This window comes from Gadus morhua, chromosome 17 (genome assembly GCF_902167405.1).
Source record: "Gadus morhua chromosome 17, gadMor3.0, whole genome shotgun sequence".
In the NCBI taxonomy this organism is placed as follows: Eukaryota; Metazoa; Chordata; class Actinopteri; order Gadiformes; family Gadidae; genus Gadus; species Gadus morhua.
Window position 1 is genome coordinate 19,161,291 of NC_044064.1, and position 144,179 is coordinate 19,305,469.

Below are 144,179 nucleotides of genomic sequence, written 5' to 3' on the forward strand. Positions count from 1 at the left end.
TTTAGGTTCTCCCATAAAGACTCGATCACCGATAAGTATGAACAGGATTTATTTAAATAACGACATGGGAATATTTTGCACGGTAAATCTTTGGCATGAGCCCCGTCACTGATCCAGGGTGACGTGCGGACTCGGCGTATCCTGCCAGGACTAGCAGGGGCGGAGCCTTCCCCTGAACAAGTAGACTGAGGCCGACCTTGTGGTGGTGGGGTGGATGAAGGTGCGTCGAACGAAGACCTGAGCAGCAAAAACATGTTAGACTACTCTTTATAGAGCAGGTGTAGGCAGGTGATTGGTAGCTGGTGATTGGTGATTGGCGGCCAGCCGCGCGTGATTTTGAGTCCTCATGGTAGAACTACCAGCAAGCTTAACATTTCTCCCATAAAGACTCGATCACTGATAAGTATGAACAGGATTTATTTAAATAACGACATGGGAATATTTTGCATGGTAAATCTTTGGCATGAGCCCCGTCACTGATCCAGGGTGACGTGCGGACTCGGCGTATCCTGCCAGGACTAGCAGGGGCGGAGCCTTCCCCAAAAGAGAGGACGTAGGCCTACGCCGGAAATAGGTGATAACTCGGCATGTCCTGCCGGGACTGGCAGGGGCGGAGCCGACCCCAAAAATAGAATAGCGAAAGGGGGTAATGAGAGCGTACATACCCGCCGTAGAAGAAGTGAACAAGGATCTATACTGCTTCTGGAAGATAATAAAAGGCATACCCAATATACAACATATTAAGAGTCAATCATAAATCCCGTAAAACGATAAGCTTAAAAACCGTCAGCGGGATCGATGAATCACGTAAAAGCAATTGAGCTTAAAAATACCATCAGCGAGATCAATTGAAATCTAGAGCACTCTGCAGCTGTTACGCAGCGAGCCACGAGTGCTTTCGTGCTGTACCAACTGCCGTGGTCGATTCACTCTCCGGGGTCGCTGCGTGACCTGAGTGCTTTCGCGTTGAACCACCGATGTGGTCAACGAACTCACGAGTGCCCTTGATGTGCCACCGACGTGGTCACGCACTCACCGGTGTTGCTGCAGCAAATATTGTGAACTGCCGTGTTGAACACCGACGTGGTCAATGAACTCCGAGTGCCCTGCACTTGAGCTTTTGATATTATGCCACCGACGTGGTAATTAAATTTGCATGAGCCTGAGTTGTGCCCACCGACGTGGTCAACGCACTACCAGGGTTGCTGCAGCGAACGTGGAGTTCTGTGTTGTACCGCACCAACGTGCGCAACGAACTCACGAGTGCTTGAGTTGTTCCCACCGACGTGGGCAACGCACTCACCGGATTTGCTGCAACGAACGTAGAGTTCTGTGTTGTACCGCACCGACGTGCGCAACGAACTCACGAGTGCTTGAGTTGTTCCCACCGACGTGGGCAACGCACTCACTGGGGTTACTGCAGTCAAACCATGAGTACTAGATAACGTGCCACCGACGTGGTCATACTCACGAGTGCCCTTGATGTGCCACCGACGTGGTCACGCACTCACCGGGGTTGCCACTGCAACCTTGAGTTTTATTTTCCTATGTTACGCCACTGACGTGACAGCGAACTCAAGAGTGTTTTCTAGATGATCCACCGACGTGGTCACACTCGCCAGGGTTGCTGCAGGTTAACCCGAGTTATGAAACCGAATTTTGCTTTATGAATTTAGTACCTGATAACCACCACCGCCGGTAGTTGCAAATAGTGTTGCTTTTGGCAATGAAAATTATGACTAAGAGTCGTCATCAACAAACCTTTATCGCGTGAGAAAAACGAGACTGGACGCAACGTGGATGGGCGTGTGACAATAGCTGTGATTAAAGGCCCACTATGCAACTTTTTTAGCCAAAATTACATTAAGTATGCAGGTTGAGAGTTATGCTGATGGTTCTGCATCCATTTCTGGGTTGATTGGTGGGTGTGTCATTTACCCATGTCGCCTCTCCAGTGAAAAAGCGCATATGCAACTTGATCTGTTCGGACCGACACAATCCGGATGTGACGCAGCGGAAGTATCCCGAAAATGTAGTCAGATTGTAGTTTCCAAAATGCTTTACGGCACAGACACACACCCAAACATGGCACCGGCTAGATATAAACAGCCAGTTGCGAGGCAATTGTTGTCCGAGGTAGGAAACCCAAACGCCGCCGTGTTTGGGTGCATGATAGAGTTTAGATCGGGTTAGATTAAATAATCTCGGATATAAATAACGATCTCATCTCATCGTCATCCGTTTATCCGGGGTCGGGTCGCGGGGGGAGCAGCTCAAGCAGGGGCTCCAGACTTCCCTTTCCCGGGCCACATTGACCAGCTCTGACGGGGGGATCCCGAGGCGTTCCCAGGCCAGTGTTGAGATATAATCTCTCCACCTAGTCCTGGGTCTTCCCCGAGGTCTCCTCCCCAATGGACGTGCCTGAAACACCTCCAAAGGGAGGCGCCCAGTAGGCATCCTTGCCAGATGCCCGAACCACCTCAGCTGACTCCTTTCTAAGTAAAGGAGCAGCGGCTCTAATCCGAGTTCCTCACGGATTACTGAGCTTCTCACCCTATCCCGAGACGCCAGCCACCCTTCTGAGAAAACTCATCTCGGCCGCTTTTACCCGCGATCTCGTCCTTTCGGTCATCACCCAACCCTCATGACCATAGGTGAGGATAGGAACGAAGATCGACCGGTAGATCGAGAGCTTTGCCTTGCGGCTCAGCTCTCTTTTCGTAACAACGGTGCGGTAAAGCGAACGCAATACCGCCCCCGCTGCTCTGATTCTCCGGCCAATCTCACGCTCCATAGTACCCTCACTCGCGAACAAGACCCCGAGGTACTTGAACTCCTTCACTTGGGCTAAGGACTCATAAATAACGATAATCGGGTTAAATAACTTCACATGGTGTGTCTGGTGTGTTTCCAGCATTCGTAGTGTTGATCAGCAGAGAAATAGTCCGCCAAGACGTTGAGGTTGCTTAGCAGCCAGAGACTCTGTCCATGCAAGTGAACGGAGCGTTCACTCTTCGTCATAACTATCAAACCAAACATCCTTCACATTCATCGAGCGAACATTCTGAAAGTAAAATGCACATTTCTCGCTAAAAATGTTTCCATAAACGCATTTAATGGCGTAACTATGTTACTATTTCCACCCAGAAAAAAGAAAGATGTCGGCCGTATGCTTCTGTGCAAGGGTCACTACTATGGTCACTACAGTAACGAATTGCTTTACGGCACAGACCCACAAACACGGAACCGGCTCGATATAAACACAAGTAACTAATGGATTGTTATATTCATCATAGATCAGCCGACTAAAAAGAGACAGAGAAACCCAATGTCGGAGGAACAGAAGAAGAGAAAAGGGAGACAGACCGACGGAGAGGCCAGACACGAGTAAACGTTGGGCAAGCTTTTCAGGAATAGCGTGAACTGAAAGAAAAAGAAGACTGCAAATCAGACGCCGACTCGGCCGTGTTGCTTTTGAAATTGAAAGTACCCTTGGGTGAACTTTGTCTGCGTAATATTCTTGATTCTGATAGTCTCTGTACACATGTGTTTGCTCAACCATTTTTTTGAGCCCTGTAAAAATAGTTTTCTCGACCGTTTTGTTGTGAGCCCTGTTTGTTTCTAGCTTGCTTGGTTGCAACCATATACACACCTTTGTTTCCATGGGTGTTTTGCTGTTGGTATGTCTCGTCCCCCAGATACAGACTGAATCCCCGAATCCAGGTTCTTGTTTATTTCGATTATTATGTTGGCCAAACCTCTTACACTGATTGTTCTGTTCAACCTAAGATAAAATAATTATAACCTAGGGTATAAATTCTCCCCGTCAACTATAAAAAATGATGGATTTATGTTTATTGCAATGCAAATACACCATTTTAAAAATGTATAACCTTGCCTACACTTTATGAACATCTATTTCGGACATGGCTCCGCGCATTCGCCGGCTTCTTTGAAAACAAATGCACATGGCTCGCGTAGAAGAGCATGGGGAAGGGACGTCAACGAGTTGTTACGACAGTGTTGTGAAATATCTACTACGAAGCTGTAGGGGGCGCTGTGTAGAGAAATGTGCGTGCCAAAACCAAGAAAACAGCCAAGAAATGCCCGAAGTTGCATAGTGGGCCTTTAAATGCATAGTACAATATAGTTGGCGAATAAAACAAGACTAAAAAGTTTTTTACGAAAATAAGTGCTAAAATGCCTCTTAATTTTCGTTGACCTAAACTAGGCGATAAAGACTTATAACGTTATTTTGTTCAACTGGAACTTCAATTGTTCCAGACATAACATCAATTTTCAACCGTTTACCTTATTAAACAAAACTACGCACTTGTAACTTCGATAATATCTAAATGGAATTACGATGACACTGGAAAGAGTATGAATGTAACTAAAACTAATAAAAACAAAAATGACAGCTTGACACAAGACTAGACTAACACTAGAAAGGAACAGGCCGCCAAAAACAGCTATGGTTGCAAACGTGTAAAACCTGCCTTAACCGACGTTAGAGCATCGTGTGCGCTTGAAGGAAGAACCATGAATTCAACCGGATGTAGGATTCGTAAGCTGTGGAAGACCGCCTTCCCAGCCGTTTGATAGACGCGACCGGCAACCCTTGTTCATTGGCTGTGGTTGCCGCTCCAATCCGGAAGGAGTGGCCTATGTAGAGGGGAGATGGTAGGCCGCCCCCTTCTACCACCGTCGCGAGATGGACTCTGAACCACCCTTTAGGCATTGGCAGGCCGCAAATAAACAGGTGATTCGGGGACGTGCGTTGCCGAAGCTTGAGATAAAGGAACATGGAAGCGTAAGGACAGAGAGTTGTTGATTCTTGAAATGATAATAGTAACAGCTGCTCCTAGGCTATCGCTTTTAGATGGAAAAATGCCTTGCAAGAAAGAGAAGGTGACATCGGCGAAAGTCAGGCCCCGTGTAGGGGAAAAAGTCTGAGTAGGAGACGTGTACGCATTTGCGCATGAACGCAAGAACGCATAAACCCGAGAACGCGTAAACCCGTAGAACGCATGAACCCGTAGAACGCATGAACCCGTAGAACGCATGAACCCGTAGAACGCATGAACCCGTAGAACGCTGTGAGAAACACTGACTCGAGTAATATGTTAAAATAAGGATGAAATCTCCCAGCTCTGAGAGAGCACACTAATCTATTCAAAATATCGAGTGTGAGTTGGAGTGGCCAACACGCATAAATAATTGTAATACACCAAAATTGTTAACTGTCATACATAGCTAAACAAGCAAATGAAAAATTAAATACCCCGTGTAGGGGAAAGGTCTGAGTAGGAGACGTGTATGCATGGACGCATGAACCCGAGAACGCATGAACCCGAGAACGCTGTGAGAAACACCCGTCTCAAGTAATATGTTAAAATAAGGATGAAATCTCCCAGCTCTGAGAGAGCACACTAATCTATTTGAAATATCGAGAGAGTTGGAGTGGCCTACACGCGTAAATAATTGTAATACACCAACATTGTTAACTGTCATACATAGCTAAACGAGCAAATGAAAAATTAAATACCAACGCGACTGAGCTATTAACAATAAGACTATAAATAATAATATAAAATGATACCATAATGTACCTGTTCTTTGTCTTTGGATCTTTTGAATAAATTGATCGATATGTGAATCGCATCGCGAGCAGAGGAACGTGAGAGTTATTGAGCAGTAGCTGAACCAATCTAAAAGTCCCTTCGTCAATAAAATAATAATCCGTTACCACAGTGCCTAAAACCCATCAACTTCATTCATGTTAAAGTGAAGGGAAAAACCTCAGACACAAGAAGTTAACCGAACAGTGCACTAGGCCCTCTCGAATGCCAGGCCGAAACAACATGTCTCGCTACGACTCCTTTCATCTGCCCACCCCTCCTTCTCCAGCAAAAAGTAATAACAGAAAACGGCTAATAAAACGCTTGAGGTGGCGTTATGAAGAGAAAACGTACACATTTTTTAGTACACGGTATGAAGATAATTATGAACCTTTGATTGCGAACGTAGAGTTCTGTGTTGTACCACACCGACGTGTGCAACGAACTCACCGAATTCAACCGGATGTAAAATCCGTATGCTGTGGAAGACCACCTTCGCAGCCGTTTTGACGCTGCTTTGTTATCGCAAAACATGGTTATACGTTAACGCCGCCATGCTTTGCCCCACAGAACGCTAGCTGCTACGATAGGGTAAAGCTCGAACAGCGCAGACGACTCTGACCCGAGGGCAAACGTGCCAGCTTCGACTGGCCATCTCTCAGCAAACCATTGCCCTTGGAAGAAACCCCCTAACCCGACCGAGGGAGCCGCATCCTGAAGCTGGACTGGTAGAGCTGTGAGAGAGAATACGCTGCGGGGGCTAACGCGGGGACTGCAGTAGCCATGGTAGCAGGGCACGTGCCAGGTGCGTAGCCTGTGAAGGCGGAGGAAGCCGAGCCTGATGGTTGCTGGAAGTAGAAAGGCGCCGTGGCGACTGACGACAGCGGGTTGGGGGCCTGGACCCGTCCGGGAGTTCCGCATGGTGTTTCGACGGCGTCCATCCTGGCGCCAATGCTTTGCACCAACTCGGCGACGGTTTGTAGAACCAGGCGGATGTCCGTGTTGGGAACTTGTTGGTGGTGTTGTTGAGGATACCGGGGACCGAAATGAACGGCTTTCTGCGCTCACTTGCCCGGACCAGAAGTAGTAGGCCGACCAGCATGAATCCAAAGTTATGACCTCTTGGTGTGTATTAACCGACGTAGCAACTAAGCGACGAGATATGCGAGATAATCAGAAGCACAGTAAAGCAGCAGCATGCGTCGAACGAAGACCTGAGCAGCAAAAACATGTTAGACTACTCTTTATAGAGCAGGTGTAGGCAGGTGATTGGTAGCTGGTGATTGGTGATTGGCGGCCAGCCGCGCGTGATTTTGAGTCCTCATGGTAGAACTACCAGCAAGCTTAACATTAGTAGGTTAGAGATGGTTAGTTTAGGTATTGGGTTAGAGATGGTTAGTTTAGGTATTGGGTTAGAGATGGTAAGTTTAGGTATTGGGTTAGAGATGGTTGGTTTAGGTATTAGGTTAGAGATGGTTAGTTTAGGTATTGGGTTAGAGATGGTCAGTTTAGGTATTAGGTTAGAGATGGTTAGTTTAGGTATTGGGTTAGAGATGGTTAGTTTAGGTATTGGGTTAGAGATGGTTAGTTTAGGTATTGGGTTAGAGATGGTTAGTTTAGGTATTGGGTTAGAGATGGTTAGTTCAGGTATTGGGTTAGAGATGGTTAGTTTAGGTAGTAGGTTAGAGATGGTTAGTTTAGGTATTGGGTTAGAGATGGTTAGTTTAGGTATTGGGTTAGAGATGGTTAGTTTAGGTATTGGGTTAGAGATGGTTAGTTTAGGTATTGGGTTAGAGATGGTTAGTTTAGGTATTGGGTTAGAGATGGTTAGTTTAGGTATTAGGTTAGAGATGGTTAGTTTAGGTATTGGGTTAGAGATGGTTAGTTAAGGTATTGGGTTAAAGATGGTTAGTTTAGGTATTGGGTTAGAGATGGTTAGTTCAGGTATTGGGTTAGAGATGGTTAGTTTAGGTAGTAGGTTAGAGATGGTTAGTTTAGGTATTGGGTTAGAGATTGTTAGTTTAGGTATTGGATTAGAGATGGTTAGTTCAGGTATTGGGCTAGAGATGGTTAGTTTAGGTATTGAGTTAGAGATGGTTAGTTTAGGTATTGGGTTAGAGATGGTAAGTTTAGGTATTGGGTTAGAGATGGTTGGTTTAGGTATTAGGTTAGAGATGGTTAGTTTAGGTATTGGGTTAGAGATGGTCAGTTTAGGTATTAGGTTAGAGATGGTTCGTTTAGGTATTGGGTTAGAGATGGTTAGTTTAGGTATTGGGTTAGAGATGGTTAGTTAAGGTATTGGGTTAGAGATGGTTAGTTTAGGTATTGGGTTAGAGATGGTTAGTTTAGGTATTGGGTTAGAGATGGTTAGTTCAGGTATTGGGTTAGAGATGGTTAGTTTAGGTAGTAGGTTAGAGATGGTTAGTTTAGGTATTGGGTTAGAGATGGTTAGTTTAGGTATTGGGTTAGAGATGGTTAGTTTAGGTATTGGGTTAGAGATGGTTAGTTTAGGTATTCGGTTAGAGATGGTTAGTTTAGGTATTGGGTTAGAGATGGTTAGTTTAGGTATTAGGTTAGAGATGGTTAGTTTAGGTATTGGGTTAGAGATGGTTAGTTAAGGTATTGGGTTAAAGATGGTTAGTTTAGGTATTGGGTTAGAGATGGTTAGTTCAGGTATTGGGTTAGAGATGGTTAGTCTAGGTAGTAGGTTAGAGATGGTTAGTTTAGGTATTGGGTTAGAGATTGTTAGTTTAGGTATTGGATTAGAGATGGTTAGTTCAGGTATTGGGCTAGAGATGGTTAGTTTAGGTATTGAGTTAGAGATGGTTAGTTTAGGTATTGGGTTAGAGATGGTTAGTTTAGGTATTGGGTTAGAGATGGTTAGTTAAGGTATTGGGTTAGAGATGGTTAGTTTAGGTATTAGGTTAGAGATGGTTAGTTTAGGTATTGGGTTAGAGATGGTAAGTTTAGGTATTGGGTTAGAGATGGTTCGTTTAGGTATTGGGTTAGAGATGGTTAGTTTAGGTATTGGGTTAGAGATGGTTAGTTTAGGCATTGGGTTAGAGATGGTTAGTTTAGGTATTGGGTTAGAGATGGTTAGTTTAGGTAGTAGGTTAGAGATGGTTAGTTTAGGTATTGGGTTAGAGATGGTTAGTTTAGATATTGGGTCAGAGATGGTTAGTTTAGGTATTGGGTTAGAGATGGTTAGTTTAGGTATTAGGTTAGAGATGGTTAGTTTAGGTATTAGGTTAGAGATGGTTAGTTTAGGTATTGGGTTAGAGATGGTTAGTTTAGGTATTGGGTTAGAGATGGTTAGTTTAGGTATTAGGTTAGAGATGGTGAGTTTAGGTATTAGGTATTGGGTTAGAGATGGTTGGTTCAGGTATTGGGTTAGAGATGGTTAGTTTAGGTATTGTGTTAGAGATGGTTAGTTTAGGTATTGGGTTAGAGATGGTTAGTTTAGGTATTGGGTTAGAGATGGTTAGTTTAGGTATTAGGTTAGAGATGGTTAGTTTAGGTATTGGGTTAGAGATGGTTAGTTTAGGTATTGGGTTAGAGATGGTTAGTTTAGGTATTAGGTTAGAGATGGTTAGTTTATGTATTAGGTATTGGGTTAGAGATGGTTGGTTCAGGTATTGGGTTAGAGATGGTTAGTTTAGGTATTGGGTTAGAGATGGTTAGTTTAGGTATTGGGTTAGAGATGGTTAGTTTAGGTATTGGGCTAGAGATGGTTAGTTTAGGTATAAGGTTAGAGAATGTGAAGTGTAGGAATTGGGGTAGTTATGGTTATGTTTTAGTTATAGATGGTAGTCATCAATAGATAGTTAAGTTAGGGTATCAGGTAAGATATGGTTATATATCTGTTATAGTTAGTTAAGACGTTATTCTTGGATGGTCTGATGGGAGATGTCACAAGACATCAAAACAATCACAAGAGCAGAAAGTTGTGGTTCAACTCCTCTAATGGAGGCTCCATTCTGAGAGGTCAAAACAGCCCAAACCTTGTTCTGCTTTAGGCCTACGTGTTTATAAGAGGCATTACGGTGAGAGCTGTGGTGATATCTGTAGTTCCACATGTTACCACAAGGTGTCGGTACCGGTTCTACTAATGAGTGATTACTGTTAATACAGAGTAGATTTAGTACTGAGTTGATTCAGTGAAGTCGCATGTAAGATGCTCCGTCTTTATAATAAATGACAAGTGCTAAACAAAGATTCTTTATTGAAATGAAGAACAAAACATGGTACCAGGAGTAAAAGACATGAAGTGAGTGAGTTTCGGTTCTGGAAAAGCGGACAGTCGCCTACAAATTCGACGATGGAGAACTTGATGAGACCTCCCGGACACCTAAAGCTAACGGGAAACGTCGACAGTAATTGGCGCACATTTCAGCAACAGATTCGGCTCTACATCGAGGCAGTGGGGCTGGACAACAAACCGGACGCAAGAAAGGTACCGTTATTACTCACTATAGCTGGGCCACAAGCCATTGAAGTATACAACACCTTCGTATATGAGGATGGGGAAGACCAATCCAAGTTTAATACTGTGCTAGCCAAGTTCGAAGCGTATTGTTCACCAAAAAAAAAACGAGACATACGAGAGATACGTATTCCGTTCAAGGCTGCAGCAGCCAGGGGAGAGTGTTGACAGCTTCGTCACAGACTTGAAGATAAAAGCACAATCATGCAATTTTGGAACCCTCAAAGATTCGATGATAAAGGACCAGATCGCATTCGGAATTGATGACAAGAAGGTTAGGGAAAGACTGATAAGGGAGACTGAACTAAAGCTAGATGGAGCGGTGAAAATAGCCCAGGCTAGCGAGCTAAGCAAAAAGCATGTGCGAACGTTCAGTGAAGCAGCGACTAGCAATGCTAACCTGCGAGAGATGGCAGATGTTGGCGCCATTTCTAAGCACCACAATGCACGTCGAGGACATTCCAGTGGACAGAAAACGGGACAGTTTCAGTGCAAACGGTGCGGCACACAGCATAAGCCCAGAGAATGCCCTGCTTTCGGCAAGCAATGCAGCAACTGCCAAGGCAATAATCACTTTGCCAAACAGTGTTTTTCGAAATGAAAAGAGAAACAGAGAGGAAGATCGGTGAATGCCGTGGAAGATCCGGAATTAAGTGAGACATTCTTTATTTCCACTGTGAACTGTGAAGATGAACCAAAAGCACAGATAAACGCAGTTAAATCAGACAAATGGATAGCACCACTGCAAATTAATGGGACTGTAGTTACAATGAAGCTAGATACTGGTGCAAAAGCAAACTTGATCAGCATGTCAGATGTGAAGGCAATGAGAGAAAAACCAAAAATACAGAAGAAAACACTCGTACTAAAAGACTACAATGGACAGAGCATTGAGTGTTTAGGCACATGCAAGCTGGAAGTCACAGTCAAGGATAAAGTGCATCACCTGCTCTTCTCAGTTGTTCCTGAAGGACTTGATTCACTGCTAGGGGACAAAGCCTGTGAAAGCTTGGAGCTAGTGAAAAGAGTGTACCGGATCAACACCAGCATGACTGACTCACCTGACTCTGCTGACACGATCGTGCAGAACTTCTCCGACGTCTTCAGAGGTTTTGGTATGCTGCCATTTACATACAAAATTCAGCTGAAAGACAACGCACAGCCAGTTGTTCATGCCGCAAGAAGAGTTCCACTGGCACTCAGAGACAGCTTGAAGAAAGAGCTGGAGTGGATGACGGCGCTTGGAGTGATAAAAAAGATCGAAGAACCAACGGAGTGGGTTAATTCCATGGTCTGCGTAAAGAAAAAGAATGGAGAGCTTAGGATATGCATGGATCCAAAAGACCTAAATGAAAATATCAAGCGTGAACACTACCAAATACCCAAGCGAGAGGAGATCACCAGCGAGATGACAGGCGCCAGGTACTTCTCAAAAATGGATGCATCACAAGGTTTTTGGCAATTGAGGCTGGATGAGAGCAGTACCAAGATGTGTACGTTCAATACACCCTTTGGACGATACTGTTTCCAGAGGCTCCCCTTTGGAATTATATCCGCCTCTGAAATCTTTCATAGGGCAATGGAGCACATCATCGAAGGCCTGGATGGAGTAAGAGCCTATGTAGATGACATAATTATATGGGGGTCCACAATCCAGCAGCACAATCAGAGACTGACCAGTGTTCTAGAGCGAATACAAAAGAATGGATTAAAGCTCAACAAAAACAAATGCCAGTTTGCTGCTCAAGAGATCGTGTTCCTCGGAGACAAGCTCTCAGCTCAGGGAATACAGGCAGATGAAGAAAAGATTAACGCCATAATGAATATGCCAAAGCCCACAGACAAACCAGGTGTCCTATGCATCATGGGAATGGTAAACTTCATCGGGAAATTCATACCCAATCTCTCAGCAAAAACAACTCACCTGCGTGAGCTCCTCCACAAAGAAAACAACTTCAACTGGTCAGCCAACCATGAGCGCGAGTGGCTAAAGCTCAAAGATGCACTCACTGCCACACCTGTGCTGACATTCTTCGACCCAACCAAAAGAATCAAGGTGTCGACAGATGCTTCGAAAGATGGAATCGGTGCGGTACTACTACAAGCCGAAGGTGAGCACTGGAAACCTGTAGCATATGCATCTAGGTCAATGACAGAGACTGAGTGCAGATATGCACAAATTGAAAAAGAATGTCTCGGATTAGTGTTTGGCCTTGAAAAGTTTCACAGCTACATATACGGCCTACCCACCTTCACAGTTGAGACTGACCATCGTCCACTCGTTGCAATAATGAAAAAGAACCTGAAGATGAAGATGCAGAGGTATGACATTGAACTCATCTACACACCAGGCAAGCACCTCATTCTCGCCGATGCATTGTCAAGAGCTCTTATCAAGGGTTGTGCGAGCACGACTGAAGAAGATGTCCAGGTGCACGTCAACACGGTGTCCGCAGCGCTTCCTGTGTCCGACGCCAAGACCTGGCAGATCATCGACGAGACGGTGAAAGATCCAGAGCTACAGCGCGTCATGGAGAACATCCGGGATGGATGGGCTGCAGGATCCTGTCCACAGTTCTTCCACGTCAGAGGTGAGCTGAGTGTAGTCAATGGACTGTTGTTAAAACAAAACAGAATAGTCATTCCACGCACACTTAGAAAAGAGCTACTGCAGAGAATTCATGAAGGACACTTAGGTGTCGAAAAATGTAAAAGAAGGGCAAGAGACACAGTATACTGGCCAGGACTGATGTGACAACAACACCTTGGCACAAAGTAGGAATGGACTTGTTCCAGCTGAAAGGAAAGGATTACTTGGAAGTAATTGACTATTTCTCAAATTACCCTGAGATGGCATTACTCTCAAGCACATGTCATTACACATGCCAAGTCCATCTTCGCCAGACATGGCATTCCACATACAGTAATGAGTGACAATGGACCATGCTTCAGTAGCAAAGAGTGGCAAGACTTCGCAAAAGTCTATGATTTCAAGCATGTCACATCTAGCCCACTGTATGCACAGTCTAATGGCAAAGCAGAGAAAGGAGTTCACATCCTGAAGCAGCTGTTGAAAAAGGCTGCAGACAGTGCTTCCGATCCTTACCTGGCTCTACTGAGCTACAGAGCATCACCTCTGGAATGCGGACTGTCACCTGCTGAGCTGCTGATGAATAGAAAGCTTCGAACAACACTTCCAACCTCTGCAAAGCAAAAGAAACGCCCAAATCTGGAACAAAAGCTGAAACATCAGAAAATGAAACAAAATAATTTCTATGACAGAACAGCAAAGCCGCTTCCACCATTGTCCAGGGACGACGCAGTCAGGATTGAAAGTCCTGAAGGATGGACGACGAAAGCTACTGTTCTTCAAAAGGTCGCTCCACAGTCCTACACTGTGAAAACACCAGAAGGACAGATCATCAGGCGAAACCGGCGCAGTCTCCTGAAAACACCAGCAACACCAGAGACTGTTCCAGACCAAGAGCTCAGTCAAACCCAAGCTGAGTCCGAGTCAATCTCCACACATAATGCACACTGCAACACAGACACAGACACTGATAATCTAACCAATACTTCTCTTCCAGGTGAAATGTTGATAAGAAGATCCGCAAGACATATCAAGAAACCTGAGAGACTTGACCTGTAAAAAAAAAAGAAAAAAAAGGAAATGAGTTAATGTGTTATGTGTTATGGCATTAATGTTTGAGTTTAATTACAGTAATTAATTAGCCATTGTGTTTTTCTTACATAACTAAATACCAAGAATGAGTTATGATGTTTGTTGTTACTACCTATAATGAGAAAAGAAGTCCATGCAGTTTAATGGAAAAGTTGTCTAAGGTAATTACTGACACTTGTGATGCGTTTAGTTTTTCATGCTTCAGAGAAAGGGGGATGTGGTGATATCTGTAGTTCCACATGTTACCACAAGGTGTCGGTACCGGTTCTACTAATGAGTGATTACTGTTAATACAGAGTAGATTTAGTACTGAGTTGATACAGTGAAGTCGCATGTAAGATGCTCCGTCTTTATAATAAATGACAAGTGCTAAACAAAGATTCTTTAATGAAATGAAGAACAAAACAAGAGCGTGTATGAATTGATTTATACACATTGATTAAATAAGTATCGCCTGCTAGCTTCGTTTCAGGAAAAAAATGGCTTTGCATTTCTAGGCTTTGTATATTCAATTGTGCAAATAATTAGTCAAACTAAACTATAAAGTATTTATCTCCAGTCATTGAGAAACTTCCTGTTTCCACAGAACAGTTTAACTTCCGGATAACTTCTTAACCTCACAATATCAGCAGAGCTATTCAGAGACACAGCTCATTATTCAGAGAGACACATAGCTCACTATTCAGAGAGACACAGCTCACTATTCTGAGAGACACAGCTCACTATTCAGAGACACAGCTCACTATTCAGAGAAAACTTTGCTCACTATTCAGAGAGACACAGCTCACTATTCAGAGAGACGTAGCTCACTATTCAGAGAGACACAGCTCACTATTCAGAGAGACACATAGCTCACTATTCAGAGAACGCTTTGCTCACTATTCAGTGAGACATAGCTCACTATTCAGAGAGACACTTAGGTCACTATTCAGAGAGACACAGCTCACTATTCAGAGAGACACAGCTCACTATTCAGAGGGACACATAGCTCACTATTCAGAGAGACACCGCTCACTATTCAGAGAGACATAGCTCACTATTCAGAGAGACACAGCTCACTATTCAGAGAGACACAGCTCACTATTCAGAGAGACACAGCTCATTATTCAGAGAGACACAGCTCACTATTCAGAGAGACACAGCTCACTATAGAGAGACACATAGCTCACTATTCAGAGAGTCACAGCTCACTATTCAGAGAGACACATAGCTCACTATTCAGAGAGACACATAGCTCACTATTCAGAGACACAGCTCACTATTCAGTGAGACATAGCTCACTATTCAGAGAGACACAGCTCACTATTCAGAGAGACACAGCTCACTATTCAGAGAGACACAGCTCATTATTCAGAGAGAAACAGCTCACTATTCAGAGAGACACAGCTCACTATAGAGAGACACATAGCTCACTATTCAGAGAGTCACAGCTCACTATTCAGAGAGACACATAGCTCACTATTCAGAGAGACACATAGCTCACTATTCAGAGACACAGCTCACTATTCAGTGAGACATAGCTCACTATTCAGAGAGACACAGCTCACTATTCAGAGAGACACAGCTCACTATTCAGAGAGACACAGCTCACTATAGAGAGACACATAGCTCACTATTCAGAGAGACACAGCTCACTATTCAGAGAGACACACCTCACTATAGAGAGACACAGCTCACTATAGAGAGACACAGCTCACTATAGAGAGACACAACTCACTATTCAGAGAGTAACATAGCTCAATATGCAGACACAGCTCACTATGCAAAGAGACACAGCTCACTATTCAGAGACACAGCTCACTATTCAGAGAGACACAGCTCACTATAGAGAGACACATAGCTCACTATTCAGAGAGACACAGCTCAGTATTCAGAGGCACAGCTCACTATTCAGAGACACAGCTCACTTTTCAGAGAGACACAGCTCACTGCTCAGAGCTATCTCACTAAATGGTAATTTCTGATTTATCTTCCCTCTAAAGTCTAAATTGAGATTATAAATAGAAAGGAGTCCTCCTGTTAACCCTAACCCACTGAGTGACACTCTGAGGGTCACTGTGTGACACTCTGAGGGTCTGCCATCGTTCTGAAGGTTAATATCTGACCTTTTTTAGGTCTTTCATTGAGTATCTCAACATCAGAAGGCCCTGATAGGGACACGCTGATGTTCTCTATCACTCTTAAGGGAAATTGGTTTGTGGAAACGGGATGTTTCTCAATGACTCATTTTTATGTAGTTGGACTAGTTAGTCTTTTTCAAAGTATATTTTTTCTCTGAAATAAGGTCGGCATCGGTAATTATTTCATATTATTCATGTATCTTTTAATAGTTTTTATTTACTTTATTGACTCTGATTTATTGAATGAAAATGAAAGGATTTACACAATTACGTCAACCGGAAAGTGTTACGCACTCTTACCGTAATGCCTGTTATAGCGGAAGGGCTTTTTATATTAAACTCTGCACGTCAACACGCAGAGTTCGGTCGTGTGACATTATGTTATTTTACGTTGCTCAGAAAAAGCCTTCCATAAACCATACATGCAGAACAACGGGGGAGCATTAGGGGAGAGGTGGTCTTTGAAGTGGAGGCTGGCCTGGCTGTAACGATGTGAGACGTCACACAGACGCACACACACACACACACACACACACACACACACACACACACACACACACACACACACACACACACACACACACACACACACACACACACACACAAACAGCGGAGGCAGCGGTTCCTCTTGGTTCCGCGGATAGACGGGGATTAGTGGTCGGGGTTTAGTAGTCGGGGAGGCGATATGCCCATGAAGCTCTTGGTAATGCTGGGATTGATCAGGTTATCAGGTAAGAGCCTAAAGTATTTATGTGCTCGAGAAACTTGAGAGTGAAGCGATGATATGATATGCGAGCTACTGCATGTGCGGGTATTATTAAGTATTAATAATCTTAGCATTTATTTCGGGAAAATGTTGTTTGTCCTTAATTCTTGGACCAGAGGTAGGGCTAACAACATAACGAAAAGCCTCATAACACTCGTACGGTATAGGCCTCATCAACATGTCTGCGGGATACGGATATTGGGATATACATACAAAATATATACAAAAACAACGGGTGGACCAAGCCATCTGATGAGCTAAACAGACGCTGCCCAGGACTTCTGGTTCTCCACTGAACTGGACCACTAACGTTACATAACGGCTGAGATGAGAACAGGGCAACGAGAAGACACTGGACCAAGTGGGGTCTAAAACTTCAAACAGGCACCAGACAAGGCGCGGAGGCCGGGGACTCAACGGTGAGCCCCCCTACGGTGAGCCCCCCACAGAGCGATCGGAGACGCCTTCTCTCTGGCGGTTGAACTGAACATGAGCGACTTGAGGCGGAGCGGACCCACAGGAAGCACGCATACACGGGGGCGCACACGCCCAGTGGTTTCGACCGCGATTCTCTGAGCACTCAACCTAGGTGACTTCTATTGGCCAATACTACTACTCTCCAGACCAGACCAAGGACGCAGCGTGCTGCAGGGTCACGTTCATATTCCAGCCATCCACACTAGGTTGGGTCCACCTTTGGCTGAGGTCAGGGTAGGGATACCACATTGCCAGGGTAACGACAGAGAGACCCAGGCCGCTTGTGCCGCAGTGCCATGTGGCTCCTGAAAGGAGGGACATGGCACGAGGGCTGCCAGCGTGCTGAGATGCATCTCAAGATCAAGAAAGATCATCCCTGACCACCTCCATCCCGGCCACCACCTGCTCAGCCTACTGCCCTCTGGTAGGAGGTACAGGAGCCTGAATGGCAGAACCAACAGACTGAACAAAAGCTTATTTCCTTGGGCAATAAGGACACTTAACACTCATAAAACTTGAAACTCAGATTCCTCACTTTCTATATAGTGCAATATGCTTACGGCCTTTATATTTATTTATTCTACCCAGTGGCGTGCACAACAATTGGTGAAAAACACGTGCTAAAGTGCCCTCTCAGGAGCCAAAACGCGTATTAAAGGGGCCCCTTGGGAGCCAAAACGCGTGCTAAACTGCCCTCAAGTGTCCTTTCGGGAACCAAAACGTGTGCTAAACTGCCCCCTTTTAAGCCAAAACGCGTGCTAGAGTGCCCTCAAGTGTCCCTTTGGGAGCCAAAACGCGTGCTAGAGTGCCCTCAAGTGCCCTCTCAGGAGCCAAAACGCGTGCTAAACTGCCCTCAAGTGTCCTTTCGGGAACCAAGACACGTGCTAAAGGGTTCCCTTGGGAACCAAACCGCGTGCTAGAGTGCCCTCAAGTGTTCCTTTGGGAGCCAAAACGCGTGCTAAACTGCCCTCAAGTGCTCTCTCGGGCACCAAAACGCATGCTAAACTGCCCTCAAGTATCCTCTCGGGAACCAAAACACGTGCTAAAGGGCCCCCTTGGGAGCCAAAACACGTGCTAGAGTTCCCTCAAGTGTCCCTTTGGAAACCAAAACGCGTGCTAAACTGCCCTCCGGTGCCCTCTCGGGTGCCAAAACGCGTGCTAAACTGCCCTCCAGAGTGACCTGACCCTGCCATCACAGAAACTATCGGGCATTATCTTATTATGCTGCTATTAGTCTGTCTACACCGGTCCACCGGCCACCATTAAAATGTAATTGTCCCTGGGCCCAACACTTTTTTGGGGGGAAACCCAAGACGTATGCCACCATTCCAGTGACAACAGCTTCAGTAGAGCGGTCATTCTCAAAACTTATCAAAACTGTGCTGAGAAACCGATGTGGGGAGAAAAGGCTCTCTGACTTAATGCTCCTCTTCATTGAAGGAGACATTTCCATTGACCAGAACAAGGTCATTGACATTTACAAACAGCCAAACGAAGAATTTTACTATAGTTCCACTTGGCACAAAGACTCATCATACTTTGTTTCTTTTGAGTTGTCAAATAAATAGTTTAAGTAAATAGTTTAAATGTGTATTGTTCCTTATGTGATTTTATCACAGAGCCCCTCTTGGGTGAAGAAAATACATTAAAATACTATGACACATTACTGTTGCAATGACTTTTATGTTGGGCCCTTGGTTGATCTATAGTTGAGCCAGAACTATATCTCACAGAACCAGTTTGGATTATCTGGTGCTAATATGGTGTTAAAATGCACTAGAATACAGGAAATGGCATCTACTTAATTGAAAATGTTCTGGGGGAAGACTCACAGACCCCAAGGAGTTTATTTCCTTCATACATCCATGTCGCTGTGTGTTCTTCACAGTCCAACGTTGCAATCCACACAGTTCTCTTGAATGCTGATCCTAACAGCAAACTAATCTGAGTAGTCTGTCTAGTTAGTCTGTTTTAAGGCCATATAATGTGTCATTTGTATAACATATAAAACGTGTCTAAAGTGCCCTCTTCAGTGGTGAGAACGCGCTATATGTGCCCTTTTTTTCTCTTTCCGCCCCTGCCATTCAAAAAGTCTGTGCACGCCACTGATTCTACCTCACCTGTCCATTTCTTGTTCCAAATGTTTTTCTTATTTCTATTTTGTATGTGTAATGCACCTTCAGTTGGCACTCCCAATTTCGTTGTATAGGTGACTGTACAATGACAATAAAGTCTATCTTATCTTATAGACAACACTCTGTCAGAACTCTCAGTGGGGTACTGTCAACAATCACTTTAATCATGTGTTGCTGCAAACTGCACTGCTTTCAATACTATTCATCTGTACATATGGTTATACTAAACAATTTTAACATGCTCTATACTTTGATTATTCTATCCATCCCTTTATTTCACCTGTGCATTCTTATACTTATAGTAATTGTGTATAGATCGTTTATTGTCTATTCCAAGCAGCAGGCAAAGCAAGCATTTCACGGCTAGTAGAACTTGAACTATAGGGCATAATACAACCTTCACGTTCTGAGAGGTGGCAGAGTGAACGCTGTTTAACTTTTGGTCCTATTGATGAACCTGTCGTTTTTTTTGTTGCTGTGACTTCCTGCTCTGTTAGTGCCGATACTGCTCGTGTGGTTCAGCACATGACGAATCACTGGGCGCGCATCGAGCCACAGATGATAGAATCAACAGGCAGACAGACAGGCAGGCAGGCAGGCGAACTGAGAGAAGGACAGGCAGGCAGGAAGGCAAACTGCGAGACAGACAGACATGCAGTCGGGCGGGTCGTCAGGCAGACAGACAGACAGGCAGATGGAGCCACAGACAGAAGTAAAGACCAGCTTCAATGATGAAGTGATGTTTCTTACTGCCAGCAGCGGCTGATCTGCCAAAGCCAGAGCTGATGATGGATGCGGTCAACACTCGCTACGTCCTCAGGTGGAACTACAGCACCACAGCCAACTTCACAGCCCAGTGGGCTTTGTAAGTACTATGTTTTCACATTATTGCTATTTATCCTTATCTTAGTATTTTGTTTTTATTTTTTAACTGTTTTTCTCCACCTCTCTCTCTCTGTCTCTGTCTCTGTCTCTGTCTCTGTCTCTGTCTCTGTCTCTCTCTCTCTCTCTCTCTCTCTCTCTCTCTCTCTCTCTCTCTCTCTCTCTCTCTCTCTCTCTCAGCTCTCACTCCCTCTCCTACAGAGGAGTCTGCTTCGGTGTGGAGGCGCACTGCGATTACTCGGCCCACCTGGACTACAGCGGGTTGTTCGTCCTGAGGGTCAGGGCAGAGGCCGAGGGTCAGATGTCGGACTGGGCCATTAGGGAGTTCTGTCCGGACGTTGATGGTGAGGACAGACAGACAGACCGACAGACCGACCGACCGACCGACTGACCGACCGACCTCCAGCTCGTCAGGAGCAGTCAGGGTGAGGTGTTTTGCTCAGGGACCCCTGGACACTCAGCTAGGAGAAGCAGGGGATTCAACTAGCAACCTTAAGGTTGCCAGTTTGCTATTCAGCACCTGATGACCATGGTGTTGAAAAATCGATTGATGAGAAACGTATTGGAAGGACGTACTTGATCGTATCAGACATCCCATGATAACTACAATGTTTGTTACCCCCGGTTACAGCGGCCCTCGGGACCCCGTCCGAGTTGGTCGTGGAGGCGGGCGACTCCATGGTCACCGTGAGCTTCAAGGAGCCGATGGCGGAGAGCGGTGAGCCCATGAGTTCGGTGCTCAGTCAGAACAGCCCGGAGGCGACCATGGCCTTCAGACTCTGCTTCCGGGCGGAGGACGCTCCCAGTCAGGTGACACACACACACACACACACACACACGCGTGTGTAGAGCGGTGGTCCGCTGTGTTTGTGCGCACTGTGTGTGTGTTAAACGTGTGTTTCCTGTCTGCAGTGGCAGGCGAAGACGCTAAACACCACACTCCACACGCTGTCTCTGCCCGCACACACGCGCTACTGCCTGAAGGTCCGGGCCTTCAGCGAACACTTCGGGAAAAGGAGCCGCTACACCCCCGAGCAGTGCACCACCACCCTGGGTGAGAGTGTGTACCCTGCATCTGTGTGTGTGTGTGTGTGTGTCCAACCCAATATGTTTCTATTGGGATCGGTTCTACATTTACATTGAGGGCGTTTAGCAGACATTTTTATCCAAAGCGACGCACAATAAGCACATTTTTCAGAAGAAGGAGAATTATATCAGTATATCACTGTGGGTACAGTTAAATCCTGATACTGCCCTGAACCCAAACTCTCACCCCTACGCCTCGCTGTTGCACGTTCACGCGCAGGGTAGTCTTGTCCCGATAGTCGTTTAATCAAGGGGGTAAGGTGCAGGGTTAACAACCCCTAAAAGTTATGATTTTCGATGGGCACACTAGAGAACGCAGGTTTTGAGGATTCTTGGGAAAATTAAACAATAATCCTCGGCAAGATGGCGAGTAGGGTCTGTCTGCGTCCTGCAAGACGGAGGCGTAACTTGTAGTGGGTGTAACTTGTAGTAGGAGGCGTAACTTGTACTAGGAGGCGTAACTTGTACTTTTCTAAATCGCGGTCCACGCGAGATCTTCTCTTTTCGCGGTAAAAAAAAAGCCTTGTAAATCACGGTTCACACGAGATCTTCCTTGAAGTCGGATCTTCCGATATTCATGTCGGTAAGTAAATAGAAGTGGATTAACAAGAATGATTTTTTTTGTTTGTACAAGCTTAATGAACTATAGAACTAGGGCAGACTACTTGTGGTTGTGATACTGTTTAACATTCTTTACGAAATGTTCGAACGCTTAGGCCTACTGTTTTATCGTTGGAAGAAACCCCAGCTTTCGCCACTTCGGTGAAGTTAGTTTGATGCACACGTTTGATATGCATACTGAACAGTCACTAAATACTCTACTGTACAGGCTAGTAGATGTTGCTTGCTTCTTTCTGCCCCGAGATTGCACAGTGCAACAGTGATGACGTACCTGAGAAATCCATGTATTGAAGACCGGCAAATATATATAAAATGAGGGCTCGTAATGTGAACGCTATAATATGAAGGCTTTCTCATAACTATCTTCCTGTTAGTGACATTGTTCTTGTCTTGTTTCTATCAGTAATATTTATTTTAATTCATTGTTTTCTATCTCATGCAGGACCTTGTAAACATGCAGCATGCGATCAATAACAATATGTAGGCCTATTCAATAAAATTATTTGAATTATTAATCTGCTGTCTTTAATTCTTTGAATTTATACCTTTTATTAAAGGTATAAAGGGATTAAGTAGGCTAAACTTAAGCAGGTTCCCCACGTTAAGCTGCTATATGCATTACATGTCATTGTAAAATTGTAATAGGCTTCTTTTCTTAAATGCATATGACTCAGGGATGTCAGTTTCAAGTAAGGCTATGATTAAGCTAATCAAGAGCATATCAAGATTAAGCTAATCAAGAGCATATTTTTAAATGAGCGGTTCGGGTGCATTATTTTATATAAGGCCTAATATTTGAGGTCCGAGTTGCGGTCATTTATGTACCCGCGCACCACTGCTACAAACAGATCACTTCCGCGTCTTAGAAAAGTACTAGATACACCTCAGACTACAAGTTACGCCTCAGACTACAAGTTACTCCTCCTAGTGCAAGTTACGCCTCCTACTACAAGTTACGCCTCCTCCGACTACAAGTTATGCCTCCTACTACAAGTTACGCCTCCTCCGACTACAAGTTACGCCTCCTACTACAAGTTACGCCACCGTCTTGCAGGACGCAGACAGATACTATTGAAGACGGCGGGCGTAAGATGCGACAGGATCGAAAAACACAAAATTACGATTTTTCTATCTTAATAATCAGTAAATAAAAAATGATGATGAATGACCATCGAATTATCATAATGCGTTTCAATGTTGTCTAGGTATTAACTTTACAACAAGCACCACCACCAAAACAAAAAAAGCTCCGGCCGCGGGGCTCCGGCCTCGGGGCTCCGGCCTCGGGGCTCCGGCCTCGGGGCTCCGGCCTCGGGGCTCCGGCCTCGGGGCTCCGGCCGCGGGCCGCGGGGCTCCGGCCGCGGGGCTCCGGCCGCGGGGCTCCGGCCGTGGGCCACGGGCCGCGGGGCTCCGGCCGCGGGGCTCCGGCCGCGGGGCTCCGGCCGCGGGGCTCCGGCCTCGGGGCTCCGGCCGCGGGGCTCCGACCGCGGGGCTCCAACTTCAATAAGTAGTGAATTTGTTCTGGAGCTCCGCAAACGGCATCAATCCCTTTCTCCACCATGTCGCAGTTCAATCTGGACTTCAGATTTATTGTAGTCCCGGACCGTACCGCACCGGAACGTTCCGCTAACCGCTAGGTTAACCCATTCCTTGTATACAACGAAGATAGCTAGGATAATATGCTACACGATGCTAAGTAGCCTACTGTCTCTATGTGCCAGTGCTCTATGTGACCCCCTGTGTCTCTCCAGGCTCCTCTATGCTCTGGCGTGTACTGCTGCCCCTGTTGCTGCTCTTGGTGGTTCTGGGGGGACTGGGCTTCTTGTGGACCAGGAGGCGGTGGAGGCAGTTCCTGCCCTCTGCGCTGCCCAGCAGCATGATGGTGAGTTTCACCACGGTGGCCTGTAACCAGGGTCTCTGTGCAGCTCCCGGTTAGAACCAGAAACAGAGGGGGTCCTGTGAGGAAGAGACTAAAGACTAATGTTAAATCTAACAAAACTGCAGGATACAAAAGTATCATCTTGTTGACATGATGATGATGATTTGATCAATCCATACATTTGAACTAAAATAACTGAAATTACTAAAAGTTGATTCAGAGTACTCCGTGTGTACTACTTAGAAGCTTCATCCTCTCTCTGAGGTCAACGTCAGCCACAGGCGAGACAGAGCTCCACACATCAAAGACATCGTGGCGTTCTGCTATAAGGTGACAGGCAGCTTAGCCTCTCTCGGCCTCATATAGCCTCATCGAGACCAGCCTCCTTTAGTCATAAGACGAGCACGCTCATTCCTCAAAGATCCTGTATTAAGATCATGAGTTGAATCGATTATTTTTTCAAAATGTAAAATAGCATAGTAAGTGGCAGTGTATGAGGGGGTTTGGGGTATTTGGGTGTGGATTCTTTAATATAGGCTTGTTTTAGAGGCGTTTTCCCTGGTCGATAACTCAAGTAGAATTTCTTTTCACTAATTTGGGGAAATTTGGTATCCAAAACTTTATCAAAAAAACTGAACACCTTTATTTTTATCAAAGGCAGCCAGTGCAGTACATATTCAGGTACCGCAGTGCAGGTAAACATTGGGTTGTGGCGCTGACTGCTATCGGGATGAATGATCATTACATACAACATTATGATAATTATAGGTCTATAAATGTATTTTACTATTATGGATACAATTAGAGGACAATGTGTTAAGAAGCGTAAATAGGCTGTTACCTCAGCCCTGTCCTACAAAGAAACCCGTCAAAAGCCACCAAAGACGGACCGTCACTTTCGTAAAACGCATATCCCCATCACTTGACAGTTTGCTCCTTGATGCTGTCGTACACGATACACATCATTTTGGAATTACCTGCTGCCACCTTACAAAATACAGGTCAGTACAGGCCACCGTCGTCATAGTAGCCCTTCAAAGTTGGTTGTTGAAGCCTCTCCAATCACTTCCACGCCCCTATGAAGACAACCATACAGCAGCTTCCTCCTCTCTACCTCTCTGCGCACACAGATGGACTCCAAGTCCCATCAGCCCCTGCTGGTTCCCAGGGAGAACTCTTGCGCCGTCACCGCCGTGGTCGCCATGCCTACAGCAGAGCAGGCTGTCTCGGACGGGCCCGCATTGGCCCCCAGCCCGGGACCGGAGACCGGCGGCTGTCACTGCTGAGCGACGTTCGGTGTCTGCTCTACCTCCCACACCCTCAGCTAGGGGGTCAGAGGGGTCAGAGAGGGGTCAGAGAGGGTTTAGAGGTCAGAGAGGGGTCACAGAGGGGTCACAGGGGTCAAAGAGAGTCAGAGAGGGGTCAGAATGGTCAAGGGAGTCAGAGAGGGGTTAAAGAGAGTCAGAGAGGGGTCACAGGGGTCAAGAGAGTTAGAGAGGGGTCAGAGCGGTCACAGAGAGTCAGAGAGGGGTCTCAGGGGTCAAGAGAGTCAGAGGGGTCAGAGCGGTCAGAGAGGGGTTAAAGAGAGTCAGAGAGGGGTAAGAGGTCAGAGAGGGGTCACAGGGGTCAAGAGATTCAGAGCAGTCAAAGAGAGTCAGAGAGGGGTCACAGGGGTCAAGAGAGTCAGAGGGGTCACAGCGGTCACAGAGAGTCAGAGAGGGGTCACAGGGGTCAGAGAGGGGTTAAAGAGAGTCAGAGAGGGGTAAGAGGTCAGAGAGGGGTCACAGGGGTCAAGAGAGTCAGAGCGGTCAGAGCGGTCAAAGAGTCAGAGAGGGGTTTAAGAGGGTCAGAGAAGGGCTAGAGGTCAGAGATAGGTCAAAGAGGTCAGAGAAGGGAGGGGTCAGGTAGGGGACGCTGCTGCCCCCCCGGACCCCCAGAGGTCCAGGCCACGGTGTGTTTCCGAAACTTTTATTTATACGTTTATACGACTGTACTCACTGTCATTAATGCTGCACTGAGCATCTACCATAGCCACTGTTACACCACTCTAGACTTCACAGTAACCGTAGCGATCCAGTGTTTTCTAATGCCTGAGGGGTTAAGCCACCTGCTGCAGGAGGCCTCAAGGCGGACCCAGGACAATGGGCTTTGAACCACCAGGTTCCACCAGCGGGGCCCAGGGTCTGACCGGACATGGCTGAGTTCCTGAGGATAACAACAACCTTCCACCAGAAGCATGCTTTTATACCACTATCAAACTCCATCAACCCCACTATTTTTACAATAAACTATATGTTTTTGTATAAACTTGAGTGGTAATGTTTTTTTTGAGACATTGATGGTTATTGTTAAAGGTTTTTTTGTAAATTAAAGTAATGTTGCAATAAATACAATGAATTACAGTACACTGTAATGTATTGCGATCAATGGCATTGCATTTAATTGATCAAAGTGACCTTGTAGGATGTGAACATGACTAAATCACTTTAAATTGGCAAAATACAAACTGGTTGCAATTTTACCTTAAATGAGGCCGTCTTCGATAAGGAGATTGCACTCTGCATGTCCAGGCGGTAGATTATGGACCTGTTTGATAGACAATGAACCCTGGCCAATATGGGACTGTACTCCATACTTAACTCCTCCTGGAGACTGCCATCTCCAGGAGGAGTTGGAGATAATTCTCTTGTCTCGGTCTTTGACTACATATTTTTTTGTGTGGATATTGTTACATCCTGGAAGCAGATCCGTGTCTTCCCAAACGTTAAACCCTGGATGACACCAAAAGTAAAAAGCAGGAATTCAGCATTCAGAACCGGTGACACCAATGCATACAGCGCAGTGAGATCCGACCTGAAAAAAGGCATGAGAGGATATCAAGGGGAGAATGTGGGGGAGCTGGCATTGGAAGTTGCATGGGAGTGGGGAAGAGCAAGAGTAAAATGGGAGTGTTTCATTTTTAAAGTCAATGAGGAGATTGGGAGGATGGAGTTTGGGGAGGAGGGGGTGGCCCCTATAGTTCACTGGCCAGCTATACCACCATGGATTCTACCAGTGCCAGAGATAGATCTAAGTGTATTATCTTATGAGAGAACTGTAACATTTGGGGGCATCGTAAAGGAAAGGCTGTAGAACACTTTTGGACAGTACATACACATTTACACTGATGGGGCTCAAGACTCAAGAACTGGGAAGTCTGGGTTTGCTTTTTTGCATCCCAGATTTGGATATTATCAAGTACAAGCGACTGTCTGAGGGGGTTTCAGTGTACACTACAGAGCTGCTTGCAATAATCTGGGCAATGCAACGGGTGGAGGAGATCAGGCCAGGGCCAGTTGTGATAGGCTCTGACTCTGCTCAGTGTCATCCCTCAATGTCATCTCAGTGCTGATGACATTGAGGGAGGGAGGGCTTGGAGCCAGGTCGGGCCTCATGGTGGAGCTTCTTACCCTGATGTACAGGATTGAGCAGGCAGGAGAGTTAGTGGGGTTCATGTGGGTCCCAGCTCATTTGGGGATAGAGGGGAATGAGCTAGCTGATGAGGCAGCGAAAAGGGCTTTAAGAAGGGAAGTGGACATAAAAGTGAGGCTGGGATCAACTGAGTGTAGGTCAATCATAAAAAGAACATCATGGCTGTGTGGCAGGAGGAGTGGAATAGGGAAAAGAAGGCATTACTACAGCTTGCAGAATAGAGGTACAAAGAGCCAGTGTTTTTTGGGAAAAGAAAGAAGGCATAGTCATGATCACCAGAATGAGGCTGGGGCATTGTGGCATGGGACATGCAAAAACTGGGAAAACATGAAGATGGACTATGTTGAGTATGTACAAAACAGCAAACAGTCAAATACATCCTGATGGAATGTACTGGACTCACTCTACAGAGGGAACAGTTGTATGCAGCAGTGGGAATCCTGGGCACAACATTGTTTCAGTTCAAGCTTTTAATGAATGAATAAGTCAACCACCGCGCACAGCATTATGGGCTTCAGCATAACATAACAAAGACACTAGCTGTTGCTAGATGCTCAATACTCAACATCCATAACATCTTCCTTCCTTTAGATTAATGTTCTGATATTAAACACTTCAAACTCTTCACTTCTCAATCACCTTTGCAGGCTGTAATAACATAACATAACTCTATATCAAAAATTCCTTGTTGTAATAGTATCACATTCGAACATAGGCTGTAATAACATAACATAACTCTTTATCAACAACTTTTCTTTTTATTTCCTTTCTTTTTTACAAGACCAAAGTCCGTAGTGAGGGTGTGTATGTGTGCGTATGTGGGCACTAGTAAGGGCAGTGATCCGCCTACTCCCTAGTTAAACCCATGCTCCCATGTCTTGTACTTGTTGGTGCATGTGGGCTCTAGGTGGGCCTCAATTCCACGGCTGACTTCCCAGTCATACGACCCTGTTCAGGACTGTTATGTTCCGGCCCACCGATTGGCAGTGCTTCAGCTGAGCGCTCTGCCACCCGAAGATCCTCACGGTTGCGTCTGTAAAGTGTGCCAATGACATCCACCACAAATGAGCGGGGAGCGACTTTCTGGATGCATTGGCCAAGCGGCCATCTACCCGTGCGATCACCTGGTAGCGGTTTCATTCTGATCCGATCTCCCACGATCAGCTCTGGGAGGTCCCTGGCGGATCTGTCGTAGGTCGGTTTTGCCATCCGCCCTTCCCACCGCAACTTCTCAGTCACTCCCACCACCACATGTGGTTGCAGCAGGCTGTCTGCAACTGACAGCAAGGTTTTGAGCCTCCGTGACATTAAGTGATGAGAGGGGCGGCTGACCACCCCCTCTGGCGGCCAGTTGATTTCACTATTTTCACAGCTGCTTCGGTCTTGCCGTTTGATTTTGGAATGACTGGGGGAGGATGTGACATAGGTTAAACCCCAGTTAGCTGCAAACTGCCTGAATTGTTCACACATGAACTGTGGGCCATTATCAGTGATCACTTTGTCAGGCTGCCCATAACGCGCAAACTTGGCTCTGCAGCGCGTGATAAGCATGTGGGCTGATAGGTCTGACAGCTGGTCGATTTCCCAGTAATCCGAGTAGTGGTCTACAAGGATGAGTAATTGTTGCCTGCATAGGAGTAGATGTCCATGCTCACCATTTGCCATGGACGCAGGGCCGGCGCTAGACATAGGCGAACTAGGCGATCCCCTAGGGCAGCAAATGAGTTGGGGGTGGCAAAAGCGTTGGGGGCGCCCTCTGGTGGCGACCTTAATTAATTAATGAATTTTAATGAAACAAGCGAAATAAAACATGTTTTCTAATCACGTTTCGAAATGGAACGGAGAATGGGGGGAACGGGGGATCAACAGTCATTGAATTGTTATTGAAATCGATAGTACAGGAGATACATTTGGATCCAGCTCAAGGTGTATTTCACCTGGGACTGACCCGATTGTGTCCATAAAGACGTCAGTGTAGTTGGTTAGAAGCTGCTCTTCACATAGGGGCGCGCACTAATTTGCCCCTACTTTATGCAGTTCCTCAGGGATTGTGAATGCCATTAGGCCTAGGCGCTCGCATGTGGCCCAAGAGAGGAAAGACTCCTGCAGAGTTTCCACTACCTCAAAGACCAGGCCATGCTTTTCTCCTCTGATGACACAATCTGTGTAGATACTCCCCTGTGACAGCTCATTTCCCCAGAATATAGTTTCAGCTTGGTTGTGCTTGGGTGTAGCGCTGTTTCAGGTGACAACTTCTCTTTGATCTTGCTGCTCATCACATTACAAGTGGCACCTGTATCTATCTGACATGCTTGCTTTTTCTTGTTCAAACGCAGGTGAACAAACCATTTGAGCCCCTTTGATTTCACGTTGCTGATGCATTCTGTGGCTAGGAAAATGTCGTCCGTATCTGTGTCCCCTTGCTCAATATCTTCCAGCACATTCACCTATTTTGTCTTGCTACTAGCCTGACATACTTAAGCAAAGTGATTTGCGATGCCACACACTCGGCATGTTTTACCGTAACCTGGGCACTGCTCTCTGCCCAGCTTGTTGCTGTTTCCACAGTATTTGCAAGCAAACTGTAAATCTCTTCCTCTCTTGTCTAGAGTTTTACGTCTCTAATTTCGCTTTTCTGCTGCGTTCACACTGTCCGTCTGCACTTGTTGGCTCTCCATAGTTTTCATGCGCTTCTCAGTCAGTTCTGCCAGACGACATATTACAACCACGGCTGGTAGCATCAGCTCTCGTTCAGGGAGCAATAGCCTTCGGGTGTTCTCACTTGCATGACCAAGCACGACGCCGCTCCTTCCTAGTAGCACGTCTATTGTTTCATCAGTTTCCTGTTTGCAGCCCCCAAACTTATATCTTTCATAGATCACATTTTTCGCCGGCTTAAAATACTCTCCCAAAGCATCTAGGACTATTTTTAGGATTAGTATTATTTTTTATTAGTATTATTTTGCTCATCTAATGTAACGTTATGCATATAAATATGACGGCACTCATAACCCATTAGTCGTCTTAGCAAGGCTGCCTGGTAACTTCTTCAGTCCGAACTACCAGTAGCTAACACAAAGTCCTCGAATTCTGCACGGAAAACCACCCAGTTCTTCGCCAGATTCCCGGACATCTGCATGCCCTCGGGTGCCGGAATCATATTGTTCGCCTTGTTATTTGTTCTAACTAGCTATATCAGCTAGACCACTTCTGACGACATGTTTCAGTTCAAGCTTTTATTTAATTAATAAGTCAACCACCGCGCACAACATTATGGGTTTCAGCATAACATAACAAAGACACTAGGTGTCGCTAGGTGCTCAATACTCAACATCCATAACAGACATCTGTAACACTCAGGAGCCTTCTTAATCACATTAAAAACCAGCCTGGGACTACAAAAACTGTTATAACGGCCTCTGGATTGTTCCTATGGAAATAGGATAGGCCATTTGAGGGTTTTTGGATTTCTTTTTATTTTTGTCCTGTGGGTGGCAGCATTGTTTCGTAAAGGCATACAGTCTGCTGTAAAGGCATGCAGTCTGCCGTAAAGGCATACAGTCCATGGACCTATTAAAGAAAGGACAGAGGATTAAAAAATGGCGCCCATCCATTCCTATGTAAACTGCTCGATGGCGCAGGGCAACATCAAGAAGAGATTTGCTTCCGCATCATGGGAGCCTATACCACGCCCTAGTGGATGACGTGCCGGATGCGTTTTCTTGAATTGTAAGCATTGTAGCATCAAAAGCAAGAGGTCTGTCTACACATCCCAGGGAAACTTTAAATGATAGAAAGTCAACACAGTGCCAAAAAACCTTAGACTTGCTGTGTCTCAGCAGCAGTGCTATATTCCGTGTAGTAGGCTACGGCAGCGGCGGACTGATAGGTTAAATCCCACTGCTGCTGAGAAAGTAGTCCCCCAAAATGCGATGATTCATGCGATGCGAGGGATGTATAGCCCACAAGAGAGCAATTCAAGTTCAGAATGTAAAAGTTAAACATGTATTGCAGTGGATAATGTTACATTTGAACAATACTTAGGCTAGTTGTAGACTTCCTAATTTATATATTTATTTAATTATTTATTGACCCAGCTGTTTTTTATTGATATGGTGGTTTTTACTCTGTTCATCAACATTATTTTTTATTTATTTTTTATTATTTTTTTGATAGTACTATTTTGTACTTTGTGTACTTTTTATCAATATCTCTTCGCCTGGAGCACTTGTCACTGTTATATCATTGTCTTCCGTCAATGTTGTCAATGTTGTTGTGGTATGTCATTGTCTCCTGTCAATGCTGTCATTGTTGTCAATGTTGTCTGTGTGTAATGTGTGTATGCAGCCCACTCTTTCTACCTGCAACCAAATCTACCCTTGGGTACAAATAAAGTTACCTTACCTTACCTTATTTGTAGCATTCTTAGCGGAAGTGATAAGCTGTTCGGCTCAAACACAGAGTAGAACAGAGAGGATTACAGTTATCATAAAGGTAGCACAAAGGTACATTGGCATAGGAGAAGTTACAGTAGATGAGATGAATGATGTTCTCACAGAAGTGGTACAAGACAAGTACACGATCCACAAGACTCATCATGTGGATCTTTCAATTCTCCAATGGAATGCCCGAAGCTTTTGTTCCAATGGGCAGGAATTTAAGAAATATATTGAAGAACTAAGTGAGAAACCAAATGTTATCTGTTTGCAAGAGACATGTGTAACCAATTTTAGGAATATAAAAGTGAATTATAGTATCATATCAAGTTAGACTAGCAATAAGACCACGGCCAGTATCAGAAGACACCAAATTCGTTAGGAGCCAACACGTTGAGCAACAATAATGAATCAGGTAGAAGAATACTGCTGAGTAGCCACTGTTGTAATTTTTTTACAATGAATAAAAAGAAATGTGCAATTTATACAAAATTATAAAATAATGAACCAAAAGACCAGAAAACAAAAAGTGTGCACAAAAAATGAAATAAGAGTGTCCATTGGGGCCCTTCAAAACTGAAAATTGTTGCAGGTGCACCTGATATTAAATGTTCATGGGAATGTAGTGTGAATGTGCGTGAGTGTGAGTGTGTACATGTGTATTCCTTGTCTGTGTTTTCTCTTCAAAGGGTTTGGCTCAGTATCTGACACAATCAGGATCATGTCCTGGTCCTCGAATCTTCCCATCCTCTCAAAAACCTGACCTATAAACAATGTCATATCAATTATACTCTCATTCTCAGATGCATCATTAAAGGTTTGAATCTCAAAATGCTACATATCGCATCAAAGCTCACACATATATCTTCAATCTTAATATGTTTCAAATCTTCAGTTTCGGTTGTAAAACATTAAACATTCAAAGATATCAAAGTTCAAATATGAGGACTAAACTCCAAACTATGACTCCAGCGTGAACACTTTCATTCTCCGCCCAATCCCTACTTCCGGTCAATCAATTTCAAAACAAAAGTACCTAAAACTCGCCCTCTTCAACACAAGATCCCTCAGCAATAAAAGCCTCATTCTCAACGAATTTATCACTGACAAGGAACTTGACCTCCTCTGTCTAAATGAAACTTGGCAAAAACCCCTGGGCTAGTTTGAACTCAACCAAACTACCCCTGTTGGATATTCTTACCTGGACAACCCACGCTCTGAGGGCAGAGGAGGGGGTATTGCTGATGTCTACCATCAAGACCTCCAACCCACCCCACTCTCCATCCCTGCTGCCCCATCGTTTGAACACCTGGCTTTCAAACTACCCGGCCCCAAACCGCTCATCATTTCAATCATTTACCGCCCCCCCAAACCCAACCCATCATTCCTACTAGATCTCTCTGAATTCATCACTGCACTATCTTCGATCTCGCCATCTATTTTACTCCTCTGTGATTTCAACCTCCACATTGACTCCCCGGAATGTAAAAACGCTATGGACTTCCTGGACCTGCTCAACTGCTTTAGCTTCACCCAACACATCAACTTTCCCACCCACAACCGTGGGCACATCCTAGACCTGGTTTGCTCCACTGGCCTCCACATCCACAATGTCTCCAGCACCGACCTCTCCATCTCTGACCACCTGGCCATCTCACTTGTTATTGACATTCCCGCCCCCGAACCCAAACAGGACCGCAAAATCACTTTCCGCAATCTTAAATCCATCTGTCCAGTTCCTCTCCAACTGCATATCAAACACTCTCTCCGGCCTCACCTTTAAATCCAGCCCCCATGGACCTCAGGAACATCTACAACAACACACTGTCTACCTCCCTCAACAAACTGGCCCCCCTGAAAACTAAAACTTTCACGTTCACTCACTCGGCCCCCTGGTTCACCCCGGAACTTCAAAAACTCAAAAAACAACTTAGACAACTAGAAAGACTACACAAGAAAACCGGTCTCACAGTACACGCCCTCTTAACCACAGTACACACATGTCTTAACCACAGTATGAACTTCATAGGCAAACATGAAACAGGGGTCTGTCCAAAATATAATGGAAGAGAAACAGTAGAGCATTTTTTACTGCAATGTGAAGCACACGAATTGGAGAGAAGGGAGCTGTTGGAAAATGTTAAAGCTTTGGGTCAAACAAGCTTGACCTTAGAGGGTTTACTCTCCTTTTCCACACTCAGACCACCAGCATGGAAACATGTAATGACCTACCTAAAAGCAAGGTTTATTTCACAGACTATAATTTATTTATTTATTTTCATTTATTTATTAAGGGTTTGTTTTCTTATCTGTGGTTTTCTATTTATATGATTTTGTTTACATTTGTTCTTATTATGCATAGTTTATAACGTATTACCTCCATCGAAGCTCCAAACCAAACAGTAGGTGGCGGTAAATGCCTCGGTTTGCAAACCGCCAATAACACGAAAGAAGAAGAAGAAGACGAAGAAGCAGGAGAAGAAGAAGACAGGAAGCAGCTGTATCGGTGGTGCGTAACAGAAGTTGTACAAAGAACCTTAAACACTACATTGCGATGATCACAGACGACATGGACAACTAAATATAGAGAAAATAGAGAGATGTGACATGATGGCCAGATGTGGTTCCGTGGCCGTCCTGCAACCCCCAGTGTGGACCCTGATGTGGTCCTTTCTGCTGCTGCTTGTCAGTCCAGGTACTTTCGATTTGTTTTTTGAGGTATTCTTGTGACATTGCCACATACACATATCTAAAAACGACTAGACCTAGGTTATATAAATATATTTTTTTTTTTAGTCGTGTACTTGCATCATCCAAATATTTCCAACAAGGTTCAACCCAGAGAAACGTATTGGGAAACACGCGAAAAACAGTGATCCATTAGCCCTCATTTATCCAGCAGATATTTAAATATCGATCTATCTCACTATTATGCGCTACTCTCCGACAGGCGGCCCGTCAGCCGCCAGCTGATGGTGTTGCGCACACACACTTTACTGGGACAGATCCGTCTTTATTTAGGTTTTTGTATCCATAGGACTGAACGACAGTTCAGGCTTCGTAGTCTTTGTTAAGTCAGTTTAACCTGTATTAAGTAAAGTCTATGTTAAATTAGTTAATCTGTATTATACACAGCTTATGTTAAGTCATTTAAACCTGTATTATGTACTGTCTTTGTTAAGTCAGTTTAACATGTAAATTTAGCACAAAAAGTAAGGAAATTTGTTTGCTTTGGCAGAGAAGATTTGGTACATTTTTCATGGGTGCTACCCACATACTCGGCTCTGCTGCTCATCCCACAAGTGCATGTTCCTTACAAATGGGGCACCATTTGAAAGGGAACTATACAGGCTCTCCAACGGTATAAGATTTATTGCAAAAAAGCATTGTTACTACAGTGAAATAATCAACCAAACACAAATTTCCTTACTTTTTGTGCTAAGTTTATTATATACTGTCTATTTTAAAGACTGTAAAGCCTACCCCCCCTCCCCCCTCCCAAATGACATATTATACCTGTAATACAAAAGGTTAATATTCAATGAAGGCTAGCCCTATGCGGCCACTCTAGTGATGGTCCGTCTTCTGTCCTGATATCGTCTGTCTTCTGTCCTGATATCGTCTGTCTTCTGTCAGTATGGTCCTTCCAGGGGGCAGAGCGTCTCCCCCCGCCGAGTCAGGTACACGCTGACCCCCTCCGGTGGTCCGCCCCGCCCAACCACACCGGTCTGTCCTACACCGTTCAGCTTAGAGGGTGAGCGCTCTGTGATGAAACCATGACCTTCCATACATCAACAGCCCACTGCCCATAGGCTACGGGGAAAACATTCTACAATATGAGAAATCCTATTTATTTAGTTTTTGAGAAAATAAGTGAAGTTGTTATAAGTTCTGCTCCTCTATAGATGTATTGCATTTTGCATATGCCTATGAACAGTCATAGTTGGTCTGATGTTCACCAGGATGTCAATGCTAATGGGTGATTGGTCTATGCTCTTATTATCAAGTCTTGTGATGTAATTCCTATATTTCTTCTCATCAGCTAAAGTGTGTGTGTGTGTGTGTGTGTGTGTGTGTGTGTGTGTGTGTGTGTGTGTGTGTGTGTGTGTGTGTGTGTGTGTGTGTGTGTGTGTGTGTGTGTGTGTGTGTGTCCACAGCTTTGAAGCTGAGCGGTGGAGCAACTTCCTGCCTTGTGTCAAGACCCAGCAGACCTCCTGTAATGTAACCATGCAGGACGCGGAGGCTAGCTGTGTCCGTCTTCGTGTTCTTGCACATGGACACAGCTTGACTTCTGACCCTGAGGAAGCATGCAGCCAACAAGGTAGTGAGAGAGAGATGATAGGATTGGCGTAGGACTATCTTGTTTCATATGAAACATCTTGGTTAGGTTTCAGTCTCATGCCATTAAAGTAAACAGAAGGTGTGTCCTGGGGTCTTTGTTGGCAGTTTTCCGCTGTACTATACCGCTGGACCTATCTCCTTCCTCAATTTTTCACCTAGAGACTCCATTCAAATTCTAAAATGTTCAGAATAGCTTGGAATCGCGCGCTTCTTTTTTCTTTAATTTCTTTTATATTTTATACTTTATAAGATATTCAGAATCACAGTTTTAGTTTCATACCGGCTTCGTTTTCAGCTGTTTTCTTAGAAGACGTCTGCCCATTCTGACACTCCTACTTCTTAAGACATCGAAACTCAATCATTTTTCAACCGTTTACCTTAGTTCAAACCATTTAACAAATCCACACACAAATCTACAACCATTTAACAAATCTACACATGATCTTCAATAATATCCAAACGGAATTTCGATATAATTTAAGCTTTATTCAGAATCACAGTTTAGTTTCCTGCCAGTTTTAATCACGAACCAGCTCGCTATTCTCTTAAAGACACACACACACACACACACACACACACACACACACACACACACACACACACACACACACACACACACACACACACACACACACACACACACACACACACACACACACACACACACACACACACCAGCAGTGTAGGGCAATACATTTGACCTTTCAGATTCTTCAGTTCAATTCCTTTTACATTTCTGCATTTTTATCAATGCGCTTTTCATTCAGCTGTCACTTTATTTGTTTCCAACCATTTACATTTCTTAAATGGTGTGCATGTTTACATTGTTTACTCCATTGAGACTTTTGGACTTTTGTTCAAATCCCTTCACTTGATTGAACCCATTTAACATTTCTTTATGTCTTAATCTATGTGGCTTTATTAAAAAATATTTTAAACCTCACTTTGTACTACAGCACTCACCGCATTTTCTGCAGGAAATGTATGTTCTAGTTTATATTGATACTTCTGGGCTTCCCGTTTGAAGGTGATTTCAAGTAATGACACGCTTGTTTTGAGTGATGATGACGCAACAACATTCGCACTTTTATTGCCTATCTTGTTTTATATTGTAGCCCGCCATAAAACCGGATGGATTCGTTTTCCAGACGTTTCATATATTAAGTCTCAATTGCTCATTGACAGGAGATTTATTTAATATAAGTCCTGTTTACACATTGGACAGTAGCCGTGCTTACATGGCACATCTGATCCGCATAGATTTCTATGCGGAATAGATCTGTTCCTAAAATGTGATCCGAATGTATTGTATGCATGGCAAAAAGTGACAAAAGTGTCCGTTATGTCTCTCGCGCTCACCTGACACATCTCTGGACCGGCGGCGACATAATGGACATCTTATCATTATTTGGCATTGTGAATTTGATTTTAATGATAGCACAGCAGGAGAGAGCTTTTCTCTTCCTGCTCCTTCAATTAAGAAGGAGTCCGATCTTTATATTTACCCCCACCTCCACCACAAACAAGAGGAATTTGGATGCGAGTCCGCAGCCAAGACTGGTGGCAGAGAGTGGTCTTACGGGAATTTAACGACCAGGAATGGCGAGAAAATCTTAGGATGAGTCTGACATTTGTCTCCCCGAAGGTCCAATTGCGAACTACTGCAGCTGCCATCTCTCTAAGTTAAGAAGTATTTTAATGTTCAGTCTGCAAAAGTACTACCAGTAGCCTGCTCATTTACAGTTATCTCCGATGCGCGCGGACACTACGATACACAAACACGTCATTAATAAACACACATGTCCTGTCCCTTAGCAACCGGACACGCTTTCCAGGTTCACTTACGGAGTGGTAACAAAGACGTGAATCAGGCAATAAATCCACTTTCCTTGACAGCGGTCAAGTTCGGTGTGCATAAAAGTACCGACGGAGCTCAGTGGACCAATTGCGAACTACTGCAGCTGCTCCAAGTTAAACCCCAATCTATTCGGAATAAGTGTACACATGTCGATTAAAACGGACTACACCACCTCTTCTATTCAGCATAGAATTCTATGCCGAACAGATAATTGTATTCCGAATGAGGCGTATATATGATCATTTTCTATTCCGCATAGAAATCTATGCGGATCAGATGTGTCCATGTAAACGCGGCTAGTGTTTCCACATAGAACACACATGAACACGCAGAGTGCCACAAGATGTACTATTAGGGCAAAACGCATATCAATTTCAGAGATCAAATAGTATACCGAATATAAATAAATATTGTCCAATGTCCAGTTTTTATACCAAGACTATTCTGAAATAATCAGTCCTGTTTTAAGAAGCAACTTTGTTTTGCAAGAGAATATTATTAAACTATCACCACCACGGTACGCTTTAATTAAACCGTTTATTATGTTTTAATTAGGCTTATAGTTTTAGGAAGGAACGAATGATGAAGAATCATGGCCATACTCCTCTACATGGGAAACGTCGCTTACAAGACAGATTATTGTTCGAAAAGGCCTAAAAGGACGTCTAAATGACTGAGTAACCGTATATGGTCATTGGTCCCACATTAGATTCAGAGGAACAGATACAGGCACCGACTGGAGGTCCATGACATCAAATCCTGTGTGCCTCCCCCCTTCAGGTTCCTCCTGCAGCCCCGAGGTCCAGCTGAGCGCCCAGCCCGGCAGCCTGACTGTGCTCCTCCGCGCGGACCACCCGCGCATCCTGGAGTACGGAGCCTTCATGAAATACCTCGTATACCTGGCCCGGGAGGGGGAGCCCCTGGAGGTGAGGAGGGGTCAGGGGTCACCGTCAGGGAGGGGGCGACAGGGAGGTGAGGAGGGGTCAGGGGTCACCGTCAGGGAGGGGGAGCCCCTGAAGGTGAGGAGGGGTCAGGGGTCACCGTCAGGGAGGGGGCGACAGGGAGGTGAGGAGGGGTCAGGGGTCACCGTCAGGGAGGGGGAGCCCCTGAAGGTGAGGAGGGGTCAGGGGTCACCATCAGGGAGGGGGTACCTGGAGGGGTCAGGGGTCACCATCAGAGAGGGGGGGACCTGGAGGGGTCAGGGGTAGAGCGCCTGCTGTGGTGAGTGTTTGTAGCGCAACCCCAACACCCGACACTCCGCTGGTGCCCTCACCCAGCCAGGGGTCACGTGTTGGTGGTGCTTTAACGGATGCGGTGATGGCAGAAGCCAGGCTGGATGTGTTCAACCTGCCATGGAGGTTCACTCCCCAACACAAACAGAAGATAGTTCGAGATGGGATCCTCCAAAGGGTGGGCCGAGTCGTAGTCTAACCATTTACCTGCCGTCTTTTGTCTCTAGAACAGGGGTCGGCAATGCTAGGCACGCGTGCCACCACTGGCACGGGGCAGCATAATCATTGGCACACTTAAAAAAATAAATAAAATAAAATAAATTTATTTTTTGTTATTATTATTAAAAAATGTCACCGCACAATGCGGCAGCATAATGACTACTACAGACTTTTTTGCACTTTGCAAAAATTGTGCACTTTTTAAACCTGTTGTGAGTAATAGGGAAATAAAAAAATATTGTTGCAAGTGGCCTGTATGCATCGCCTTCACATGGTTTTGCAAAGCTGTATGCCTTAAAGGTATTGATGTGGATGTTTCCAACATTCTCATATATTCTCGTTTTTTACATTTCTCACAGTGCAAATATGTTTTTGAATGAGTTTCTGAAAAAGGTGTTTTAAGATGGGACGTATGTAATTATAATTTGTAAGCCCATGTTGCAAATATAACAACCAAAAAAACGTTTAAAATCTCGATGCATGATTCTGGACTATATGGAAATAATACAATCCCAGGTCTTCTGGAAATGTTTTTGGTTGCTGTGTCATAATTCATCTTAATATTAATATATTGTTGCGGCACACTCATTAACGAGAAGATGTCAAACTGGCACTGCATGTTGAAAAGGTGGCTGACTCCTGCTCTAGAAGCTAGGAGCAACAGGCTCTTCTATCAGATCCTTTTAGGCTGGCACATCCTACCAGGCCATACAACGGTTGGCCAGTTTGTCATAGGCTACGTAATATCCATTCAAATAGACACAAAAGACGTGGGAGGTGGGGGTGTTGTCACTAGCAGAGTGTTGCAGTATCTTTGCATTGTGATCAATGTTGAACTTCCCCCTCCTTTGGCAGGTTGAGGTTTGAGTTCTTGTCAAGTGTGTCCTTTGCATACCTTCCCCGCCAGGAGTACGGCCAATCTCCGTCGTCGCTGGTGATCAAGGAGCTGGAGGAGGGGGGGCGGTACTGTGTCAGAGTGGGCCTCGTCTACCACGGGGTCCGCATAGGGCTCCCCAGCTGTGTCAAGTGTCAAGACATTCCCCAATCGGGTAGGCTTTGCTCCTGGAGCTTTGTGCCAAAATGATGAGCGATTAATGTAAATGCTGATTGCGTGAATACAGTAAACCTTATTGTGTGTGTGTGTGTGTGTGTGTGTGTGTGTGTGTGTGTGTGTGTGTGTGTGTGTGTGTGTGTGTGTGTGTGTGTGTGTGTGTGTGTGTGTGTGTGTGTGTGTGTGTGTGTGTCCCAGGTGAGCGGGCCAGGCAGCTGTTGGTCACCCTGGTTCTGGTGATCTCCGTCACGGCGGTGCTGGTGGTTCTGTCAGTGATCTACTTCCTTCTCTTCCAGAGCCGTAGGATCAAGGAGTGGATGCGACCGCCCTATGTGGAACCAAATGTGAGAGCAGTAGTTATCCACAGATACACACTATCACACGCAGCCACAAACCAAACCATCACACACAGACACAAACCAAACCATCACACGCGGCCACAAACCAAACCATCACACACAGACACAAACCAAACCATCACACAGACACAAACCAAACCATCACACAGACACAAACCAAACCATCACACAGACACAAACCAAACTATCACACACAAAAACAAACCAAACTATCACACAGACAAAAACCAAACCATCACAGACACAAACCAAACCATCACACGCAGACAAAAACCAAACCATCACACAAACACAAACCAAACCATCACACAGACACAAACCAAACCATCACAAAGACACAAACCAAACCATCACAAAGACACAAACCAAACTATCACAGACAAACCAAACCATCAGACACAAACCAAACTATCACACAGACACGAACCAAACTATCACACAGACACAAACCAAACTATCACACACAAACCAAACTATCACACAGACGCAAACCAAACCATCACACACAGACACAAACCAAACTATCACACACAAACCAAACCATCACACAGACACAAACCAAACCATCACAGACACAAACCAAACCATCACACACGGACACAAACCAAACCATCACACAGACACAAATCACATCATTCAAGTTTAGCCTATTCTGCTATTTCCGTTTTGCCCTGTGACTTTACTGTTGTGACACTCGCATGGTGTCCAGGTATTACCGTTATAATTATAGCATAATGACAAACTATTTAAAACATGCAAGATTCCCTATTTCAAGATTAAGAAAAACGAGCCTTATTCCTGTAGCCAACCTTAAAGTCAACGTCTACAGGGCAGAATGTGTTCTAGCGCACATTTCACTCAAAACTATGTTGCATATTGTCTTTATCGATCCAGTTAACTTTTGTTTTGCTTTAATCGTTGTCATTTGTGTTATATATTCAACATAGCAAAAGGAACTGCCAGTTTATCTGTTACTGAAATACTGTAAGGTCTCCAATTTGGTTTTTGTCCTTATCCCTAAACACCACGTAGCCGTTCCACGCTGCTGAGCGCGGGCCTCTTCACGTGACGTCAGACAGCCTTCTACCAGGTCGTCTGACGTCACGACCATGAGGCACCGGCGGAACGGTGTGAGCTCTGTCCGGGCGGTGTGTGTGTAGAGCTCTGTCCGGGCGGTGTGTGTGTAGAGCTCTGTCCGGGCGGTGTGTGTGTAGAGCTCTGTCCGGGCGGTGTGTGTGTAGAGCTCTGTACGGGCGGTGTGTGTGTAGAGCTCTGTCCGGGCGGTGTGTGTGTAGAGCTCTGTACGGGCGGTGTGTGTGTAGAGCTCTGTCCGGGCGGTGTGTGTGTAGAGCTCTGTCCGGGCGGTGTGTGTGTAGAGCTGTCTGAGGGGGGAGTGTGGACGCGTGAAGCTCTGTCTGGGGGGTGTGTGGACGCGTGGAGCTGTCTGGGGGGGCTGTGGACGCGTGGAGCTGTCTGGGGGGGGAGTGGACGCGTGGAGCTCTGTCTGGGGGGTGTGTGTGTGTGTGTGAGGAGCTCTCTCTGGGCAGCAGACGACTGCGGCGTCCGAGAGAAGGTTTGGCATTTCGGACGATTCTTGTGTAACATTACGGTGTGTGTGGCAGATTTCATATGCAACATTACTAAAAACGTTTCATAGAGTTGGCGTGGGTCGTAAACATAGAGATAACAACCTCTTTCCTCAAACTCGGTTCGAATTCCATCTGAATCAGGGGGCTCACCGGCTCTTTGGTCAGAGGAGGGGTCTCGGGTGGTTTGGGGGTCACCGTGCTTCCACGGTGTGTTGATGTGTTTAACTCTTTCATTAGTGCATCAGAGAGCTTCGTCCCGTGGATCCGGCTCTCACCTACAAACCCATCGATGAGCAGTGCGACCGCATCTCCCTCATCCAACCCTCCGCCTGAGCCTTCCCCAAGCCATCCCTTCACAGCGGACTCCCAGAGAACACTAATGAGAACGGAGCTCTTGCAGTCATTTTTTTAGGATGAACCATTACCAACTATGATTTTTTATTTACACATTTTTTAATGTTCTACAAAAACTTCAGAACAGTCATTTAATTCATGACATAATTTTGTGGCGGCCACTAGTGACGGCTGTACCACCACCAGCAGTGTTCATTTACTTGACTTCATGTAACCTATTATTGACCACTAGATTATGCACACAACCAAACTTGATTTCGATTTGATTAAACTGGGGCACTGGTATGACATCCATTTACATAATTTATTAAATAAAACTTGATAGTAAAATAACTGACTAGAGCATGTGTACTTTTATTCACAATGGTTTAAAAGTATTCAGAAGTAATTTGGTTTGGATACAAAATGAGGGTCAGGGTCTTCCCTTCGGATCGGCATCACACCCTCACCACTCCGAACAGCAGCTGTTATCTCGCCGGTATCAAATGTGAAGCAGCGCATCAAAACACTGCCTAGGTCAACTGGTCAAACTGGCCCGTGGCCATCCCTTAATGTTGACATGTCTGTGGTCATGGTGAATGTATCAGGATTGCGAATAAATGGAAGAAACTTTGATTGCTAATTCTTCCACACCACAGCCTTGATACAGAGGTCCAGGGTTAGAAGGTCACATGGATGGATTGTTAAGTCCTGGCCCTCTCCGCCACCACCACCTGGTTCCTAGTCTGGTGGGGACTAATACATGAACCTGGTTTGGCATTTCGGACGATTCTTGTGTAACATTACGGTGTGTGTGGCAGATTTCATATGCAACATTACTAAAAACGTTTCATAGAGTTGGCGTGGGTCGTAAACATAGAGATAACAACCTCTTTCCTCAAACTCGGTTCGAATTCCATCTGAATCAGGGGGCTCACCGGCTCTTTGGTCAGAGGAGGGGTCTCGGGTGGTTTGGGGGTCACCGTGCTTCCACGGTGTGTTGATGTGTTTAACTCTTTCATTAGTGCATCAGAGAGCTTCGTCCCGTGGATCCGGCTCTCACCTACAAACCCATCGATGAGCAGTGCGACCGCATCTCCCTCATCCAACCCTCCGCCTGAGCCTTCCCCAAGCCATCCCTTCACAGCGGACTCCCAGAGAACACTAATGAGAACGGAGCTCTTGCAGTCATTTTTTTAGGATGAACCATTACCAACTATGATTTTTTATTTACACATTTTTTAATGTTCTACAAAAACTTCAGAACAGTCATTTAATTCATGACATAATTGTGTGGCGGCCACTAGTGACGGCTGTACCACCACCAGCAGTGTTCATTTACTTGACTTCATGTAACCTATTATTGACCACTAGATTATGCACACAACCAAACTTGATTTCGATTTGATTAAACTGGGGCACTGGTATGACATCCGTTTACATAATTTATTAAATAAAACTTGATAGTAAAATAACTGACTAGAGCATGTGTACTTTTATTCACAATGGTTTAAAAGTATTCAGAAGTAATTTGGTTTGGATACAAAATGAGGGTCAGGGTCAGGGTCTTCCCTTCGGATCGGCATCACACCCTCACCACTCCGAACAGCAGCTGTTATCTCGCCGGTATCAAATGTGAAGCAGCACATCAAAACACTGCCTAGGTCAACTGGTCAAACTGGCCCGTGGCCATCCCTTAATGTTGACATGTCTGTGGTCATGGTGAATGTATCAGGATTGCGAATAAATGGAAGAAACTTTGATTGCTAATTGTTCCACACCACAGCCTTGATACAGAGGTCCAGGGTTAGAAGGTCACATGGATGGATTGTTAAGTCCTGGCCCTCTCCGCCACCACCACCTGGTTCCTAGTCTGGTGGGGACTAATACATGAACCTCTGTTGCTTATTTTCCCTTTTATCCATACATATTCTTCAGCACTTATAATAGATATTAGTAATTCCCATCCCAAGCAGTGGGATGGACCCCAGGGAGCGAACAGTCAGGGCCGGGAGCTCCAGGTCAGTCCGTGTTCATCTCCAGCTCCCCGACAGACGCCTCCATGACCACCGGCCCAGTGTTGAGGACAGAGGCCTGATTTCCCCAGAGAGGAAGGGTTGGACAGGTGATGCAGTCGCCATGAAAACAAGCGTGATTGGAAGTGAATTGCGGGACAGTGAAAGACGACAAAGTTTGCAGCAGATGCTGGAACAAAAAAAGTGTTCGAATGGCTGAGCGCGTAGCGAGGGGAGACGCTCTGAAGCGTAGGTTGGGATCGACACTCGTCCTGCACTGACGACCACTGAGATCAGCCTCAGACAGGACGTCTACTCCACGTCTATATGGCAACTGTCATCCTCTGGCCAATCAGAGGAGCATTTGTGATACGCATTGTGTCTACAATGATGGCACCGTCCCTGATGGCTTTAGCATTTAACAATCTACTGAACACTACATCTAATTACAGCATTCTGAATAGACAAGTTCACCATTAACAACCCCAGGCCATTTAAGGAACCTCTTGCACCAAAGAATCAACACGCTTGGTCCAAAATTAAAACAACAGTTTCGATGATCCTAGCTGTGCGTTTGACAGAAAGTAGATAAATACATATTGATCCCCTGAATAAATAACACCTAAATGTGATAAGCTTGTGGACTGAATACAGATTTAGGAAATTACAAAAAGACCCAAACCCAGATGGACCACACCGCTCCTCTATGTAAGCAGCATACAGCTCAGTATATAACATATAGCGACGTTAGCCTAAAGGCTTAGTAATGGTTCCACGTCGACGCAACGCAATGACCACACAGACGATTCGACGCGGTCCTGAACCTGTTTTGGTTCTGCATCGGATGCAAGGAGGGTCCGCAAGGACGTAATGGGTCCGTAAACCCCCTTGCGCGGAGAAAAAAAAGTAGACGTGGAACCATAACTAAGCCTTTAGTGTCCATGTCATAGCGAAAATGAGTTAATTGTTCAGATAAATGCATTTACTAAGCTGAATCATGTTCCTTATTGTAGCCTTGATGTTGCTGGACCCTGAAGGCACATCAGGATGTGGCATCTGTAATAAACACTGTCCAGCTCAGGGTTCAAAACTGGCACGTACAGCGTGATTAGAAACGTGAAGAAACATTTGAAATTAAAGCAAAAAAAAAAGTTGTAGATGAAGATTGGGGGGGGGGGGATGGGGCAAGGACCCTAACCCCACAGATCTTCTGTCCGCCCAAACTTGAAGATGAGAGTGCTGCAGAGGGAGAGAGATACAGGAGTGAGAGTCAACAGAGAGATGATGAAAGACACACACAGTTAGTCGTACACACATAGTGGCTTCACCACAGTCCTCTACTACCTATTGGTCCCAGAGGGAGGACACCATTATATCCACAGGTGGTTTAGACCAGGGTTTTTCAAACTATTAGACGCGCCTCCCCTAGGGGGCACTAGAGTTCTTCAGAGGGGTGCGACGTGAGAAAAAATGCCAAAAGGTGGCTAAACTGCAGTTAACAGATGGATTTTTATGCAGATAAAGATGCTAAAATGCGTTTAAAATATGTTCAAAAACGGACAAAGATGTTTAAAATTTATTAAAAATGTATTTAAAATGTGTAAAAGAATAATAATATCTTTAAAAATGAATAGAGATGTTTGGAATTTTAATTTTTTTCTTTATTAAAATAATAAAAATATCTCAAATTAAAAGTTCTTTCAAAAAACGTGTTGGGGGGGGGGGGGGGGGGGGGCACAGCCGTTTATTGGTTCTCTGAGGGGGGGCTCACTCCCTCGCACTTTAAAAACCCCTGGGTCTGGCCCTTTGACCAAAATTGGTGAACTTATCCTTTAATATATGACAGTACATTACATCATTGTATAATATAATATTACATGATAGATGAGATGTTACATATAGTTCTCTGATATGAACTAAATGAAAGCCAGGAGGCTGTCGATCAGAGCGCTCTGATTCCTGACCTGAAGAAGATGAAAGCATTCTGGAAGAACACAGCCAGGCCCGGAGCAACTTCCTTCCCTACAAAATAAAAGCACAAGATAAATATCACTTCTATCCTTGCATTGATGAAGAACCAAGACAGAACTTTATAACATGACAAGATTAAGCAAACAAAGAGAGCAAATACAGCATTTTTCCAAAATAAAAATAAAATGTTAAAATATATAATGCTAAAACAATTTACAACCTGGTTCATTTGGTTGAAGGATGAATCAAAAACAATCACAGCAATCGTTTAAAGAAGGAGATGCTATCAAGTAGTTGATCACAAAAATCACGAAGGAAAACAACTCTATTGAGGTTGTTTGAACAAGAATCTTTAGGAGTTGAAATCCATTGTTTGAATGGGATATAGTGATGCCATTTTTCCTTTCAGGCAATTCTTGAAGGCAAATTATTTCATTGAGCATTTAGGACACACTGGCAGCCTTTACCAAGCATCTTCAAGGAACAACCACTATTCATAGCTTTTATAGTTTAATTGTAGGAGCACAATCATCCAACGATGCAAAGAAATAAAGACCAAAAGTCATTCTCATATTCTTAATTTTTCGGTATTATTTAAGAAAGCAAAGGGAAACTCACATTACACCTTTCACATTGAGGGAGGAACGGAGCGACCTCAAGGAGAATACAATTCATTCATGTATACAAAGCTTATTTCATTAACTAGCAACAAAGCAAGGAAGGTAGTCATTTGATATGAATACCACTCTGTTATTGAGTATGATATACTCAATAACAGAGAGGGACCGAGAGGCAGAGGCTAATGTGCTGAGAGGCAAGAGAGACAAGAGATCAGAGAGACAAGAGATCAGAGAGAGAGAGGCAAGAGATATAAGAGATCAGAGAGACCGAGAGGCAAGAGATCAGAGAGACCGAGAGGCAAGAGAGACAAGTGATAACAGAGACTGAGGGACAAGAGAGACAGAGAGTAGAGAGATCGAGAGGCCAGAGATAAGAGAGACCGAGATGCAAGAGAGACAAGAGATCAGAGAGAGCGAGAGTAAAGAGATACAAGAGATCAGAGAGACTGAGAGGCAAGAGAGACAAGAGATCAGAGAGACAAGAGATCAGAGAGGCAAGAGATCAGAGAGACCGAGAGGCAAGAGATCAGAGAGACTGAGAGGCAAGAGAGACAAGTGATAAGAGAGACTGAGAGACAAGAGAGACAGAGATTAGAGAGAGCGAGAGGCCAGAGATAAGAGAGACCGAGAGGCAAGAGAGACAAAAGATCAGAGAGAGCGAGAGTAAAGAGATACAAGAGATCAGAGAGACTGAGAGGCAAGAGTGACAAGAGATCAGAGAGACAAGAGATCAGAGAGACAGAGAGGCAAGAGATATAAGAGATCAGAGAGACCGAGAGGCAAGAGATCAGAGAGACTGAGTGGCAAGAGAGACAAGTGATAAGAGAGACTGAGAGACAAGAGAGACAGAGATTAGAGAGAGCGAGAGGCCAGAGATAAGAGAGACCGAGAGGCAAGAGAGAAAAGAGAGCAGAGAGAGCGAGAGTAAAGAGATACAAGAAATCAGAGAGACTGAGAGGCAAGAGAGACAAGAGATCAGAGAGACCGAGAGGCAAGAGATACAAGAGATCAGAGAAACTGAGGGGCAAGAGAGACAGGCGATAAGAGAGACTTAGAGACAAGAGAGACAGAGATCAAAAAGACTGAGAGACAAGAGATCAGAGAGGCCGAGAGGCTAGAGATAAGAGAGACCGAGAGGCAAGAGATACAAGAGATCAGAGAAACTGAGGGGCAAGAGAGACAGGCGATAAGAGAGACTTAGAGACAAGAGAGACAGAGATCAAAAAGACTGAGAGACAAGAGATCAGAGAGGCCGAGAGGCTAGAGATAAGAGAGACCGAGAGGCAAGAGAGAAGAGATCAGAGAGAGCGAGAGTAAAGAGAGACAAACGATCAAAGAGACTGAGAGGCCAGAGAGACAAGAGATCAGAGAGACCAAGAGGTAAGACATATGAGATCAGAGAGACCGAGAGGCAAGAGATATAAGAGATCAGAGAGACTGAGAGGCAAGAGAGACAAGTGATTAGAGAGACTGAGAGACAAGAGACAGAGATCAGAGAGACCGAGAGGCAAGAGAGACAAGAGATCAGAGACCAAGAGGCCAGAGAGACAAGGGATCAGAGAGAGTGAGAGTTAAGAGAGACAAGAGATCAGAGAGACTAAGAGGCAAGAGAGACAAGAGACCGAGAGGCAAGAGATCAAAAAGACAGAGAGGCAAGAGAGACAAGAGATCAGAGAGACCGAGAGGCAAGAGCGACAATAAATCAGAGGGACTGAGAGGAAGTGGAGATCAGAGGGAGCGAGAGGAAAGAGAGACAAGATATCAGAGACCGAGAGGCAAGAGAGACAAGAGATCAGAGAGAGCGAGAGGCAAGAGATACAAGAGATCATAGAGACCAAGAGGCAAGAGAGACAAGAGATCAGAGAGACCGAGAGGCAAGAGAGCCAAGAGATAAGAGAGGCCGAAAGGCAAGAGGAGACAGGAGATCAGAGAGACCTAGAGGCAAGAGAGACAAGAGATAAGAGAGTCCAAGAGGCAAGAGAAACAAGAGATCAGTAAGACCGAGAGGCAAGAGAGCCAAGTGATCAGAAAGACCGAGAGGCAAGAGAGACAAGAGATCAGAGATACAGAGAGGCCCAGAGGTACTGAGACCAAGAGACACCGAGGTCCAGAGAACAAGGGACAAAGAGACCGAGACGCTGAGACAGAGGGACAAACAGGCCGAGAGACACAGAGGTCCAGAGAACGAGAGACAAAGAGACTGAGAAGCTGAGACAGAGGGACAGAGAGACCGAGAGACACTGAGGTCCAGAGAACGAGAGACAAAGAGACCGCAAGGCCAACGGGCCAAAACCCAGAGCTCCATAATGACATGCATCTACACCAGGGTTCAGCCACCTTTTCAACGTGAAGTGCCAGTTTGACATTTTCTCGTTAATTAGTTTGCCTTAAGCAACAATATATTAAAAATTAAGCAGAATTATTACACAGCGACCAAAAACATTGACAGATGACCTGGAATTGTACTGTTTTCCATATAGTCCACAATCATGCATCAACATTTTAAGCATTTTTTTGGTTGTTATATTTGCAACAAGGGATTACAAATTATAATTACATATGTCCCATCTTAAAACACCATTTTCAGAAACTCATTCAAAAACATATTTGCACTGTGAGAAATGTAAAAAACGAGAATATATGAGAATGCTGGAACTAGGGTTGCCACGGTGTGGACATTTTCACACCGAGTAATACGCTCGTGTCAACACCGGTATTACCGGTATAAACGGTATTAACTTTGAAACTAGGTCAACCGCCATCTTCTCCGTCAACTCTCCTCTCACACTCGGTGACAGCGGCTGGCAGCGCGCCAATTCTCGGCGTCTTATAACGTTCTATATATAATATATTTTTTTATACCACGGTCTGCGGGAATACTCGATTCTGCTTGGTGTGCATTAACTCCTGATACACGGACACCTGGACAAGTAGTTCCGTCAAATTGTCTGTTTACCGTTGTCAATTAATGCGCTAGCTGGCGTATCGTCTCTAAAATAAGTAACCATAGCAACCCCTCTATGCACGCAGAGAGGGATATTAACTATATATAAAAATGCACGCAGAGATGGATATTAAATATCCTAATAAGAGTTAAATTACATAACTGCACCACAGACCTCAAAATAGCAAATTGTTTTTTAATAGTGTCCATAATCCTCTCCACCCAACATTCAAATGTAAAGAAAAACCTCTCCTCTCTACCCTCCAAGGAGATGAACAGTGGATGTTAATTAACCAATCATGGACATATTTCCATACATACAGTGGGTTTGCAATGCTTTCACATACGCGTGTGTGTGTGTGATATGCAGCCCCTATGGAAAAAAGAAAAATCCACAATCCACATGCTATTTCTATGCAGTTTCACACATATGAATAATCTTTGACATCATAATATTTAAATTAGGCTAATTGTTTGCATGTTTGTGCTGTGTATAGCCTACGTGTGTGTAAGCTTATGTTACAGTTCCAACCTTCCTAGGAACGTCAAAATAGCAACACCAACTGCGCTATCCGCTAGGGCACTTAGGCGAGGTCTGTGCCGGTCAGTGGCGCGATTGCTTTATCGTTCTGTAAGATAGCACTATGTATCATTTGCGCCGGGACACGCCTCTGCTTTTCGCCAACACGGCTATCATGGCGCAAGTGTAGTGGTGTGAGTTTGCTGCGGGGGAAAACCAGCTTTACGCCGGGTGCAACCACCGGCATGCGTCAGTGTAGAAAGTAAATTGCGCTGGGTGCAAGATAGGGCCCCATGACTGCATACACAAGCCTTGGCCTGGCACTGAGTAGCACAGAAATAAGTACAACTTGTTTTGAACAAGAGTTCATCCACGAACCAGTGGACTCAGTAAATGGGATGTCTTCAGAGAGCAGACATGTTGGGGAGGGGGGGGGGGAAGAAAGAAAGAAAGAAAGAAAGAAAGAAAGAAAGAAAGAAAGAAAGAAAGAAAGAAAGAGAGACTCACCCTGTGTCACGTACGCGCCGAACAGGATCCAAATGGCGCCGATGAGGGAGCCGAACATCACCATGAAGCCCATGAAGAGCCAGAGACGGACGCCTGCGGGGACAGGAGCAGGCTCATTACCCCGCCATCAGCACGCCTCTCTTCACACGCCTCCCAGATCAATCATCCCTGAACGCACACGCTCCCCGACGCATGGAGACATTGACATACCCGTCCTCCCGAAGCAGCCCTCTCCGTAGGTGTCGCCCCTCACCTGGCCATTAGACACAGCATTGATCCTGTGGATTCACACATGCCACTTAGGTTGACTTAAATTCACATTTCCATTCAGGGCATTTAGCTTTCATCCAAAGCCACTTACAATTACTACATTTGTCAGAAGAAAGAGAAATTTCAGCAAAGATATTCATAAAAACTGTTGCCAAGCACTTACAATCGCAATGTTAACCCATTCTCTGTACACAACAAAGATATCTAGGATAAGACGCTACGCAATGCTAACCCTTTTTTTAAGTGCCAGGACGTACAACATAAAATAAGTGCGTACATTAAGGTCCAGGACGTACACATATACAATAAGTAAGTAAAATTCATAGGAACATTTACAAACCGTTTTCACTGGCCTAAGTGCCGTACATGGTGCAAAAAGGCATATAAAAAGGCATAACATGCCACATGCATAGACAGTACATGAAAAATATTAAAATAAAGAACATCACAAAAGGGGAGGAAAGGCCAGGGAAAAGAGGTGTGTTTTGAGCCTAGATTTAAAAATGGTGACGGAAGGAGCGTCTCTAATTGAAGGCGCCAGTGTGTTCCAAAGGTGGGGGGCAGCCACAGCAACAGCCCTGTCGCCCCTCTGTTTCTATCTAGTGCTCGGAACGTGCAGGAGACCCATGCTACATGATTGGGACCTGGGAGCTGAGTGGCGGTGGATGAGCTCTGTTATATAGGGCGGGGCCAGGCCCTATACCATAAGTAGGGTTTTAAAATGAATTCTGTGCTGGATGGGCAACCAGTGGAGGGGTGCTAGGATGGGGGTTAGATGATCCCGCCTTCTGGATCCAGTCAGCAGCCTTGCTGCGGAGTTCTGGACCAACTGAAGGCGAGAGAGTAGTGATTGAGGGAGTCCTAGGTAAAGGGAGTTGCAGTAATCCAGCTGTGATGTGAAGAAGCCGGTGTGTATTACTTTTTCCATTTTTGTGAAATGATAGATGGGGTTTCATCTTAGCAATGACTCTGAGCTGGTAAAAACTGCTCTTTACTACAGCAGCAATTTGCTTGTCAAAGCAGAAATTCGAGTCAAAGATGACACCCAGGTTTCTGGTGTGGGGTTTGACGTAGTGGGAGAGAATACCTAGGGTGTTGTGGTCGACAGTGTCAAAGGCGGCACTGAGGTCTAATAAGATCAAAATGGCATTTTCTCCAGAGTCTAGAGTGAGGATACAGTAATAAGTGCATACATTAAGTGCCAGGACATACACATATGCAATTAGTGCATCAGAGGGGTGTGGGGGAGTTGGGGGGAGGCTATGTGGAGTACAGGTGAACTCTGAACAAGTGAGTCTTGGGTCTCTTGTTCAGAGTCCAGGTGAACTCTGAACAGGTGACTCTTCAGTCTACTCCAACAAACCAAGTAAGCCGGCTCCGTGAGTGAAAGGCAGGTTGCGCCAAGCCGTGACCGTACCGGGTTGGCAGTGTAAAGATGCCTTATGATTATCAGCATACTGTAGTGATAGATACCAGTGTGCATCTATTTCCATACTCTCTGTGGCTTAGACACCTTCTGTGCTAACCAGGTAGGCACCCATAATGAACCCTAGAGACCGGGTTCAGCCGGAGAAGCTGTCTTTTTAGAGTGATTAGAGAGCTATTTCTTTAGGGTCATTTCTTTCTTTGGAGCTGTCACCTTGCCAGGCCAGTAGAGGCCACCGTAGCTTCTCTGAAGTCAATGGAAAGGCAGGGGTGGGGGAGGGTGATTCAGTTGGTTGAACTCTGCACCTCCCTGCTAGATCTACACACTGCACCTCAAGTGAACCAATGATGGAGAAATGGAGTCTTCTGGGAATAGTGTAAAATGTAATGTAAATAATGTAATTTAGTAGACTTCATTTTAAAGGTTTTAATTTTGTACCTATATGTGAATAACCTTTCATTATGATCCAAATGTAATGTGCAGGCTATTACAGAACTGAATATAGTCCAGCGCTAATTGCTGCCAGATTTGCACAGCTTGTCTTCCAACCAACAAGAACATGGACGTCAGAGAGAGAAAGACAGCGGGCTCACATGAAGAAAGCGATGGTGGAGAAGACGCCACACGTGTGGAAGGCGTGGTTCATCTGCTCCTGTGTTGTGTAGATGGTCGCCGCGTCAATCATCACCCACCAACCGGTAAAGAACTGGGAACAGAGAGACAGAAACAGACAGAAACAGGGTTTATATCGACACTCGGGATGGAGACCAACTGACGATCATGTTGCTCCTAAGAGTGAGACAGGTTGCGCTGAGAAAGAGAGGTATGGACGTGGAGACAGACGGACAGACAGGGTTTATATTGAAACTTGAAATAGTGACTTCCAATTGACGATCACATGCTCCTTTTAAGAGGGGGACACCTTTCGCTGAGAAAGAGCGAGATAGTTGGATAGAGAGCAGGAGAGAGAGGGATATAGAGACAGACAGACAGGGTTCATATTGACGGGATAGGGACTTCCAACTGACGATGTCAGTTGAGGCAGCTTTTGCAGAGAAAGAGAGACATGGACACAGACAGGGTTTATATTTACACTCCTATAAATAGTGTAAGTAATCCATAAGATAATGGCTTGACCAACGTTGAAAATTAAATATATAATGCTCATTATATTATGAGAAGACTGTATCTGCAAGGCATCTCTTCATATTCCAAATCAAACCAAAGGATTATGACGCTATAAGCCATCAAAATATCCCGGTAACCCCACCATTGGAGGGATATCGGCAGGTACAAAAGAGGGAGGGAACATGTCTTTAATGCAGTACATTCAATAATTGAATAATCAACCTTCTTCATGATGCATAATCTCATTCAGATATTATATACAAATCAATTGAATAATCAATAGATTATTAAAAAATCACACATTTCTTCCTATATGGCTCCAAGAGCTGGGTAAAGGGACAGCACAGCGCAGCAATCTGACTCCAGAACAGGCTGAGCAGCTTGTTCTACAAAATGACCTAGACCTGGCTACTGGAGCCTGCACAATAACAGTTTAACAGTGGTACTTGTGAAATCATTATATTTTATTTGAAATAAAAATGCAGCTAGCCTAAGCATATTTATGCAACACCATTTATATACTTTGTTTAACTTGAACTTTATATTCTTTAAGCCACCGAGAATACAGAAGAGGTCAAACATTTTATACGTGCAAGTTTATCATGAATGTTACATTTACAGTCTTTTACGTTTGCGTTGTACATTTACAATATTGCAATCAACTTTATCAGGATGAACGGTTATAGAAAATAAGGCCGCATTTTTGATAAGCTCCAGGAGTGGCAAAATGCGGTTATATGTTTCAAAATAGCACAAATAAGCATCTCTGTAGAATAAGCATCTTAATATGAATCTCTACCTGCAACCCAAATGCTGACAATTGCCGGCCAATGCTGGAATTCGTGACTAAATTGTTTAGAAAGTACAATGTTCAATGTGAGGAATTGGAGATAATGCAGACTCAAGCTTTTGGAGAACCCTCAACTTTTGACAGGTTTAGAGAACAAGGCATCTCACATTTATAAAAGCAATTAATTTAGACGCAGAGGCTCAGGATCATCGTTCCATGGACGAGAGCACATTCAGGAAAACGTTCTGCCTTGTTTTAAATTCACTCATGAAGTGCTGCCAACGTTTATTTCTTAACGAGGTTATTTGACTCAAACCTCTAATGTAAATGACCATATGGGCTTTACATCGGGCACTCATTAGGAACTTCATGTTTAAGCACTGGAATGCAAATCCCTCTTCATTGCGCAGATACAATGGCAATTAGCAAGACAAGCATGCCCGTAGCCATCTATGAGGTTACCGAGGTCTGGACCGAGCTCATTCTTCTAGGAGATAAAAATAATATTGGAAATTAAATACAACTATTTACAAAATCAGTGGTTGAGAACATCCAGGTAGTTCTTTGTGAGAATAAATTAAAGGAGCAGGAGGACATAGAACATGGAGTAAGAGTAAATAGAAGGATTCAAATGTACACGCTCCCTCCGCTCAACCTCTGCTGGACTACTATGTATCCCCACATCACGACTCACTTCAATGGGTCATTCAGCTGTTCAGCACCCAGGCTCTGGAACTCCCTCCCCCCACACATAAAACAGTCAGACACCATTTCAACCTTCAAGTCACAACTCAAAACTCACTTGTTCAAACTCGCACACAACGTCTAACTGATCACTGTTTTGATTGTTGTTGTTTTTTTATTTTATTTATTTCTTATTGCTTATGTTTATTTATTTATTTATTTTTTCCACAATGTCTTGCTTTTTAAAAAATGTATGATGACTATATGCTCTGTAAGGTGACCTTGGGTGTCTTGAAAGGCGCCTCTAAATTAAATGTATTATTATTATTATTATTATTTACATATCTTTATACCCTGCCCTGTTGTCTGCTCCTCTCTTCTGGGTGACCTCACGTGGGCTGTCCCTTTGCCCAGGTTTCCCCATGCCTGCAGAGCCGTGACCTGGCCGGACAGGGGGATTGAAGCTCTGTGCACTGCCTTTGTTTACCGTTTATCCTCATTTCACGCCGAGGGACTCGTAAGACATTTTTTGAAAGTCAATCATGAAGACGACCACTGTTTGATTGTCTGTCAGACAGTTTGTCTGTTGATAAAACCCAATGGAGAACATAAGGAGGTTAAAAAGAGCAGGGGAGATGGAGCATGTGTATGGTTGAGTGCTTTTGAATAGTGCCCTCGACCATACAGCGTTGGGCATTCCTACTTGACTGGCATTCTAGCCTGGTAGCAGCTGAAAAACCCATTTCTTCTTCATATCAAAAAGTCTTATGATAAAGGCCTGGGATCTACTGACAATCCCTCCACCTGACAGCCTATAGAAAACCCTCCCCTGTCCAGTTCCATGAGAGATTAACTGGTTTCAACTGGACACACACAACATCAGCGTCTTTAACTGGGCTCGCATGAAGGCAGCAGGAGCGAATGCATTCTCTTAGTCTCCATGTCCAGTCTCTAGTTAGCTGTAAAGAGGGATTTCTTTCTGGATGATCACATACAGACATTCAGGCACTGCACTTCCAAATCGATTGTTAAATGGCATTGGACTGTCTGTGAGGCGATCTCTGCTAAAAACCTGCCTTTCAGCCTCTACCTTAGAGCTTGGCTTTAGCGGCGGTGATTGTGAAGACAGCGGGACTCAGCAGGAGCAGCCAACGAGGATCGATAGCCAATGGTCGGCAGAGGGCTGAGGGTTTTGATGTTGCAAGTTTGGGAAATGGACAATAGAAAATTGATTGGAAACTTGATGGCAGCTGAGATGATACTGCTGCTGCCGTCGTCACCTCTGCCTTGAATGGGAAATGGAACTGGCAACAGTTTGACGCTCGTTCTGCAGTTGAGAACTAGTTGATATTTTAGCACAGAGGTTGTAAATCAGTTTCGACTCCTTTTTAGTATCTATGTCACACTGGCCCAGTTTTGTCAATATTAAAGATGAACTGAACTGAAATAATCAACATCGATAACGTGTTAGTTATGACCATGGCAAAAAAAAAAAACGCAAAAATAAATCAATCAATCAAATCAAAAGAAAATGCGTCTTTTATTTATTTTATTAGAGCGCCGATGACGGTCACTGGCATGGTAGGACTAGGTCGTTGCTGCAGACACGCGAACGTCTTCTACACCCGCGTTTGAGCCTGTGAGGGACATGCCTGTAGTGTCCGACTGCCACACTGTAGAGAGGGATAATTTTCAGGCTCCAGCTCCACCTTCGGATCGTGTGGGGGTGACTGGTGTGCGTGTGGGTGCTGCCGGAGCATGGACCCTGCCATTGAATCGGTCTGCTGCCGAGAGGTCCCGGTCAACCTTGACCATGTAACGGTGGGATTAGGTTGCATAACCATGCATAGGGCAATTCGGATGCTGTGCGGCGAGAGAGAGGTTTTGGAAGTGGCCATAAGGGATGTCCGAGCGGAGACACTGGAGCTCCCCATAAATAGCAACCAAGTAACAAGGCGAAAACGATCATTCCCCCTCCGATATCCTTTGATGCGTTTCAGGAATATCTCCGTAAAGACGGAGACGCAACGAGCTGTACAAACGCTGTACCTACATATTCAAGGCGCTGGTTCTCCACATAATGCGCGCATCCAACCTGTGCACTTTATAAAATCATTCGAGCAACTCGAGGAGGAGATAGTAGTTGTTAAACCTTTTAGATTGAGTAGAAATACTTTTTAATGTACAGTTAGTAATTAAATTGACCAAGGGGCTGTTTTTAAAGCTACAAAAATAATACAAAAAAAACCTGCAACTTTCAACACTACTCTAACGTTGCTTCAGGCGTCCACACGAAACCTAACACGAAACCGCATAGGTCCGGTTTTATTTGAAACCACTCAGGGACCATGGACCTATTAAAGAACAGGGTTTATGATCTGCCTAATAACATGGCTATTAAAGACATGGTTTCACAAAAAAATCAGCTCCGGGTGGACTGGACCTGAAAGACATGCGCTTTGGGAGATACACCCGCGTATGAGAGGCGGATTCACAAGTGTCACGTTTACTTTAGGTAGATGATAGAGGTTTACTTTCTGGTGGATGTCGATGGATATTGCACAGATGGATATTGCACAGATACATCTTACTATGAAACTACTTCTTCGAGTTTAACTCCCTCTGCATCAGCAATCGGCTAGTCGGCAAACAACAGGATGAGTAGAAAGGGACATTTGTGGACCTTCTGTTTACAGACCCGCCGTGGTTTAATTAGCAGCTTGGAAACATAGATCTGTGATATCGTCTGAGTAATGGTTTATATACTTTATGGTCGGAGTGCAAGCTTGTGGAGATTGACATGAAAGGGGCTGATTGACATTGGAGGGTTAGTCAGTTTTAAGGCTGCCAGGCATGTATTAAGGGCTGGTTTTCTATTCAAAGGTAGCCTGTGGAAATGTATGATTACCCCAGCTGCCTTGGCCCTATATAATTCATTAATGAAGCCTGGGGGAATGTAGACTCTAACGGTGAGACCATACTGCTCAGCACGCACGTGTTAGTCACTGCTCACGAGCGCAGCACATTGGGAGTTAGTTATTTATTTTACATTTTACATTACACTCATTTTTGACTGTAAATGTATTCTAAAACACTAAAACATACAGGTTCTGCATTAAATTCACATATTCGTCAAAAGTGTTTAAAGTATATTTAAGGTATCAAAAACTATGTTTTCTATTCTTTTTTTTTTTTTTTTTTTTTTAAATCGGCCGATTAAATCATAATCGTAATTTTTCTCTGAAAATAATCGGCATCGGCATCGGCACTCAAAAATCAATATCGGTCGGGCCCTATCTGTTATATGAACTAAACTTCAAATTTCAGTTCAGTTCCTCTTTAAGCAACTAATCGATCAAGCCACACACACATACACACACACACACATACACAGACACTAGGGATGCTTGCGATTAGTAAAGTCGACGAATCGATTCTGATTCACTTTAACATTTTATTTTCCGTCTGAGATTGCTGATAATATAATTTACTTATATTATATATATAGTTATATACGTAGTTAAACAACTTGTCCTTACCCCCAAAATCGAATAATTGATCTAAGCGTGCTCCGGTCAGGATCACTGGAAGCAGAATCCGCCGTTTCCAAAGACCGTTCAGGGGTGCCGTCTTTCAAACCTATAGCATTTTTTATTGATAAAGTATTACAAGGAAGAGATGAGAGGACAGGCAACGTACGTCATACCATAGGCTCTTCGGATTGGCCTTCATAGAGACCAGCAAACTTTATACCAGGAGAATCAGCCCATTTGCTGAACAAACTAATCCTTCTAGTTATATAACTAGGCCATTATATGTAATGTGCTTCAGTTCACACTTGTCCACAGTATCTGAGGTCAGGCGCGGGGCCGCCTACCAGCAGTTGGAAGTGGTTGGACTTCATTTGAGTATCTTGTTTTTATTCGACTTGCCCACGATGTACCCGTGTCTTTGTAGCCAGGATTGAGTGAACCGCGGCTTAATGGCAAATAGAAACCAGTATGGGGATCGATAAAATAATTCTAAAGGATGGCATTCAGTGGCATCACATCTCTAAAGACCATTTTTTCTAATGATTATTTAGATTCAAAGCTAGAAAAATGATAACTAACCCACTTAACAATTAGGTTGCTGCGATTTGGATAACGTTTGCTATGGCTAGCCGACTGCAGTAATGTACCTCTCAAAATAGATTTTGGAATTACCTTATAATATAGTACAACATGTAATACTTGTGCCTCCATCTGTTGCTATCATTTACTTGGCCGAATTTGAAATACAACAACATTGCAACTGCTTTAAATGTTAACGTGGGCGCTCCCACTTGCTGCAGTGGCAAGCTCTCACTCAATCACAAACAGCAGCCAATGCAAACACCCTAGAGACAGGCAAATCGTTCTTGACTTCGCCCCACCTTTAAATTCACCAACATTAACCCTGGTTTGACCCCTCTTTTTGTTGTTTGCCTTCTTATACATGCTAATGATATTTTAGCAGCTGATTGCACTGGGTAAGCTCTGCCAAAACAAGAGCACCACGAGTAAAGGTAGGCCAGACTAGTGTGTCATTTTACACTCCTCTACGCTGGGCAAGCAAACCACCTAGGGAAGGCAGGCCCTGGCCACACGAGCAAAAACAATCTTTTCCCCTCCGATTTTCTTGCCGTGGTTTCAGGAATCTCTCCGTAAAGATGGACACATTGCAAAAACACATCTAGCTGTAGAAACGCTGTAGTACATATTCAAGGCCTATATTTGGCGCTGGTTTTCCACCAAAAAAAAAAAGAAGACGAGGCGTAGCATGCGCATCAAGCCTGCGCGCTGTATGCAAACATAAAGTCAAGGAGAAGAAAGCAGTTGTTAAACCTTGTAGATTGTACAGTTAGTAATTTAATTGACCAAGGGGCTGTTTCACCCTGGGACCTGGTATCAGAAAAGCCTGTTTGAAGGCACCGAAAACGCCGGACGGTCGGCCCAAACGTACAAGACTTCTGCATTTTTACACAAAAATCGTTTCTGTGTGGACGGGGCCTCAAAGAGAGGCTTTAAAAACGCTGATTTAGCAAACAGCATATATCTAGATATATCTACAGATATATATAGAGGATTTTACTTAAAAGATAATACAGATGTGAGTATATAAATGATGGACACATGTTGGATTGAAATGGGCTTCGTTTGTAGATTTCTAGGACTTTTATTTTTAGACTAGTATTTCATAAAAAATCTGATTATGTATATTTAATCAAAAAATAAATAATGTTTTAAGACTGAGACTGAGACGTTGACAAAGACATTCAACCATATCAAATGGCCAAAGTAACATTCTACAATAAAGAGAAACGGTCCCCTGACGTAGCAGCAGACGGAACAATTCTCTCTGATTACACCAAAGGTTCAGCAATTAGCTCCTTTTATCATTTCCTGATCAACACTCGAACACAATCACCGTAATAGGCAGAACCACCGAGAGAAAGATATATATTTGACCAAAGTTAATATATTTGACCCACATATCCTGTGCCTTTGTGTATTTAATGTTCACCGACAATTTGTAAATGTGTTTTTTCCCTTAAATCCCTCCTTGCTCTTCTTCTTCTCTGTGTCACTCTTCAATTTCCACTCAGATATCAATAAAGTATTCTCATCCAAAACAAATCAGTGAAGAATGCTGGTGTTTTCTGATGTCTCTCTGTGTTCAAACTTATTAGTGTGGGGACAGGCCAGTGCCTCTCCAACTGGTACCAGGCGTTATTTCCAACAAACCTCGATTCGTTTTTGTCCCTACAAGGACCAACCAAAAGGCCAGTCCAAGGCCGTCTTGGTCATGGCCAGGCCCATATACCTTATCAAGGGAAACACTGCATTTGTTCCTTTGTTATTTACGCTTTCTTCAGTATAAACCTCGCCCTGAAACTTTGGTTTGGTGAGAAGAGGGATGGACAGCCAAGGAGCACGTCTGGAGACTGCTCCTCACCACCCAACAATAAAGACTATCCAACCTAAGTCTGCATCTCGCTGTATTACATCCTGGAATAAACCAACTACTTGACCCTCTGATCCAACATGTCAAGCTGCATTGATTTCCACTTCAAGAATTAATACTATGACGAAAATACACAACGCAGAGTCTATACAAACAGCTTAGAAATATGCTGAAATTGAACCTCAGACATGATGCACCCTACGAGGGGCATGCCATACAAAGGAGGGGAAACCAGGAGCAGACGTGTGCGCCACAGACACGTTTAAATAGCACCGATGAATGGTTTGAATCCAAACCATTCATCCAAGCTACCTATGTCGTTTCAAACATGTTGAATCAAATTACAATCAAGGACTCTCCCAGGACATGAGAAGGGGTCCCTTCTATGGGAGCCCTTTGTCCTCTGACATCCTGTTGGAGAATCTAGATGGTTGTAATAATCAAAATATTAATATTTATTCAATATTCTGTGGCTTGTTTTCCATGGTGGCGCTCCTACTACTCAGTTTTGTCCATAAAAATAAGTGGGACAAGAGTTAATGTTTAAGAGGGTTGGACCTTATGTAGACAATCCTTACTGTTGCGCAGTGTGTCTCGGTGAGAGAGAGTGGAGGTAGCGTCAGTCTTGAATTCTGGGGGGTTCTACAGGGTTCGTCTTCCAAGTGATGTGCATATATGTGCAAACATATCACTTTCTGGAGTCTTGAAAGTAGACAAGAGGGCATCCTACACGACGGAGTTGGGTATCTTAAATTATGTAAAATTAAATTACTTAGTTCAACTGAATTCCCCCCAATTTATTGCATTAAAGGTTGGGTATGGAATTCGCTTTTTTGGCCATTTTTGCAAAATTACTTGAAATCCTTATCATAACCCACTTACAGCCACTGAGTTAGAAGTACTGAGATGAAAATTAAACAAGTCAATCATCTGTGGAACGGGCAGGGCTCGAAAAACTCCAGCCAATGATTTCCAGAGCCACCGAGTTGCATTGGACAGTAAGTACATCAATCAAACGGTCGTACTGCACTCCCCCTCCCCCCGCGCGCGACCCCTTCGTGCAGTACTCGTGACCCAGAGCTCATGACCCAGAGCAAGCTCCTGTTTGTTGTTATCCTGCGGTAGCTACTGGAGCTAGCTAACTAGCTAATGGCTCGCCCTCGCGCATCTGTGTTTGCGCTCGTGCATGATTGCGCGTCCAGGTACTTGGAATGGGTGGAGCCAGAGTCAGCGTTGAAGGAGAAGGGGTAGGACCATTTGAGTTGTGTATTTTCAAAATCTGTTTCGCAAATCCCATACCCAACCTTTAACATGTCCTTCAATGTATTTTAATGGTCTGCTTGGATGGTCCAAGTGTAGTTTGAAAAATGCACCCCCTGCCGGCGACTTTCAATGGTTAATGCTGCAATTTTGTCCCGCCCACGGACGCTCTGCTTCATACGGATACGAATCACTTTTGCTACACTTGTACTGCATAGACGTGTTGCAAAAGTATCCGCAAGAAAAACAACAGCTGAGACTCGTAGCAGCAGATTCAAGCAATTGTATCGATGGACTTGTGCTTGCTCATTAAAACGCTCATTGAACATAGCCATCTATATCATTTAATTTATGGGGAAATATTTCACAGATGTGCAAATTTTGATGCCTTAGGTCACATTTGGGTTTATGAATGTCCAATTTTTGTGCATGTTTTCAGATTATGAAACACGGGTGTGTGAATGTGTTTTGCACCAACTGCCTGGAATGATTGTAGCAAAAGTGTCAAGGGCATGACGCACAGGATAGGATCTGTGCAGCTGTAACAAAGGACTTGTGAACTCGCAGCCCCTTATGTTGTGTATACAATGGTAGAAAAAATATTTACGACTTCAAATTTGCTGTTACACATTTGTGACTTTAAAAAAGGTTCATAAGGTTCAAAGGTTTTTATTCGCCATTTGTGCATAAACCAGACAGTCCAAACACATAGGAATTCTTGTGCAGGGCTTCCCAAGTCAAGTACAGTATTAATAGAGAGAGAGAGAGAGAGAGAGAGAGAGAGAGAGAGAGAGAGAGAGAGAGAGAGAGAGAGAGAGAGAGAGAGAGAGAGAGAGAGAGAGAGAGAGAGAGAGAGAGAGAGAGAGAGAGAGAGAGATAGCAGCACAATTTGTGACTTTAGTGTACACATGCAAAATAAATATTGATTACTTCAAATTGACTGTTACACATTTGTGACTTATTTACCCATGCTAAAGTCTTTTGCTACATTAATGCCTTTATACAAGACAGGCAGCAGCAGCCTACAGTCACACAAAGCCTACACATAAAACATAAGAAAAATAAAGAACAACTAAAACAGTCGACAGGGGAGAGGGGGGATATCAATATCGCAAGACATTTCGGGAGGCTCAATGAGGAAGGTAATATTAAGTTTGAGCAACAAAGTAAAGACATTTCGGGAGGCTCAAGGAGAAGCGTAATATTAAGTTTGAGCAACAAAGTAAAGACATTTCGGGAGGCTCAAGGAGGAGGGTAATATTACATTTAAGCAACAAAGTGTAGTCTTGTGGTGAACTCTATAGACATAATCACCTTAGTGTGTTATTGACATGTTTTCGTTCTGTGTTATAGGGACGCTGTCTCTTTAAGATCATGTGACTTTTGGTTAAATATGGACAAAAATAACGACCTGCCGTTGCTTTTCGAGGTGAGAAATTGTCTCTTCACTTATTGTATCGCAATTTCTACAGTCTACAGACAGAATATCTTATCTGGGAGAGTTTGTCGACGGCGACGCCGTTAAAACAGACAGAAGGGGGGAGGGGGGGACATCAATATCACAAGACATTGCGGGATGCGGGATCGATCCTGCCGTTGTCTTTCAACGCGCATGTGTGTGTGTGTGTGTGTGTGTGTGTGTGTGTGTGTGTGTGTGTGTGTGTGTGTGTGTGTGCGTGCGTGCGTGTGTGCATGTGTGTGGTGTGCTGACTTTGTCTTGAAACGTTTGCAGCAGCGCGCGTGCGTGTGTGTCTGTATGCGGTGTGTATGTGCGGGCGTGCATGTGTGCGTTCGCGTGTGCTGTGTGTGTGTGGGAGCTGCAGGCTAGTAAGATATTCCTGAAACGCATCAAAGGAAAACGGAGGGGAAAATATCATTTTTGCCCGTGTGGACAGGCCTTAATCTTTTGTAAAGGTGACCAAAATGATGCGATAAACCCCCCTTTTATGGGAACGTCTATTGAAACTAAAGCGGAAATCCTGGCTTGACAAATTGACTCGTAAGTGAGCTTCGTGGTACCATTTAACTCTGATCACGAGTTGCATATTTGTCGATCCAGGTTTTCCCAAGAAAGCCTGGTTATGTTCAGCGCGCTTCATAGTATACCCCTCCGGTAGAAAGTTTAACCACATAAACACACACACACACACACACACACACTCACTTACCAGAACTCCTGCGACCACGGAGGCCACGGTGTTGCGCCTCTCCCCCCAGTCGATGCACTCCGGCCAGCGGAAGTTGTCGAGGAACCCCGCCATCCTCCTTGTTCACTCCTCTCTCCTCTCCTCTTCTCTCTCCTCCGACGTGCTGTCCCAGGTCTTGTTCCGGGCTGGTTCGTAGCCTGGCTTATCACACAGAGAATGCTTCTCTCCTTGTGTTCCTATAAAACACAAAACAAGTAAAGTGCTCTAAAACCATTGGTTGATGGCAGAATCCAAAAAGGTTAAGGCCTGACAGAGGTCATATCTCCCTCGATTGACTCTTCTAAAGCGTCCTTGCCCCAATAATACCTAAGGTTATATCCTCATACCTAACACACCTTGACCTTGACACTACAGGACTAAACACTGGATTAGAGATTAGCAGAGATAGTGTGGGTTGGCTAATAACGTGTTTTTATGTGGATTTCAAGTGTATATCTGAACTATGTAAAAGGTACTGCTCTGTATTATCTATTCTAAAACCATTTAATTTGTATTACAAATTTGTCAGAAAAAAATTCTTGCGTCCTTGATCAGTATTTGCCCATTATAGTGATGTTGCCCCGTGTATTAGTCCTAAATTATTCTTATTTTCCTTATTTAAACAAAGCAAACAGTGTAGATGTCAGCCATGCGTTGTACAGTCTGAACAGCCTGAAGTATGTCAGCTAGCAGCTAGCTGTCAGCTCGTGTGTTTACAACCTTGGCTTGAGGTATGCGCCTCGCCCTCACGTTATCCGCGCTGGAATTGTTCAGTCAGCGTACAACACGTGTAATATTATAGTTGTATCATATTAGGTTATTAGGTCAAAACACAGCACACACCTTGAGTTGTAAGAAGGTAATCAAGGACAGCTTTTAGGATCCATTCGGAGCTCGGTGTGAGTTTCGCTTTGACTTGTTGTGATGACGATGGGGCGTGAGGACCAATCACAACACCCCGATCTCTGTGAGGACCAATCCCAACACAACCACAATCTCCTATGAGGGTGGTTCACACTGGGTGACAGGTCCTTGGGTGTTGGATAGGGGCCGGATCGATCCCAAAACATCGATACTACTACAGTACAGAACACGTCTCGTTTTTGAGGACCGATTCTAGCGTCGATCAATACCAGTTTCCGTTTCTCTCTTCCACGTTTTACGCACTTCATAAAGCGTAGAATATGGCACTGCGGTCAAGTGAGCCGCTATTCGTTCATCCGCGGTTAAGCCAGCCGTCACACAAAATCTTCGTGCGCCTTTACTCTAAACAGCCTTTGGGTGGTATCTCGCAACGTTTTCAAAATAAAACCCTTCACCTACGTGTGTAGAGATATAGAACACTAGATGTCTTACGGCGGCGTCTAGAACGTCCGCACTTGCTGCCATCTTGCCAGTCAGCTGCTCACCCATAACATTGTGTTGGTATTGGTACATGTACTTTTTAAATAACCATAACTTGCTACATTTTCAACCGGTTTACAAACGGTTTGGTTTCTTACAAACGTTATTAACGTGGTTATAATATTGTACCTATTTTAGAACATTATTCAATTTTTTTAGAATCTAACATAATTATTCATCAGTATCAAATATGCAGTGCCGTAACTACATCTCTGACGTTTAGAACAAAACCAACCGTTTGAAAATGTAGCAAGGTGGTTATGGTTTAAAAAGTACATGTACCACCAACACAGTGGGTGAGCAGCGGACTGTGGCAAGTTGGCCGCCAGTGCGGACGTTCGACTCCATTGGCCAGCAGAATATGCATGTGTACGTTTTTCAAATTACATTTTCTCTAAATCTATACAGTAAAATCAAATGGTTCCTTGTGTACAAGTAGTCGGTACAACAGTTAGTATGGTCAAATCAGTCAGTGCCTGAACTTATGTGAAATTCGGTCTATAGCTCACTTCAAAGTGCTGACATAATACAATTTTGCAAAGGCGAGAATATGCATGTGTACGTTTTTCAAATGAAAATTTCTCAAAATCTATACAGTAAAATCACATAGTTCCTTGTGTACAAGTAGTCAGCACACTGGTTAATATGGTAATATCAGTCAGTGCCTGAACTTATGTGAAATTCGGTCTATAGCTCACTTCAAAGTGCTGACATAATGCAATTTTGCAAAGGCGAGAATATGCATGTGTACGTTTTTCAAATTACATTTTCTCTAAATCTATACAGTAAAATCAAATGGTTCCTTGTGTACAAGTAGTCAGCACAACAGTTAGTATGGTCATATCAGTCAGTGCCTGAACTTATGTGAAATTCGGTCTGTCTTACGGTCTGTCTTTCACATAAGTTCAGGCATATGACCATGCTAACTGTTGTACCAACTACTTGTACACAAGGAACCATTTGATTTTACTGTATAGATTTAGAGAAAAATGTCATTTGAAAAACGTACACATGCATATTCTCGCCTTTGCAAAATTGCATTATGTCAGCACTTTGAAGTGAGCTATAGACCGAATTTCACATAAGTTCAGGCACTGACTGATATGACCATATTAACCGGTGTGCTGACTACTTGTACACAAGGAACTATGTGATTTTACTGTATAGATTTTGAGAAATTTTCATTTGAAAACGTACACATGCATATTCTCGCCTTTGCAAATTGCATTATGTCAGCACTTTGAAGTGGGCTATAGACCGAATTTCACATAAGTTCAGGCACTGACTGATATGACCATAGTAACTGTTGTACCGACTACTTGTACACAAGGAACCATTTGATTTTACTGTATAGATTTAGAGAAAATGTAATTTGAAAAATGTACACATGCATATTCTGCTGGCCAATGGAGTCGAAGGTCCGCACTGGCGACCAACTTGCCACAGTCAGCTGCTCACCCATAACACCGTGTTGACTTGGTAGTGGTACATGTACTTTTTAAATAACCATAACCACCTTGCTACATTTTCAAACGGCTGTTTTGTTATAAACGTCAGAGATGTAGTTACGGCACTGTATACTTGATACTGATGAATAATTATGTTAGATTCTTAGTTTAAATGTTCTAAAATAGGTACAATATTATAACCACGTTAATAAGGTTTGTAAGAAACCAAACCGTTGGTAAACCGGTTGAAAATGTAGCAAGTTATGGTTATTTAAAAAGTACATGTACCACTACCAACACAATGTTATGGGTGAGCAGCTGACTGGCAAGATGTCCGCAAGTGCGGACATTCTAGACGCCGCCGTAAAGGTGCGAACACACCAACCGCGTACCTCGCGTATAGACGCGTATAAAATCGGCAATTTTTTCATAGGGAGCCATTGGTTTACGCGCGTATGAGGTGCGTACACGCGTATCATGCGTACCAAGCAACATTTTACTCGCGTTAAGGTACAGCCACACCAAAAGCGTTACCCGCGTATCACGCGTATAAAATCGGCAATTTTTCCATAGGGAACCATTGGTTTACGCGCGTATGAGACGCGTACTCGCGTTACATGCGTATAAGCAACATTTTACTCGCGTTGGGTGCGTATGAGGCGCGTATATATACGCGCGTATATATACGCGCGTACATATACGCGCGTATGAGGAGTTCAAAAAATTGAACTTTTTACGCGAGTAACGCTCATACGCGCCGCAATAGCCAATCAGCGTTGAGCTTGACCCGACGTCACTGGCAGAGAGTAGTGAGCTTGGACAGAAGCATACGGCCGACATCTTTCTTTATTCTGTGTGGAAATAGTAACATAGTTACGCCATTAAATGCTTTTATGGAAACATTTTTAGCGCGAAATGTGCATTTTACTTTCATAATGTTCGCTCGGTGAATGTGAAGGATGTTTGGTTTGATAGTTATGACGAAGAGGGAACGCTCCGTTCACTTGCATGGACAGAGTCTCTGGTTACTAAGCAACCTCAACGTCTTGGCGGACTATATATCTGCTGATCAACACTACGAATGCTGGAAACACACCAGACACACCATGTGAAGTTATTTAAAACGATTATTGTTATTTATATCCGAGATTATTTAATCTAACCCGATCTAAACTCTATCACCCAAACACGGCGGCGTTTGGGTTTCCTACCTCGGACTCCAGCGCAGCCATGTCCATGGCAGCCACGGCCGGCAACTTTCTTTATTCTGGGTGGAAATAGTAACATAGTTACGCCAATAAATGCGTTTATGGAAACATTTCTAGCGAGAAATGTGCATTTTACTTTCATAAGGTTCGCTCGGTGAATGTGAAGGATGTTTGGTTTGATAGTTATGACGAAGAGTGAACGCTCCGTTCACTTGCATGGACAGAGTCTCTGATTGCTAAGCAACCTCAACGTCTTGGCGGACTATTTCTCTGCTGATCAACACTACGAATGCTGGAAACACACCAGACACACCATGTGAAGTTATTTAACCCGATTATTGTTATTTATATCCGAGATTATTTAATCTAACCCGATCCAAGCTCTATCATCCACCCAAACACGGCGGCGTTTGGGTTTCCTTCCTCGGACTCCTAAATCCAGCGCAGCCACAGGCTGGGGGGGGGGGGGGGGGGGTCTCATCTACGCGCGTTACGCGCGTATCTGACCATTTTTGACACAAAATGGTCAAGCAACATTTTAGGAGCGTTACGCGCGTACATGGTACGCGAGATACGCGCTTGGTGTGTTCGCGGCTTTAGGGGCGTATGAGGCGCGTATATATACGCGCGTACATATACGCGCGTACATATACGCGCGTACATATACGCGCGTACATATACGCGCGTACATATACGCGCGTACATATACGCGCGTACATATACGCGCGTACATATACGCGCGTACATATACGCGCGTACGCGAGGAGTTCAAATTTTTTTACTTTTTACGCTCATACGCGTGATACTTAGCCGCAATAGCCAATCAGCGTGGAGCTTGTCCCGACGTCACTGGCAGAGAGTAGTGTCGCTTGCACAGAAGCATACGGCCGACATTTTCTTTATTCTGGGTGGAAATAGTAACATAGTTACGCCATTAAATGCGTTTATGGAAACATTTCTAGCGAGAAATGTGCATTTTACTTTCATAATGTTCGCTTGGTGAATGTGAAGGATGTTTGGTTTGATAGTTATGACGAAGAGTGAACGCTCCGTTCACTTGCATGGACAGAGTCTCTGATTGCTAAGCAACCTCAACGTCTTGGCGGACTATTTCTCTGCTGATCAACACTACGAATGCTGGAAACACACCAGACACACCATGTGAAGTTATTTAACCCGATTATTGTTATTTATATCCGAGATTATTTAATCTAACCCGATCCAAGCTCTATCATCCACCCAAACACGGCGGCGTTTGGGTTTCCTTCCTCGGACTCCTAAATCCAGCGCAGCCACAGGCTGGGGGGGGGGGTTTTGGGCGGTCTCATCTACGCGCGTATGCGTACGCGCGTATCTGACCATTTTTGACACAAAATGGTCAAGCAACATTTTAGCTGCGTTACGCGCGTACATGGTACGCGAGGTACGCGCTTGGTGTGTTCGCACCTTAAGACAGCTAGTGTTCTATCTACGCACGTAGGTGAAGGGTTTTATTTTGAAAACGTTGGGAGATACCACCCAAAGGATGTTTAGAGTAAAGGCGCACAAAGATTTTGTGTGACGGCTGGCTTAACCGCGGATGAACGAATAGCGGCTCACTTGACCGCAGTAATATGGCGACACATAGTGCCATAAAGCACTATGTGATAAAACATGCATTCGGGCGTATTATATTATTTCACACGCGTAGATATTAACTGCGAGCGCGCTCTGCGCTCTGCGCGTGCAGGCACTCAGAGCGCTGCTCCCCGAGCGAGGAAAACAGCTCCTCGAGAGCATTACCTCGTTGCAAGTGAGAGGGGGGAATAACTACGACGCTGAAGTTGGCATCCGATTCGCAGCATCCGATTCGGCTTGAAAACCACTTAGAATCTTCAAATCGGCCCTGATTGAAAACCACTACACCTAGACTCTTCAAATTTGGACTACATTATCACAGTGAGGCTATACATTATGTAAAACATAGTTTCAGATTTGTGAAACCTTTACCCTATTTGTGAAAATGCAATACAGGCTTATTTGAATGCTTTTTAGGGGTCCAGACCGCATTGCATTTTCACAAATAGGTTAAAGGTTTCACAAATCTGAAACTATGTTTTACATAATGTATAGCCTCACTGTGATAATTTAGTCCAGATTTGAAGAGTCTAGGTGTAGTGGTTTTCAATCAGGATCAGCCATAATGCGGTCTGGACCCCTAAAAAGCATTAAAATTAGCCTGTATTGCATTTTCACTAGAGCTGTCAGTTAAATGCGTTATTAACGGCGTTAACGCAAACCAATTTTAACGGGGTTAAAAAATGTATCGCGCGATTAACGCAATTATTTTATTAAAAAAAATAAATATATATATAAATATTTTTTTTTTCTTTGCTTCAAAACAAAGAAGCAGTAGCCTGACTGCTATGTTCAAATGACATTTGTTCAAAGCAGTCGTTTAATTGCACTATAGGCTCTTTTTTTGTATCGTCCTGTTTTGATCAGTATATGCCAATGTTGTTATCGATAAAAAATCATTTGCACAACTGAAATTACACGTGAAATGACCCTCATGTTAGGTTGTGAATGGTTGCGAACAACTCCTCTCCCTGACGTATGAAGTCTGCGCAGATCAGAACTAGCTCCCGGTTAGCATTAATAATAGCTTAGGCCTACTACTTTAACGGCACCGACAATCCAAAACCCAGGTAGAATCTAGATGGAAAAAGTGTGCAGTTCAAAACGTGAGCAGCTTTTACTTCTTCGCCATCTACAAAGTTTGTTATGTACTATCATTACCTAACCCAAAAAACTCATGTTATTTCCCATAGACATTTGACCGATGGAACCATGAGGCTCGGATGCGGGACTTAGGCCCCGTCCACACGAAGTCGATTTCATGGTGAAACCGCAAAGGTCTTGTACGGTTCGGCCTTCCGTCCACACGAAGCCGGTGAATCCGCTGACCGAAACCGTATACTTCTGAAACCACCCTCGGAGGTGGTTTCAAATCTACCCGGTTTCGTTTTGGATTCGTGTGGACGCCTGAAACCGACTGAAACCATAAACCATGACGTAATCGCCCCACCCCTCGACCCTCTAGCCAATGACTGTTAAGCCCGCGGAGTCACAGAACTCACAACAAAAAAGATGTTGGTGGACTACAGGCTTGTAATCGTTCTGCAGCAGATCATGTCCCTTGTCGGGTTGCTAAGCCATTATTTATTGAGACTGTTGACTGACTGTTTGTTTGTGTTGTTAGTGGTTCGGGGGGCAGCCTTTATGCGCATGCTCGCCTCTTCTTATTTAATCTTCTTCTGGATTTCTGTAGCAGAAGCAGCGCCCCTTATGGGCCTGGCATGTGTACTACACCGTTTCTACAGATCTACCCGGTTTCGCTTGACTCCGTCTTTACGGAGATACTCCGAAACCGGATAGATCGAAACCGGAACGGTTTCGGCTTCGTGTGGACGGGGCCTAATTCTTCAGCGGTCTATAATCTGAAGCACCCTGTGGGTATACAACAAACGTTGATTAGTGGGTAAGCAAGGTATGTTGCGCTCAAAGCTTGCGTTAGCTGTGACACGAATCTCTCTCTCTTTTAGCATTGCTGTATCACCATGGTAACCCAACCTGGTCGGGAGGAGGTTATCAGCTAAGACTTTCGGGTTAGATTGGCTACTTAAAGCTCAGTGCAGCTTCCTAGCCCCTCCTTTGACCCTGGCATCACCATTTGTGGGGGCTCCCGTGGACCTCGGAGCCCGTATCGTACAGGGGTCTCTCAGACAGTGGGTCTTTCGGGACAGATCCTATCCTCCTTTGATCATCCTTGTTGGACATTATGTAGGTAATAAAACAAAATATATCTAAAAATGTATCTTAAAAAGTCACAATTCTTATGTCATATGGAACACTTATCCACTAAAGATTATGGAAATATATTTTTGCGCTTATTTCGAACTTCAACCCATGGTCTCAAGGCTGTGCTGGCACCACATCTAGATGGGGGTCAAAGTCATGATGAAGGCAGGCAAGATTTGAACCCCGGTTGCAGGCATTCAGGTCTTATACTAATCCCCTACGCCAACTGAATTCCGTAAATTATAGAATAAAGCAGGTTGGACATTGCTTTTGCATTTTGAAATCATCATCACTCTATTGGGATTGATGGCGAACAATTCTGCGTTTGCAAAGTTATTTTTTAGACAATATGCTGAATCTTTTCACTTACAAATTTATACGATTGGCTATTTTTTGCCAGCACGTCTCCCTAGGCCTTATTATATGCAACTCTGTTTCCCCAAGCTGTTATATGATTCTTGAGCTCCTCATATGAGTTCATTATGACTATCTGTTCCTGTTGAGTGAAATATATTGCTCTTCATCTTTCCATTTTGTAAATGTGAGTAAAATAATGCGATAAACACCCTTTTTACGGGAACGCGCATTGAAACTAAAGCGGATAACCTGGCTTGACAAATCGACTCAGAAGCGAGCTTTGTGGTACCATTTAACTCTGATTGCAAGTTTTGTATTTGTCAATGCAGGTTATCAAAAGAAAGTCTGGGTATGTTCAGCGCACTTCGTATACCCCACTGGTCTCACTGATATGAGCGACTAATAATGCACAAACTATATGTCCCATAAAATCTCGCCTACCACTATTCCCCTCTGTTTCAGTCCCTTCAGAATGTGCTGTTTCTGGTACCATTGCATACAAATGAACTCCCAGAGGGAACCAAAGCATGGAGGAGAAGCAGGGTTGGAGTTAGGTGGGAGCTGGTGGAGCTCAGCTCCCATAGAGAGATGTCTGGCTCCCATGAAAGCAGCAAACTCAAATATCTGTGAGGGTGTCTGAAAATACAGCAGCATAATATTTGGATAACAAATAAAGCTATTTTCTCTTCCACATAAAGTAATATTGAAGTTAAGTAAGTGATAATGTGTAGAACGCCAGTCATTATCGGTAAAATAATAAGCCCCGACAGGGCGAATCGGACACCGACACGAAGCAGAGGTGTCTTGCTTTCGATAATGACCGGCGTTGTATACTATATCCCGCTTACGGCATCTAACCAAAACTAAAAAAATAGCTTCACACGGTGTGTCTTTTTTACAATTTATTTGTTACAATTCGTAGTGTTGATCAGCGGGGAAATAGGTTGCCAAAGACGTTAACAGACTACTTGCGGAGTGATACGAAAGACGTGAATCAGAGGCAAAAAAATCCACTTTCCTTGACAGCGGTCAATATATGCTTAGCAACGGTGAATTATCAAAAAAGAATGGGCCGCCGGAAGTCGGTAAGGCCCATTCAAGTGAATGGAGCATTCTACAGCAGAGCTGTGTAATAAAGATAAATAGCTTGACATGACGAGTAATAACAGTAGGCTAGCCTAAACATGTAGTTAAAAGCATTGTGAGTACTACACCACCAAGCCACTATGTGTGCAAACTATCAATTTGAGAGCTCACTTCAGGACCGTTGATCAATGAGAGCTCACGTCAGGACCGTTGACCCATGAGAGCTCACGTCAGGACCGTTGATTCGAAGAAGACACTTGAACTTTATTTTGAAAATCAAATAAACTTGAAGACGACTGGCTACCATGGCACCGAAAAAGAGGCTGCCTATAACGACGTCATGCTCGGACTTGACCCGTTTCGGTGTTACTACAAAAAAGCAAAGCATAGCTCCGGATAATAGTATAGCCATAATAGCACAGACGCCTGCTAGCTGTACTGGGACTGTAGCGGATTCTAGCTCTGCAACCTCTACATCTAGTGATGGTGCCACACCCACTGGGACCGATGATGACGACATGGAAACAGAAAAGGAGGATGAAGAGGCTGGGACCGGGAGTGACAGGGTGATAGGAGGGACGGCCGGAGAACTGGGGCTCAATCAGTGGCGAGGGTGCACTGCATGTAAGGCAGCAACGACACACTTGCTTACAGAGAACAAGACAGGCGTACATTTTTTGGATGCCTGGATCAATGGGACAGTGAGCAGCCCTGTTCAAAAACAGTTGTGTAAAAAATTTTACATCCACGTGACAGTGTTGCTCACAACCGAGCTATGGAAATAGCAGACCTTAAGAAAAAGGAAGTCCTTCCAACCAAAGTTGTGGAATTAAATGTTAAATGTGACAGCCAGTTCATTCAGGGCAGCCTATGCTGTCGCGAACGAAAGATTGCCTCCCAGGAAATTAAACCCAATTATGAAACTCAATGAGCTGAATGGTGCTTCAGTTGGCCCTGCTCACCGATCTGCATATTGCAGATCAGAGGAAAAGGAAGCTTATTTCCCACATTAAGTCAATTGATTCTCGTGTCAGTGTTACGCTGGATGAAAGCACTATTCATGGACTTGCATACATGATGATTATATATGTGAGGTGCGATGTAACAGGGAAAGGGGATATGGACAATCTATTTTTTCAAATAGTTGAATTGGACCAGGGGACAGGTTCTGAAGCCATTTACAATGCACTACTCAGTAGTCTCAAGGGAGCTGGAATGGATTCGGAATTTCTACAGGCTGTGCACTGCCTTGCACATCGTTTGGAGCTAGCTGTCAATGATTCATTGAAAATAGTGACCGGTTGTAATCATTTTGAATTTTTTATTTCTAAGCTATATGCTCTTTACCACCAGTTAACGAAAAATTCAAGAGCGCTAAAGCAAGCTGCCATGGAATTGAACATGATGATTCTTAAAATCGGCAACGTTTTTACTATTAGATGGGTGAGTATAGTTTCCAGACTATTAAAGCCGTGATGAAGGATTTCCCTGTGTTGGCAAGTCATTTTAAAACGGCCAGTGAAGATGACAAGCGTTCCAACGCAGTGAGGGCCAAGTACTCTGGTTCACTTAGGCATCTGACATCCACTGAATTCCTCACTGACTTAGCAACAATGAAAGACATGTTATGTGAACTACAAAGGCTCTCCCGGAAATCACAAAGACGGGACACATCTCTGGTGGATGCCAGCAGACAAACGATCGAGGTGCTGTCTGCTATGAAGGAACAAGGGGGGAAAACCGAATTGAAAGTCCAAGCAAGCATAACCAGTTGCCAGCTCAAAGGGGTTATGCTTACCAAGACGCAGCCTAAAATAAATAAGCCCCAATTCTACCAGGCAATCGTTGACAATCTCACTAAACGTCTCCGTGACAGTGATCTAGTGATCATGTTGAAGCCCATGGAAGAAACTTATCGGAGAGTCGGCTGCCAAAGAGTCTATTTTGTCTGCGTAATGGTAAGAGATGGCCTTTAGTTTGTTCAAGTAGGCTATTCATTCACCCTCTGTGTGTGTGTGTGTGCGTGTGTGTGTGTGTGTGTGTGTGTGTGTAGTGTGTAGCCTGGGCTGGGCTGAAGCCACAAACAATATATAACAAAAAATATCAGTTTGTATGCATACAATAGGCCTGTGTGTGCGTGCGCACAAGAGTTACAAATGTTGCCGTTTGCGTAATCTCGGAGCTCTATATCTATATAATAAAATAATAATAATATTATATTACATATTATCTATAGGTATCTTTTATAATATAATGTCTAATATCACAGCCAAAAGTTATGTGTGCCTCGGATGATATTATGAATCATAAACACTGCTTCTTACGTCTGGTACTTCCACAACAAGTAAAGACTCGTAGTGGGGGATATCTCGGCCTTGTTTGGGGAGAATTTGGGGAAAGGAACTTTGACCCTGACTCTCTAGAGTCCAGATTGAACCGCGACATGGAGGAGAAAGGGTTTGTACTCCGGGAGCTAAGCTGCCGGAAAGCTGCCGGAGCTCCCCCCGCCGGAGTGGTCGGCGTGGGGAGCTCCGGCAGGACACCCTGCCAGGCGGTCACATGGCAAAGTGACTAATCAGTCCTCTATTTTTGTATGGAATCTCCCTGTCGTGAACATCTCCGCCCAGCCCTCGTCCGCTGGGCCAAATCGTATCTATGCTCTGATTGGTGGGGGATTGGGAAGTGGATGGTATTATTCAAATGTGCCTGCTCCCTACGTAGGAGGGGGCGCCAAAACTGACTCGCTCATCTGGAGACTGTAGGCGGGGGGGGGGGGGGGGGGGGGGGGGGGGGGGGGGGGGGGTACTTTCAGAAATGCACATCTCACTCAAAAAAGCATGTGCTGACTTATTTCTAAGTTTGTATGCATGTGGCAGCACCAGAGACACAAAAAAACACCCAAAATCCCAGGAAAAGTGTTGTTTTCATAATATGTCCCCTTTAAGGCAGGGTTACGGTTAGTTTAAGTCATACTGTAACTATTAAAACAAATCTATCAAATCAAATCTATCCAACTATCAATATTTTTTCTTTGCCATTGTTATCTTAGTTACATATAACACTTATATCCATCCCGAAGAGTGCTAATCCCTGATCTCTGATCCATGTAAGTAAATGACCAAATATAAATGTTAAATGACTTATAATTGCAGCCCAATTATTATTGGAAAATGCCACACAAGGGAACACCTCTGAGTTCCTGCGACAATTTCTCTTCAGAAAGGGTGTTCTAACATTCTAACATGTCTCCATTCCTCACTGAAGCCTCAGATGTTGACAGACTTGTTATATTGACTGTATTTTACATTTTAAGAAGCATACCTACCTCTCTCACCTTGCACACAGAAAACACGCAGGAAAATACTAGTTCAAAAGTTATGCAGGTAAGAGAAGACAAGAGAATGAAGTTTTATGTTGTGTGATGCTGTTTTATTTAAGCTAAAAACAGCGTTCCCCTTCTGTCGTCCGAAGTTGATATGCCGGTCCAATATCAGGCACCATCATATTTGTAGTTGCATTTCCTTCTGTATCAGTTAAATGGGTGCAATAAACATAATTGTTAAAAACTAATCTTGAGAGAATTATGATATGAATTTGAAGCAAAGTAAATGTAAATCATCTCTTCTTTGTCTTGTTCCATCAGGTGGCAGGGGGAAATTATATTTGACCACTTTCCTTGCAATGATTGCTACCCTTTGACATTGCTGTTGCCAAATGATATTACTGGGAATCGGATCGAAACCAAACTGTGCAGTACCACCCACCCCTTCTTGTGGATTTTCTTAAACTCCTGAACAAATGGTGTTTCAGGTCATCCACATAATCTGTAATATTGCTTTCAAATAGTAAAATGATCAAATGTTTTACAAAGTAAAAATAGGGCCCGTTTCTCCTGTCTTTGCGGTGCAATCGACCATGTTGAACTTGGGGAGCACGATCTTGACCACCCACACACACAAACATGTGTAAACACAAATGCAAAGGTCACACCCACACAATATCCTTTATGCATCCCATGCTGTGGAACTCACAAATATATTCATTGTTATATGGCCTCTATGCAACAAAGCTGAGAAAAAAGGACATAATGAATGGAGAACATTGTCTCAGAGCATTGTCACAGTCTATAGCGGCCATAACATTACAGCTTGTACGTTCATAAATCCTACTCCACAATTTAACAATGTTCAACATCTTGAGATCGGAAAACTCTTACCATCTTTAGTTAAATGTAGGCTTACAGAGTTAGGATAAGCAAAGCCATTTGAACAGTATAACACAAGGTAGCAAGATAGCCGAGGCCTCCAGCTGACTACCCTCGGGGGACCAGACGTCCCGGCTGGAGCTGTCCACAGTAATGTCCCCGTTTTTTGAAAAGGATTAAAGAAAGGCATGAATACATTTTTAAATGGCAAAGGTTCTAGCTTGCTCATAAATGTTGAGACAGTTGGTAATTAGCCTCGAGTCTATCTGATGGACTGTGACGTGACCTTGCTAAGCCTTGCTTATAGCATAAGCAGGAATGAACGATTATAAACAATAGACAATCAATACAATCTAGAACAAATCCCTGTTCGAGTAGCTACTTTTTAAAGTTGTGAGATGGTTTACAAAAGCTTAAAACACATGATAGTGAACTCATTGGGCATGTAGGTAAGTGCGAAATTATTTACCACAATACTACATTTACCATAATAAGAATAAATGTCATTATGTCCCCTTTTTTTTGTTTGAGAAATAATGACATTAGATAATTTGTTGATATATGGACTGGGAAACCACAAATGACCCTAATTTTAGTTTCCGAAATCTGGTCACCTTACTGACCCAAAACATTTGAACGCAACAACATGAGCTAGCAAGTAAGCCGAGGCCTACAGCTGACTAACCACCATAACGTTGGGTAGCTTTTTGCATTGAAAGTACAGCTCAGCTACAACCAGCCACTCTGCACTTGAACACTCGTTGGTAGTTGCTTTGTTGGTTTTCACAAAACAAATCCCCAACTAATCAAGCATATTTTCTAGGTTATGATCCTAAATCTATCTACCTATGGTGGGGAATATCCAGCAGTGAACTGTGCCGGTTCAGGAAGAAGTCCTCCATATAAGGAGCGGAATGGTATGAATGGATTTTACTTCATTTTGTCTTTTGAAACCTTTCCTGAGCACTGAGGAGCAAAGCCTCTTCTCGACATGGCGACTCCAGTTCCCGAATTCCAGCGGCCACCACCACTCATACTAGCTTTGTTTAAAGCCCTGCAAAACTAGCCACGAGGCCGGCCTTCTGTGCTGCCGTGATTTGAGCTGAGCTGTACAAGTGTTACAGAATCACTGCTCTACTTGACTGCTTGACAGTGATTCTGTTTACAATGCACAGCCGGCTTGTGAACCGTCATGAATGGAGATGCATGGACGAAGTATGATAAGAAGCGGAATTCAATTTTTTTTTTCAATTCAATTTTATTTGTATAGCCCTTAATCACCATTACAGTCTTAAAGGGCTTAACAGGCCAAATATTTGTGACACCCCCCTTTACCCATGCCCCCACACGGGCAAGAAAAAACTCCCTTGAATCAGCAAGGAAGAAATCTTGAGAAGAAACGCAGTGTAGGGGATCCCTTCTTCCAGGGATGGTCAGGAGTGCAATGGGCGCCACAATTGACACACAGGTAAATACATGCACAACATATAAAAAACAATGGTGGTGGGGTTCCGGCCAGTTATCCATGAGGAGAGTCCAGGCATCCAGTCCAGCACCCGCAACACGCTAGAACTGACAGAATAGTGTCTTCCAGGCCCAAGGCATTATTAGGTCCCACCCCCTGCTCTCACTTTCCCCATATAAGGGCTGCCAAAGGTTTGGGGAGGAGCTGTCGCTGTTATTGAGGAAGAGAGGCAGCTGAAGTTGACAGTCGAGTGTGACAGTAGAAACACTCACAGTCTTGCTTTCTACGCTCCTGTAACTTTAAGGCAAGGGTTTGACCCGTGCTGAAGACCCACTAGAAGGTTTGGAATGGTGTGACTTATCATCAATGGTGAGTTTGTTTGTTTATTTATTTGTATGATATGTCTGTTATAGTTTAATCCTGTGAATTATTACTCTGATACATTGCCAGTTAAACTCTGAAGATGGGTGTGCTCTGACTGATTCTATCGCACTTAAGTACAGCTCAAGTCATGGAAAAGATTAAATTATATTGCGTAACATTAATGAATTGTCCCCACTATCTTGATAGCCTTGTGGCAGTAATACATGTGAATGATTAGCCCATGTCATTTCATGTTTAAGAAGTAGAAACCTGGGAAGTACAATGAAATGCTTCATTGCCTTTACCAATTCACAGTTACCAGTTGAAGCACAACTTTTTAATAATATAAAACCAACAATCAGTTTACCAACCAAAGAATAACAAAGTGTACTCAAGGATGACTCAGCATTTTTGGGAACCCACTTAAGTCAAAGGTCCTTTATGACTGGCCTTGAGGGCATTCCCGAAGGCCAGCAGTGTGCTTCTTTTGTATTGCTCTGTATTGAGCTTTAATTTTTGTATTTAAAGTTGAAATCCCAACGATTTCCATCTATGGCTGAATGAGGTAACTCATGGAGAATGAGCCTGAGCCCTTGGATTTGCAGTATTATAATGTTACTAACTGGGTGTTGTCGACTGTGGCACTGTTAGTGTTTCTCGGAACAATGACCGCTTATAGTCAAAAGTGTTACCAAAGAGAAAGACACGGAAATCTTTTAGAAAATAGTTGAATCCCTTTAACAATATTGGAGGAGAAATATCTTCCCAAATGAATAAGTCCCAACCCCTATTTAGTGGCATTGGGAAAGTATTTTGGTGTGTCTTTCAAAATGTAGTGTGTAGCAAGGCAGAAGAACATTGATCTGTTACATAAAATCCTACTGCTACTACTACTACTGTTATTGTAGATTATGTATACTTGTGGAATGTTTGCTGTTTTCCTGCTGTTCGGACACCCGTCAAATGGTAACAACAGTGTATCAATAAAGCAGCACCTCCAAAGTGTCTTCCTTGCTCTTCCCCCCAGCCTGCAGGTACGCCCTGAAGAAGATCCGGGCTGCCGTCCGCAGTGAGGAGCAGCCAAAGGCCTCCAGCAGTGCAGAACGTAGCAAGGTCAAAGGTGAGCCTGGAGCCGCGCAGAACTAATGCCCCCGCAAACACGAACATCGGCCAGAAGTGATTCTGTTGTGTTGGCGTGGAGCTCTGGTCAAGGCAGCCATCAGTGAACCAGGTGTACTTGTATCACACATGGACATGGAGAGTCTTCAGTGGTGCCTCGCGGGTTTGTGGCGTTTGAGTGTGAACGAACACCGGTGTGTGTGTGAGCTCAACTGTGTGCCGGCGTCAACAGTTGTGTGGTTCCTGAACGGCCAGAAACCGGACAACTTAGACGAATTACAACAGATGTATTAGCTTGTTGTATTAGATGTATTACACTGAACACAGTTCTAGTATTCTTCTAGTTCGGCTCAATAATAACAAATAATGAAACTCCATCACAGATCCATATAAACTGATCACGTGTGCCAAAGATCACGCTGGTAATCGGCAGTGCAACAATAGTTACCCTATGACAACAACCACCCACAGGACCGTGTAGGGCACCTCATAGGCCACCCTAGCTTCTCCTTTGTCATTGGAAAGGGAGGGATGTGGAGAGGTGGCTTGGAGGGGATTCAGTTGGTTGCAATCTGCAACCTCACCACGAGATGCAACTAAATCATACACCCTGCACCTTTTCAAATAAAAACGTAAAGGGCTTGCTACTGCCGATCCAAACGGGCATCAAACAGAAAGTATTATGCAGGCAAGAAATCGACTGAACAGTTACTTGTTCGGCTACAATGTTTACTGGCGCTGAACAACAGGTAGGCTTGAAAGGTTCAAAAGAAAGCTGCATAAGTTGCTTTGCATACATTCACAATGCACACAATGTGATAAGGGTTTAGAGCCATGCCATACAGGCACACCCACTTAAATCGGGGACTTTTAAAGGTGTGTGTCTGTGTCTGTGTGTGATTATGTGGGTGAGTCATTGGGAGTTTGTGTGCTTTGGTTGGGTGTGTTGGTTTTGTTTTCGGGAGTGGGTGTTTTGACTGTGTGTGTGTGTTTCATTGAGAGATGGGCTTCTCTACCTGTCCCTTTAAGTCTTTAAATATGACATAACGATGAGGTTTCAACCGCATGCAATATGCTCACTAAATTTGGTCTCAGATTCCACTAGCCACATTTAATTCTTTATTTGAATCCACCAATCACATTACAAGAGACAAGATTCAAATATTTCAGAGATAAGATAAGTCATTGTTCAAGGGTACAAAAAACATCTCCTGCGCCACACTGCCAGGCTGCCTATCACTGCTGATATGGAGCAGAACTTTGCTAACTGTTTAGATTTTCTGCTGGAGAGCCCAGCCAGCCTTAACCCACTGAAAACACGGTTGTGGACATGCCCCAAGCTTCCAAAAATAAACACTATTAGCTTGCATTGGTAGCCTAGGTCCCTTAGAATTTCCAGAATGGGCTGGTATTTAAGGATTTTATCGTTGAAAGACATTTCCATGTACAAATCAAATACACAGCCTATCTCAAGTAAGAGCACTTCCCTTCTGTCTCTGTTTAAAAACACAACATCAGGGGTATTTGGGATGTTACAAAACACATCAATAGAGCTGTTAAACCATTCCGGCATGATGCGTGAATGTTTGTACATGGTCACATTTTCTAGAGATACTTCCTTAACATTACTGGAAATTAGATCGACAAGTCGGTCATGGCGTGCAATATACAGTCCTTTGTACATAGTACAGCCATTCACAACATGGGCAACTGATTCAAGTTGATGGCCAGAGTGCATTATACAGTGTGGATGGTGGTGTGCAGGATACCATAATGCCAGATTGTATTTGGTAGGTAGCACCTGCAGCCTAGCTTTGGCAGTGAAACAGTCCTCTCCAACAGCAGCATTTTTGTACATGGAGTGGGAAGCAGAGTGGTGGGCAGTCTAGGCATGCTAGCTTTCCCTGCATTCTAAGTCCAGTCCAGTGTTGTTTGGTCTCTGTTTGTTTTATGTTGAGAAGGAACCTCCTTGCTGTTGTGTTCTGTAGTATGTGTTGTGCCTCGTTGTGATATACAGTTGCCTCTGCGGTTACAGATGGGTCGGTTTCAGCTGCATCAGATGCCTGTGGTGCTGTGTGTGAGTTGTGTTGTGTCCATTCCAGTTTGACTGACATTCTGTTGCACAGATCATTTAGGTCCGGCCAGTCCGACCGAACTCCAAAGCCTGCAGCTTGTGTGTCCAGTTTCCCGCTGCTTTTCCTCCCAAAGCCTAAGAAGCTGTCCTGGCCTGCTTTGGCCAGAGGGACCTTCCTCTTCCTGAGGTCCAGCATGAGGGAAGCTCTGGCAAGCTCTCTGACAGTAGCGTCATCATTGTTGAGCATGCTGAGGAGGTGTGTCAGCCTGGTAGCAGTGTATACCCATTCCACGTTTGGGACACCCAGCCCCCCCTCTTTACGTGAGAGGAAGATGAGGTCCCGAGTGTGAGTTCAGCCCTAGCCATTTTCGGACAGCCTGGACTGTTTTATTGTTCATGTCTTGTAAGACTTTTTGCAGGATGTGAACGTTTGCAAAGAGGTGTTGAACCTTTGCAAGGGCCACCTCTCTGATAGCGTCCAGTTTCATGACTACAGGGAGTGGGAAGGAATCAATTAGATCGATTCTGTTCTTATAGGCACTACATAGCTCCTGTGCCTGCTCCCCCCACTCACCCGCAATGTTGATGTTATGGCCAAGATAGGTGTATGACTCTTGGCGTGAGTAGACCCTGATAGGCTGCCCCATTATTGTGAAGGAGGGCGGTTCAGATTCCACTAGCAACACACACACACACACACACACACACACACACACACACACACACACACACACACACACACACACACACACACACACACACACACACACACATACATACATACATACACACACACACACACACACACACACACACACACACACACACACACACACACACACACACACACACACACACACACATCTTTTGTATTTCATCAAAAGCTAATATCTCCCCTCAACATGAATCCTCTTTCTTATCTCTAACTTCAACCATCCCGAAGCACACCTCCTTCATGTGCGTCCTCCAGTCTGTCTTCATGTCTGTTCTGTCCCTCTGGCTCTAGGGAGGAAGGGGGGCGATGAGGACGGCGGAGATGGGCGGGGCTTCATGTCGGTCCCATCCTTAGAGGTGGCGGAGCAGGACGAGATGACGCAGTGCGGCTCCTGAGGTTAAAGGTTGGGGAGGCCAATCCATGAGAAGACACACACAGACACACACACAGATACATACACCCACACGGACACACTGACACGCGCACGCACACACAAACACATACACCGACACACACAACGACACACACACACACACTTAAACAACGGCCTATTTCTACCACTTTCACCTACACTAGAAACTCTTCACAGAAGGATGAGAATTAACAAAATGCACGCTGACGACACCACCACCCATCCACCTCTACCTGATCAGCCTTTGTCCCTCTGGGATCAGCGGGATTCACTTCCTGAACAGTTCCCCCACAATACTCGCTCTCTTCCTCTTGAGGCTCTCACACACACACATACTGGGATTTCATTAGGGTTTCAAACTGAGGCTGTTAACACAAAAGCCTCTTTGTTCGTCAGACATTTGAGATATATATTAAGGTCTGCACACACAGACACACACACACACACACACACACACACACACACACACACACACACACACACACACACACACACACACACACACAAACCCAATCAAAGGAACACACTGATACAAACATTAAGTCTTCCACTTTAAGTCATCGGCCTCTTCGGAGACGGACTGCTCTCCCCCACCGCCACCAGCTCCTCCCCCACCACCAGAAGCTCCTCCCCCAACACCCAGAGCTCCTCCTCCATCGGAAGCTCCGCCCCCCCCACCATCCACCTCAAGCCGCCAGTGACAGAATTCATGAAAGCCCGATCGCAAAGTCCGCACTGCGGGGCCCGGTCGGGCTGGATGGCCTGAAGGCGTCTGCCGCTGGCTCAGAGCCGCAGTCTGGAGATTCACCTCGTCTGCTTCAGTCTTACTGTGTTGTCTCATTGTATCCACGAGGAGGACAATGTTCCCCAAGTGGTGTACAAATCTGGAAGATGATTATTAATGAATGGATATTCAGACATCTATACGTATTAAATGAAATTAATGAATTAAAGGGAAAAACTTTGATTCATGTTTTTCTGTCATTATTTACGAACATATACACTTCGGTACTTGATGCATCAATTTGAAAGATTCAATGATAAACAATGAACATTGTCGTTTTTATATTTTCTGTATTATTAAGACATCTGAGAAATGATCTCATGTGAGCCTAAGCTCCTTGAACAAGCCAATTATGGTACTGTCACGATCCTACTGTTGGGTAAGGTTAAGCTGGTTGGTAACTGGTGGTCATGGTAACGGTGGGAGTGGCTCCCTTAATTAGTTGATTGGGGTCACCTGGGGGATCCAAGATGGTGGATATATACAGCATGGTGGCCAGTGGTTACAGGCCCCGGCAGGATAAGACTTTGTAAAGCCATTCACCCAGAAGCCAGCACACACCAGAGCTAAGGAGTCCAACGGGGGAACGTGACCGCCCCTTCACCATCTTTGTTTGTCAAGTGTTTGTCTAAACATGTAAACCATAACTGAACGAGACAGCTACCGTTCACCACAACGCTTGGGCTATCTCCATAGCAAGAGAGAGAAGGACCAGCGCTCACCAGGAACCCAGGTGAGTCACTACACATGTGCCCCGGAAGCTAGTTGCCTACCAGCTGTGGTTATACTACGTATGTGTCTCGACTCCTGCCTAGACAGAGAGCCGGTTTTCCCTAGATACCAGTGGGGTCGTGACATAATAATGTCACGATCCTACTGTCGGGTAAGGTTAAGCTGGTTGGTAACTGGTGGTCATGGTAACGGTGGGAGTGGCTCCCTTGATTGGTTGATTGGGGTCACCTGGGGGATCCAAGATGGTGGATATATACAGCATGGTGGCCAGTGGTTACAGCCCCAGCAGGATAAGACTCTGTAAAGCTATTCACCCATATGCCAGGACACACCAGAACTAAGGAGTCCAACGGGGGAACGTGACCGCCCCTTCACCATCTTTGTTTGCCAAGTGTTTGTCTAAACATGTAAACCATAACTGAACGAGACAGCTACCGTTCACCACAACGCTTGGGCTATCCCCATAACAAGAGAGAGAAGGACCAGCGCTCACCAGGAACCCAGGTGAGTCACTACACACGTGCCCCGGAAGCTAGTTGCCTACCAGCTGTGGTTATACTACGTATGTGTCTCGACTCCTCCCTAGACAGAGCCGGTTTTCCCTAGATACCAGTTGGGTCGTGACAGTACCCTCTCTCTCTATATGTACATCTTCAATTGACAGATAACAAGAACAATTTCCGTCTCATCCTCCACATCATCACACCGCCTGTCTTCCGAGAGAAGAGAAGATAAGACATAGAGCCCAATCTCTTCACAGAAGGGCGAGCATTAACAAAATGTTCTTCTGCTGCAGCTTCTGGGAACCCAGAATTGAGACTTTGCACCTAAGTGTGTGTGTGTGTGTGTGTGTGTGTGTGTGTGTGTGTGTGTGTGTGTGTGTGTGTGTGTTTGTGTGTTCATTTGCGTGGGAAAAAAAAATAAAACTCCTTTCACAATTTAGCATGTGTTATGAAATTGCAGCCTGCACAACCAAACAACTTCAAGTCTAGAATCAAACCGGATTACTTGGAGATGACTTGCCCTAAAGGGTAACCCTAACCCTAACCCATGTTCTAAATCTAAACTGAAGCCTCATTCTAAACTAAAGCCACATCCTTAACTAAAAGCACGTTCTAAGTTCAAGCCACGTCCTAAAGACACTTTCGAAACTAAAGCAACATGCTAAAATAAAGCCTTTTTCTAAAGCCACATTCGACAGTTAAAGCCTCATTCTAAACTAAAGCCTCATTCTAAATTAAAGCCATGTTCTAAAGCCACTAAAGCATTCTAAAGCATCATTTAAAACTAAAGCAACGTTCTAAAATCACATCCTATACTTAAGCCTGATCTGATCTAAAGCCCCATTGTAGCACATTCTAATTTCACATTCTTTAGTACAGACATGTTCTCATATAAAGTCACATTGTAATTTATTCTAAAATCGAAGTTCTAATCTGAAGCCACATTCTGGACACAGTCTAAACTAAGCTACGCTCTAAAGAATGCCACGTTCTGGCATATTCTAAACTCATATTCTAAAGCCACGTTCTGAAATAAAGCTGCATTGTACACTAAAGCATGTTCTAATCTTAAGCCACATTGTAAACTAGAGCATCTTCTACACTTAAGCTGCATTCTAAACTAAAACCAGGTTCTAACTTAAGCCACATTCTAAACTAAAGCCAGGTTCTGAAATGCGTTCTGACAACATTTCCAGCGATAAGTGTGCATTTAATTAGATATTGTCAAACTGCGACTTCTGCCACCTTCTGAACCCTTGCCTGTCTGACTACCAGCCTACTGCTAAACCCGCGTCTGTCTGACTACCAGCCTGTTGCTGACACTCGCCTGTCTGACTACCAGCCTGTTGCTGACACTCGCCTGTCTGACTACCCGAATGCCTTTGAGCTCGTCTGCCTGGTCCCTGCTTTGCTAATTTCTTTCCCTCAGTAATCACCTTTATTATTTACTCCTCTCTGTATCCTTGTCTCTGTGTTGAGCCTTTGAATCCACTCTCTCTATATTCCATGGCAGTAATCTAGGTCAATTACTGCTATTACCGTCAAAGGGTTACATGGCACGGCCACGACCGCTTATTTATAACATCCTGAGGAACTTCAATCGATAGATTACCATCTGGTTATCAAAGGCTTTTCGTTTATTGGGGGACTGCTGCCCTAAAGAACGCAGTGTATAAGAATGTATAAGAACTCCTGACTTTAGCCACTCAGTGGACTTCTCCTTGCGAACCTTTAGAGAGAAGTGAGACACAGGGCGAACTCCCATCTGAGGCCTCAGATTATTGTAGTGTATGCCTGTTATGTTGTTTGTTGATGCATGTTGTGATGTATCTTTGTTCGTCCTTTTATTACAAATGACCACCAATTGCCTACAAGTATTGTGTGCTTTTTGCATCTAAATATCTCATCTGTCTTAGACGCAAACTCTGATAGAGAAATTTCCACGATACGAGTTGGTTGAAGCAATTTGTTTGAGTTGTGTTATCATCCAAGCTGTTAGGTTCAGAGCTATTCTATATTGCTGATGTTTCAAATAAAACATTTAAAGTGACCCAGGGATGACATTCATTCTCCTTAAAGGGGAACTATGCAACTTTTTTTAAATGTACCTCAATATAACAGGTTAAGGGCCCTATCTTGCATCCGGCGCAAGTGACTTAGTCACTGGCGCATGTGTGGTTGCTAGTTTACAACTGGCGCAGAGCGTTCTTTTCCCACCACCGCCACTCGCCGGTAAATTAGGGATTGATCATGCGCACCAAGGGGCGGTTCGGCGGAAGGAGGAGGTGTGTTCTGGCGCAAACGGTATTTTGCCGTTTCTGAATACCATTGCGCTACTGACCAGGGAATAGCTGGTTTAAAGTCAGTGGCGCGTTGTTCAGATGCTATTTTAAGGGCGCATTCATACATGCGCATGCGATGCATACGGATTGCTTGTGCACCTCGCGCATACACTTTGCTTCTCCCATCTACCTAGCCGCACATTCTTGGTAAATTATTTGGGAAAGAACAGCTGATGCAGCGGTAATAAGTTGTACTTTTAAATCAATGCATCTGCAAACACCGTACAGCAAACACATATTTTCTTGACACACATCGTGTAGGCCTACATGCCCATAACTTTTAGGATTGAATTTGATCGTGAGTATTTGATCGTGAAAAACATTGTTTTACCGCGAGTGAGTGAATGAATGAGGGCGCGCGTGTGTGCTCTGTTTAAACACACGCAAACTAAACGCGTAACGCATAATACATCAATGGCAATGTCTATTACCGCGGGGACACATGCATATTAGGATAGCATACAATACTGATAAGAAACAATGTTTATAATGTATTGCGTATATCATTAAATAGAACCACAGTTACCGCATATCATATGTTAATATCATATACGTTTTCTTTGCCGAAATTTATTTGAGGACTCAGTATTTCTGAAGTTGTGGAAGAAAACCCCTTATTCCATGTGTGAATTAGGCCATATTATTTGGCAAAACTGAGCCATTTGCAGTTTGAAATCCATGTGCATCTGTCTCATCGGAGACTGCAGACGCGCTGTCAAAATATCCACTCGTCCGATTCAAATGCGCTCATGGCTCTTAAAGGGGATGGGAGCTGGCACTCTCATTGGCTTGTTACGCCCAAACCACAACTACGGGTAACTAGGCTGCTTCAGACCAACCCTTTTGACACTTGCGCCGCGACGCAAGTGTCATTTATCCGCCTGTAAAATAGCGATAGCGCCGTAGAACCGCCCACAAAGCTGCTTGCGCTTTGCGCTTCCCACTTGTGTTTCAGACCGTTAAAATAGGGCCCTATGAGTCATTGTGCTGGTTCTATAACACTTTATTTGTCGATTGGTCACTGTTTCGACTCCCCCTAGCGCATCTTGGCAGCAAAGGGGAATATGCAAGGTTCTGCCGGCGACCTGCCGCCCACTCTCGCTAGCGGTGTAACGATACATCGATCTACATCGATATATCGATACATTGTCGATCGATCATTGTCGTTGCTATCCCTGATAGCTACCTTACACACACACAATTAAATGGAAAGAATTTTAACAATAGGAAAAGGAAAGATTTATGAACTATAATAGACAAAAAATATTAGCTTACTTTCTGGTCCCATAGCTCTGAAGCCTCATATATGATGCTCTGGAAGGCCGCTTCTTTCTCCTCCTCACTTAGAAAGGGCAGAGTCTTGAATCTTGCATCCAAAGCAGATGCTATGTGGAGGACCTGCTGCACATCCTGGTAGCGCTATGATAGCTCCCTGGACAAAGTTGCCTTCATCTCTCCTAGTAAAGCAGAGTCTTCTTCTGTGATACGGTAATGCACCAGCAACTTTGCTCTGAGTGGAGCAATGACCGACAAAGTGGGTTGTTTCTCTACACACATTATTGTGGTGGCGGTTCTGACTGGTCCGAGGAGCTTTACCATGTCTTCTGCAGCAGTGATGTCACTTTCACTGAGTGTGTGTGAATGTCATTCACACCTTTCCTTATTTACCTGTCCAGGAGTGAAGCACAAACAGCAGCCTGCTGCTCCAAAAATCGCTCAAGCATATCAAATGAGCTATTCCAGCGTGTGCTCACGTCTTGTATAAGCTTGTGTATGGGGATTCCAAGCAACTTTTGCTTCTCTTTTAAAACTGCCGTTGCTACCGTGCTCCGGTGAAAAAACGTGACGATTCGTCTCACTCTGCCCAAAAGACGAGTTGCACCCGCACATTTCAGGCCTCTCTGTGTGGCCAAATTAATTGTATGCCCGAAGCACTTGATGTGAGGTGTCATTTTCGCCTCTGCTCCGGCTACCGTCATATTGCTGGCGTTATCTGTGACAAGCGCGGGATTTTTGTCGGGAATATTCCACTCTTCACATGCCTCTCTCAAAACTGACGCAAGATTTGCACCCGTGCGTGAGTCGTTCAAAACACGAGTCTGAAGAACAAAATTCTTCATCTGCCAGTCAGCATCAATATGGTGGCTGGTCACGGTTACGTACGCTTCTGTTGTACAGGACGTCCAGCCATCTGTAGTCAGAGCGACTCGTTTTGCTTCCATCAACTCACGTTTAACGTTGTGTGGAGGTGGGGCGGCGTCTGGCCTGCAGGGGAGTATGGAGCACCGGGTCTGCTGGGGTGATGGGGTCTGATTGCGGACAGGTGTCTGCAATCTGACCCAATCAGGAAGTGTGTATTTATGTGCCTGCTTGTCTTTCTGTGAGGGAGAATGAGAGAGAGAAGGAAGACGCTCTCCGTGAGCCAGAGAGAGCGTCGTAAGACCACGAGATGGACGGAATGAACATTCAACGTTGTCCTTTTTGTTCTTGTGGCATTGTTTGTTTGCCCGAAGTGGAAATAAACAGGAGTTCGCTCCAATTCGCTAAAGAACTGTGTCCTGACTCCGGTGAACATGTTACACGTTGTCTTTAGCTTCGGCAAAGTGCAGTAACTACGTATTTTGTCAAAATTGAGTTCAGACTGAAAATGGGTTTTATAAAACCTTCTTTGTCTTGAGACAAAAACTCTTGGTCCAACTGTGTCCCGTTTCAGAGATATCCCTAGGTCAAATTTGCAGTAACTACAAAATCCAACCTAATACCAAGGCTAAACGCAGTAAGTGAAGTTACTGCGTTCTGCCTTTGTTCACCCGGCTTTCACACAGTAGATACTGCGGTCTGCCTTAGTAGCCCAATCCGAATCTACTGAGGAAAACTCATGGTGGAACTTGCTTTGAAACGCAAGTATCCAGACAATGGTAAGGACGATGGAAAAATATCAACAACTGACCTAAATCTATTAAACCATTTTAGCCAACCTGCTCCCTTGAAGCCTGTAGCATCTTTCCACTCTGGAACCGCTGTCATAGTCAAATTACGATCACGTCGCTGTTTTGTTTCTTGTCTTCATTTCTGAAACTATTTTCGTTTCGGGGAAGCTAATCCAACTGATGTGAAGATAACAAAATCAGCCTACTCATTTAGTTAGTCGACTCCATTTAAGTCACTGTTACTTTAGCATTCTAGAGTTAGCTGATTTCCTGAGGAGAGCCGTGCAGCGCCTGCAGCCGCAAATACGATATTGAATGAAAATGAAATGTCCATTTAGATTGGTTGTTTACTTCTCATTCCACACGCTACATCACATGGTTAAGGTAAAATATCGCATTGTCTAAAGGATAGCCAATGAAGTTCAAGCACAAAGTCCAAAGGTTGCAAAACCACCATCGAGATCAGTTGACGTCTTCGGTTCATTTCTTCTATTGTATAAAATAGCAGTCACTCATTTTGACGTTAGATCTAGTTTGGGATATAATCGGCAAGTATTTTTTTATTATATCTACCTTATCTGTAGTTCTTATGGTTATTATATTTCAAACTAATGTAACTGAGTGACCTCTATGAATTGCTGATCGTCTTTTGCCACTTCTTGCCAAAACATTAATATCCAATCTTGTATAATACTTACTTTAATGCACACATGTATGCATCCAAGAGTTCCAGTGAATCACTTATCTAAGCTTCCCACTGGCTGCCACCATGCAGTAGCCCCCCCCCCCCTTCATTTTCTAATTAAAATGAAAATCCACAAACCAAAATACTATTGATTGTGTGTAAAATGTTAAGGATATTTGGGAAGATAATGGCAATGTTGATGACAAAAAAACGCAATTGAAGGGTTTGATTTCAAAATGCTATCTATATTTATATTGTGTATCTCCAGTGATATCAACAAAATAGTATTTTTGTTGTTTTGTTAAAGTTAAGATACATCACAGAACACTATCCCAACTGCAGGTTCACTGATATAACCTAAAACCTTTTTATATAAAAAAATGATTCATGAAAATTCATTAAAATTGTGGATATAGCGTGTTGGAACCAAACTCTTCAATTGTTTAGGGCTGCGATGTGACGGGGACATAAGGACAAAATGGAGTATTGAAGGTTACAAGCAATTTTAATACTCTCAAAAACCTTCATAAACGATGCACAAGCGAATTCAATTAAATAAAAAGGCATAGGTAATGCAAAAAAGTTACTTTCAGAACACATTTAAATTGTAGATAAGGCACTTTGCCTTTGTAATAGTACTCTAGTTGTTCGAGGTAATACAAAGTCAGAGTGCAGTATCTACAATTTTGAGGTCAAAGGTCATATTGTTGGTCTTTTCTTTTTCTATACAATTTTCCTTCCTGTAAAGGTATTCATTGAAAGTATCACCACTATTGTACCTGCAACAGGTTTGGCCGGCCAGTATGAAAACTTTGAAGGCATTTTTCTCAGTTTCAATGTTGACGTAGTAACTGCACTTTGCCTTTGTAGGGCAGTATAGCTTCGGTATGCAAGTTTCACTGAAAAACTGTCGGGATGGGATTGTATATTTTGGCTCCAGAGTATGACGTAGCTCACGAAAGCCGGCGTTCTCGACAACACGGTACGGCCTCATGTCTTTGCAAATTAAATTTGAAATGGCGGCTGTGATACTCATCGCTCTTTTGGAGTTGTGGTTCAGTTTTTGTGGGAAAAAACTGCTCAGGGCTGGTGTTGTTGACAATGCCGAGCTGCCATCGGACACATCGACGACGTTGCCGCGTGCTTCATAGGGGTCAATGCCGTGTTTCTTTTTAAGGTGCCCGGACAGGTTAGTTGTATTTCCCAAATATTTAATGGCGGACCCGTCTTTTTTCAGAATTCCGAAATATTTCCACACCGCTGACTTGTATCCGAGAGGGGATACAATAGCCTGGACATCATCTTGGCTGTTAGTAGGATTAGCAGTGCTGCTGCTGCTAGAAGCCATACTAGACACCCTCCCAATCAACCATGTGCTCTTTGCGCTCATGATTGCCTCGTTTAACAGGTGGACGCAGTAACGCACATGAGCGTCTTGGCGCGCTTGGCCGGAAATAGTGCCACAAACACCCGCGCAAGGAGATTGTCAAAATAATAGCGTTAAATACAGCGATATGCATCGATGTTTGAGCGTTTCATCGATGCATTTGGATCGTTCGACAATGTATCGATATATCGATGTAGATCGATGTATCGTTACACCGCTAGCGAGAGTGGGCGGCAGGTCGCCGGCAGAAACTTGCATATTCCCCTTTGCTGCCAAGATGCGCTAGGGGGAGTCGAAACAGCGACCAATCGACAAATAAAGTGTTATAGAACCATCACAATGACTCTTAACCTGCTATATTAAGGTACATTTAAAAAAAGTTGCATAGTTCCCCTTTAAAGGCACCCAGTGCAACTTTATGTAAACATTCAATGAAAAATAAACATTCAATTTCTAGTCTTTTTTACACGTAGTAAGTTTCAATAACTCCATACCATTACATATCGACATTCAAGGAGCAAAGATGAGACGTCGCTATGTGGTGAGAACTGATAGAAAATCGTAAACAACAACAATCGCCGGTGGGGTGAAGCCATTTTTCCATTGACTGGAAGCCTGCTTTATTTATTGTAGGTTACAAAAAATAAAGAAAATGGCGGCATTGTTGTTGTTATCGATTTTCTATCAGTTCTCACCACACAACGACGTCTCATCTTTGCTGCTTGAATGTCGGTATGTAATGGTATGGAGTTATTGAAACTTACTACGTGTAAAAAAGACTAGAAATTGAATGTTTATTTTTAAGCCTCGAAAGTTGCACTGGGTGCCTTTTAAGGAGAATGAATGTCATCCCTGGGTCACTTTAAATGTTTTATTTGAAACATCATCAGCAATATAGAAGCTCTGAACATAACAGCTTGGATGATAACACAACTCAAACACATTGTTTCAACCAACTCGTATCGTGGCAATTTCTCTATCAGAGTTTGCGTCTAAGACAGATGAGATATTTAGATACAAAAAGCACACAATACTTGTAGGCAATTGGTGGTAATATATATTTGTAATAAAAGTACGAACAAAGATACATCACAACATGCATCAACAAACAACATAACAGGCATACACTACAATAATCTGAGGCCTCAGATGGGAGTTCGCCCTGCATCTCACTTCTCTCTAAAGGTTCACAAGGAGAAGTCCACTGAGTGGCTAAAGTCAGGAGTTCTTATACACTCTTATACACTGCGTTCTTGAGGGCAGCAGTCCCCCAATAAACGAAAAGCCTTTGTCAACCAGATGGTAATCTATCGATTGAAGTTCCTCAGGATGTTATAAATAAGCGTTCGTGGCCGTGCCATGTAACCCTTTGACGGTAATAGCAGTAATTGACCTAGATTACTGCCATGGAATATAGAGAGTGGATTCAAAGGCTCAACACAGAGACAAGGATACAGAGGAGTAAATAATAAAGGTGATTACTGAGGGAAAGAAATTAGTAAAGCAGGGACCAGGCAGACGAGCTCAAAGGCATTCGGGTAGTCAGACAGGCGAGTGTCAGCAACAGGCTGGTAGTCAGACAGGCGCGGGTTTAGCAACAGGCTGGTAGTCAGACAGGCAAGGGTTCAGAAGGTGGCAGAAGTCGCAGTTTGACAATATCTAATTAAATGCACACTTATCGCTAGAAATGTTGTCCAAATGCATTTCAGAACCTGGTTTTAGTTTAGAATGCAGCTTAAGTGTAGAAGATGCTCTAGTGATCATCTACAGGATGACACTATGACAAATGTCGAGGAGAACATACCTCCTCCCTCATCTGCTGACCAAACTGATGATGAGCCTGACTTGGAGCAAACCCCTGAGTCATCCCAGGCTCAAGAACAAGGTGTGTGTTTTTCCTGCTGGTGGAAAGTGTTATTGACTTAGTGTATGAATGAGTTTAAGTGTTTGGAGTGCATTAAAAATAGATTTCTTCTGAATTAATTTAGTCTTCTGTTCTGTGTCATTTTAGAATATTTTCCAGCTCCCAAAAAGTCGAAGGCATTTGAGGACCTCTTTGGCGATATGTTCGGCACTGGTGATCCAAGGCAAAAGACCTCCAGAGACCTAGTCCATGCAGAAGTTGCCAAGCGTAAAGATACTGACCCTTTCCCCTGGAAGGTAATGTGATGGAGTGGTGGAAAACACATCAGACTGAGTTTCCCCTCCTGGCAAACCATGCCAAAACCTACCTGTGCATTCCTGGTACTAGTGTACATTCAGAACGTGTTTTCAGCACTGCTGGAGACATTGTCCGCTCTGAACACAGTGTTTTGTCTGCAGAGCAAGTAGACCAGTTATTGTTTTTTAAAGAAAAACCTCCAAAAGGACACTGGAGGACATATTTGATCATTAAACTATTGATTGTTATAGTGAAATGGTTACTAATACATTTGTTCTGAAAGAAATACATTTGTTCTGAAAGCTATTACAGGCTCTTGAGTTAAGCTTGTTTTTTTTTGAAGAAAAACCTCCCAAAGGACACTGGAGGACATATTTGATTATTATATTATTGATTGTTATGGTGAAATGGTTACTTATACATTTGTTCTGAAAGAAATACATTTGCTCTGAAAGCTATTACCTTAAGTTAAGGTCTTAAATGAATGGCTTTTGTTTAACATCTGGAAGAGCAAAGCAATAAAATGTTTAAATTATAATTATGTTTTTTTTGTGAGTTGAAGTGAATGAAACAGGTTGTGTTAAATGGGCAAATGATATCGTCTCATATCGATAGCAGGCCACTTAATGTAATCGAAATGGTATCGCGGCAGACTTTTGATAGCGGCAATTATCTTATCGTTGTCGATTTAATATCGTATCGTGATGAAACCAGAGATTTACACCCCTAACTCTCGCGGGAGTCTCGGGCAAGGGCGTCAGTTTGTATTTAGAAGTGGTGGGGACCAGAGGCGGAGTGGCCGTCGGGACGATCGGGAGATTTCCCGGTCGGCCGGCCGGCCAGCGAGGTCAGGTGGACCGGCCCACAATTGTGTAGGGGCCTGCGAAGTCAGTTGGACCGGCCCACAGTTGTGAGCGGCCGCGAGGCGTCTGCAAGCCGGCCCTGTGCATAATTTATTCCCGTCAAGACGCCGTGAAATTCCCCGAAATAAACAATATATGTTTCGAGAACATCCAACCAATATTTATACCACTTGCTAACTCTCTATGTCTCAGTCATGTTTTTTTTTTTATATATATATATTTTTTTTACTTCATTTAATTCTTCATTATTCAGGCGTTACAGAACTTTTATGGCCATAAATAAATAATACAAACTACAGTTTACTTTAATTTGTTTGTTCTTGAATTGACGTAGAATGGGGCAAAGAGTCCTGGGATTGGGAAATGCGTTTATCCAATAAACAGCTTGCAGGTCAAGTCCATTTTCGGAAATGTAGGGGGATATATGAGCGGCCCCACGTCTAATGGAATGGCCCTAAAGACGCGTCAGACAGAGAAGGCGCGGAATTTCGTGGTTGCTTGCTTTTGCTTGTTGTGGCACTCATGGAAGCACTACGGCCAGAATCGAAGTGCTTTTGTTTACCGGCGTTGCTATGGTTACCGGTCTTGGAAGGAAGTGCGCCAATTCTCTTCCGCACAATAGGCCACAGAACTGTGGCCTACTTTAGACATTTTTATTTTCTTAATTATAATTATATCATTCATTTTTACAGATTTTTTTTTTTTTAGTGCACCACTCTGCCCCTGGTGGGGACAATAACCATAAGCTTGAGTGTGGTTTGAAAAGTGCTGGGTACCCTTCTGTAAGCTATTCATCCATTCAACGCTGCATTACAATATGCTCTACAGTGTATTGTCAGGTGTTGAAAATCCTATTCGAACAATAAAAGTTGAAAACAACAGTTTGTGCTTAGGCTTGTTTTGCAAAACGGCGTTGGAAACACCAGGGTATTGGCTCGGGATATGTAATACCAATACACACAGGACAAAGAACATTGTTGGCAATTTAACACTTATCTTGACATCAACAAAATTTACAAGACAAACAATGCCAGACTGTAAAGGGGGTACGAAATGAAACGAGCTACTGAGCATCAGCCTTTTGAAGACGAGCAAGGGCTGCTGGTAGCATATGTTATGCTGCATTAAAAAAAAAAGAAAAAAAAAAGCGCCCAGAGGAGAATTGCATCTGCCAAATCCTGACCACCAGTAAACACTTGCGAAGGACCAATGTAGACTTCACTCATTACAACATCATAAGCAAATTGCCCGCAAATAAAATCCCCTACAGTTTAGGATAATCACACAGGTTATGCGAGAACATATTTATGTCAGGATAGGCCTACCAGGCTTCAAGTCTAACGTCACATATCTCAATCAGACAAAACAACTATAACCACATTGGCATAGCAATCGCACCGTGTGTAGCTGCTACTAGCTGCCATCTATATATAATGCATACTAGCTGGAGCACCAACCAGAATCAGATCACAATCTCTTAGGACCGTGGGTAACCTTTGGCCAGGTCATCACGAGCAAACAGAACCAGCAGCAAAGTTTACGTAAACCAATTTCTAACCTTATGTGGCCCTCCACATGCAGGCTAGATGATGTATCCATATCGTTATCCAGTGTCACAAACATACTTTTTATAGGAAGCAAAAGGACCGGCTATTTTCTGAATAAGAATGTTAATTTTGGCTGTCTGTCTTGAAACTTCTCCAGTGCGTTCACACCAACCGCAACGGGGCAACAAGATCCCATACAAAGTGAACGTAAAGACGCGTATCGGGCAATTTTTTTGGATTTGTCGTGCCACACTTTCACCGTCCACAGGCGAGCGCGTTCACGAGGATTTGTGGCGCGACAAATTCGCTCGAGTTGAAATATTTCAACTTTGACACGAATTTCGAGTGATGACAGCCAATCAGCGTTCAACAGCGTGGCCACCGAGTGACATGTGTAACGTAACAGTCAATCAGCGCTCAACCGTCAAACTCAGTGCAGTGCAGTCCGGGGTGAACTGCAGCATGGAGGAGAAAGTGATTGTTGCCGTTTGCGACTCTCGGAGCTCTATATATAATAGTATATAATATAATATAATTGTATCTATAATATCACGGCCAAAAGCTCTTTGCGCCTCCGGATGGCCGTAGCGCGGGGAGCTCATAGGGATTGGGCTTCTCGGGGTTTGTTTAACGGCGTTGCTATGGGTTCCGGTCTTGTGTGTTCCAACGGTTTATTAGGTAGGCCTATCTAATAAATGATGTCTTCGTGTGCGCCTATCGCATGATTTTAGACTCGATGATTTCGGTTGAGTATGTGGGGATTTTTTCAGTCGCAATTGGTTTGCACATTTTTAAAAGTGGTGGGGTCAAAATTAGTATTTCAAATAGTGGGGGGGACATGTCCCCCCCGTCCCCCCCGTAATCGACGCCTATGGTCTCGGGTCTCGCGAAGCACCGAATTGCTTTACGGCACTACAGACCCACAAACACGGAACCGGCTCAATATAAACACAAGAAGCGAAGGGATTGTTGCATTCATCATGGATCAGCCGACTAAAAAGAGACAGAGAACCCCAAGGAGGGGACAGATGTGAATAAACGTTGGGCGAGCTTCTCAGGAATAGCGTGAGCTGAAAGAAAAAGCCTACAAATCGGATGCCGACTTGCCATGGCCGTGTTGCTCTTGAAATTGTAGGTACCCTTGGTTGAACTTTGTCCTCGTGGCACTCTTGATGTTGATAGTCTCTGTAAAAATGTTGTTGCTCAACCGTTTTGTTGTGAGACCTGCATGTTTCTAGCTAGCTTGCTTGCTGGGGTGTTAGCGTACTCACTACCATACACCTTTTGTTTCCTTGGTTGTTTTGCTGTTCGTACGGCAATATTTAAATATAAATAAAATATATATCTAAATAAAATGTTTTCAAAAGTCCAAGTCCTTAGGTGTCGATAGTGCAATCATGTGTGTATGAGATGGGGAGTATCAGAGTGGGAGTAGAGTTCAGTAGTGTCACAGCTCTATGGAAGAAGCTGTTTTGCAGCCTTGTTGTGCGGGCGCTCAGTTTCCTGTAATGTCTTCCTGAGGGCAGGAGGCTGAAGAGGCAGTGTCCAGGGTTTGTGCTGTCTCTGAGGATGCGCTTGACCCTCCGAGTACAGCGGGTCTGGTTGATGTCCTGCAGTCTGGGGGGCTGGGTGCCGGTGATCCTCTCAATAGTCTTAATGATGATGCGCTGGAGAGCTTTCCTGTTATCTGTGGTGCAGCCAGAGTACCATGCGGTCATGCAGTATGTGAGAGCTGACTCGATGGCCGACCTGTAGAAGCTCACCAGCAGCTTTTGTGGGAGACATGCCCTCTTCAAGCACCTCAGGAAGTGAAGCCTTTGAAGTTCTTTCTTGGCCGTCACGGTGGTGTTGACGGTCCAAGTCAGGTCGTGGCTGATGTTGACCCCGAGGTACCTGATGTACTGCACAACCTCCACTGTCTCGCCGTCGATGGTGATGGGGTGATGGACGAAGGGCTTCGTCTTCCTCCTGAAGTCCAGGATCATCTCCTTTGTTTTTGCCGCATTGAGGATCAGGTTGTTCTCTTGGCTCCAGCTCACCAGGTTCTCTACCTCTGTCCTGTAGGCAGCCTCGTTGTTGCTTGAGATCCTGCCTACCACCATGGTGTCGTCTGCAAACTTTAATATGGTGTTGGCGTCATGGGTGGGTTTGCAGTCGTGAGTGTAGAGGGAGAAGAGGAAGGGGCTCAACACAAAATCCTGTGGTGCACCGATGTTCAGGGTGAAGCTGGAGGAGACCTGTCTCCACATTCGCAGTCTGTGGTCAGCCGGTGAGGAAGTCAAGGACCCAGCTGCTCAGGTGTGTATTGAGGCCCAGGTGGACCAGCTTGGTGGCAAGTTTATGGGGAGGGATGGTATTGAAGGCGGAGCTGTAGTCTATGAATAGCATCCGCACATAACTGTCACGCTGGTCAAGGTGTTTCAGGGTGGAGTGGAGGGCTAGTGACACTGCGTCCTCCGTCGACCTGTTTGCCCTGTAGGCAAATTGGCGGTTGTCTAAGAAGAGGAGGAGGCTGTTCCTCAAGTGTCCCAGTACCAGACGTTCAAAGCACTTCATCACCACGGGTGTCAGCGCCACTGGCCGATAGTCATTGAGGGACCTGATGGCTGATTGTTTTGGGACAGGGTTGATTGTGGCTGTCTTGAGACATGTGGGGACGGAGGCCTGCAGTAGAGAGGTGTTAAACAGATCCGTGAGCAGCGCAGTCAGCTCCCCTGCACAGTGCTTCAGAACCCGCCCTGGTACTCCGTCAGGTCCGGTGGCTTTGTTGGGGTTGATGTGCTGCAGGGTCCGTCTCACGTCATGGGGGCTCAGAGTCAGAACCGGTGGTGAGGGTCCCTGCTGTGCCCGCGTGTTGTCACTGTTGTCAGTGCGGTCAAACCTGGCAAAAAAAGCAGTTCAGGTCGTCAGGAAGGGATGGACTTTGTGCGTGTGTGGAGCTGCCGCTGTTGTAGCCGGTGACGGTTCTGATGCCCTGCCACATGTGTCGAGAGTCTGAACTGTTAAAATGCTCCTCAATACGCTTTGTGTAGCGGTGCTTTGCTTCCCTGATGCCCTTCCTCAGAATGGACCTTGCTGTTCTGACCTCTCCTCTGCATCACCAGAGGAGTGGAAAGCTGCATCCTGGGCCTTCAGCAGACCAGTTACAGTGGCATTCATCCATGGCTTATGGTTGCGGAGTGTCAGTATCGTCTTCTGTGTGGTGACACTGTTCATACAGAAGGTGATGTAGTCCAATACTGATGAGGTGTAGGTGTTGAGATCTATGTGGTTGTTGTCATTGGCAGCCTGTTTAAAGATGTCCAAATCGGTATACTCAAAGCAGTTCTGTAGCCTGTCCATGGCTCCGTCTAGCCAGACCATAATAGTGCGAACTGTTGGTTTGGTTATCCGAACTTGTGAGGATACAAGTGTCACAAGGGAATCCAGAGAACCATCAAGAAGATGCTACACAATAGCCGTAAGTCAAAAAACAAACAGAAAAAAATTAATTGTCACTGTTTTTGCAATATCCAAAATAAATATTTTTCTAACAAAAAGTGTGTATTATTGAACAAATGGAAAAGGTGGGGGCAAACATCACGTTATATTATAAAAAGGAAAACATTTTAAAACCATATACACTAATATTTATTACAATGTTTATTTGCAAACATTTACAGGTAAATATAAATGTGTCCCTAATCTTCCACACACAGCATCTGGCCATGACAACTCTCCTGAGGGGACTGGCGACAGCATAACCTCTCGCTGTCTGAATCCAAATCGAAGCTGTGTAGAGAAAAGTCCTAGCGCAAACCGAGAAAACGGCGAAGAAATGGCCGATCCTGCATAGTGGGCCTTTAAGACGGACTAGGACAACGTATTTTGTGGGGCAACCTGGATGGTTATGTTCGCTTCGCTTCTGGCTGAAAATCCCCTCCAACTCTTACTTTTATATCTACATTTAGTTTATCAAGATAATCATGACAAATTTTGCTTTAAATATTTTTTCAAGGACTAATGCAATCAAAGTAAAAGGCCTTCTAAAAGACTACTACAATAATCCACATGGGGGTCAGCAACATACAATAGGTGACGCAAACACTAATTGTATGTGGGAACGCAGAATGACTTGGGAGGGAGATGGAGACGTCTGGTCTCCCTGTTATATGAATCAGGGCACTAAGCTTTACTGAAATAAGTAGATAATATGGCTTAAATCTATCCCTACATGAGTGATGTAATGAGGAGGTGACCTATGGGTCAAGGACACTTGGGAGTGAGAGAGAGTGAGATCTGCGTTCTGTTTAAATGAAAATATCAAAACCCATTTTAACACTGAACCAATCTTCAAAATGTTCCACAGAGAATAAAACGCATACATTTTGTTATGGCAGTCCGCCTCTTGACATATTATCCCAGGACGAGACCACGCCAGCTGGGTAGCCGGCCCGCCCATATGGCAGCCCCCGCCATCCCGGTCCGACTCCGGCGACAAGTCTCCCGACAGTCCCACGAGGGAGGCGGAACGCCAGCCACACGCCTCGTCCACCGACTCCCTTCCACCGGGAACACCGGACATGATGACCGCCTCAGAGCGGACACCCCAGATGAGAGGGAGAGCCCACCCCTCACAGAGTTCTCTGACTTCCCCCTGGCCGTTGAGGGAGGCGCGGACAGGGGCGGTCAGTTCGCCACCGCCCAGCTGGAGGACGACGCCCTCAGAAATGCCTGGGGACACGTGCAGGTCCACGAGGGCATATCACAGGACTCGGTGGGTGTCCGGCAGTACCCACATTTTAGTACAAGGGGCGGGCTATGTATAGGGTAGCACAGAGGGGGGGAGAGGAAACGGAACAACTGATCGTTCCAAGGACATACGTGAGCAAGGTACTGTATATGGCCCACACCCACCTCCTGGGGGCTCATCTGGGGATGGATAAGACTAGGGACAGAATATTGAACAGGTTCTACTGGCCTGGGGTGAAAAAGGACGTGGAGGACTACTGCCGAACTTGCCCTAAATGTCCTTTCCAGAACTAGCCGAGGCCACCGCTACATCTTAATCATGGTAGATAACACAACCCGCTACCCAGAGGCTGTTCCTCTCCGCACCGCCACAGCCAAGGCGGTGGCGAAGGAATTAATGAATTTAATTAGCCGGGTGGGGATAGTCAGAGAGATCCTGACGGATCAGGGCTCTTGTTTTATGTCCCGGGTGTTAAAAGACCTGCTTAGATTGTTACAGATCCGCCATCTCCGGACCTCAGTCTTCCCCCCCCAGACAGAGGAACTGGTGGAGAGGTTCAATAACACATGGAAAACTATGCTGAAGTAGACGGAAAAAACTGGGACCAGCTGCTTCCACACGTCCTGTTCGCCATCAGGGAAGTACCCCAGGCCTCCACGGGCTTCTCACCATTCAAACTACTTTAAGGCAGACGACCGACAGGGCTGCTCGACATCGCCCGGACCGCCTGGGAGAGCCATCCTTCCCCCCACCGCACCGTCATCGAGCACGTTGAGCAGGTGCGAGGCCGGATGGCGCAGATTTGGTCCGTGGTCCGGGAACACCTCAGACGAGCCCAGCAAGCCCAAGCCCGCTTGTACAACCGAGGAGCCCACCTGCGCACCTTCAACCCGGGGGAGCATGCCCTCGTCCCGACCTCTGAGTGCAAGTTCCTGGCCAAGTGGCAGGGGAATATGACATCATCGACCGGGTCGGCGACGTTAATTACCGGGTGCGGCAACCAGGAAGACGCAAGGCCATCCAATTATATCACATCAACCTGCTGAAGCGGTGGCAACCACAGACCGCCCCGTGGGACCCGGCTCTCTTGTCCCTGGCCGCTCCACTACCCCTTCCTGAGGTTCCAGTGGGGGAGCTGCTGGGCCCGAGCCAATGCCGGTACATGAGGGAGATGATGCTACAGCACGTCTTCTCCGAGCGACCCGGGAGGACCACAATCGCCAGCCACGACATCCGGTCGGAACCGGGAGCCAGAGTCCGCCCCTACCGGATCCCGGAGGCACGGCGCGCCGCCATCAGGGCAGAGGTCTCAAGCATGCTGCAGATGGAGCTCATAGAGGAGTCCCACAGCGCCTAGTCCAGCCCAGTGGTTCTGGTCCCCAAACCGGACGGGACATACCGGTTCTGTAATGACTTCCGGAAGCTGAACGAAGTACCGTCCTTTGATGCCTACCCCATGCCCCGGATAGATGACTGGGGCCGGCCCCGTTGATATCCACCCTAGATCTGACAAAGGGATATTGGCAGGTCCCCCTAACCCAGCGGGCCCAGGAGAAGACGGTGTTCGCCACACCCGACGGGCTCTACCAGTACACTGTCCTCCCGTTCGGGGTGCATGGGACCTTCCAGAGGATGATGGGCCGGGTCCTACGGGCCCACAGGGAATACGCCGCCGCCTACATCCACGACATAGTCATTCACAGCAGCACCTGGGCCCTACACCTACACCACCTCCGAGCCGTCTTGGGACCGCTCGGAAACGCTGGCCTCACAGCCAACCCCAAAAAGTGCCGCTTAGGCCTCGGAGAGGCTTACTATCTGGGCTATCGTGTCGGGAGGGGCAGCGTAAAACCCCAAGACGAGAAGGTGCAGACCATCCGGACCTGGCCCAGGCCCAGAAACAAAAAACAGGTGAAGTCATTTCTGGGACTCGTCGGGTACTACTAGCGATTCATCCCCGCATTCGCAACACTGGCCAGCCCCCTCCACGAGTTGACGTGGAGGGCTCTACCCGACCGAGTGGAGTGGACGGAGGAGGTCGAGGAGGCGTTCTCACGTTTTCTACAGGCCCTCTGCACCGAGCCACTGCTTATCACCCCCGACTTTAACCTCCCCTTCGTGGTCCACCGACGCATCTGAGGTGGGGCTGGGAGCAGTACTGTCCCAGGAGAGGACCTTCATCAGCAGGAAACTCCTGGCCAGCGAGAGAGCCTACTCGACTGTAGAGAAGGAGGCACTGGCGATCAAGTGGAACCTGGAGAAACTCTGCTACTACCTCCTCGGATGCACCTACACCATTGTCACAGACCACGCCCCCCTGAAATGGATGGTGACGGCCAAAGAAACCATCGCCAGGGTGACGCACTGGTTCCTGGCTCTACAGGACTACCATTTCCAGGTAGTCCATTGGCCAGGACGGGCGCACGCCAATGCGGATGCACTATCCTGGAGGGACGCCTGCCTAGGACTAACCAGAGGGACCCCCGGCTTGCTGCTGAGGGTTGGGGTGGGTGGCAACCCCGCGCCGTCATGCTCGGACGAACCGCGCCAGCATCCTGAACAGCGCCCTCTCCGCGGACAGGTAGTCCGAGGGAGATATGTGCCGTTCAGCACGGCTGCGCTAGATCGCAAGTCAAGCAATCCCGGGCCATCATAGACATTGGGATCACCTGGCGGAAGGAGACGGCAGAGGAGTTTAAAGGGCCGGGCACGTGCCAGACGGGGGAAAAAGCCGAGTTGGAGACAGTCGCAGGAAGGGACGAAGACACCATACCGCACTAACGCCGGAACACTTCCCCCCACATGACTGAGCAGGAGAAGCTGGGAGCGATAGCCACGCCGACCTCACCGACGGACCGGACCCGGAGACACTTCCCCCTTTTTTGCCCCATGTGGAAGAATCTCAGTTCCTTTAAGATTTCCCCTTTTAAGTGAGCTGCACGTAATAAAACCGTTTCATTCGAGAATCCCAGCCGCCGACGACCGGGGTTGCCACAATATGTTATGTATTGTCGATAGGGGGCTAAAACGTTGATAGTTCATATTCAGCCATATTTATTCATAGTGGTTCGATACAGACTACATGGGGTATCGTATCTTCAGCAATAAAAACAAAACAAAATCACCAACAATAGGTTATTTTAAAATTATATTCTAATCAAGGACAAATGCAAACAAAGTAAAAGGCCTTCTAAAAGATTATTACAATTATCCACATGGGGGTCAGCAACATACAATAGGTGACGCAAACACTAATTGTGTGTGGGAACGCAGAATGACTTGGGAGGGAGATGGAGACGTCTGGTCTCCCTGTTATATGAATCAGGGCACTAAGCTTTACTGAAATAAGTAGGTTATTTTGCTGAACAATGAAAATTATATTCTAACCTGAGGAACTTCCCGCACCGCAAACAACAGAGGGTCTACCCCCATGTGGAGTTTTACCTTCTCCTGATTGGCTGCAGTGCAAGAGGGCGCAGTTACGTAAAGAGTTGTTATACTGGAAAAGTATTCAAGAAGATGGATGTTATCATCCTCTTTATTCAGCGGCTTCGTGTCGCTTTGTGCTGTGGGGGCAGGAAAGGATTATTTACTCATTACTTGCTTTCTTTCCTTCTTTTGTGTGTGCTTTGTGTCTGTGTGTGTGCATGTTATTTGGTTGTCTGTGTTTGGGTGTGTGTGTGCGTGTGTGTGTGGGTGTGTGTGTTGTTGTTTGTATGTGTTTGTGGGTGCGCCTGTCTTTCTTACTGTGTATGTGTGTGTTTGTGTGTGTGTGTTTGTGTGAAGCCAAATTTGCTCACACAAACACACACACAGACAAACACACACACACACTGTGGGGGGACGTGCGACGTCTGGCCTGCAGGGGGAGTATGGGCAGGTTGGGAGAGCACCGGATTGGCTGGGGGGATTGGACCTGAGTGCGGGCAGGTGTCGGCACTCAGGCCAATCAGGGAGTGTTTGTACTTATGTGCCTGCTTTTGTCTTGTAGTGAGGTGGGGAATCCAGGAAGGATTGGGAGGAGAAAGGAGCCGATCGCCAACAGAGATCGCGTTAAGCAGAATATGATTTACGTTCTGTCCAATTGTCTTTGATTTACACGTGTGTGGAAGACAATAAAAGAACTTCCTTGTGGAAAAAGCAAAACCTGTGTCCAGCGCTCCATTGAACCCGTTACAGTGGAGCCCAATGTGGGGCGAGCGTACAGAAATGGACCAGTCCCCATTGGGAAACGTGCTCGGGCACCTAGCCCTGATGGCGGAGAGACAAGGCCAGCTCCACCAGGCGCAGAACGAGGCGCTCACGGACCTGGCACAATCCTTGGCCGCCGATCGGGCCATGCTCCGGGAGCTCCTCGCCTCCGGCGGACGCGGCGAAGGACCCCGGGGGGCGGGACCCGCGACGCACATACACGTCCCGAAGATGGGGGAGGCAGACGACGCGGAAGCCTTCCTCGAGACCTTCCAGGGGGTGGCCGAGGTCTCAAGGTGGCCCCGCCCGGAGTGGGCGCACCGTCTCCTGCCGCTCCTAACAGGAGAGGCGCAGCTTGCGGCCCACAGTCTGCCGGCTGGGGCCCAGCGGGACTACGACGCCATCACCAGGGCCATCCGAGACCGGCTGGGCCTCTACCCGGAGGAACATCGCCAGCGTTTTCGGGCAGTGGCCTTCCGTGAGGGCGACCGACCCTTCGCCTTCGCCCAGCAGCTGATGGACCAGGCAAGGAGGTGGCTGGTCCCAGACCGGAACACGGCAGAGGACGTGGTGGAGCAAGTGGCCCTGGAGAGGTTCGTGGAGGGGCTGCCGGCTAGGACCTCCGCCTGGGTCCGATACCACCGACCCGAGAGTCTCTCCGCCGCGGTCGTCCTGGCGGAGAGCCACCTGCAGCCACCACCAGCGGGCCAGCGACCACCGACACCGAGCCCACGTACCGGTGCGGCTGCCCCACGGCGGGACAGACCAACCCCGGCGCCGAGGGCGAGATGGGGGGGCGTTCCAGAGCGGGCACATGAGTCGCCTCCCACCCCCACTCCACAGACGGGCGCTCAAGCGGCAGGGGAGGGGTGCTGGCGGTGCGGGCGGCCTGGCCACTTCCGGCGGGAGTGCCCTATGATGGAGGTGGGTCAGGTCGTCCGCGTCACCGGTGCCCCGTCTCCTCCCCACGGTCCCGGCGAGGCGTACCGTATCCCGGTGAGGATACAGCGGGGTACGCACCAGGCGCTGTTGGACTCGGGCTGCATGCAGACCATGATCCACCAGCGCCTGGTGCGGTCCGAGGCGTTAATAGAGGCATCGAGCGTTTCGGTGAAATGTATACACAGGGATGTTCACACGTATCCCTTGGTCCCTATCGAAATTCGATACGGGGGGAAAACGCATAGAGTCAAGGCGGCGGTTAGTCCGAGCCTCACGCACCCCCTGATTCTAGGGTTAGATTGGGCTGGGTTTCCAGGGGCGGTTAGCGAGACTACGGGGGTGCGGACACGACAGATAGGGACATGTGGGTCATGCGCTGTGTTCTGCGCCGATGCAAGGGCGTCCGACGCTGATCAGGAATCGGGGGAGGAGGCGGGAGGTTCTCAACCCGAGGTCCGAGCGCCGAGCTTCCCACCGGTGGACGATTTCCCCCTCGAGCAGTCTCGTGATGCTACTTTAAGCTCAGCCTTCGACCAAGTGATTGCTATTGGTTCGAGGGTACAGCCAGACGCAGTGCTGACTTACCCACACTTTGTGGTCGTTAGGGATAGGCTTTATCGGGTGGGTCGTGACACCGAGAGTGAGGAGATTTTTACCCAGTTGCTGGTACCCAGGAGCCGCCGGGAAATGATTTTCCAGGCGGCGCATTACAACCCAATGGCGGGCCATTTGTGGTACGAGAAAACACTAAACCAGATAATGGCTCGATTCTATTGGCCGGGGATTCGGGCGGAAGTGAGTAGGTGGTGCGCCTCCTGCCCCGAGTGCCAGCTGGTGAATCCCCCCGCCATTCCCAGGGCTCCCTTGCGGCTCCTTCCTCTGGTGGAGGCCCCATTCGACCGCGTGGGCATGGACATTATCGGGCCATTAGAACGTTCCTCACGAGGGTATCGATTTGTGTTGGTCCTGATCGACTACGCAACCCGATACCCGGAAGCAATTCCATTGCGCAACATCTCTGCGAAGAGTGTTGTTTCATGTCATATCGCGGGTGGGAATCCCGAAAGAGATTCTCACTGACCAGGGCACCAATTTCATGTCACGCACGATGAAGGAACTTTACAGGTTGTTGAAGGTGAAGGCCATCCGCACGAGCGTCTATCACCCAGCCACTGACGGCTTGTGCGAGAGGTTTAACCGGACGTTAAAGTCCATGATCCGGAAGTTTGTACTGGAGGATGCTCGAAATTGGCATCAATGGCTAGACCCTCTGTTGTTTGCGGTGCGGGAAGTTCCTCAGGCTTCCACAGGGTTTTCCCCATTTGAGTTGCTCTATGGGCGCAGGCCCAGGGGCGTCCTGGACCTCATTAAAGAAACCTGGGAGGAGGGGTCCAGCGACAGTAAAAACGAAATCCAGTACGTCATGGACTTGCGTGCAAAGCTCCACTCACTCAGGGTAATGTCACGTGAGCATTTGCACCAAGCCCAGGAGAATCAGAAACGCCTGTATGACAGAGGGACTAGATAACGCGATCTTGCACCGGGGGATAAGGTCCTCGTTCTGTTGCCCACCTCTAGCACCAAATTACTCGCGAAGTGGCAATGGCCCTTTGTGGTCACACGGCGGGTTGGGGACGTAGATTACGAGGTGGCGCGCACGGACAGGGGCGAAAGCAAACAGGTCTACCACATCAACCTCCTAAAGAGGTGGAACGATGCGGTCCCTGTCGCGTTTGCGTCGACGTTACCGGAGAAGGAGGAGTTTGGGCCGGACGTCCCTAGCCTAGGCCCCACCCCCCCGGTCGGTCAGGGCGAGGGTCTCGTAGAGAGTCAGGCACGGGACGTTGCCGGTCTACAACTCCGGTTCGCCGACGTGTTTTCGCCCCTGCCCGGTCGCACCCCTCTAATTACTCACAACATCGAGACGCAGCCAGGTTTAACGGTGCGGACACGCCCCTACAGGCTGCCCGTCCACAAACTGTCATGATCCGCCCCTGGTTTTCTCATTCACCTGCCTGCCACCCTGATCACTCCCAATTAACCCAACCACCTTCACCTGTGTTTCCCCTATATCAGTCCTCTCCTCCCAAACATTCCCTGCCAGATTGTCTCTTGTGTTTCACAGTGCTTTCCCGCGATTCTACTCCTGACCTACCACCGCTCCTGCCTGCTCTCTGATCCCTGCCTGTCTGACTATTCTCCCGGTTCCTGATCCCTGCCTGTCTGACTCTCCTTCTGGTTCCTGATCCTCGCCTGTCTGACTCTCCTGCCGGTTCCTGATCCCTGCCTGTCTGACTCTCCTTCTGGTTCCTGATCCTCGCCTGTCTGACTCTCCTGCCGGTTCCTGATCCCCGCCTGTCTGACTACCCCGTTGGTTCCTGATCCCTGCTTGTCTGACTACTCGCCTGTCTACGAAATAAACTATTGACTCTGTTCCACGCTCGTCGCCAGCCTGTGCACTTGGGTTCAGCCAAACGCGCACGTTACAGAACAATCTGGCCAAGAATGGACCCAGCCCAGATGGACGATGAATTTTGCTGTGAGTTGGAGGAGTTATTATGGTTCATTTTGAAAGCAATGGATTTTTGGGAGAACATTCCCAGCAGGAAGGAGCAGGAGGCTATCGTGGGGCGTACACGCAGGGCTGTCTCTTCAAGGCCCGAGTTGGAGGACGCCTTGCCTGAGTGGGCAGTTGAGCTGCTCAGCCCCACAGTCTTTTGGCCTGAGAGCTACATGCCGGTGCCACCAGACTTTTGTGACCGGCCTAAGCCTCCACGCTCCTACTCTCACCCTCTGCCTCCGGTCCCTAGCTACCAGCCTCCTCCCTTGCGGACAATCAGCGTGGGGGTGGTGAGTCTGGGGTACCACCCGGTTTCTCCTGGCACTCCAGCACCCGCACTGACTCCGGTCCCCGAGCCCTGTCCGGTCCCTGAGCCCACTCCGCTCCTTCCAGAGGGGGACCGGCCTCTGCTCCTGCCGGAGGGGGTCCGCCCTCCAGACCGTCCAGGGGAGGCACACCCTCCGCTCCTGCCTGTGGGGGTCCTCCTCCACTCCTTCCCGAGGGGGGTTCCTCTTCAAGGCCTTCCAGAGGGGTCCCGCCTTCCAAACCTTTTGGAAGGGGCACGCCCTCTTCCTCCAGAGGGGACCAGCCCTCTACCTTGCCTTCCTGAGGGGTCCCGCCTTCCAGAGGGGGTTCGCCCTCTACCTCGCCTACCTCCAGAGGGGACCAGCCCTCTACCTGGCCATCCTACAGAGGGGACCTGCCCTCTACCTGGCCTTCCACCAGAGGGGACCCGCCCTCTACCTGGCCCTCCTCCAGAGGGGACCCGCCCTCTTCCTGGCCTTCCACCAGAGGGGACCCACCCTCTACCTGGTCTTCCACTAGAGGGGATCCGCCCTCTACCTCTCCTTCCTCCAGAGGGGACCCGCCCTCTTCCTGGCCTTCCACCAGAGGGGACCCACCCTCTACCTGGTCTTCCACTAGATGGGATCCGCCCTCTACCTCGCCTACCTCCAGAGGGGACCAGCCCTCTACCTGGCCTTCCTACAGAGGGGACCCGCCCTCTACCTGGCCTTCCACCAGAGGGGACCCGCCCTCTACCTTGCCCTCCTCCAGAGGGGAACCGCCCTCTTCCTGGCCTTCCACCAGAGGGGACCCGCCCTCTTCCTGGCCTTCCACCAGAGGGGACCCGCCCTCTTCCTGGTCTTTCACTAGAGGGGATCCGCCCTCTACCTCTCCTTCCTCCAGAGGGGATCCGCCCTCTACCTCGCCTTCCTCCAGAGGGGACCCGCCCTCTACCTGGCCTTCCTCCAGAGGGGACCCGCCCTCTACCTGGCCTTCCTCCTGAGGGGACCCGCCCTCTACCTGGCCTTCCTACAGAGGGGACCCGCCCTCTACCTGGCCTACCACCAGAGGGGACCCGCCCTCTACCTGGCCTTCCTCCAGAGGGGACCCGCCCTCTACCTCGCCTTCGCCGGCCTCCTGAAGGTTTCCGCCTTCGCCACTGCTGGCCGTCAGAGGGGTCTCCTTACCGCTGCAGGCCTCCTGAGGGACTGAGCCCTCATCGTCCTTGCCGCCGGCCTCCTGAAGGGTTCTGCCTTCACTCTGCCTCTGCTTGCCCCCCCTGGCCGCCCACCTGACGTCCCTCCGCTCTGCCCCAGTCCATTTTTTTTTTTTTGATTCCCCCCTCCTGGCGCCCCTCCACCCTCCCTGTTTGGTTTAGGACGTCTGGAGCCGTCCCTTGCCGGGGGGGGGGTACTGTCATGATCCGCCCCTGGTTTTCTCATTCACCTGCCTGCCACCCTGATCACTCCCAATTATCCCAACGACCTTCACCTGTGTTTCCCCTATATCAGTCATCTCCTCCCAAACATTCCCTGCCAGATTGTCTCTTGTGTTTCACAGTGCTTTCCCGCGATTCTACTCCTGACCTACCACCGCTCCTGCCTGCTCTCTGATCCCTGCCTGTCTGACTATTCTCCCGGTTCCTGATCCCTGCCTGTCTGACTCTCCTTCTGGTTCCTGATCCTCGCCTGTCTGACTCTCCTGCCGGTTCCTGATCCCTGCCTGTCTGACTCTCCTTCTGGTTCCTGATCCTCGCCTGTCTGACTCTCCTGCCGGTTCCTGATCCCCGCCTGTCTGACTACCCCGTTGATTCCTGATCCCTGCTTGTCTGACTACTCGCCTGTCTACGAAATAAACGATTGACTCTGTTCCACGCTCGTCGCCAGCCTGTGCACACTGTGTGTAACGCGCACGTTACACAAACAAGATGTGGTACGGCGCGAATTGGCAACCATGTTGGAGTTGGGCGTCGTCGAGGAGTCTCACAGTGACTGGTGCAGTCCCGTCGTGCTGGTGGGGAAGCCGGACGGGTCTGTCCGGTTCTGTGTAGACTACCGTAGGGTGAATGCGGTGTCAAAGTTCGATGCCTACCCAATGCCTCGGATCGACGAGCTAGTGGACCGGCTTGGCATGGCCAAATATTATACGACCCTGGACTGCACGAAGGGCTACTGGCAGATTCCGTTGTCTCCAGCAGCCCGGGAAAAAACAGCCTTCTCCACTCCGCTCGGTCTCTACCAGTTTAAGGTGCTTCCGTTCGGGTTGTTCGGGGCCCCGGCCACGTTTCAGCGGCTGATGGACCGGGTGTTACGGCCCCACGCCGCGTATGCTGCTGCCTACATCGATGACATTGTTATCTATAGCGGAACGTGGGAGCAGCATGTGCGGCAGGTGGCGGCCGTCCTTCAGTTGCTGAGACGGGCGGGGCTCACGGCCAACCCGAAGAAGTGCGTGATCGGGCGGAGGGAGATTCAATATCTGGGGTTCCACCTGGGGCGGGGGAAGGTCCGGCGGTCGCGGCCTCCCCTCGGCCCAGGACCAAAAAGGAGGTGAGGCGGTTCCTGGGACTGGCGGGATACTATCGGCAGTTCGTGCCGAACTTCTCCGACCTGGCCAGCCCCTTGACCGACCTCACCCGTAAGAGAGCCCCAGATACAGTCCAGTGGTCGGAGCCATGTCAGGTGTCGTTTGAGGCTATTCAAACAGCCCTCTGTGGAAAGTCGGTCCTGTGTGCTCCTAACTTTGATCTCCCTTTTTCCCTGCAGACGGACGCGTCGGATAGGGGGTTGGGCGCGGTCCTGACCCAGCAGGTGGAGGGGGTCGACCGCCCGGTGCTGTACCTGAGCCGGTAATTATCAGACCGGGAGGGTCGGTACAGCACGGTGGAGAAGGAGTGCCTCGCCATCCGGTGGGCGGTCGGCGCCCTCCGCTACTACCTGCTGGGGCGCGCGTTCACCCTCAACTCCGACCACGCCCCCCTCCAGTGGCTCCACCGGATGAAGGACGTCAACGCGAGGATCACCCGGTGGTACCTCGCGTTGCAGCCCTTTAATTTTCAGGTCGTGCACAGGCCTGGGGCGCAGATGGCCGTGGCGGACTTCCTCTCCCGCTCTGGGGGGGGGGAGTGAGTTGGCGGCCGGATGTGACCCCGGCCTGTGTCGGGCGGTGGGGGTGTGTGGGGGGACGTGCGACGTCTGGCCTGCAGGGGGAGTATGGGCAGGTTGGGAGAGCACCGGATTGGCTGGGGGGATTGGACCTGAGTGCGGGCAGGTGTCGGCACTCAGGCCAATCAGGGAGTGTTTGTACTTATGTGCCTGCTTTTGTCTTGTAGTGAGGTGGGGAATCCAGGTAGGATTGGGAGGAGAAAGGAGCCGATCGCCAACAGAGATCGCGTTAAGCAGAATATGATTTACGTTCTGTCCAATTGTCTTTGATTTACACGTGTGTGGAAGACAATAAAAGAACTTCCTTGTGGAAAAAGCAAAACCTGTGTCCAGCGCTCCATTGAACCCGTTACACACACAAACACGCACAGACTCACAAATGTAACCACAATGCAGCAAATTAGCAATTTCCTTGAAGAAGTACTTGACAGAAACATAGACCATTTTAACCGTATCCAATCAAAGGGCTTGTTTCTATCTAAGATTCTGCAGCAAAAGTTTTATTTACAAATAAACACATAGATGCCTCTTCTCACATGCACAGATACTAAGAGGGATACCAGAGGGAACAGATGCATCATTGGAGATAAACAGAGGAGAGAGAAGAATCCAGACGTCAAGGGAACCGGTAGAAAGGATGATTTTTCAGGGGTCGCATATCTCTCCACACACTCCAAACACACTCTAAACACTGTTAATTAAGACAGGGGCATACTGTAGAGTGATTACTTTATGTATGTATTCATACATTAACACATTGGGACACCATGGGGGTAGCTCACAGAGCACTGTATGTGTGCTTGTGCACTTGCGCATGCATACATTTGTGTAAATGCAAACATTTAAGCGTGTGGGTGTTTGTCTGTACAGACTTGGTTGTGCATTATAATTCAAGCATACATTTGCAGCCATCTTCATGGCGCTAATGGTATGTATTTGATGAGGTGATAGACACATGAATACACACCCAGGAACACACACACACACACACACACACACACACACACACACAATCAGGGCTCCAAGTATAATAAAGCAAGGCAGAGTAAAGTAGCTGTGATAATGCGGTACGGCTGTTTCTCAATGCTGAGGAGGTTTCCTATAGCCTCGATGTCTATGAAGGAAGCCACCTTGCTAGTGGGCTACTTAGTGAAGTGCTTCCCGAAGGAGACCGCCAAACCAGCTGGCATTGTGTGACGGCAACACAAAGTCATCTATTTATTATGCGGAGCCCATTCTCTCTCTTTAAAACACTTCATAAAATAAACAGGTGAAAGGAACAAGACAGCGGCCCAATAGGCTGTTACAGCAACAACACTTTTTGTTCCTTGAGGTGTGTTGAGGCAGACATATATCCTGGATATCCTGAACCGACCAAGGACCATCCTTCTCATATATCTTGCCAAATCTCGGTCTCTAGTTTGTATGTTTCTTGTCCATGCCTCTGAGAAATGCAGGCACATTACCTAGGTGTAGGAAGCAACATGTAATGGAGCCACAGCCTTGTTTTTTCCCTTTGCGGTGTGGGTGTGATGTCCCCTGAGCAGTGGCGTTTTCTCCCGGAGGCCAAGGGAAGCCAGGCTTCCCTGTTTTTTTAGGCTGTAGTTGTCATTCAATAAAAACATTTATATTAACAGTTTCGTTTATTATTTTGTGCTGTGTTGCTGTAATTTCTTCCCCATTTTCCTCCTCTCATTGACCATTTCACAATGCGCGATACTGCGCCCCTGTTATGTACTGAAGACGCGGCGAAACACGACACTGCACACTGCGAGGAAGCCAGCCCGAGGTGGCATCCCTTAGTGAAAAAAAAAGAAAGAATTTACCAATCAGGTGAGGCTACCGTCATGACACTGCCCTCCTCTGATTGGTCGGGAGGGTGTCAGGAGGGGGCCAAGGGAAGCCACTCGGCCCTTGGCTTCACACCAATCAAATCAAAGCATCATTATCAACGTCACCGAAAAATCTATAACAAAACAAATAGCGCGAAATTAGCATAGTTTGAATTGTTTTCATTTTTGAGTAGCCTACTTAGCAAGTGCAGTTATGGAGGGTGGAGATCTAGATTATTTACTTAAAAATAATTTTACCAAACTACCACAACAGCAGCGAATCAAAATAAAATCCGATGGCAGGCCAACACCGAAGCTGAAACTGCGCGTTGAGAGAAAGCGAGGCTTTTTCGGACGTTCAATGAAGAAAACTACGCGAACGGAGTGGCTAGCTGGCAGCAGCAAACCTCAGCGACTATTTTGCTGGCCGTGTCTTCTTTTTGACAAGGATTCCACCTGAGGAACCGGTGGAGAAGCAGCTTAAATAGCCTGCTTCTCCACTCATTCGGGGGCGCTCTCAGCCATGTGGCTCGTGCCGGGAGGGAGCCGAGTGAGAGACAGTCGTGGGAGAAGCCGGGAGTGGGAGCCACGCTAACCTCACCGACGGACCGGACCCGGAGACCCCTCACCCTTTTTACCCCATAAGTGGAAGAACTTTCATTGTCTTTGGTTTTACCTTTTTTAAGTGAGGTGAACGAATAAAAAACGTTGACCCGCAACCCTGTTTGGAGCGTCTCATTGTACATTCCCAGACCGCCGACGATCGGGGTTGCCACAACACACACACACACCCCAAAACATTTTGTTCAGTAAATTAGGCGATACATTCACATTACTGGGTATGAAAAAAATACTTTTGATTATTTGTCTCTTGTAAACACAGTAAAATGTTCTTTAAATTCCCTTTTTAGTCTTCATACATACTATCGATCCAATGAATCAGACAAGGCATCTAGTGTCTACTGTACACTACTCTACTCTGTTCTGCTCTACTCTCTAATTTGTTCTTCTCTCCTTTACTTTACTCTACTCTATACTAGGGCCCGACCGATACATCGGCCTGCCGATTTAATCGGCCGATTATAGCCTTTTTGAAAATAATCGGCCAAAAAGACGCCGATTACAACCGATTTATTTTTATTTTATTTTTTTAAATGTTATTGCGCTTAGTATCCTGCAGATTGCGCTCCTACTCGCCTTGCTAACTAACAACTTTAGCTGGAGTAAAAAAGAGGAGATTGAATTTTACCGTACAACATGAAAGCACGCTCGCTCAGGCAGCTGCGCGCTCACCTCACCAATGTACACAAGACGCGTTGTTTGAGCATGTTGTGCCTGTTTTTCTTTAGGTCTCAGGCCATGTTAATTTGTTATACTGTAGACACTAACGGTGAGACCTTACTGCTCAGCACGCACGTGTTAGTCACTGCTCACGAGCGCAGCACATTGGGAGTTAGTTATTTATTTTACATTTTACATTACACTCATTTTTGACTGTAAATGTATTCTAAAACACTCAAAGGTTCTGCATTCAATTCACATATTCGTCAAAAGTGTTTAAAGTATATTTAAGGTATCAAAAACTAGGTTTTATATGCTTTTTTTTTTTTTTTTTTTTTAATCGGCCGATTAAATCGTAATCGTAATTTTTCTCTGAAAATAATCGGCATCGGCACTCAAAAATCAATATCAGTCGGGCCTTACTCTATACTATACTTTACTCTACTCTACTCTACTCTCTACTCTACTTTACGCTGTGCTCTTTTCTACTCTACTGTAAAGGGGAGGCTGTTAGATTAATTATTCATGTATGATTGAGGCTGCAGGGGAACAAAGGATGACTGATTCATTGAATATGAAGGGATGAGGACATCAAGCCTCAAGATTCAACATTGTTTATTTCTTAACAGCATGTCCCTGTTTAGCACCACTATTATATACTATTACACATAAGTGCTCACACACACACACACACACACACACACACACATACACACACACAAACACACACACACACACACACACACACACACACACACACACACACACACACACACACACACACACACACACACACACACACACACAAGCCACCCCACTTCAATGTTTATAAAGCAGGTTCTAAACTTGGTTGGTAACAGCACAGGGGTTATATATTCATTAAATTAAAGAGCAAACAGACCATACAAAGTGTTTTTGATGTATTATATAAATATACAGAGAACAATGACAGAACCTAACATCACCTCTGCAACATACAGACAGCATAGTCCTTCACAATATAGCATATCACAATATAGCAGGATACCTCAGGATTAATTTATTTACTAAAAGTATATAGCTCTCTTACACACAGTGACACACACACACACACACACACACACACACACACACACACACACACACACACACACACACACACACACACACACACACACTGCTTTGTCAATGTTACAATGTTGTTTGTTTGTTGTCCGCGTGTCCCTATCCATGAATGCTTAAATACTTATATGATACTTGATCACGTGAATAACTTTGATTAACATTATGTGTCAGTCAAATGTATTTACCAAACTGTTCTCAACAAGTTTTAAGGGGGCTTTGAAAATATATGATATCAGAAACAGTCATGACAATATATGCTCATACTTAATAATAACACAAACCAACCAACAAAGTAAACTACCCACAATTAATTTTGTGTGGGTCCTTGAAATTTGACCACAAGGACTCAGCGAGGAGTGTGTTGAGTTCCAGGACTAACCCCAGTCAGAGGCAGCCATGCTGTCCATATTGTGCGGTTTGAAGGATTCATCCATGCGGGCCAGAACATCTGGGGCGCCATCTCTCTCAGGTCCTGTCCTGCTTCCCACGTCCACGCGTGGACAGTCTGACCATCCCTCATGCTAATGCTGCTTGGCTCATTGCTCGTTCGAAGAAGTCTCCCTCCTCTTTCTGTTTCTTTCGTTGCTTCCTCTCGCGTTCTCCTTTCTCCTCCGTCTCGTCCGCCAGGGCTCTCCCTCTGCCCATAGTCACACCTGTTCCTCCACCTTAGTTACACCTGTTCCTCCACCTTGTTGGGGTCAGAGGTCAGTGTGGGGGCCACCTGCGTGGGCTTGCAGCAGCCGGCACAGACGTACTTGAGGAAGCAGAGGTAGGCACTGCCCGACAACACCACCGTGATGAGGATGATGATGGTGGCGCCGAAGGCCGGCGACACGGCGTCCTCCAGCGCCGTCTTGAGCCCCCCCAGGCTGAGCCCCCCGTCCCCCGACCCCTCCGGCCCCCCGCTGCGCTCTCCTCCGCTGGGCCTGCTGGTGGCCTGACCTGGAGAGGAAGGGAGGAAGAGGAGGAAGATGAGGAACAAATACAACTTCATATTGGTTTGATGATGATGATGATGACGATGATGATAGCTCTGACGACAGCCCCATACACTCACCATTAAACACACACCAAACACATACCAAATACACACACCAAACACACACAATACCAACAAATACACAACTTTAAACACACACCAAACTCACACCAAATACACACCGAGCACACAACGAACACACACCATACCAACAAATGCACACCATTGAACACACACCAAACACACCCTTAAACACACACGAGCACACTCCAACCACACACCAAACACACCATTAAACATACACCTGACCATACACACACCCTACACACCATACATACACCAAACAAACACACACACACACACACACACCGAACAAAGACACACCGAACACACACCACTGAATGCAAGCAGGTAGTGCAGACATTTTTCTTCAATCCCAGTTTCCGATTGGAGGATGTGATAAACAGAACTGCTGGTGATTATAATCCCGGACTCACAGAGATAAAACGGGCCGCGGAGTTGAGCATCCTTTTCTCGATTCCATGCTCTGATTGCTCTGTGCACCACTGGCACTCAAGCATATATTGGCTGTGTGTTTGTGTGTGTATATGAACCTCAAATGTCACATCAGTGTCTCAAGGCAAAAGGTAATTTTCTGTGAGCCATTTTAGAACCTTGACATCTTTGTCATTTATCAGCTTGAAAATGAAATGATCTCAATTTCATTCGCGTATTTCATCTATTTGCCGTCTCCAATTTTGATTTATTAATATTTCTTCAAAGTAGCTGATGATGTGGTGTATTACTAATCGAATAACCGAGAGACTGCATTGCGGTTTAAATATTTATCTTTCAGGATAGCTGGAACAGATCTTGTTTCATTATCAAAGGATTATATTCTAGACAGACCGAGATGATCTGGTAGCTTGGGAATATCTTCTAAACCACCCAAGCACATACACACACACACACACACACACACACACACACACACACACACACACACACACACACACACACACACACACACACACACACACACACACACACACACACACACACACACACACACACACACAAGGGCTGTCGTACTCGGGTTGTTGCTTTGTTGTCTGGGACTTGTCTTTGTCTCGTTGCTATTTGCACTCAGACTTGTCTGGTCTCGGCCGTTGGTCTCGCTAATATTATAGTTGTTCTCGACCGAGTCCAGCTGCATTGGTTTGATTAATTAAAAATAGAATGGGCATTGACAGTCCCTTGAAAAAGAGAAGCTGAAAACCCAGTTCCCTCCACTTCCAGACAACTGAAATTGGGGATACGAAGATTGGGAATCAAAGAAATGTAAACTACCTAGTCATAGATTTTGTAATTCAGTCTTCAACCATTTTGTCTGGTAGATCAGCCTGCGTTTCAGGCAAGATCTACAGCCTAATGCACATGTGATGTCCAGAACTACATTGCACCGCAAAATAGAAGAGGGTCCCCAACAAATTAGGGGAAATATTAAACAAGCAATGTGCTTCATTGAATTCATCGCCACAACGACTGACTGTTGGAGTGCAAGAAGGAGAGGATTTCTCAGGGTCAATGCCCACTGGGTGATCCCAGATTCATTGAAGAGGTGCTCTGTGGCGCTTGATTGCCGGCAGATTAAAGGGCCACACACTTTTGATGTGTTGGGCAGTGCATTGAATGATATCCATTCCGAATTTGGCAGAGAGAAAAAAATTGTTAGAACCACCACAGATAATTGGAGAAAAACCAACAAGATTAGAACAATAACCGTGCCTCCGGTGAGACTGAAGAGGATGCTTGCAGTGATGATGATGAACAGGAAGAGGAAGGTGTTGATGTTGACTTTGTTGAGGTAACACCAAACTTAATGACTTATTTTCAAGCATGACAACAACTCATGGCCAGGAAACTGTTAAACAGCTATAAGGGTACCTTGCCTCTAAAGTAGACAACAAAGAGATACTGAAACCGTACCCTCCGGTCTGCGAATTGTCTCTTAAAATCAACCCTGCCTTACCAGACTCGGCTGCGTCCGGACACCTCTTTAGCACTGCTGGACTGATTTTAGACCCAAGAAGGGTAAGATCGGACGCCAGAATTGTGAAAATCAGCTCCTTCTCAAACTAAATAAAACATATTTTAGCTTCAGGTAGGGCATCCCTTTTGCCATCAGTTATAGCACATCACTACTAGTAGTAGTACTACATACTACGTAAGTCTTCAGGGAAATCTAGTGGTGTGTTATTTTTTGATTTTGTGTGATTTATGCAAAAAAAAATGTTTTATTATTATTGGTTTGTTTTTTGTTATGCAAACATTTGTTTTTACAAGCGGAAATACAGCTGTGTAGTAAGGAGTCATGTAAGTCTGTTTTTTCAAGTTAAACAGCTAACAATAAATTGTTAAAGAAATACGTGTCTAATGTGTTTTTCCCCCATGCTGTCAATTCCTAACCATGTGGTTTCCATTCAGCATGTTGTGCTTATGATCATTTATTAACAGATTGTATTTAGAGTGGTGTTAGTGTATGATTTTTTTAACCTTTAATGATTGGACTGAGTGTATAAATGACATAGCAAGTAATTGGAACTACATTACACCAAATTGCTTTTACTTTTGATACTTAAGTACATTTGAAGCCTTGCCGGCAAAAAATGTCAATTGAAGTACTTTTAAACTTTTACTCAAGTTGACGTTTAAAGGGAGTCATTCCACTTTCTCTGGAGTAATATTTTACACTAGGTTTCTCAACTTAAGCACTTGGTCTGAGTACTTTGTCCACCACTGACGAAATCTGAACTGTTTTTTTAATTTAAAAGTATACACATATGCCCGTCTGCAATGCCAATCTCCTAACCCGGAACACTTCATTCAACTTTTTGTTTGGAATTTGTCTGTGTCTGTGACTTGTACTTAGCATCTGCAAATGATGCTACAGACCTTCGCACATCGCCTTCTACTGAAATAAGAGCCAGTCCTGAAAGTCTCTCCTGGGACATGGTTGACCGGAGATAGGTTTTGATGAGCTTTAAAGCTAAGAAGCTTCTCTCTCCAGAGGCAACAGTGACCAGAAGAGTTAATAGCAGACGAAGGGAAATGCTGAGGTATCCATAGAGATCCAGAAGTTGTTCCTTGTAAATGTAATCAAGCGTGTCTCTTTGGGAGGAAGATAAATGATCAGGAAAGGCACGGACAGCAGCCCTGACCTCAAAACGAATTCCTCAGAATATATGTTGAGTTTACTAAGTACAGCCTTCTAACTATCCTGTCAATTATTATGTCTCCAAGTAGTGCAATGATTTGATTTTGAATTTGACTGCTGAGGTAATGCACCTTTCTTTCGTCTTATTGGTGGCAATTTGTGTCTTTGAATACTTTAAATGACTAGGTATAGCTATCAATTTCTAGATCCCCTTTTAGTAGGTGCATTGTCCAGTTTTCCAAAAGGTTTCCATGCTTATACAGAAGACTGAGTCTGTGCTAATTGAATATTGAAGCCATGTTCGCTGTATCTTTTCCCCATTTTTCATGACCATTTTCCTTTGTGGATCTATGTGGATTGTTCTTAGAATTCTTAGGGGATACTCAGTGGCGGTTTTAGACACGGGCCATCCGGGCAGTGGCCCGGGGCGGCACTTTTTCAAGCCACGTGGGGGGCGGAACGACCAAGTAAATAAATAAATAATAATCTGGGCTGCGAAGCGGTTTTCTATTATCTATCATATCACTGTGGGGAATTGGCGAATTGAACTGCAGGCGCTCCTGCTCGTTGAGAAGGTGCCGTGCGCAGACGGAATGAAAGCAGACAGAATGAAACCCCCACTGAAGCCCGTAGGTTCACGATACCTACCCCTAATTGTCATGGCGTTAAGCCATGACAATTAATTAAGATTGAGGGACTTCATTAATAGATTAAGTCAACCCTCCTCGCGGGCACCGCTGCTCGGCCGGCGCCAACCGGCCGCCAACTATGGAAAGCCAAGAAGGCCACAATCCGGCCCTAGAACGGCGCGGTAAAAGTGCAAAAACGCACGGATTGGCAAGAATTCCGTACGGAATCCGTACGGAATCCGTTTTGAATGACTAATAGCCGCGGCTATTAGTCATTCACTCCGGCTATTAGTCATTCACTCCGGCTATTAGTCATTCCCTCCGGCTATTAGTTATTCACTCCGGCTATTAGGTATGCAGAACGAGCCCCTCCCTCTTCTTTGCTTGACCACTAAGTTTGAAGGCTGTCTAACCAATCAGAGCTGCAGTGCCTCGATGTTTTGCTGTAACATAAAGCTGTGTTGTCTTTACTAGTTTCACTTAGGGATGTCCGATATTGGCTTTTTTGCCGATATCCGATATGCGATATTGTCCAACTCTAAATTTTCGATTCCGATATCAGCCGATACCGATGTCGATATTTGGGTTATTTATTTTTCCTCAAACCTAATTTAGGTAACATTACATATCTCCTGTTGTGGAATTAACACAACATGCTTAATGTTATTGTGATGCCCCACTGGATGCATTCTTGAATGTAACAAGGCTTTCCAAATGTTAACATTGTCTGTGCAAAATAAGAAATACTTCAACTTAATTTAAGGGAAGAGTGCCATGTTTATTTTTTTAATGGTCTCAGACAACAGTTTGGATTACACTCTCCCTGAGATAATCTTGACAATGCCCACAACAAATAGGACAAACTTGACTTCACAAATGATAAAACATTGTACCTGAACAACTATGTGCAACATAGCAGTATGTTTCTTTACAACACAGTCTCACTCCGAGAACGTCAAATACCGACTGTTGGCAAAGGCCCTTTAGCGTCGGTGACTGACGGGAAAGGTACCCTTTTTATTCGGTCGGTGACGGTAAAGGTACCCTTCGGCGTCTTCTGCATACGGAATGGGGGGTGCCTCACTACGTCTCTAATAGACGATGTGAGCATCTTTCCTATTGGATAGTTTTTTAGGATATTCTTCTGTGAAAATGGCGGACATACTTTTTATCCTGGGTGGAAAATATGATATTTTAGAATAGTTACACCATTAAAAGTGTTTATGTAAACATTTTTAGCGAGAAATGTGCATTTTACTTTCATAATCGTCGTTCGGCGAATGTGAAGGATGTTTGGTTTGATAGATATGACGAAGAATATTTCATCGGGCGATAATGGCCGGCGTACACGCATCCCGGGCTCACGAAAATAGGTGACACTGTCACGTTATTTAATCTATTGAAACGTGATCAGGTACACGTATTTTCTAAATGTTCGTGTCAAAAAGCAAAATTTTCAAACTCATGCATATCAATTGGAAGTATTTGTCGTGATTTGTCACTAAGCACGACTTCCATCTAAGGTTCTGTCCGGGAGCTTTCTCCCTATTGTCCCTTATGGAGCTCCGTACAGAACATTTATTGTTAAAAATTGTCTGTGATAACTAAGAATATGACAGCTTTTCCAGTCTCACCAATATGCGCACAGATCGCACGGTTTGACACTTTCAAGATGCGTGCAGTAGCCTACATACGCCAAATGACCATTTCGTGTGCATACGATACGCAAAACCCAGCATTAACTACTGTGGAGGGCGGATACGTCCATTTCGCGTGCATATGATACGAAAAACCCAGCATTAACTGAATGGGAGATGCAATATTTTAGGACAGATTCACCATTTAACGTGTTTCTAATGACATTTCTAGCGAGAAATGTACTTTTCCCTTGAATAATCCTCAGTCAGTGAATGTGTATGATCTTTATTAATCTTTATTATCTGAATGGGAAATGCAGCTCACGTGTTTCCTGCTTTTGTGTTATTAAACCGTTACTTTATGTAACTTTTAATGATATCATCTTGTTAGAAACACGTACGTTTTCGTGAACACTGGATTACGTCGCATTTCAACATAAAATAGCGTGTTATACACACACACACGCACACACACACACACACACACACACACACACACACACACACACACACACACACACACACACACACACACACACAGACACACACACACACACACACACACAGACACACACACACACACACACACACACACACACACACACACACACACACACACACACACACACACACACACACACACACACACACACACACATACTGCATTTCGCTGCCAAATATATAAATACTAAGGCAGAATAAAGAATAAATTAATTCATTATCATTCAACTTCAACATGCGTTATTACAGTATAGTGGTGGAGGGATGACGTGTGTTGGCCAACCCGGAAGTGAGCGTCGCCCTGTGTTCCCTTGACAAAAAGCCAACGGGTTTTTCCATTTGATTTTGGATTATTGCAGAAAAATTAGCATCTTTGAAGCACCTCCTCAAAAACTGAAAATAAATAAAAATAACTGTGCTCCAAAGAAAGAAATGTAAACCAATGCATTCCGAATGGGAGTGTTTCTCCGATTTTTCCATGCTACACAGAACGAAATGTAAACCCATGCAAATAAAGACTTCATGGTCATAATCATTTAATTATCATTAATCTCCTGAGGGTGGTATTCTATTTTTTTCAACGGGGCTGAATCCAGTCACTTGACCGTCATGGTTGCTATGGTGGTTGCTATCCACCAGCCCCTCTAATCCTTACATGGCTCTAAAAACCACGCGGCAAATGAGCTGCCGTGATTTGTGTTGTTTTTGTCGTAAACTAGTGTCCGATGGTTAAAAAATAGACGGATATTCCAAGGTATCCTTAAAAGGCAGCTTGGATGTTTTTATTTTCTGCAGTTTAGACTTCTTCTATAACCTATTTTTGAAAGCAAAACACCAAGCTCATTGATTTAACGAGGCAGGGTTATTTGTTTTATTTATTAAATAAATATTTATGAGAGGTCATTCCTTCTCCTGAGTTTTCTTCCTATTTATGTCTAGTGTACAACCCTACTGTCCACAAGCATCACCCCCCCCTCCCCATATGGATTTGGAGAATTGTTGCCACGTCCCAGTGGTGGAGGTATCATATATATGAAAGAGGGCATTCAATTATACTACAATGATCAATTAGGAGGCCGAAGCCCTAAAGGAAGTGATGCAATAGGTGACTGGTTCGACGACATTTAAGTAAGCTTTACTTTGAGGTCTCTTATATATCAAAGGGGGTCTCAAAGGACGCATACGCTTCAACCTGTGGCTCCGGTCCTACAGGAAATGACTCGGCAAGTGCTCCATCTCGTTGCACCTGCACCCAGCGGCTCGCTTGCAAGATTTTGGCCTGAAGTTATTCCCAGACCTACACCGTAGCCATCCAACCTGCATATCTGAGAATCAGGCCTCTCTTTAATAATGACAAAATGTATGAGAGAAATACACATTAACTTTTGACTCATAAGCGGCGTGGTGCCGGCTCCTTTTGACCTTTTGACCCCAGACTTCTGGGGGAATAGCTGAATCAATTCATTAGTCAATCAAAAGCATGTAAATATCTTCCCGGTGACGTAAGAGGGAGAACAAGGTGTCCTTCAACATCTACGCTTCCAGGCGATTGCAACGGTGCCACACATGAGCATATTCGAACATGTTTAATGGTAGTAATTAGCTGTCGAAATTGGAGGCCTTAATCAATAATGAGCAGCTATTGATTTGCTTCCCGATAGAAATTTGTGACAAATGACATGTTATTTAGCCTCTACACATTGAGTTGAGTCCAATGACACCAAGCATGACACTCTAGAAAATGGTAACATGTATTTTACATGGTACACCTAGGTCTAGGACATTATCTCGGTGTAGCAAGAGGGCGAGCTTGATCTCATTGGACTCAGCTTAACGTGTAGATGCTAAATAACATGTAATTTGTCAAAAATCTCCATCGGGAAGCAAATCTATAGCTGGTCATTATTGATAAAGGCCTCCAAAATCGACAGCTAATTACTACCCCGAAACATATTCAAATATGATCATGTGTGGCACTGTTGCAATCGCCTCGAAACGTAGATGTCAAAGGACACCTTGTTTGCCCCGTTACGTAACCGGGAAGATATTTTCATACTTCTAATGAATTGATTCATATTTTAAGGTTCTCGGAGTGATACTTTAAGCGGCTGCAGCAGAAGTGTTGAGACGAAAGATGATATCAAGACATTTATAGAATATTCACATTCACATTATGATTCTTCGTCATAACATCCGACCAAACATCCTTTACAGTCACCAAGCGAGGATTATGAAAGTCCAGGCCCCCCCTTCCGGCACTCAAGGTCCGACTGGGCCAAGTTTAGGGCAGGAAGGGCCCCCCATTCCGGCCCTCGGGGTCCGACCGGGCCAAGTTTCGGTGCGGGGGTCCCAGTTAGGCCTTAGAATAAGGTATTCAAATTTCAGGGCGGTAGGACCTTCCTATCTCAAAAACTGTTTTTCCACCACATTCTGAACCATTAGGTCTTGCAGGTAACACTTCTGAGGGGCTTTGTCCAAATGACAGTCCATTTGGGAAAACTTTTTTTCTCTAAGGGCTAGAACTCCAAATCTCGGATATGTCGTTCTCGGGGCCCCGGGAAATGTGTGTAAACATTTTAGCATCCCTAGCTATCTCGAAAAGGCCGGAAAAGGGGCGTGACCTCCCACAGTACGGTAAATGTACATAAGACAGAGGTTAGTTTCTAGTCCCCATTTTTTGTGGGATGGAGGTGTACATTTGTGGCTTAAGGTGTGTAGTCACAGCTGGCCTGTGGCCACGTTTTTGAAGTCTGGGGTCAAAAGGTCAAAAGGAGCCGGCACCACGCCGCTTATGAGATAACAAAAAGTGAATGTGTATTTCTCTAATAGCTTTTTGTCATTATTAAAGAGAAGCCTGATTCTAAGATATGCGTGTTGGATGGCTAGGGTGTAGGTCTGGGAAGAACTTCAGGCCAAAATCTTGCAAGTGAGCCGCTGGGTGCAGGTGCAACGAGATGGAGCACTTGCTGAGTCATTTCCTGTAGGGCTGGAGCCACAGGTTGAAGCGTATGCGTCCTTTGAGACCCCCTTTGATATATATGAGACCTCAAAGTAAAGCATACTTAAATGTTGTCGACCCAGTCACCTATTGCATCACTTCCTTTAGGGCTTCGGCCTAAAGGACAAAGCCCCTCAGATGTGTTACCTGCAAGACCTAATGGTTCAGAATGTGGTGGAAAAACAGTTTTTGAGATAGGAAGGTCCTACCGCCCTGAAATTTGAATACCTTATTCTAAGGCCTAACTGGGACCCCCGCACCGAAACTTGGCCCGGTCGGACCCCGAGGGCCGGAATGGGGGGCCCTTCCTGCCCTAAACTTGGCCCAGTCGGACCTTGAGTGCCGGAAGGGGGGGCCTGGACTTTCATAATCCTCGCTTGGTGACTGTAAAGGATGTTTGGTCGGATGTTATGACGAAGAATCATAATGTGAATGTGAATATTCTATAAATGTCTTGATATCATCTTTCGTCTCAACACTTCTGCTGCAGCCGCTTAAAGTCTCACTCCGAGAACCTTAAAATATGAATCAATTCATTAGAAGTATGAAAATATCTTCCCGGTTACGTAACGGAGCAAACAAGGTGTCCTTTGACATCTACGTTTCGAGGCGATTGCAACAGTGCCACACATGATCATATTTGAATATGTTTCGGGGTAGTAATTAGCTGTCGATTTTGGAGGCCTTTATCAATAATGACCAGCTATAGATTTGCTTCCCGATGGAGATTTTTGACAAATTACATGTTATTTAGCATCTACACGTTAAGCTGAGTCCAATGAGATCAAGCTCGCCCTCTTGCTACACCGAGATCATGTCCTAGACCTAGGTGTACCATGTAAAATACATGTTACCATTTTCTAGAGTGTCATGCTTGGTGTCATTGGACTCAACTCAACGTGTAGAGGCTAAATAACATGTCATTTGTCACAAATTTCTATCGGGAAGCAAATCAATAGCTGCTCATTATTGATTAAGGCCTCCAATTTCGACGAATATGCTCGAATATGCTCATGTGTGGCACCGTTGCAATCGCCTGGAAGCGTAGATGTTGAAGGACACCTTGTTCTCCCTCTTACGTCACCGGGAAGATATTTACATGCTTTTGATTGACTAATGAATTGATTCAGCTATTCCCCCAGAAGTCTGGGGTCAAAAGGTCAAAAGGAGCCGGCACCACGCCGCTTATGAGTCAAAAGTTAATGTGTATTTCTCTCATACATTTTGTCATTATTAAAGAGAGGCCTGATTCTCAGATATGCAGGTTGGATGGCTACGGTGTAGGTCTGGGAATAACTTCAGGCCAAAATCTTGCAAGCGAGCCGCTGGGTGCAGGTGCAACGAGATGGAGCACTTGCCGAGTCATTTCCTGTAGGACCGGAGCCACAGGTTGAAGCGTATGCGTCCTTTGAGACCCCCTTTGATATATAAGAGACCTCAAAGTAAAGCTTACTTAAATGTCGTCGAACCAGTCACCTATTGCATCACTTCCTTTAGGGCTTCGGCCTCCTAATTGATCATTGTAGTATAATTGAATGCCCTCTTTCATATATATGATACCTCCACCACTGGGACGTGGCAACAATTCTCCAAATCCATATGGGGAGGGGGGGGTGATGCTTGTGGACAGTAGGGTTGTACACTAGACATAAATAGGAAGAAAACTCAGGAGAAGGAATGACCTCTCATAAATATTTATTTAATAAATAAAACAAATAACCCTGCCTCGTTAAATCAATGAGCTTGGTGTTTTGCTTTCAAAAATAGGTTATAGAAGAAGTCTAAACTGCAGAAAATAAAAACATCCAAGCTGCCTTTTAAGGATACCTTGGAATATCCGTCTATTTTTTAACCATCGGACACTAGTTTACGACAAAAACAACACAAATCACGGCAGCTCATTTGCCGCGTGGTTTTTAGAGCCATGTAAGGATTAGAGGGGCTGGTGGATAGCAACCACCATAGCAACCATGACGGTCAAGTGACTGGATTCAGCCCCGTTGAAAAAAATAGAATACCACCCTCAGGAGATTAATGATAATTAAATGATTATGACCATGAAGTCTTTATTTGCATGGGTTTACATTTCGTTCTGTGTAGCATGGAAAAATCGGAGAAACACTCCCATTCGGAATGCATTGGTTTACATTTCTTTCTTTGGAGCACAGTTATTTTTATTTATTTTCAGTTTTTGAGGAGGTGCTTCAAAGATGCTAATTTTTCTGCAATAATCCAAAATCAAATGGAAAAACCCGTTGGCTTTTTGTCAAGGGAACACAGGGCGACGCTCACTTCCGGGTTGGCCAACACACGTCATCCCTCCACCACTATACTGTAATAACGCATGTTGAAGTTGAATGATAATGAATTAATTTATTCTTTATTCTGCCTTAGTATTTATATATTTGGCAGCGAAATGCAGTATGTGTGTGTGTGTGTGTGTGTGTGTGTGTGTGTGTGTGTGTGTGTGTGTGTGTGTGTGTCTGTGTGTGTGTGTGTGTGTGTGTGTGTGTGTGTGTGTGTGTGTGTGTGTGTGTGTGTGTGTGTGTGTGTGTGTGTGCGTGTGTGTGTGTATAACACGCTATTTTATGTTGAAATGCGACGTAATCCAGTGTTCACGAAAACGTACGTGTTTCTAACAAGATGATATCATTAAAAGTTACATAAAGTAACGGTTTAATAACACAAAAGCAGGAAACACGTGAGCTGCATTTCCCATTCAGATAATAAAGATTAATAAAGATCATACACATTCACTGACTGAGGATTATTCAAGGGAAAAGTACATTTCTCGCTAGAAATGTCATTAGAAACACGTTAAATGGTGAATCTGTCCTAAAATATTGCATCTCCCATTCAGTTAATGCTGGGTTTTTCGTATCATATGCACGCGAAATGGACGTATCCGCCCTCCACAGTAGTTAATGCTGGGTTTTGCGTATCGTATGCACACGAAATGGTCATTTGGCGTATGTAGGCTACTGCACGCATCTTGAAAGTGTCAAACCGTGCGATCTGTGCGCATATTGGTGAGACTGGAAAAGCTGTCATATTCTTAGTTATCACAGACAATTTTTAACAATAAATGTTCTGTACGGAGCTCCATAAGGGACAATAGGGAGAAAGCTCCCGGACAGAACCTTAGATGGAAGTCGTGCTTAGTGACAAATCACGACAAATACTTCCAATTGATATGCATGAGTTTGAAAATTTTTCTTTTTGACACGAACATTTAGAAAATACGTGTACCTGATCACGTTTCAATAGATTAAATAACGTGACAGTGTCACCTATTTTCGTGAGCCCGGGATGCCTGTACGCCGGCCATTATCGCCCGATGAAATATTCTTCGTCATATCTATCAAACCAAACATCCTTCACATTCGCCGAACGACGATTATGAAAGTAAAATGCACATTTCTCGCTAAAAATGTTTACATAAACACTTTTAATGGTGTAACTATTCTAAAATATCATATTTTCCACCCAGGATAAAAAGTATGTCCGCCATTTTCACAGAAGAATATCCTAAAAAACTATCCAATAGGAAAGATGCTCACATCGTCTATTAGAGACGTAGTGAGGCACCCCCCATTCCGTATGCAGAAGACGCCGAAGGGTACCTTTACCGTCACCGACCGAATAAAAAGGGTACCTTTCCCGTCAGTCACCGACGCTAAAGGGCCTTTGCCAACAGTCGGTATTTGACGTTCTCGGAGTGAGACTGTGTTGTTCTTTAACTAAAACTCAATAACCTTAATTGAATAAATGCACAAATATGAGTCAATTACAATGTGCACTGTACTGCACAATTTTGAAAACATTAATTCGAGCTATAAAAAAAAAAAAAAAAAAAAAAATCGGTTTTAAGGCAAAAAAAATCCGATACCGATATTGACCGATATTACATTTTTATGCTAATATCGGGCCGATAATATCGGTGGGCCGATAATATCGGACATCTCTAGTTTCACTACAATGTAATGACCACCATTAGCTAGTGGAAAATACATTTGTGTCTAGTACAGTGATATATTTGTATATGTTAGGCTATATATTGAGATGGCAGTGTGCGAAATACCCGACAATATTCGGGGATGTCCTCATCCCCAGATTGTTCTCGATATGCAGTAGCCAGCTAGGCCATAACATTACATAACATGAACATGAACTGAATAAATGCCAGGTATATAGCATATCGGAGACGGGCACACAATCAGTGCATTTGCAAATGAGAGCATGCAGTATGACCGATCTTGTGACATGTGGTCGGAGAGAGTCGTGTGTGTGTGTGTGTGTGTGTAGAGCAAGTTGTTGAAGGAAGTGTTTTGACGTTACAATATTTCATGGATGCAAGCAAGCCAAGACAATCAATCTATATCTATAGCCTACATGACAACACACACACACACACACACACGCACACACGCACTTTAAACACACTGGTAAAGCAATAGGAGCCTGCATTGGCTAAAGTTGTTGCGATGCACGTTATTTTATATCAGGGAGGGGCAAAGTTGTGCATTACAATGCAAACACGACAATAATTGGCACCGTTCTTGCGCACTCAGAAGAACATGAACTGAATAAATGCCAGGTATATAGCATATCGGAGACGGGCACACAATCAGTGCATTTGCAAATGAGAGCCTGCAGTATGACCGATCTTGTGACATTATTTAACCCTCCATCTACAGCTAATACGATCAGACAGATACATCATTGATCACATATAAGCCCATTACAAGCCCAACACGGCAAGTGCGCTTTCTCTCGCACATTCACACAATCACTCCAACTTCTCCAACTCCAAGGCAAGACTGTTTCACTAAGACCACAAACAACCACAACTAAACAGCCTACATATCCACAACAATGCACAACAATCAGTTCATTGCGTCTATCTTCTGTTTGGCGCACATGGCTAATTTGCATACTTGCACGTGACTGTCGGCTCCGCTTGTCAAAAAAATAGAACGTATTTGTGAATAAATGCTTTTCATTCTGAATACTGGACTTGGTGAGCTTAAATCGGCTACATTTAAGTGACCGTTAGTGAGATGGCCTAAAACGGAATACAAATTAATTATTCTAGGACATAGGCTTTCAGGATCAATTCAGAGGTTCAACTTTTCGGGATTCATTTTGCTTAGCCAGTGAAAGTGATCAGCTGTAGATTCCACACACTGTTAAAAATACTTCACTACAAGTAGGCTATAAGTCCTCCAAATAATTCAGCAGAATTGCAATGCACAACTTTGCCCCTCCCTGTTATAAAATAACGTGCATCGCAACAACTTTAGCCAATGCAGGCTCCTATTGCTTTACCAGTGTGTTTAAAGTGTGTGCGTGTGTGTGTGTGTGTGTGTGTGTGTGTGTGTGTGTGTGTGTGTGTGTGTGTGTGTGTGTGTGTGTGTGTGTGTGTGTGTGTGTGTGTGTGTTGTCATGTAGGCTATAGATATAGATTGATTGTCTTGGCTTGCTTGCATCCATGAAATATTGTAACGTCAAGTAGAAACACTTCCTTCAACAACTTGCTCTACACACACACACACACACACACACACACACACACACACACACACACACACACACACACACACACACACACACACACACACACACGCGCACACGACTCTCTCCGACCACATGTCACAAGATCGGTCATACTGCATGCTCTCATTTGCAAATGCACTGATTGTGTGCCCGTCTCCGATATGCTATATACCTGGCATTTATTCAGTTCATGTTCATGTTATGTAATGTTATGGCCTAGCTGGCTACTGCATATCGAGAACAATCTGGGGATGAGGACATCCCCGAATATTGTCGGGTATTTCGCACACTGCCATCTCAATATAGGCCTATAGCCTAACATATACAAATATATCACTGTACTAGACACAAATGTATTTTCCACTAGCTAATGGTGGTCATTACATTGTAGTGAAACTAGTAAAGACAACACAGCTTTATGTTACAGCGAAACATGGAGGCACTGCAGCTCTGATTGGTTAGACAGCCTTCAAACTTAGTGGTCAAGCAAAGAAGAGGGAGGGGCTCGTTCTGCATACCTAATAGCCGGAGTGAATAACTAATAGCCGGAGTGAATGACTAATAGCCGGAGTGAATGACTAATAGCCGCGGCTATTAGTCATTCAAAACCGTACGGAATCCGGGAATCCGCACGCACTTTTACCGCGCCATTCTAGGGCCGGATTGTGGCCTTCTTGGCTTTCCATAGCCAACAGCCCCGCCAACAGCCCTGCCCGGCCACGGGCTCCGCAGGCAGCCCTGCCCGGCCGCGGGCTCCACAGCCCGGCCGCGGGCTCCACAGCCCGGCCGCAGGCTACGGAAACTTCAATAAGTGAACAGAGCGGCACTGTACCGCAACAAACAGTAGCGCACCGCTCGGTGCGGAAACGAGGCATTCGACTGTGAGCGGGTTCGTTGGTTCGGGTAGCATAGGGGATAAACTCTCCCTCCGGACTGTTCCACAGCCAGGACTCCTGCGTAATGGTTCATATCGCAACAAGGACTTCAGCCTATTCGTGAATAGACGTAGGCGGCATCCAGATCCCTTAGGTAGTCACACCCACTCAGAGGTCTCGAGGTACCGTGTCAGACTTGCATGCAGCCGGTCGTCCAGGGTTCAATCCCCACCTTATTAGTAATATAGGAAGGGTTACTGCCAAATCAAACAACTTTGCATGCCTTTTATTTTCCATTTCTTTGAATATTCTAAATTGACTAACCAAAGTATTTATCTCAACAGAGGTTGTTTCGGCTGCCAGCCGAGAAACTCACCTGAAAGGAATTAATGTGGCTGACAATTGCCCATGCAGCAGTGTCTCAATTTCACTATCGGTAACATTAACTTTGCCATGGGTTTTTGCAAGTTATATTTTGGTTCTGGGGATATTGTAAGACATATTTATTATTTAAAAAGTCAATTGTTTGGCCTAATTTCTCTGATATCAAGGAAATTTACAAAAATGAGCCAACGCCAAAAATTGAAGGACCTACTGAGGCATGAACTCTCTCTCAAACTCATTTCTTCTATGGGGGATTAATAAAGTTGTATCGTATCGTAAGAAAGGTCTACTCAAGGAACTGCAGAGACAAAGCAATTTTGGTAACATTGCCTGAGATGAATGGTTATGATAGTAATCCTACTTTATAAGACTACTATTCACTTTCTTTCACCCTGCAAGCTAGCAAGTCAGTCGTCTCGGAAATGGCCACTGCTAGCCCAACAGTTAACCATTACCTAACGAGAAAAGTGAATAAACGCCATTAGTCAAACTCTAGAATTCAGATACTGTTGCACCTAATCGTCATTATCGGCTCCACTTAACACCGCCTTGCTTTTCTTTTCGTCATCCTCATCTCTTTCTGCTGTCACTTCCAGACAAATAGCTAATTGTCCTTCATTGACTTGCAATTCAAACTTCGATAATGTAATGGGACTCAATCATGCCAATCTGAAGGGCTGACATGAGGCGCCATCAGGCAGGTTTCCTTCTTAGACGTCGTTGGTTGTTGCATGGGGAAAGGGTTGTGGTAGCTGCGGTGACCACATTTTAAGACATTGATGTGGAACAAAATCTGTCAGCCCTCGGGGGGGCCACCCAATGGCCTGGAGTCCCCAAGCAGTGGGCTGCCTTGCAGTCAATCGCTCTCAGGGATCTTCTGACAGACCACACCTTCTAAACATAGCGGACTGTAAAGGCCGGTGGATGTTTCACATCCACTGAAACCAAACCCCTACTGGAAAATGCCACACTAAAGGCCAATTTCCACCAGAACTGTCACGGGAGCGTCACGGCAGTAAAACGATCGCCGAAGACAATAGAAACCATTATAGTCAATGTAGGCTATTGCACTGGATGCTGTCGCGGCACGGCACGGAACCGTCCCCAAACCGGCACTTGATTACGATACTTGCCTCTTCTATTTTTGAAGGTTGCCGGTTCGCAGCCGTGTCTCAGATCACTTCTACAGCCAATCAGTTTGCATTTGCTAATGAATATTCATGAGCTCACATCAAACCCTATGCAATTCACTAGCGGGGTATTGTATTATTATAGCCTACAGTCGATCTGTGGTATCAATAGCTAATCAGCGGCAAAGAAGAAATGAAAGTCTGCGTCGATGCCTTGTCTATTCTCTTATTGCAAGCCCAGTGTTGGCGAGCGGACCGCGACGTTGCGATGACATCTGGAAATCATACCATATTTAATAGGTTATAATATTGATGTATATATATTATGTAGGGTTGATTATAACTCGTGAATAATATTGTATGAATCATTCTAATCATAGTCCTTTTTATTATTCATATATTATAATTAAGCACGTCTTGAGACATCAACCGGAACGTGTATGGACCGCTTCTAGTGGGGATTGCAGTACCGAACACAGCTGCTTCGCTACTGTACCGCCTCCGTGTTGAATCTGAAGAGATGTTGAGTCCACCAGCCCAGCTGAGGGGGGCCCATGAGGACTGCCCCCTCTGGTCGTTTTGTCTCAGCCGTTAAGAACACTAGGTGACACTGGTTTGGTTTTGAAAGAAAAACACACAAGCACCAGATCGGGATATTCAACATCCACACGTAAACACGTACAGACACCTCTGATCGGCTTAAAGAATGACTCTTTTCATACAAAGTCTATAATTACTTATTGTCATTCTGCTGTTTATGTCATGTTGGTTCACAGAGTTTTTCCTCTGGCATCAATGGCGTATTATCTTACCTTTAAAGAATGGAATCTATTTCTATATATTAGTCTATCTATATTTAGAAATAACTGTTGACTCACAGCTCTCATTTAAGAAACATGTGAAGCAGGTGTGTAATAGAGTCAAATTCAATTTAAGGAATTTTAGGTACATCAGAGGCCTGTTTCAGGTAGCTGGTTTAACATACTCTGAGTTTAATCCTGCGCTCTGAGTTGGTTGACTCAGGCCCCGTCCACACGAAGCCGAAACGGGCGAAACCGTTACGGTTTCGATCTATCCGGTTTCGAAGTATCTCCGTAAAGACGAAGCCAAGCGAAACCGGATAGATCTGTAGAAACGCTGTAGTAAACATTCCAGGCCCATAAGGGGCGCTGCTTCTGGTACACAAATCCAGAAGAAGAAGAGGCGAGCATGCGCATAAAGGCTGCCCCCCGAACCACTAGCAACACAAACAAACAGCTCTTCTACGATGGCGAACTAGATTCTCAATAAATAATGGCTTAGCAACCCAACAAGGGACATGATATGCTGCAGAACGATTACAAGCTTGTAGTCCGCCATCATCTTTTTTGTTGTGATTTCTGAGACTCCGCGGGCTTAAGAGCCATTGGCTAGGAGGTCGAGGGGTGGGGCGATGACGTCATGGTTTGCGGTTTCAGTCGGTTTCAGGCGTCCACACGAAACCAAAACGAAACCGGATAGATTTGAAACCACCTCCGAGGGTGGTTTCAGAAGTTTGCGGTTTCGGTCAGCGGATTCGCCGGCTTCGTGTGGACGGAAGGCCGAACCGTACAAGACCTTTGCGGTTTCGCCATGAAATCGGCTTCGTGTGGGCGGGGCCTCAGAGTTCAGGGTTGAAAAGCAACTCTGGGTTTTCGGTTTCAGAACAGGTGATCAGCGTTGGGTTAATCAACTCTGAGTATGTTCACTCTGGGTTGAGGGCGTGCCTGTTGACTATGAAGAGCCATCATCAATGGATCTCTGATAACATGATCAAACATGGACCAAAAGCGTAGATCCACTTACTTTTCCCCCACGGAATTGGAATTTCTAATGAACGTGTATTCCGAGCAGTTATCCATTTTAACAAAAAAAAAAGCAATACCGCCGCTGCAGCGAGAGCGCGAGAGAGAGCTTGGCAGGAAATAGCTGTGTCAATGCGTGAGTCAAATAAATTAGTAAAATAAAATAAAATAAGAGGAAAGTTTAATATCTTCCACTTATTCAATATGTAAATTGTGTGTGTGTGTGTGTGTGTGTGTGTGTGTGTGTGTGTGTGTGTGTGTGTCAATTTACGCAACCCCGAGTTGCCCCACGAGGACTTGGCAGCAAATGAAGTACAAAAATATAGTTTAAACAGGTAAACTAATGTTTAATTGAAATCAAATCAATTGTGCTGTTTTGCCTGCTCTACCTAATTTAACAACTATGTTCAACATGTATTATATATTTGTATACTATATTTAAGCAGTAAATGTAAGTAGTACATTTCCCAGCCACCCCAACACTGCCAATATTTAATAGGATTTAGATATATTAGAAGGCTACACCTAGGCAAAATGCATTATAAATATATATGTGTCTTCAAAATAGCGCTTACTGAATATTAGGGTAACATTTTCCTCCATGTTAGCAAATCGAAAAAATGCAGAGGCCCGGCAGACTGGAGGGGTCCACCACCTGCAGCCCTCACAGAGGCTGAGGAGATGGCCCTCAGCCAACAGAGTATGCGTCCTGTGGCTGAGGGCATCCCTGGGGGGAGCTCCTCTGATCCCCCCCACCCCCCAGGATAGAAGTGCCTTTACAGTATAAGAGGTTGTTTATTGAAAATAATTAAATATGTACACGCAACCCAGCGCGTTGCAAATTAGATGGGGCAATATTCTGGCTCAAGTAATAATTGCACTGTCTAATCATCTTCTTCCAGTTACTGATGGCGTCATCGCCCTACTTGAACCAGATGCCCTCACCAACCTCCATGCAATTGTAACAATTCAAAAGATGCAAAAGGATGCTTTGGAGATCCAAATTTTGGAACATAAGTTATAGGTGGGTGAGGTGCAAACTGGGATACTGGTCCCTGCTCTAAAAACATACCCAATATAAATGACTTTTTTTTTTTGAATCATGGAAATAAAATAAAAAAATCCTCATAATAAGTAGATTGTCTTTATTAGAACACGGGCTGTGGTGGGACAAGTTATTTTGTTGAACAGTTTACTCAAAGGGTTTTACTTCAGTGAACAATGCAGACGATTATGCTGAGCATGTGCATGTAGAGAAGAACAGCATCTGGTTAAAAGCAGTACCAGGGTCTTTTCTGCCTTGCATTCTTAAAATGAGTTTCTTGACTTGCAGCAGTTATAGGTCCGTGGTTAGTCAGCTACTCTGATCATGGGAAAGCCACAACGTTGAAGTGACTGTAGTAGGCCTACAGAGCGGGTGGGATGCACGGGGCGGATCATTCTGCACATTCGTTAATTGCGATAAAAAAATTAAAAATAAACTTAAAGCATGCCCCCGGTGCGTTTGACAGTTAACATGGGGGCTGAGAAGGTGGTCTAAATAAATGATAGATTGCGCTGAAAAACGATAGCGCTCGTGAAGAACATTATCAGGAAAATAAAGTATATCCAACCGGGGTCTTAATAATCGTTCCTTACGGAGATTCCTTCTGAGGATCGCAGCCTCTACGTCCACGGGCTCTCGTAGAAAAGGACATGCCATTTCTAACACTTCCTTCTGTCGGAGAGCTGCCTTCAGCCCTATTGACAACAAACTCAGAGTAGGTCTAACCACCTCCCGAGCAGGTTAGACCCACGGCGTATGTTGCCGCAGCAACTAACTCTCGGTTGCGCTGAACCTGCTACCTGAAACGGAAAACCCAGAGTTTCCACTAACTCAGAGCGAACAAACTCGGGGTTGCCTCAAAACCAGCTACCTGAAACAGGGCTCAGGAACCAGCTCCCTCTAGATGCAGCAAAACTTTACATGCACTCCATGATCTTTTCACACATCTCATACTGTATTACAAGCTGGTCACAAACTGGAAAAACAACACTTGCTCCACTGCAAACACTTTACAAACAAACACTCAAAGTACTGGACAAAAAAGCCATTAAGATATCATCACTGTAACATTATTCAAGGACATAATCTTATGACCTTTGAAAGTTTTGTGTTTCTTGCCGATGTTTAGTTTAAAAAAGAATGCACGATTTGTCCGCGCCTCCGTTGAATGAGTTTGTGTCACTGCGCTCAGACAATGGAAGGAGAACTAGAACGTTCAACAGAGGGGAATGTGTAGCACAGCACAGATCCACTGAGTTTGGCATGTCCGTTTTTTCAGTTAGAGCCACAAAGTCTTGGAACTCAGTACCAAGCGAGATAAGAGAGTGGAACACCTTTGCTGGTTTTAAATGTAAGATGAAATCATGGCTGAAACTGACCCAAGCATGTACCCATCATGCATGGACTGTTGTCTTAATGTTGTGATGTCCTGTTTTCTTGTTGTGCTGTTGTTGCTATTGTTGTTGTGGTGTCCTAATGTTGTGATTTTATTGTTCGTATTGAGTTGTTGTGTTTTACTGTTGTAAAATTGTGCGTTATTGTTTTTATACTTCAGTGTTAGGTTTCCCTTTTGACAGAGATGTTATCCTCTGTTTCTTGCCCAGGGACTACAGATGAAAATTTGCTTATAGCTAACTCTGATACTGCTAATGAGCTGTGCATTATCCCTGCTAAATAAACAAACAAATAAATAAATAAATTAGTCAGTCAAAAAGTTATTTTCGTCTAAAGAGGAATTTCAGTGAATCTTGATACATAAAAAAAAAAAGTAATCAGAAGTTTATCAATCTAAATTAAATCTTTGTTTGTATCCCTTTATTACCTCGATAAGGATACTGCACGCTAACACTGCAGGCTGTAATCATTGTTCAAATGGGAGGGGCCAGACACAGAAACAGAAATCTCATCCCATTGGTTCATGCATATTTAATCACCCTGTTCAGAACCCTTTTTCAAAAAAGGGGTTCTATGTTCCCCGGTCTGTTACTTTTTCCACCATTACTGCCAAATTCCGGCCGAGATAACTACCATTGCATGTCTTTACCTTTTGTGGAAGAGGGAGGCGCACAGAGCTTTTGGCCGTGATATTATATTATATTATATACTATCATATAAAGAGCTACGGGAGTCGCAAACGGCAACAATCACTTTATCCTCCATGCTGCAGTTCACCCCGGACTGCACTGCACTGAGTTGGCCGGTTGAACGCTGATTGGCTTACGTTACACATGTCACTCAGTGGCCACGCTGTTGAACCGATTGGCTGTCATCACGCGAATATCGCGTCAAAGTTTAAATATTTTTAAATATTGATAGATTGCGGGGAACATAGGACCCTTTTCCCAGAAAAGGGTCCTATGTTCCCCGCTTTTCCGAAAAAGGGTCCTATGCTCCCCGGTATGTATCGCTACAGGGGAACATAGGACCCTTTTTGCGAATAACGGGGAACATAGGACCTTTTTTTGAAAAAAAGGTCCTATATTCCCCGAGCGAGGAACATAGAACCCGGGGAACATAGGACCCGGGGAACATAGGGATGACCCCGTTGAGCGTTGCACTCTGTGCTTTGGCTGAATTACACGTTAAGATAGCCAAGTTCCTAATGTAGAATCTGACAGAGAAGGTGGGAAGTTATAATTATTCTTTATGGGAGAATTCACAGATGTTGTCCGCAACTTAAAATGTCTTCTAAATTATGACCAGATTCTGGTTGAGTGACAGACCTCTGGCCAGCCACCGGGCCTCACACCCACTGAGACGATCCCACCCAATCCAGTGTAGCATTGTCTTTATACTGCATGCCCAATAATACTACATTAAATTAGGTAGAGCTAGTCCAGCAAGCTTTTTAGGTCTTTGGAGGGTGCTTCTTTTAATTCTAGGGGGTTTACCGTTCCAAATAAATGAAGATATGCATCCCTCCAATGAGGTAAAGAATGTTTTTTTAATCAGGATGGGGACATTTTGAAAGAGGTAAAGAAACTTTGGTAACGCAAGCATTTTAACGAAGTTAATTCTGCCAGCTAAGGACAAGGGGAGGATCATCCATCTAGCAAAGGCTTTTTTACATTTTTCAAACAAGATGTTACAATTTTTAGTAAAGAGGGATAAAAAAGCAGGAGGGATCTCTACACCAAGATATTTAAAGCCCTTGTTGACAATTCTAAATGGGAAATGTGATGGAGGGATTTAAGTGGCTGACTGATGGAGGAAAGAGGAAACATCTCCCTTTTTTCGAAATTGATTTTATAGCCAGAGAGATTTACGAATTGAGCTAGGATGTTAAGAATGGAAGGAACAGAACTCAGTGGATCCGAGACATATAAAAGGTCATCCGCGTATAGAGATAATTTGTGTGTCCGACCCCAACGTTCTATACCCTGGAAATCCTCTGATTGTCTAAGAGCTGGCAAGAGGCTCAATGGCAATAGCGAAGAGTAAAGGGGACAGACTGCAGCCTTGACGCGTACCTCTGCCAAGAGAGAATTGCCCTGATTGCTGTCCGTTAGTAATTACTGTGGCTGTAGGGTGAGAATAGAGGAGTTTTATCCAGGCGATGAAGGATTCTTAAAATCTTCAATTGCCAGCGTCGCTAGCAATTGAAAACATTTGGGGCTGTAGCCCAGAGTCCTTTTAAAATGGGGGTTCGGGTGTGTGTGTGTGTGTGTGTGTGTGGGTGTGCTCGGTGGCTCAACCTGCTAGCCGCGATTAGCACCCACATCTAAACCGCACCCGTTGTAACTGCCGTCGAAAGCTACTGTTTCAAAAATCCAACACCTGTTTGGAAACATCCATATACCTCAGACAGACATCATCTTCCAAGCCCGCGGAGATGGAGGTCTCGGAGTCCCAAACATTGAGTGGGTCCGCCACCAGAACCAACCACCTCCTCAAGATGCTCAACTGTGACGACGTGACAGTCCGGGAAATAGCCCGTGAATCACTCCTCCTGCATATGCAGCGACGCAATATCCCACCTGCGAAGGAGAATGAGCGGCAATTCCTCAGATTCAAAATAAAAGATAATGGAAAACTGGACATCAGAACTGCAGGCTTCGGTGTGCGGTCAGACTGGATGGATCTCAATGACCTGGGCCACCGCTCAGGAATAAATCTGAAGTGGGCGGGGCCCGATGGTACACCTGTTGCACTGAACTCTGTTGTTACGGACCCGCTCATCAATGTATGCCCAACCTTTGAACAGGAAGATGGGCAACACGAGCTGTCAATCAAAACAGCGAGAGCCACAATGCTAATAATGAAAGTAGAAGAGAGTGCAAAGCATTGGCTGCAGAACTAGCTTAAGCCTGCAGGGCAAACTGGCACTGCTACCCTTTGCAAACCACTCTGTGTCCCACTCTATCCTCTCAAACACGACCATTGGAGAGGACGTCCTTATCTTTTGCATTAAGGCCCACTTACTGGTATTGCCAACAAAATACAACCTGGAAATCTGGTATCCGTCACAACACAACCCACACTGCATCCTACATCCCACCCCTGACAATAAAGAGACAATGGCTCTTAAGCACAGCGCTGTGAAATTGAACTGGTTTGATCATAATTGTACTTATAACAACATACTGTGTAACATCCCAAACACCCCAGACATTGTCTTCATTAACCAAGCCAGAAAATCAGTTACCATCTTTGAAATAGGCTGTGCGTTTGATCTGTATATGGACACTTGCTTCACATCCAAGTTCATGAAATACCAGCCATCGGTAGAATGTATCAC

The 144,179-nt window shown here is 45.2% G+C and overlaps 3 protein-coding genes and 1 long non-coding RNA gene across 9 annotated transcripts; 3 read left to right on the forward strand and 1 right to left on the reverse strand.

Annotated features, from left to right (window-relative positions):
* Positions 1 to 16,263: 16,263 nt before the first annotated feature.
* On the forward strand, positions 16,264 to 26,064 carry LOC115529688 (interferon alpha/beta receptor 1a). Of its 5 annotated transcripts, none has more exons than XM_030338630.1 (7): positions 16,264 to 16,398; positions 20,044 to 20,149; positions 20,347 to 20,510; positions 20,798 to 20,976; positions 21,079 to 21,220; positions 23,625 to 23,755; positions 24,883 to 26,064. In XM_030338630.1, the coding sequence occupies exons 2-7, from the start codon at positions 20,070 to 20,072 to the stop codon at positions 25,036 to 25,038; spliced, it is 852 nt and encodes a 283-aa protein (XP_030194490.1). In that variant the 5' UTR covers positions 16,264 to 16,398; positions 20,044 to 20,069; the 3' UTR covers positions 25,039 to 26,064. The 5 variants fall into 5 exon arrangements, with proteins under 5 accessions (XP_030194490.1, XP_030194491.1, XP_030194488.1 ...); XM_030338631.1 differs by having other exon boundaries at positions 16,278 to 16,398; positions 20,041 to 20,149; XM_030338628.1 differs by lacking the exon at positions 16,264 to 16,398 and adding an exon at positions 16,454 to 16,637 and having other exon boundaries at positions 20,041 to 20,149.
* Positions 26,065 to 34,105: 8,041 nt separating this feature from the next.
* Positions 34,106 to 42,996, forward strand: ifngr2 (interferon gamma receptor 2). The gene is made up of 7 exons (XM_030337859.1): positions 34,106 to 34,354; positions 35,296 to 35,413; positions 35,817 to 35,980; positions 38,639 to 38,784; positions 40,217 to 40,358; positions 40,559 to 40,704; positions 42,546 to 42,996. Exons 1-7 carry the CDS (start codon positions 34,267 to 34,269, stop codon positions 42,639 to 42,641), a joined length of 900 nt encoding a protein of 299 aa, XP_030193719.1. The 5' UTR covers positions 34,106 to 34,266; the 3' UTR covers positions 42,642 to 42,996.
* Positions 42,953 to 66,171, reverse strand: LOC115529265 (transmembrane protein 50B). Of its 2 annotated transcripts, XR_003973500.1 has the most exons (8): positions 65,791 to 66,171; positions 64,930 to 65,144; positions 53,508 to 53,620; positions 51,429 to 51,496; positions 51,219 to 51,311; positions 46,621 to 46,678; positions 44,538 to 45,895; positions 42,953 to 43,410 (listed from the first exon to the last, which is right to left on the reverse strand). XR_003973500.1 is itself a non-coding variant. In XM_030337860.1 (7 exons), the coding sequence occupies exons 2-7, from the start codon at positions 65,020 to 65,022 to the stop codon at positions 45,850 to 45,852; spliced, it is 471 nt and encodes a 156-aa protein (XP_030193720.1). In that variant the 5' UTR covers positions 65,023 to 65,144; positions 65,791 to 66,171; the 3' UTR covers positions 44,122 to 45,849. The 2 variants fall into 2 exon arrangements, 1 of the variants encoding a protein (XP_030193720.1); XM_030337860.1 differs by lacking the exon at positions 42,953 to 43,410 and having other exon boundaries at positions 44,122 to 45,895.
* A 13,991-nt stretch (positions 66,172 to 80,162) lies between these two features.
* Positions 80,163 to 85,609, forward strand: LOC115529672 (uncharacterized). The gene is made up of 3 exons (XR_003973616.1): positions 80,163 to 80,328; positions 81,350 to 81,442; positions 84,522 to 85,609. It is a non-coding gene; the product is annotated as an uncharacterized LOC115529672 (long non-coding RNA).
* The last annotated feature ends 58,570 nt before the right edge of the window (positions 85,610 to 144,179 follow it).

Bases quoted from the DNA above. Each gene is read 5' to 3' on its own strand.
- LOC115529688 (XM_030338628.1), top strand. From the start codon at position 16,592: ATGCCCATGAAGCTCTTGGTAATGCTGGGATTGATCAGGTTATCAG. The intron at 16,638-20,040 runs GTAAGAGCCTAA...TCTTACTGCCAG, and splicing joins GGGATTGATCAGGTTATCAG to CAGCGGCTGATCTGCCAAAG. The intron at 20,511-20,797 runs GTGAGGACAGAC...CCCCGGTTACAG, and splicing joins GTTCTGTCCGGACGTTGATG to CGGCCCTCGGGACCCCGTCC.
- LOC115529265 (XM_030337860.1), bottom strand. From the start codon at position 65,022: ATGGCGGGGTTCCTCGACAACTTCCGCTGGCCGGAGTGCATCGACTGG. The intron at 53,621-64,929 runs GTAAGTGAGTGT...CTCTGTTCCCAG, and splicing joins CCGTGGTCGCAGGAGTTCTG to TTCTTTACCGGTTGGTGGGT. The intron at 51,312-51,428 runs GTATGTCAATGT...CTGTCCCCGCAG, and splicing joins GGGCTGCTTCGGGAGGACGG to GCGTCCGTCTCTGGCTCTTC.
- ifngr2 (XM_030337859.1), top strand. From the start codon at position 34,267: ATGATGGCCAGATGTGGTTCCGTGGCCGTCCTGCAACCCCCAGTGTGG. The intron at 35,414-35,816 runs GTGAGCGCTCTG...GTGTGTCCACAG, and splicing joins TACACCGTTCAGCTTAGAGG to CTTTGAAGCTGAGCGGTGGA. The intron at 40,359-40,558 runs GTAGGCTTTGCT...TGTGTGTCCCAG, and splicing joins TCAAGACATTCCCCAATCGG to GTGAGCGGGCCAGGCAGCTG.